The sequence below is a fragment of the Marmota monax genome, unplaced genomic scaffold, assembly GCF_021218885.2.
Source record: "Marmota monax isolate L192 unplaced genomic scaffold, Marmota_monax_Labrador192_F-V1.1 WCK01_AAM20220418_F8-fsc00004, whole genome shotgun sequence".
Taxonomy (NCBI): domain Eukaryota; kingdom Metazoa; phylum Chordata; class Mammalia; order Rodentia; family Sciuridae; genus Marmota; species Marmota monax.
Window position 1 is genome coordinate 6,958,195 of NW_026692881.1, and position 144,179 is coordinate 7,102,373.

Below are 144,179 nucleotides of genomic sequence, written 5' to 3' on the forward strand. Positions count from 1 at the left end.
TAGACCCATTGCTTTTAGGTCTCTGGTAGGATGCTGGATAGCAATGGCAGGGAGCACAGGGCAGAGCAAACTATTCACCTCATGGCCAGGAAGTGAAAGAGAAAGGAAATGGAAGAGCTGGGAGTCTCACAGTCTTCTTCAAGGTCATGTCCTTTAACAACCTAAGAACTTCCCTCAAGGCCCTACCACTTAAAGGTTCTGCTAGTTCACAATTACACCACCCTGGGGACCAAAGCCTTTCCTCATGGACCCTTGGAGGACATTCAAAATCCAAGCATTTGAAAACAGATACTCTGGCATGGAATGGAATGGAATGGTACACTGAGAGAAGGGATCCTCAGTTCATTGTTGCCATCTAAGAATTCAGGACTAGAATTTAAAGACTAGCAAGAAATCTCAATTATTATGTGATTGTGGGGCATGCAGTTCTTTGGTGGAAGGATGACTGTTGCATCTAAAAGCATTGTTTTAATTAATTTTCTAATTTATATATGACAGCAGAATGCATTACAATTCTTTTTACACATATAGAGCACAGTTTTTCATATCTCTGGTTATATACAAAGTATATTCACACCAATTTGTGTCTTTATACATGTACTTTGGATGATGATGTCCATCACATTCCACCATCATTTCTAACTCATACGCTCTCCTTCCCCCTCATCCCTCTGCCCTATCTAGAGTTCATCTATTCCTCCCATGCTTCCCCTTCCTACACATGCTAAACAAGTTTTCTACAACTGAGCTATATATTCAACTTCTAAATACTATTTTTATATTGAATTTATCTCAACTAGTCTCTCTCCTTGTCATCAGGCCTAAAATACTGGACACATTATATTTGTGTATACACACATACACACACACACACACACGTGCATTTTCAATCTGATTTCTTTCCCATTTACCCAGTACAGCAGAAAAATACTGGGTGCTGGGACACATAATTCTAGCTATTCAGGAAGCTGAGGCAGGAGGATTACAAATTTGAGGCCTGCCACAGTCTGGCTGGGCACAAAATCACGAGCCACCACACAGCTTGTAGATTCAAACAGCAACTCTTTATTCCCGAACTCACCAGCCGTCTACAATCACGTTCTGGGGAAATCCACGTTCTCTTCCCAAATCCACCTTCTCTCCCAAATTCACGTTCTCTGCCCAAATCCACCTCCACTGGGCTTCTATCTCCAAAATATACTGTCTGAATCCCGTGAGAACTCAAGGGGAACTCAGGCAGCAGGATACGCCCTATTCCCAGCAGGAATAATCTTAAACCTTAAACCTGGAACCTAAACCGGGAACGCCCTAAACACGATTATCTTAAAACCGGGAACACCCTAATCTGCCTTGGTCCTTGAGCAAGGTTAAGTACATTCAATGTCACTGCAACATGGGGTACGCTGGCAAGGAAATTGTCATACTTACTTGGCTAATGGCTCCCAGCATCTCCCCCCTTCTGATTAATTAAACAACAAGCAATGTGGCTTAAGGACCGTGCCTGGTAGGTTGTCCAATTCAACATATGGTTCTTACCCGTCATCGGAAAACTGACCTTTAGGCGTCAGCCTCCTGTCTTAGGTTGATACCACTGCAATTGAATCATACCCGTCACTGACTACCGGTCCAGCATACAGCCATACTTGTGGATAGGTCTATGCACCAGTGGGGGGGTGAGGTTCTTTGCCTCACCTCTGTTGGCCCCCAAATTTGGCCTTGGTGCCAGTGGGGGAGTGAGGTTAATGTGGCTTATGGACCGTGCCTGGTAGGTTGTCCAATTCAACATATGGTTCTTACCCGTCATCGGAAAACTGACCTTTAGGCGTCAGCCTCCTGTCTTAGGTTGATACCACTGCAATTGGATCATACCCGTCACTGACTACCGGTCCAGCATAAGCCATTGGCCCCCAAATTTTAGACCATCACTAGCAGAAGGGAGGAGGATACAGAAATGCCACGACACCAAGCCAATTGACGGCTCCTTGGGAAAAATTGCATCACTGGTGACACCATCAGCAAAGATATGTCAGCACTACCACAATTAACATGGGGTGCGCTGGCAAGGAAATAAAAATTGCATCACTAGTGACACCATCAAACGATAGTTACATAGTCCAGGCAAGTTCTGCAAGCAGTTCAAAGCGGAGGAATCTATCAATATGTCCACTTCCTCCCAAAATCTGTCTTCTCCCAAAGTAAGTTGACTCTTTGATTGAGCATTACTTGTTGAGTTCTTCACCGGCACTGGGATGGAGATAGGAATTCTGGCAATGATGCTAAAGAGACATTATCCTGAAAAGAATTATTAAATATAATGAAAAGTAAAGGTGAAAGTAAACAAACAGATCTGTTAACCTACTTTAAAAACAATCCTTAACAGCTTTTTACCTAATTTAAATTAGTAAACAAACAGATCTGTTAACCACCTTTAAAAACAATCCTTAACAGCTGTTTACCTAATTTAAATTAAACCATTTAAATCACGTGAATAAAAAAATAATAATAATTCGGATCCATTTTTTCATGAGCGCTCCTCATACAAGAAATATGGACATACGCACATACAGACATACAACACAAAACACAAGAGTGTACACTTGTAGCTTTACCTAGGTGAAATCTCCATTGCAATGTTTAAAAACTCCACAGTCAAAAAATAAAACTGATCAGAAAAACATTAACCTAGGTTTGTATGAGCTCAAAAAATAAAAATAGAACCTTATGATGTGGAAAAATGCAATAATAAAATAGCTATTGAAAAAAGCATCCTGGTTAATCACTGTCGCAGATGTAAGAATGGCCAAGCTGGAGTTCTGGATATCAACTGTTATGGATTTGAGTCAAATCATCTTCTTTTCGATCTGTAGAAACTGTTTTAGTTAATCTCTCTGGAATCCAAATCGGCTGCTGTTCTCCCTGTGGAAAAACACAAACAGACCCCCGACTCCAGACAATCACTGGGTCAGGACCTTTCCATTGTCCTGTTAGAATCTTTCCAAAGTACCTTAGGCTTATGTACATTTTTTGGATACATATGTCTTTCCGCAGCACTAAGTGCTGATGAATCCAAATTTAAAAAGTTTAGAGTAAAAAGCGTTATTTTAAGTTTATCTTTGGGGGATATATACCCCCTTCCAATTCCCTCTTTTTGCTTTAATAAGTATATGTCTGTATCTAATAGTTGTCTTAGCTTTTTGCATTTTCTATCTGTGTAATACCTTACTTGACATTTTCAACCATTTTCTATCTTATTTCTATCTTCTAGTTTTTTTCCCTAAGGTTTGTATTTTTACCCTTAGTTGCTTATTTTCCTCCTAGTTTTTTTTTTCTTCCTATTTTGTGGGTTTAAAATTCTTGTCTTCCTACATTTTTTTTATCTTTCTACATCTTCTTTATCTTTTTTCTTTTTAACTTTCTATACTTCTGTCTTTAAAGTTTTTCACTTTAAATTTTTAATCTTCTTTATCTAAATATCTTTTATCCTATTATCTTCCCATTTTTTTAAAGTAATGCCTTTAAGATTAAGCTTCTTTCCTCCATCATGAAGGCATTTTAACCATCTTCAATTTAACCTTTTAAAGCCTTTTAATTATCATCTATACTGTACTTTTAAATGTACTTTTTCACCACCTACAGCTTCACTCTTTTAAACGAGGCTTAGATTTTGTTTAAATCGCTTTAATGTTAGTTTACATGGCTGCCCTTCAACCAAAGGCTTTTTTTTTTTTAACTCCATTGAGAAGCTTTGTCTCAATCTGCCATGTACAAATACCTTTTTCTTCTTTCTTCCTTTCTCAAGCTTTTAAAGTAAGTCTAGTTTCCTCAAAATCTTTTTAAATGGCATTTTACAACTTTTTACTTTACCACACAGAGATTATCTCATCTAGAAACATTTCTTTTTCCTTTAACCTTTTATATTAAAATATATTTCCACATCTTGAATCTTTTTCTATCTCTTTTTTTCAACTGTTAACCCTTTTTATAAATTCACATTTTGAAACAACTCTTATAAAATTTCTGATTTAGACAAATTACTCCACTTTAATAAGATGAAAGACTTTCATGTTTTTTATGATACTATAATACTATAATTGAAACCCAACTGAAATTTTTTCTACTCTTTGTATATAAATTACACATGATAGAATCTTAACACTTAGTAACCTTGTTTTAGCAAAGACACAGACACAAAGCAATATTAAACATTTTTCCATTTACCAATTTATGAAAACACACATAATGTTTAAATATATTACCTTATGGAACTTAATAAGTAAAGAGTACTTGATTTCATATTTAGTGGTTGATATTTTAACACTTTAGCTTTGTAAATTAATCAGATGTCTGTAAAAACCAAGATCTTAGACAAATGTAGTAAACAGAACTAGCCATCTCTTTCTTGTTGAGGAAAAATTCTTCTACAGGATACCATGATGGTCCCATTGATATACTTAATAACTCATCTTTAAAAAGCCATGGGCTACATTTTTGTATTTTATCAACATATGCCCTAATTATTCTTGGTCTCACTGGGGTGCCTCCTTCCTCTAACAATTTCTCTTGCTCGGAGGCGAATAACTTCAAACCTTGAGTCAACCATTTTCCCCAGTTTGCCTGAGAAAGTTCTAGGAACAGGCAACTTGAAATAAAAACAAAATAAATCAAAACAATAACACATTGTTTTTTGAATTGGTGACCCATTCTTTCTCTCTTCCTCAAGGGTGAGAAATTTCACTTACCTCTAAGCTTCAGAAGTCCCCCGTACGAGCCGCCAAATGCCACAGTCTGGCTGGGCACAAAATCACGAGCCACCACACAGCTTGTAGATTCAAACAGCAACTCTTTATTCCCGAACTCACCAGCCGTCTACAATCACGTTCTGGGGAAATCCACGTTCTCTTCCCAAATCCACCTTCTCTCCCAAATTCACGTTCTCTGCCCAAATCCACCTCCACTGGGCTTCTATCTCCAAAATATACTGTCTGAATCCCGTGAGAACTCAAGGGGAACTCAGGCAGCAGGATACGCCCTATTCCCAGCAGGAATAATCTTAAACCTTAAACCTGGAACCTAAACCGGGAACGCCCTAAACACGATTATCTTAAAACCGGGAACACCCTAATCTGCCTTGGTCCTTGAGCAAGGTTAAGTACATTCAATGTCACTGCAACATGGGGTACGCTGGCAAGGAAATTGTCATACTTACTTGGCTAATGGCTCCCAGCAGAGGCCAGCCTGGGCAACTCAGTAAGACCTTGTCTTAAAAGAAAACAAAACAAAACAAAAGGGCTGGGGATGTTGCTTAGTATGTATGAGACCCTGGGTTCACTCCTCAATACTAAAAAAAAAAAAAAAAAAAAAATCTTCCTAGGGAGATTATATAAAAGGCTAATTAAAAAAAAAAAGAAGAAAAGGATTTTTTTAACATACTTAACTATACAAGTAACTGGGTCTTCTTTCTGCTGAAGACTGAACAATAACAACAATCATTATCATTATAATAATAATGGAAGCTGACACTGAGTATTTACTATATGCCAGATACTGAAAAGTGCTACACATTCACTATAGCCTTCATAAATGCCATAAGGTAGGCTCCATAAAAAGGGAACTGATCCTCGGGGAAGTCAATCTATTTAAGATCACATACCAACATACATGAGAACCAATATATGCATTTGGAGCTGTCTGATTGCAAAACTCCTGCTCTTGGCAACCATACTATATTGTCAAATTGCAAGATGTCTATCACGTACTTTTGGGGATTCTTTCTAGATTTTGTTCTTATCATTTGGCCAATACCATAGTAATACTTGTAGGTAATGGTTGTTAAAATTAGTGGAACAAAATATGAGAAACAGGATATATGCATATTTTCAAGGTTTCTTTACACAAGATACTTATTAATTACAAAGAGTACAAATGTAAACTTTAGGGTGGAAAAATCTAGCATATACCACCATAACCAGTGATATTAACTTTGATTAATATCAAGTAATCAAAGTTAATATCACTGGTTATAAGACATATTAAAGTCATGTGGTTCCTGAAATAATGCACAGCATCATTTCCATGGTATTCTTGTCAAAAATGCAGCGCCTGAATTTAACCATGAGAATAATCAGACACATTGAACTTGAAAGACATTTCACAAAACAATTGGCCAGTACTCTCAAAGTGTCAGTGTTATAAAAGATAAAGAAGGAACTAAGAGACTGTCTTAAATGTAATGTATGATCCTGAATTGGAACCAGGACCATAGAAAGAATATCAGTGTGATAATTAGTGAAGTCTGAGTAAAGTGTGTATATTAGTTAATAGCATGGTAGCAAGGTTAATTTCCTGGGTTCATAATCACTTTTTTTTTAATACCGTGGATTGAACCCAGGGACACTTTACCACTGGATTACATACCAAGCTTTTTATTTTCATTTTGAAACTGGGTCTCACTAACTTGCTTAGGGACTCACCAAGTTGCTGAGGTTGACCTCAAACTTTCGATCTTCCTGCCTCAGCCTCTTGAGTTGCTGGGGTTATATTTGTGTTATCACTATAAGTGGCCATAATTGCATTATTTTTATGTAAGATGTGAATATTTGGGAAGCTGGATGAAGGATATATGAGAACCGTATCTTTTTGGCTCATGATTTTTTTGCATCTTTTTTGTAATTCTGAAATTGTTTCTAATGAAAGTTAGACAAAACTTATTTCCCAGTTTGTTAAAGTTACCTTACAAATTAAAATTATGTCTGAAATTAAAACTAAATGGACTCAAGCAGAGATTCCTCAGAAAACTTGGAATGGAACCACCATTTGACCTAGCTATCCCACTACTCAGTCCATACCCAAAGGACTTAAAATCAGCATACTATAGTGACATAGGATGTTCTTTTGTCCAGATAGTACCAGGTAAGAGGGGGTGGATATATTTGCATATTTATTATAAAAAATTTCAGGCAAATAAAAATGTTTCATGGTAACAAAATCAATGTGTTATGACAGTTTACCATCATGGGGAAGTAAATTGTCTTGGAAGAGGCTTTTAAAAATAATGCACATATCCGGGCACAGTGGTGTATGCCTGTATTCCCAGCAGCTTGGGAAGCTGAGGCAGGAGGATCACAAGTTCAAAGGCAGCCTTAGCAACTTAGTGAGATCCTGTCTCAAAATAAAAAATTAAAAGGGCTGGGGATGTGACTCAGTGGTTAAGCATCCTTGGGTTTTAATCCTTGATATCAAATCAATCCAATCAATCAATCACATAGAAGAACTGTATAGGTTGGCAGTGGTCCTGCATTTCTCTCCATGTCCACCATGAGGTACAATCTATCTTCTTCCATATTAGATCTAGTCAGACTATCTCCTGGTAAGGCTTTCCTCATTCCTCTTTCAGCAACAGAATGGAAATCTTCTCACAGATTTTAAAAGCTCTTCATGGGCTGAGGGTGTAGCTCAGTGGCAGAGTGCTTACCTATCATGCAGGAGGCCCCAGGTTACACCCCAATATAAAAACAAAACAAAACAAGTCCTGAGGAACAACATCCCCAGGTTGGTTTTGAGAAGACCATATTGACCAGCCAATGTATGAAGAGAAAATGTAGCAGAAGCCTGTTGTTAGACCTCAGAGTTGTGAGATAAATGATTCTAAACTTCACCCAAAGTTTCCTGAATAGTAGAGCCTTGTATCAGATGGGATTAAAAGTAACAAAATTCAACTGTAACTATCTTAAACAATAGGTTTATAAACATGCTGTCTGGAGCTCAGAAGGGCTCCAGGGCCAATGCTGTAAGGGCTTCATCCCATTTCTTTGATATTCTCTTGGTGTGGTTATCCTTTGTATAACAGCTTTATCTTTAGATTAAGGCTTTCACTATTAAGAAATGGCTTTCAACAGCAAACAGGGATACATTTATTTGTTCATGTTCTATAGGAAAACTTCTACCCAATCATACCATAGAAACATTTCCCTTCAGTCTGATTGGGTCAACTTAGGTTACATGGCCACTCCTCTACCAATAACACTCCCCAGAGGGAGGTAATGAACTGAATGCCTAAAGTCAGAGTTTCCAAACCATTCATTGGCTAGGATGGTGGGATTACCATGGATGGCTTAAAGTGGGCAAGATATATTCCCAAAGCTGGGTATGAGGTTGAATTCCTTTGAGTCAAGAGCCTTCTGAAGGAAGAGTGGACACCTAAAAAAAATAGGGTGTCTTCAGGGAAAAGAATGGGAACAATGGAAGCTGAGGAAATAAATTCCTGCCTTGAGTATAGAGTGTTAGTCCAACATGATTTCTATAAGAGGCTATTTTTTTGAAATCTTTATCATCTTTCGTTCTCTCTTTAAAATGAGTTCTATGTAGATTCCTTAAAAAGTTAAAAATGGTGGGCTGGGGTTGTAGCTCAGTGGTAGAGCGCTTGCCTTGTATGTGCGAGGTCCTTGGTTCAATCCTTAGCACCACATAAAAATAAATAAACAAAATAAATAAACTGTATTGGAAGAGGCTTTTAAAAATAATGCACATTATCGGGGCACAGTGGCGTATGCCTGTAATCCTAGCAGCTTGGGAGGCTTAGTTGTATTGTGTCCAACTACAACTAAAAAAAAAAAAAAATGAAAAAAAAAGTTAAAAATAGAACCACCATATGATTAAGCAATTCCACTTCTGAGTATATGTCAAAAGAATTAAAACAAGGTTCTTGAAGAGATATTTGCCCATCCATGTTCATCATAGCACTATTCACAAGAGGAAAGATTTAGAAATACAACAAATGTCCCTCAGTAGGTGAATGGATAAAGAAAATGTGAAATACATACACAATGGAATAGAACAAAAAGAAAGTCCATTCACATGCTACAATAAGTCTTGAAGACATTGTGCTAGGTGAAATAAGCCATTTATGAGAAGACAAATACTGCATGGGTGCACTTACATAAGGTACACCAGTCCCTCATTTGTGTGAGGGAAAACTCCCAGTGGATAGGTGAAACGACAGTACTTATTATGTTTGGATCTTAAATGTCTCCCAAAGGCTCATGTGCTAACAGCTTGGGCACCAGTCTGTGGTGCTATTAGGAGGTGGGGTGGAGTCTACTAGAAGAAAATTAGGAGGTAGGGTCTACTAGAAGAAAGTTAGGTCATTACGGGTCTGTCGTGCCCTTGAAGGGAATATTGGGACTGATGATTCTTTCTTCTCTTTCTCTGTTTTCTGGCTGCCATGACACTCCTCGGCCATGTGCTCTTGTCATGATTTACTGTATTGCCACAGGAACAAAGTGACAGGGCCAAGTGGTCATGGACAGAAATTTCTGAAATTGAGTCAAAATAAATCCTTCTTCCTTTTAAGCTGATTTTCTCAGAAATTTGTCACAGCAACTAACACAATACTAAACCCTATACTATATAAACTGTTTATTCTATACATATAAGCACAAATTTAATGCCTTTTCCATTTTAAATAAGCATTTATCAAGTACTGTAGTTGTAACTTTTACAATTTGAGTTGTGACAGCAAAACTAGAATGAATATCCTTTTCCTTCTTTACAATTTCATACACAGACGGTTCATTCTTATCATAGATCTTAACCTCAGCATATGGTATTTTTTCTTTCCTTATTAAATCAAGAAATTTCACCTTTTTATTGAAAGGAAGCACTTTTTGGCTTTTCTTTGGCATGCTGAAATTGCCAACATGCTCAGAAAAGGTATATATTTTTTTCCCAGCCCCTTCCTTGTTCTCTCTCTCTGCCAAGATGTGGTCAGTAGTTTTGCTCCACCATATATTCTATCTCACCACAAACTCACAGCAATGGGGCCAACTGATTATAGGCCAAAATAAATCTTTCCTCCTGTAAAGTTGTTTTTCTCAAGTATTTTGAAATGAAAAGTTGAACCCACCTTAGGAAACTAAACCCTCAGAAAGTGAAACCGTGTATAAGGGTAAACTACAGAATGTAAAACAATTAATTTATAAAAATATAAAGTAGAATGATGATTACTGGGGGAAGCAGAAAAGGAGGGTGGTTTAATGGGTACAGTGTTTCTGATTTGCAAGATAAAAAAGTTCTGTATGTATTGTACAGCAATGTGAATATACTTTAAACATTAAAAAATGTTTTAGAGGGTAAAATTTATATTTAAAATCACAATGGATATTTTTAATTTAGAACAAATGAGTTATACTAGTTCCTTTGTAAATTCATTTTTAAACATAAAATGTTTCCAATAAGAAAGAAAAAAGATACATTAAAGAAATAAAACTCACTTCATATAATGCAAAAAGAAAAATTAGAAAAATAATGCCAAAACACTTAACAAGAAAGGGCTGTTTTTCTTATTTTATTATATAAAATATAGATAAAGGATACACGTACTTAAAACAGAGCATGGAAACATACATTCACTCCTAGATATTCTTCAGTAAAAGTAAGGGAAAGTTTAATTAGTTTGTTTTCTTATGTATTTATACAGACATCGCTTTCTTGTGTATCTGTACAGAAGATGTAAAATTAAGCATCACAAAAGACCATTACATAATTCTACCAATGCAGGTTGCATCTATGGTTCACAAGTATCTGAACAAAATCATTCTCTTTAATCACATTTCATTTAGTTTTAAAACCCACCTTGGGAAACTAAAGAAAAAATCATTTTCCTATTTTATCTTTAAAATTCCTAATATTTCTATAACTTCTTTTTTAAAATTTTTACTTAATCATTTCTAATGCTAGGGATTGAACCCAGGGCCTTGTACATGCTAGGCAAATGTTCTACTACTGGGCTATATCCCCAGCCTTTTAATTACATTTGATAATATGTCTAAGGTAGGTTTACTTTAAAACGAATCTCCTTTTTCAATTTTGTTGAAAATTGATTACTCAAAGATGTTTATCCTGTGGTATTCAGAAACTCTTAGCACCATCATATACTACAATGCCAGATGGAGAGGAAGGTACAGAAATCAGAAAATCCTCTGTTTCTGATAGGGAATTAGTTAAATGAATAATGAAGTTTCACAATAGTGTATTAGATAGTCATTAAAAAGGATTATGAAGAGTCAATTTTTAAAATGGAGGAAATTATTCTACAATTACTAAAAAGAAAGAGAGAATTCAATGAAAATACTGTTGATGGCTATATAAAAGAAATAGCAATAGTAACAATAGTGGGAATACTGGAACATACACATATATAAAATTTGTCTATATTTTATATAATAAAATAAGAATGTTAGTGGAAGTTTTTGGGTGGTAGATCTTCAGAAGAATTTTTCTTTCTATGTTCAATTTTTCTTATTTTTCTCTTCACATTTTATATGATATGTCTAAAGTATTTATTCAGATAAAAATGCACTGGGTAAACAAAATAATGTGGTTCAAAAGCCTGACTTATGAAAACTTGAACTTTTAAATTCATTATTTTGGTTGTTCAGGGCTCATTCTACCTCCCCATTTATTTAAAAAAATTTTAATGTTTTTTACAGTTGAGTTAAATATAAAAATACTTTGGTAAACATAAAGATTTAACCAAAACTAAGTGACTCAGTTTTCTCAGTGGCTAAACTCCTCAGTAACTTAATAACTTAGTTTTCTCAGTGTCTAAACTCCTTAAATTTGAATAATCAAGTACATATTGATATTGCAAGGGATAAATTAATTTGAACAAATTGGAGTTGCTTGAAATAAAACTTAAAGAAAAACCTTCTACCTGGAAATGTGAAATTATTGTTGAAAAGAATATAATTTAAAAATCTTCTGAAAGTATAACCATGTAGAAAAGTCACTTCATTTTACCTCTCCCTTACATACTGGGTTTATTCCATTTTGATGCTCTTTAATAGTACTGTCATTTCATTTCTGGAAAGTACAATTTTACATAAGCATAAATCATGGGAAAGTTGTGAGGCGAAAATAATTTACATTCTGTCCTTGGGAAGTACTTCATTTATCTAGTGTAAGATGATGAAATGTGTTGCTATAGGTGAGTCAGTTGTGGGTTTGGATTGCAAACCCTGATAAGACTCAAATCCTTGGGTCTCACCCATTTGCCATCTCAATGAGTGGTCATTGGGCAGCTCACCTAGAATTTGCAGCTGTTGCTCTCCCTTGCCCAAAAGCATCTGTTCTGCAACAACTGGTGAATATTTCATGAATTTCTATTTTGAATGTGTGCATAGCTAGAAGAATGTTTTTGAATCCTAACTCTTGTTTCTTACTAGTGTTAGGAGGGCTTTGGATCAGTAACTGAAATTTTGTGGCAGGAAAATTTACTGAGATAATTATCCATATTCTGTACTCACCACCTCCTTTCTCAACATTAGATTTGGTATTTTCTTGCTGTAGATTTGTTTTTCTTTTTCTTTTCTTTTTTCTTTCTTTCTCTCTCTCTTTCTTTCGTGGTGCTGGGGATAAAACCTAGAACTTCACACATGCTCAACATGTGCTCTACTAAACTACACCCTCAGTCCCCATGTCTCAGGGTATTTTTGTTTTTAATTTAAAATTTTTTGGGTATCAGGGATTGAACCCAGGGGCACTTAACCATTGAGTGACATCCCCAACTTTTAAATTTTTTTTTTTTTTAAATTTTGAGACTGGGTCTTGTTAAGTTGCTTAGGGTCTTGCTAAATTGCTGAGGCTGGCTGAAGCTGCTGAGATCCTCTTGCTCAGTCCTGAGTTGCTGGGATTATAGGCATGCACCACTGTAACTGGCTGAGTTTTTTTTTCTCCTCAAAACAAAAGAGAAAGTTCCATGAAGCAGTTATTATTATTATTATTAGTAGTAGTAGTAGTAGTAGTACTAGTACTAGTAGCAGTACCAGGGGTACAGGGCACTTGACGACTAAGCCACATCCCCAGCCCTATTTTGTATTTTATTTAGAGACAGGGTCTCGCGGAGTTGCTTAGCATCTCGCCATTGCTGAGGATGGCTTTGAACTCTTGATCCTCCTATCTCAGGCTTCGGAGCTGCTGGGATTACAGGCGTAGGCCACTGTGCCCAGCTATGAAGCAGTAATTATTTTGTAAAAGCTTAAAAACTCTGTTAGATTCCACTAGCTATTCTGAAAAGAGGAGAAAGGGAACACATTGAGGGAAAGAAAGAAGAGACAAAAAAGTCTCTTACACTATAAAGTGAGTGCCAGGGATGAAAGAATTCATGAGGTTTTGGGTATCTTGGTGCAGTGGCTGGAGGAGGAAGCTGGTCCTCACAGAACATGGCTGTATGGTGGAATGTATCTTGAGGTTCTAAATATATTGGGACTCCAACCTCTCAGAAGTTCCTGGCATCACAGGTCACACAGAAGCCACCGAGTGGTGCAATCTAGAGTATACTTTTTTTTTTTTTTTTTTGGCATTTAGCAGAGCTGTGCAGATGCAAGGAAGATGACAGGACAGTCCCCTCCAAGCTTTTCATCCTGGGCAAGACCCTCAAACCCGGAAAGCTCCTGATAGCTGAGACATCATTTCCTCCATTCCAATGGGATCATGCCAGCACTTGGTTTTAATTAAATTTAAGGAAATGGACTATCAGAACATTTCTTACACATTTTAATTTGTGCTCATTCCTGCCTATCTTCTCTGAGCCACTACTTCCTTATTACATCCTGGAGATCAAAACGCTTGTCTCATGGGGTCATTGTGCAGATTAAGCAAGGTGATATTTTAAATGTCTGAGAGAGCATTTAGGTATATTTAGTAGTTACTCAGTTGCCATTTGTTCTTTAAATTTCTTTTTAAAAATTCTCTAATATGGGACCTTAAGAATGTAGCAGAAGTTGGTCTCAGGACTTAGGCAGGTCTAAGGTTGAGGGGCAATGTTTTAATAGTAACAATAATGATTGCTGCAGCCAGGCACATAGGCATGTGCCTATCATGCCAGTTATTCTAGAGGCTAAAACAGAAGGATCACAAGTTTGAGGCTAGCCCAGGCAATCTAGTGAGACCCTGCCGCAGTCTGGCTGGGCACAAAATCACGAGCCACTCAAGCAGGAACAAACTTTATTTCCCAAACTCCCGCAAATCCCACGCATGCAGCCTTCTCCCGGGACACACTACTCCAACAGGAAATCCCTCCTCCAGAATTCCCTCCTAGCGCACTTCCCCAACCAATGGGAACTCTCCGGGAGTCCCTCGAGAGCTCCAAAGTAGCAGAGAGCTCCAAAGTAGCAGAGAGCTCCAAAGTAGCAGAGAGCTCCAAAGTAGCAGGCCCAGGCGGACAGCAGGCGTCTAATCTCCAATTGAATGCACATCTTAACATAATCATTATCATCTCAATGGCTTGCTGGCATCACCTTTCAACCAAAAATGCCATGCGTCATTCCTACTTGGCCATGGCTCTCAGAAAGACCCTATCTTAAATACACACATACATATATGTATAGCTACTATTTATTAAGAACCTATTAGAGGGGCTGGGGATGTGGCTCAAGTGGTAGTGCGCTCGCCTGGCATGCGTGCGGCCCGGGTTTGATCCTCAGCACCGCATACAAACAAAGATGTTGTGTCCGCCAAAAACTAAAAAATATTAAAATTCTCTCTCTCTCTTAAAAAAAAAAAAAAGAACCTATTAGAGATTGGGGGGTATACCTGAGGGATAGAGCACTTGCCTAGCATGTGTGAGGCCCTAGGTTTGATCTACAGCCAGGGAGAGGGGAAGGGCAGGAGATCGAGATCGAGATAGACACAAACAAATACATCCCAGCAATTTGGGAGGCTGAGTCAGGAGGACCGAAGTTCATGGTTAGCTTCAGTAACTTAAGCCAAGCCCTAAGCAACTTAGCAAGACCCTGTCTCAAAATAAAAAAAATAAAAAGGGCTGGGTATGTGGCTTAGTGATTAAGCACCCCTGGGTTCAATCATGGTGCCAATAAATAAAAATATATATATATAATATATATAAATAAAAGAATCTACTAGGGACAGATATTCCTGAGCTCTGAGCTATAAATCCTGCTAGTGATTTTCTAAACTATTCTGCAGAATTCTAGGATCCATGGAAGGTCTCAGGAACTGCAGTGAAGTGCAAAGAAGAGATCAAGCAATTCATGCTCAGGACTGCCTCCTCTGCTTCAGCCAGATTGCTTTGTTATTACCTGTTTACTACAGTAATCCTTTGGATAATATTTTGTCTGAAAAGTAGTGTCTTATTGGATCAAAACAAATTTATCTAGTTGCCATTTTCTCCTGATCCAAACCCTAACCCAAAGGAGATACTTGATAACCATGCTGATTTAACAAATTGAATTGCTTTAAATGGACCAGAAAATTTGGGGGAATTGATGAAAGACAGAATATAGAATTGGGGAAACAATGAAGGAAGGAACCACTACTCAAAACTTGCGAAGAGGGCACCTATAAGTTGTGAGATAGGCTTCAGTATTGCTCTAAGCTTGAAGAAAATGGATATGGGGACCAGAAGGAAATCTCAAATCAACATTCACTGTGATTTTTCTTTTATATTTAGGCACTTCTTTTCTTTGTTCTTCTACTGTGCTATGGAGTAAACTGCAAAAGCAATTTCAGTGAATGGTAACACCTAGTTATTATAAGCAGGGAAATACCCAAGAGATTTGTGTACCTGCAGAGGAAGCAAGAGTTCCCATGTCCAGGTGTACTACTGAGCAACTCTGTCTGTAACCACAGGAAGAAAAACAAAACACATAGAGAAGCATTCACAAACAAATAGGAAGCTGAGCAGGTAAGGGAAATGCAAACATTAAGGACACAACCAAGAACTACCAACTATTAGGAAAATCTAAGAGTTCTAGAAGGAGAGAATGGTGGGAGTAGGCCAGAGGAAATATTCAAATAACAGAATAAAATATCTCTTTGTCAATAAAAAGACTTCCAAAGGGCCTATGAATGCTACCTAGAAAAACAAATTTAAATAGAAATACAAATTCAAAAACCCCAGATCATAACTAGGCACTGGCAGGTAAAATTTTAGAAAACTAAGATGAAGGGTAAAATCCTAGTATTTATAAAACAAAATAAAACAAAAACCAGATTATTAACAAAGGAATGAAGGTTTTAAAAGGCATTCTAACAATATTTTCAAAGAAAAAGAATAAAATGAAGATAATTTTAGACATGTCCAGATTCAGAGTTAATGCCCATAGTCATCATTTAAAGAAAACAAAGAAATAGGATTATAGGAATTTTCACAAACTTGGGAGTGTAAGAGAGAAAACAAATATTATTTAAACCCAAACCATAGTTACATCTGATCTCCAAAGGTGGCAGTTGGAGATAATCTGAGACCATACAAAGTATGTTTCTTCTCAAATTTTCGTTCACTAATTTTTGCATCCATCAATATATCATATCTGGAGCAATTATCACTGTTATTTGCTTAATGATGACTTTCTATTTCTATTAATCTAGCGAAGAATTATAATTCTACTTTAAGGAAGAGAATCCCCTACCCCACTTATTTATTTAGCCAGTTATTTATTTAAACTATATGAGGGATATTAGGGATACGTATTTTGCCATATGTATTATAATTCAATATGATCATTATTTTGTTGCTAAAATTGTTCAGTTTTGGCCATTCAGAGCTTCTTTATGTTGATTCTTGTGTATCTTAGAAAAGATTCACGTTAAGAAAAGTAATTTTTTTCCTTCAGAAGATGTTTCAGACTTTTTTTTTTTTTTCTGGCTCTGTTGGGACCAATCACCCTTCTTTTTTGTGGGGTGGATACTGGGGATTGAACTCTGGGGCACTCGGCCACTGAGCCACATCCAGCCCTATTTTGCATTTTATTTAGAGGCAGGGTCTTACTCAGTTGCTTAGCACCTCGCTTTTGCTGAGGCTGCCTTTGAACTCATGATCTTCCTGTCTCAGCCTCCTGAGCCACTAGGATTATAGGCATGCGCCAAGGCACCCAGACCAATCAACCTTCTAAGAAACCCTGGTTCCTTTTATTGGAGAATGGTATTTAGAAATCAAATTTCGTGCCTGGTGAGCTTTTCAATACTGGTAAATTATTACTTTTTGGCTCTTTTGGTGAAGACAGATGCATGTATACTAACCTATGTGTATGTATACTAACACATCTATATTTCTGCATCTACCGTGTTTACATATTAAAAACGAGTTCATACTAATGCACTGGATTCTGATTCAACATCACAGGGTTCATTTTAGCTGATCTTTTTTAAAAATATATTTTTTTAGTTGTAGATGAACACAATACATTTATTTATTTTTATGTGGTGCTAAGGATCGAACCCAGTGCCTCACATGTGCGAGGCAAGCACTCCATCACTGAGCCACAATCCCAGCCCCTTAGCTGAACTTTTTAAGACTATAATGTCTTAAGTCTTTAAGACATTAAGTCTTAATGTCTCTGGTTTATATCAGAGTAACCTCTCTATGACCAGTCTTTTAATAATGATTGAAATACAAATGGCTGGGGGCCGTGTGTGTGTGTGTGTGTGTGTGTGTGTGTGTGTGTGTGTGTGTAAAGGAAAGGGATCCCGTCTATGTCTGGAACAACATAATGCAGGATAAGGGTTAAGGATACAAGACTGTGAGATCACCTACGAACTAATTCAGCATAAGTAGAAGGTCCTAAATCAAAGGTGAGTGGGAAAAATATAAGATCCTCAGGAGGGGTACCTGGTACATATTTTTCCCTTCAACTTTCTTTACCAATGGCAGACTTCAACAGAGGATCACCACACACTGACCGACGGGAGCCAGGACATGGTTCCGTTCTCAATCTTGTACTTTAGGCAGTCACTATTTATCTATTAGAATTCCCACTGTGGGGGCTGGGTTGTGGCTCAGCGGTAGAGTGCTCGCCTAGCACGGTCGGGACTCGGATTCGATTCTCAGCACCGTATTAAAAAAAAATAAAGGCATTGTGTTGTGTCCATCAACAAAAAAGATTCTCTCTCTCTCTTAAAAAAAAAATAAAATAAATAAGGGCTGGGGATGTGGCTCAGGCGTTAATGCGCTAGCTCGCCTGACATGCGCCGAGCGCCCTCGGTTCCACCCTCATCACCACATAAAAATAAAAAAATAAAGATGTTGTGTCCACCGAAAACTGAAAAATAAATATTAAAAAATTCTCTCTCTCTCTCAAATAATAATAATAATAATAATAATTATTATTCCCATTGTGGATGATACTTATTCCTAGGTAAAGAAACGAACAGCTCAAGTAAAGCACATTATTTGGGAGAGGAATACTATCTATCATTAGAATTTTGTAAAAAGAACAGAAAAAAGCCTGACATAACATAGTAAATGAGGTCCAAAAATTTGATATATAAGACCAATTCCTAGGGTCCAGCTCATGATATGAAATTAAGTATCTCTTGATGGTCATTTGTTTACTTTGGCTAAAATATCAATGGGTCTGTTTTTTAACCATTACCTGAGATGGCCAGAGAAGCACAATAACATTAGGAATTTCCATTAGTTGGGACCCAGTTTGATTACTGATTCTATGAGATTGGAAAGCATACCGAGGACTCAAGGACCAGCTGCCACATCCCTGTTTACCAAGGTGGAGTTGTTGCTATTACCTTTCCTGTTGGGATTCTCTTTCCCTTCCTTCTCCTGCTTCTTTCTGTACAATCTGAGCTCACCCCAACTAAGTGGAGAATGGGAGCCAACTGCCAGTCAGGTTATCTAAAAGTTCTCATGATGGTGAGGGTTTACTATACCTTATGGGAGTAGCTAGTAGAGGGCAGGTACACAAGCTAATAGGAAATAAGAGGGGAAATTATGACTGGGGAATAGTGGGGAAAACAGAGAAGGCAGAGAGGATTCGGAGAAACAAGTCTCAGAAGCAAAAAGGATCGAATGTACAAATCTGTTTTTTGTCAGATCAAATACATTTGATGCTCATGATGTAGTAGTAACAAAAAGTAATCCTGAAAAAATACACACACACACACACAGAGGCAGCAACAACAAAAAATAAAAAATATGTGAATACAGTTTGATTTCTAAGTTTGTAAATGTTTGTATTTTTAAAACATGTTACTATGCCTGCTACTGTGAAGAGGTGATGATAGAGAACAGGAATGAATGGACCTGCTTTCTGCCTAAGGCTTACTGTTTAACACAATAGATAGCTATGAAAGTAAATAAAAACTAAGAATGAATATCAATAGTTATAAGATTGGGGATAATTTTATTTCCTTCTTTAAAAACCACATTTTCCATTTTCTAGAATTCTTATGTATTCTTTTATAATAAAAGAAAAGTAATAAATTTTATATTTTAAATGAACAAATTCTATAAAGACCAGGCTATCTGGAATCAATTCACATTCATCAGGCTAAGAATACCCTTATTTATAGAATACAAATTTTATTTATTCTGTTATGTTCAAATTCTTATGATAGCTGAGGTTACACAAGGAGGGTTAAGAACCCTTGATCACAAGGGAGATTTAGTTCTTACTTATGTGGTGTTTGTGGCAGAGAGAGCTGAGGGAATGTTTAGCAGATAGAAATATTAATATTTCTTTGATGAATAAGAGAATACTAGAAGTGGATATATTTTATTTACATGAAATGTAGTTCAACATGGCATGACATGTTTTATCTTCTGATGTGGGAAACCCTTCCAACTCTGGATAAATATTAGGAGATACTCAAGTACCTATTATCAGCATATTGCCAAAGCTTCTCTTAGGGTGATAAAATTTGAAGAGTGCTTATCATTATTTATATTAGGTTAAATTATTTAACTATTGTCAGAAAGGTCTTTTTTCCCCCACACTTTTAAGGGTAGGATAATAAAATAATAGTAATAGCAACATCATTTAATGAGTATTTATTTTATACTAGGCACTTTACATTGATAATCTCATTGGATCTGCAAAACAAATCTCTTAAGGTTAAGTATTTCAGGCCCACAATCTCTTATCCAAAACTTTGGAGACCACGTGTGTTTTGGAAGTGAGATTTTTTTTTTTTTTTTGCAATTTATAAAAAAATTGGTATTCTTTGGCATATAATATATATACTATATACTTTGTAATATACTAAGTGGGTATGAAATATATTAATATTTCTGTAAAGAAATGTATGAAGGGTTAGGGATACAGCAATGGTGGAGTGCTTGCCTAGTGAGTGTGAGGCCCTGTGTTCAATACCCAGCACCACTCACAGACACACAAAATTATACTAAGTGGAATAAAGACCATAAATAATAATAATATGATTTATTTACATAAATAAATTAGTGAATTTATCAACAAGTGAATACACTTACTGGTAAATGAAATAAGAATAGACTATATACTTTAAGCTTCTTATTTCTTTAGTTCTGGTAAAACTTCTCACTTTAAAGGAAATTTTTTTTTTTTAAAGAGACAGTGAGAGAGAGAGAGAGAGAGAGAGAATTTTAATATTTATTTTTTAGTATTTGGCGGACACAACATCTTTGTTTGAATGTGATGCTGAGGATCAAACCCGGGCCGCACGCATGCCAGGTGAGCGCGCTACCGCTTGAGCCACATCCCCAGCCCAAAGGAAATTTTTAAGTAAAAATTATATTCATACTGATGAAAACTAATGTATAACACATATAAATGCAATAAATGTTCATCACTTCTGGTTCCTAGAGAATCTTGGAGAAAAAGTTACACCAATATTACCATTGTCTATAAAACCAGGAGGCAGCTAGACATAATGAGCCAGAAACAGGATTCTCAAGTGACATAGAAGAGAACTTTTTAAAAGGCCTTTTCCAGTGTCATCTGCCTCCTTAACACAGGTTTTTGTCTAAGCAATTTCTCTTTAATTGAGTAAATCGCCATGGTCTCTTGCTCACTGATGAATGCACATTGTTCAAGACCAGCAATTAACTGGTCACACATTTTCACCAGGTGTTCTATAGAGATTTTTTCACCTGTGTTCATGTCATCATCGTGACTGCTACTATCTTCATACTGATTTGTATTTACACCCATTTCAGCAAAATCCCCCTCGCTCAAAGGATGCACAACGGGTACATCATTATCAATGTTCAGTATTTCTTCAATGTCAGCTTCTTCTAACTTATTTACACTTTCAGCTGATAAACTTTTGGCATAAGTAATAAGTTTTGATATCATGATCTTCTCATTAGAATCTCTAAATCCTTCAAAATCCTCATCAGCAAGGTCATTTTCAAACATCATTGTAGCCCAAAGTCTGTGCCAAGCATTTGTTAATGTTGACTTATCAACATCATTCCATGCATTAGCAATTGCATAGATGGCATCCTTAAGTCTAAATTGTTTAAGGAAGTCCTGGATTTTCAGGCCTCTGTTCACTGAAGCAAGCATGCTGTTTAAGAAAAAGTGTTTATATTTGCTCTTCATGGAGCGTAAAATTCCTTGGTCACAAGGCTGTATTACGGATGTCACATTCAGGGGAAGGAAGATGCTGAAAACATTACTTTTCACAAGAAGTTCTGGAGGGGGATGTGCTGAACAGTTGTCTAGGAACAGTAAAATTTTGCAATTGTCTTCTAGTCCGGCTTGCTTGCAATGAGCTCGTGCTGCTGGCACAAAGTGCTTATTGAACCAATCAGAAAAGATTTCTCTGGTTACTGATGCTTTTTTGTTTGCATAATAATGCACAGGTAAGCTGCCAGTACCTTTTAAACATTTTGGAGGTAGGCTTTTCCCAATCACTGCCAGTTTTATCTTATGTGTACCTGCAGCATTAGCACATCCAAGAACAGTTAACCTTTGCTTGGCATCCTTGAAATCTGTTGGTACCTTTTCATCGGCCATGATTAAGGTTTTTCTAGGAACATAGCACCAAAACAGAGCTGTTTCATCAGCATTGTAAATTTGTTCAGGGCTAAGGTTTCCATCAGATATTATCTTAGCAAATTCATCAATGTAATTTTCAGCTGTTTCATGATCCACAGAAGCTTTTTCACCGCACATTTTAAGATATTTGATTCCATGACGCTTTTTAAATTTTTGCAGCCACCCTTCTGAATATTCACACTCGCTTTCAATGTTCAGTTCTTCATGGTATATTCTAGCTTGTTTCATGACCAATAAACCAGTCAGGGGCATATCTTTGCTTCTTTGTTGTCGAATCCATTCAATTAACACACGGTCAAGATCTTCATTTTTGGCCCTATGTAATGTTTTTCTGTTTTTCATTAGTTCTTGGTTATCACTGTCACTGTAAAATTTCAGCAATTTGTCTTTCTGTTTCTTTAAGTCATATATGGTGGTGGTCCCCACACCATATTCTTCTGTAAGACACCTTACAGACACACCAGCATCAAGCTTCTGTAATAACTCTACTTTCTGAGCTATTGATAAAGACAGATGCTTCCTTTTCTTCTTCTCACCATTATCCGTTGGTATATCTTTAACTCTTTTGGACATTTTCCAATGCTATTAATTCCCAAGTCACAAAACGTCAGCAAATAACAGAGGTATGTGTGTTGAATGGATATGAGTAGTGAGAAAATGGAGGCTTCATGTTTATCCACAGTTTGTTTTGTTGTCAAAGATTCCCAGTGCCAAACTCACAAAACACTTTTGAGTTTCAGCGTGTTTTCTGTTTTTGTCTTATTTTGGGATTGCAGAGTAGAGATTGTGGACCTGTATTAAAAATATCATTTTAATGATGAAAAGACTGAGGCTTAACTAGGACCTTTTCAAGATTATGCAGCTATTCCTTGTCTGTTCTGCTTATATTCAGTCTCCCAAAATTTGACCACTTTACTAGAAAGAAGAATTTTTTTTGGGAGGAGGGAGGATACTGTCTATCAAAAAAATTTGAGTTGGGATATATTTTAGCAATTCTGTGACTGACATAGTTATTAGGTGAGCCCCACGCTGGATAATATGGACATGTCTTGGCAAGAAGAGGTTAGAGATCTTAAATTTAGTCTTTGAATACAGATTTTCGTTTTTGGACCGATTCATGTGGTTGGTACTTATCTGTTTGGTTATTTACTGCTCTACAATGAAGAAAAATGAAAGTAAAGTTCTTTTCAGTTAAATCTCCAGCACTCACATAAATTTGCACTAGTTATCCATTCATTTAAAAAGTTTTTTGTTTACTTGTTTTTAACTGTTCCATAAATTGTACACCCAGAATATGACTCAGAATTAATTTAAAACACATTTCAGACATTTTAATGAGATGTTTCCTTTAACTTAACACTCAGAATGTATTAGATATTTTTAATGACTTAGCTTTTGTGTCTTGGGTTTATTTCATGTACTACTTTAATAGTTCCTATAGGAAGGCCAGTTGCTCTTCCTCATTCTCATTATCCTCATGTAATGCAAAAGCCTGAAGACTATTGATTCAGTCCTAAGTCTCCCTTTTCCCACTAGGTGCAAGAGCAGTCTTTTGGGCTGGGAAGTCCATGTAAGTCAAGCAAAGTTTCCATAAAATCACACAGAGTTTAAAACCCAGTAAACAAATATTAAAAAATGCATAAAATTCATTGAGAGAGGAAGAGATCATATTTCGTGGGGCTAGAACATTCATTTTACTTTTCTACATTGGTCTCTATTAGATTATAATAATAATTACTATTTATTTGGTACCTTCTGTCTGCCAGGTTGGCACTAGGCTAGCATTTAAGAAATATCAGATTCAAAGAGTCAACCTACCCTTGTCTAGCATCACAAACTTCTAAGTGAAAGCCTAGAAGTCACCTGTCTGACCATAACATCTTATTTATTTTTTCGCTTACTTCAACATACTTTAATTTTTCTTGAGAAAATGTTCTGTATTCCTACTTCTCCCTTCATTATAGTCCTTTTCCCCACTTTATTAAAGAAAGGCATATCCTCATTTATTTGAAATCTTCTTAGGTGCACTGTATCAAGGGATAAAAATCTCCTGGTTGCTCATTAAAGGAACAATTTGAATCATTGATTTGGGGGAGCTTCCTTGAATAATTAATAAAAGCACATAAAACCCCTATGCTTATCTTTCTTATATATTTCTGTTGGTAAAGTTTTGCTTTAGAACTAAGGTATTCTGGCTCATGATTGGGTACTCTAAATTAGTCATAGTCTAAAGCAATGACTATGACTCTTGCTTTTTTGAACTAATGTCAAAGAATGCAATCCTTTGGAGAGAGATATTTTGATGTCAACAGCACAAACAGTTAAAAAAAATTAAAACCTTTTGAAAGGAAAGCAATTCTTTCTAGCTATTTTGAAAATACTCATCCTACAGTTTTGCCATTGGTTGCAAAGAAAAGTACTTCAAAATAGCCTAAAAAGTAGTGATAACAATGCTGATTACCTTTTTACTGTACTTTTTAAAGAATACCAAATGGGCCCTGGTGAATATATGTAAAATTTTTATAAGATTTCTCTCATAAGGGATGGAGGTGTATTTCAGTGGTATAGTGCTTTCCTAGCATGTGTGAGGCCCTGAATTTGAACCCCAGGACCATTATACAAAAAAGAAAAAAGGTCATGTTGTATGTTCTGTTACTAGCTAATAATAGGTACTTTGGCATGTCAATTAGTTTTTCATGGTCTTGAGTTCTATTTCCCTATAAAATGAGAAGACTGACCTAGATCATTTGTAGTCTCCGTTATATCCCTAATAGTCTATAACTCTGTAACGTAAGATTGATAAAATAGGGCTGGGGATGTGGCTCAAGCAGTAGCGTGCTCGCCTGGCATGTGTGCGGCCCGGGTTTGATCCTCAGCACCACATACAAACAAAGATATTGTGTCTGCCGAAAACTAAAAAAATAAATATTAAAAAAATTTCTCTCTCTCTCTCTCTTTAAAAAAAAGAAGATTGATAAAATATTTCCATGAATGACTGAAAACAAAAAATATTTAAAAATAACATTTTCCCCTTTTCTTCTCATTTTCCTTCTACCCTTCCTCCTATTCTTCCTTCTTTAATATTATGAAGGCCCTGTTTGCATATAGAAATGACTATATTTTTTGGAGGTATTTACTGAAATTGGTCTCATTATTTTTCAATTACATCAATTCAATGGGTTTCCTTAACCAAAAATAATTAAATTCATGACATCATTATTTTACCTAGTAACTGAAATCTCAAAAGCATATACTAAAGATAATATTATCTAAAATAAAAAGATCATGTTTGCATGATCTTACTTCTTATTTTTAAGAAAACTAGAATCTTGAAATAGCTCATCAGACATAAAACTCTGGAATAAGCAGATTTAACTGGTCTTTGTTGATTGCTAAAGAATATGTATGTGAGGTCCACTAGCACCACCTTGTGTTATTTCCAAACCAATATAACACATGATCTGTAAATAGTGCCATTTTTATTTTAAATAGTTTCATTTTGATAATTCCAAATGTAATATTCCACTGGGTCATATAATTTTTCATATTTGCAAAATTATGGGCAGTGAGGAAAGGTATTAAAATGTTAGCGGTATGCTTTTCTTTCTTGATCCCATCTTTGTCATCAGATGCTTCGGATTACAAAATCAAGATTGTTGTATGAGTGTTAAAATATACAAAAAAGAACAGTTAATATTCAATTGAATGACTTCCTAAAATGGGCAAAGTAGAGCAGAGAACCCTGTGAAGAAATGGTTGCTGGCTAGCAGTATTCCATATGAGTGAATGTGCCATCTTTGGGTTGAGAAGCCACAGGTGCCAACATCATCACTGACAGGCGACTGTAGCCCCCTTTATGTAGCCACTTGGCTAATGCAGTAAATAATGTCTGCCTGTGCCCTAAGACTTTGGTAAGTTCACACCCGAACTGTTCTTTGTACCCTTATTAATACTCACAATTTTCTTCAAAACAATGTAGATTCCTTTACTACCAGAGAATGCCAAAGATTAAATAGAAATGAAAGCATCAGCTATGATAGTTAGAAGGATCTGGATGGTGGAAAACCCATTCTTAGTTACATGAATGTATCATACACATGCACATGTGTGTGTACATACTGGGGAAATACTAAATGAGGTACTGCTGAGGGCCATTGCTAAGTAAGGATGACGCATGGCATGACCCAGGTCATTTGCAGTGTCATTGCATGTAAGGTGACCTTGCTCAAGGACCAGGGCGGATCTGGGTTTAGGGCGGATTGGGGTTTAGGGCGTTCAGGTTTAGGACAATCGGGTTTAGGGGTTCCAGGTTTAAGGTGTACCCTGCTGGGAATAGGGCGTATCCTGCTGCCTCAGGCGCCCCGCTCCTTGAGTTCCCGTTGAGTTCTCCTGGGATTCAGAGAGAGTATTTGGAATTTTGCCCAGAACATGATTTGGGCCCAGAACGTGAATTCCCCCAGAACGTGTGTAGAGTGCCGGTGTGAGTTCGGGAATAAAGAGTTGCTGTTTGAATCTACAAGGTGTGAGTGGCTCGTGATTTTGTGCCCAGCCAGACTGTGGCAAGGTACCATGTACTCAAACAATAAACTTTTATTGAATACCTAATCAAAAAGATAATCATTTTTAGCTCCTATTTTGAAACCAGACCCTGTGTTGTATACTAGGGATATACAGTTAGCTAACTTGTGCAATGCAAAGGAAAAGTTTTTGAAGGAAATTATTAGGGCTACTCTAGTGAACATACAAATGATAAGAGAATGAAACAACCTCATTGCATATATGAAGAAGGGTTTAATGGTATGGATAGAAGATCAACTAACTATAACACTCCCTTAAAATCAAAGCCTAATCCAGAGCAAGGCCCTCTCTCCAATTCCTTGAAGTATTAGGGAGGCAAGGAAGCTGCAGGGGAGTTTAAATCTAGCAGAAGCTGGCTCCTGAGGTTTAAGAAAAGACGCTGTATCCACAAAGTAAAAGTGCAAAGTAAAATAGCAAGTGCTGATGTTAAAGCTGCAGCAAGTAATCCAGAAAATCTAGCTAAGATCATAGCTGAAGGGAATTACATTAAATGATAGATTCTCAATGTAAACAACACAGCCTTTACCTTGGAAGGTGCCATTTAGGACTTTTATAGCTAAAGAGAAGTCAATGCCTTTCTTCAAGGCTTCAAAGCACAAGCTGGCTCACTTGTTAGGGGCTAATGCAGCTGATTAATTTAAGTTGCAGCCAATACTCAACTATCATTCTGAGAATTCTAGTGACCTTAAGAATTAGACTAAGTCTACTCTGCCTGGTTGCTATTAATAGAATGATACAGTCTAGATGATAGCGCATCCATTTACAACCTTGTTTACTGAAAATTTTAAGCCCACTGTTGAGACTTATGGCAAAAACAACAATACCACATACATTTACACACACACCCATCTCCCAATATCAACCAACCAACCAACCAACCAGCCAACAAAACATCTTTCCAGGAAGGAAGGAGGAGATTAAAAAAAAATTTAAAAGTCCCTTTCCAAAGTACCTGATCACCCAAGAGCTCTGTTGGAGATGTACAGAATTATTGTTGTTTTCATGTTCATTCTGCAGGCCATGGATCAAAGAGTATTTCATGTGCTAAGTCTTACTACTTAAGAGATGTATTTTGTAAGACTACGGTTGTCATAGATAGAGATTTCTCTGAAGATCTGGGCAAAATAAATTGAAAACCTTCTAGAAAAGATTAATCATTCTAGTTGCCATTAAGAACATCCACGTTGGGCATGGTGGCACATGCCTAAAATCCCAAGTAGGAGACTGAGGTAAGAGGACTGCAAGTTTGAGACCAGCCTGGGTAACTTAGTAAGACCCTAACTCAAAATAAAATAAAAAGGATTGGGGATGAAGCTCAATAGAAGAGCACTTGGTTAGCACATGCAAAGCCCTGGTCCAAAACTCAGGGCTAGAAAAAGAAAATAAAGGACATTCCTGATTCTTGGGAGGTCCAAATATCAACCTTAACTTGGAAAGAGTAGACTCCAACCTTTATAAATGACTTTGAAGAGTTCAAGACTTCACTGGAAGAAGTGACTTAGAGATGTAGTAGAAATAGCAAAAGAAATAGAATTAGAAGTGGAGCCTGAAAATATGGTTGAACTACTATAATTCTATGATAAAACTTTAATTTTTTCTTTGGTGCTGGGGATTGAATTCAGGGACACTTTACCACTGAGCTACATTCCTAGCACTTTTTTATTTTTTAATTTGAGACAGATACTTGCTACAGTGCTGAGGTGGTCTTATACTTGTGATCCTCCTGCCTCAGCCTCCTGAATTGCTGGGATTACAGGAGTGCACCACTGTGCCTGGCTACAATAAAACTTTAAAAGAGGAGAAATTTTTTCTTATGGATAAGCAAAAAAGTGGTCTCTTGAGATGAAATTTACTCCTGGTACAGAAGATGTGAACATTATTGAAATGACAACTAAGGAATTAGAATATTACATAAATTTAGTTTTTAAAGTAGTGGCAGGGTTTGAGAAACGAAGTTCTATTATGGTGCTATTAAACATTTCATGCTTTAGAGAAATCTTTGGTGAAAGGAAGAGTCAATTGATGTGGCAAAATTCATTGATGTCTTATTTTAAGAAATTGCCACAACCATTCCATTTAGCAACCATCGCCCTGATTAATCAGTGGTCATCAACTCTGAGATGAGATCTTCCACCAGCAAAAAGATTAAATTGGTTGAATGCTCAGATGATTGTTGGTATTTTTTTTTTAGCAATAATGTATTTAAATTAAGGTATGTACATTTTTAAAAAGATAAAATGCTATTGCACACTTACAATATAAACAACTTTTTATTTTCTCTGTACTGAGGATTGAACCCAGGGGTACTTTACCACTGAACTACATCCTCAGTCCTGTTTATTTTTTGAGACAGGGTCTCACTAAATTGCTGAGGGCCTTGCTAATTTGCTGAAACTGGCTTTGCTTTTTTTTTTTTTTTAAAGAGAGAGAGAGAGAGAGAATTTTAATATTTATTTTTTTTTAGTTATCGGCGGACACAACATCTTTGTTTGTATGTGGTGCTGAGGATCGAACCTGCATGCCATGCAAGCGACTACCGCTTGAGCCACATCCCCAGCCCTGAAACTGGCTTTGTACTTACAATCTTCCTGCCTCAGTCTCCCTAATCACTGGAATTATAGGTGTGGACCATGGTGCCTGGCCTAAACATAACTTCTTTTTTTTATATGTTTTTTAGGTAGACACAATACCTTTATTTATTTTTATGTGGTGCTGAGGATCGAATCCAGTGCCTCACATGTGCTAGGTGAGTGCTGTACCACTGAGCCATAACCCCAGCCCCTAAACAACTTTTATATGCATTGGGAAACCAAAAAATCTGTGACTTGGTTTATGGTAAAATTCACTTTATTGTGGTCATCTGGAACTGAACCCACAATATCACCAGGTATGCCTTTATTAACAGTAGAAGCTATGACCAGGCTAGAAAATCAGCTTCATGTAATTTACCAATATTTTCTTTTTATGCTAATGTTTATTTCAAGGCCAAAGAAAGAATTCTCTGCAATAGGAATCTTCTCTTCTTGTTTTAGAAAATATATCAAAGTTATTTTAAAAAGTTGAAAGATTGACATAATTTACACCATTATTCATTTCATTCATTAATCAATTATTAATATTTTGCCACATTTGTTTTACTTTCTCCTTTAAGGCAGTATTGGGGATTGAAACTAGGGGTACTCTACTATTGAGATACATTCCAGTCCTTTTTTAAAAAAAATTTATTTTGAGATAGGGTCTCACCAAGTTGCTGAGGCTGGAGTCAAAACTTGCAATTCTCCTGCCTCAGTCTCCCTAGTCACTGAGATTAAAGGTGTGAGTCAACATTCCTGATTGTTTTTGTGTATTATTTTTGTCAAAAAATAAAACTTTTTCGCCACATGGACTTTGTTTCTCTGGGAAAAACCTAGTGGTTGGTGCTGAAATGGAAAATGCAGCAAAGAATACCTCCGAAATCCGTCCTCTGTTTTGCATCTTCTCTGCCATTTCCCAAGTCCACATTATCATATCTTGCTGGGATGATGATAAAAGCCTTCTAACTGGTTCAACAGCATCCTCCTTGGCTGCTTCTATTCTTGTCTGGGAGAATAACCTTTTCAAAAGAGAGATGCAGACTGGATTGTACTGTGCTCATCATTAAAACAGTTTGGTAGCATTTTATACAATCGAAAAAGTAAGTTGGCTGAGTGGGTCTATTCTTAGCTTATCTCTTCAAATTCACTCCTTATCATTCTTCTCACAGTGTCCACATCAGCCTTCATTCACTGATTAACAAATATTTGCTTGGAATGTATTTATAGAGTCACTAAGGATACACCAGTGGCTGAGAGAAATGCAGTTCTTATATTTCTAGAACTTACACTTTAGGTAAAGGAGATAGAGTAACTGTAACTGTAAACGAAATCAGTAACTGTTAGTTGTAATAAGTAAAAACCTGCAAATAACAAAAAAGGCCCTCTTGAGATAAAGCAGTCAGGAAAGTCTTCTCTTAGAAGGTAGTATTTTACATGCAATCCAAAGGAGAAAGAGAAGTGAGCCATCTAATGAATGGGAGAAGAGAAAATTCAGGTACAGAAAAAAACCCTTGCAAAAGTTCTGCATGCTGGAAAAAAACAGTCTTTGAAGTACACAGAGAAGATCAATTTACTACATAAAGTAAGAAGGAAGTAAAGGTGGTTGGGGCCTGATTGTGCAGGGCTTTGAAGGCCATGGTAAAGGTTAGAATTTTATCATCTTTTCTTATTTAAAAATTTCAAAAGTTATTTTAAAAAGTTGAAAGATTGACACAATCCTTACCATTATACTTTTCACCTAGACTCATCAATTAATATTTTTTATCAATTAATATTTTGCCACATTTACTTTCTATTTTGTTTGTTTGTGTGTGTGTGTGTTCTGTTGTTGTTCAAATATTTTTTCCTTCTTCATTTTTGGTGTTGGGGATTGAACCTAGGGGCACTTTCCAATTAAGCTACATCACCAGCTTTTATTTTTTAATTTTTTAAAAAATTTTTTAATATTTATTTTGTAGTTTTCGGCGGACACAACATCTTTGTTTGTATGTGGTGCTAAGGATTCGAACCTGGGCTGCACGTATGCCAGGCGAGCGCGCTACCGCTTGAGCCACATCCCCAGCCCTATTTTTTAATTTTGAAACAGGGTTTCATCAAGTTGCTAAGGCTGGCCTTGAATTTACAATCTTCCTGCCTCAGCCTCCTGAGTCACTAAAATTACAGATGAGCATCATCCCCCTGGCTTTTGTCAGATCTTTTGAAAGCAAGTTGTAGATACTGTGACACTTTGCTGCTAAATAAATCAACAAAAAAAGATTGTTGTACATTCAAAAAGCAAAGCCATTCTTCCACATAATTCCAAATTCATTGTAATACATGACTTAAAACTGATCCAATATCATGTAATATGTAGTCCATATTTAAATTTTCCCAATTGTCCATGAAATACATTTTGCAATTATTTTTAAAAGATATGTGAACCAATCCAGAGTTAGGTATTTTCTCCTAACTAAAACAATCTTCCACCCTGTTCTTCATGTCATGACATTTTGAAGAGCCTGTAATTGCTGGTGTATGATGTTTTACATTTGTTTGTTTATTATTGCTTCCTTATTAGATTCATGCCAAACATTTCTGGTACAAATATCCTCACTTGGTTAAGTTATGTCTAATAAATCTCTTCATTGCAAAATTGTCTTTCCACTTATAAGTAAGAAATAATCTGGGGTTGGGGTTGTGGCTCAGTGGTAGAGCGCTTGTCTAGCATGTGCAAGGCCCTGGGTTCCATCATCAGCACTACATTAAAAAAAAAAAATATGTATATATATATATATATATATATATATATATATATATATATATTATATATATTATGTAGGGTCATTCTTTGGCAATAATCTTAATGTTTTGTTTCCCAAAAACCTTTCAGCCAATATGTATTATTTGTTGTTGTTTATACCAAGTAGAAAAACCAAACTCAAACTGTTTCTTCTACTTTGTGCTCAAAATATTGAACATTTCTGTGATCCCAAAGTGTGTAGGGATTTCTCATCACCAGTAAGCAAGCAAATAACTCTGCAGTGTACATTAGCTGGACAATCTCTAATTCATTTCTGACATGATCAAACAGGAAGTAGCATCAGATCCCTTAGGCTGAGGGCTCAGTCCCACAAACCTTCCCTTATTTCATTCAGTTATAAGTCTAGGTCTCTGGAACTTCTGACTGACCATTTACAATTGGTGTTTCCACAACTCCCTCGTCAGATTTGATGAATTTTGCTAAAGCAATACACAGAATTTAGGGCAACATTATACTTACATTTGCCAGTTTATCATAAAGGACATTTTCAAATATATGAATAACCAGCCAGATGAAAAGAAACATTGGGTGAGGTCTGGAAGGGTCCCAAGCTCAGGAAATCCTGACCCCATGGAATTGGGGTGTGGCACCCTCCTGGCTGGTGGATGAGATCTCATTCACCTCCTGAAAGCTTCCATTTGTTCAGCAGTCTAGAAGCTCTCTGAATCCTTTCCTTGTAGGTGTTTATGAAGCCTTCATTGCGTAGGCATAAAGCATGGACAACAGTGTAGAAATGTGATTATACAAAAAGGGTATGATCTAATGCTAATAGACAGAGTGGGAGAAATCCAGCAAGGTTTGTCTGTCCTGATTCTTCTTAGCTTCTCTGACCAACATTCCTTCTTTTGGGGCATTCCTCCTTCTGAAATAGAGGTCTTATGACTTATCATCAGACAGGGTAGGTCAGAGAATTTCTTTATGGCTAGCACCAAGACAGAAAGGTGTGGTAAAATTAAGGTTTCTAAGACCCATCTTGGGGAAAAGAAATTCTAGTTTTATGGCTTGCCTTGGGGAGAGAGTTATAAGTCAGGAACCATGGATGAAAACCATAATATACACATTTATACTATAATGCATATATACCAGTAATAAGGTTTAATTTATAAATCAGGTACACTAAGGGCTTAACAGTAACTAATAATAGGACAATTATAAAAATATACTATAATAAAAAAGTTATATGAATGTGGTTTGTTCTCTCAAAATACATTGTATTACATTCACATTTTTTGTAATGATGTGAGATGATATGATGCTTATATGAAGAGATGAAGTAAGGTGAATGACAGGCCTTGTGTTGCATTAGGTTACTACTGACATTCTGATGAGTATCTCTTGATTGAAATTAACCCTGGGTAACTGAAACTTAGAAAGTGAAACTGGAAATGGGGGACTACTGTACTCTTTTGTAACTTTTTTTTTTTGTCACTTATATCAGTATAAGTAATGTTTATTTCTAAAAAGTCATTGAAAGACTTTCAGCAAGGGGATGATAACATCATTTGCATTTTGAGATTAGTTTGGTAGCTCTGTGATAGTGTGGGGAGGTATAGCACCTAAAGTAGGTGATATAGTCCAAGTAGAGTTAGGCACTGGGCATGTGAGGCACTGGGTTCAATCCTCAGCTGAGGTCTTCTGCACAATGGAAAGATAAATGAACATGAGGACTCAAAGGTGATTCTTTTGTTTTTGTGTAACTGGGTAGATACATGGTGCTGTCATTTACTAAGATGGAGATTAGGGAGAAGAGGGTTTGGTAATGAAAAATTGATCTTACATTGAACATGTTAAGTTAGGGATATGTTACACATTCAATTAAAGATGTTAAATAAGTACTAGAATAATTCTTTCTAGTTGGATCTCTGAGGAGAGGCCTAGGGAGTATAAGGAATTCAGGTGTCAGAACTAGAGAGATGCTACTTAAATCCCTGGGTTCACAGGGTTGCAAGAAGAAAACTGTGGAGAAGCAAAAGAGGGCCTCAGGTTCTGAGGATTCGTAATTTAGAGGTTGGGTAGGAGAGATAGAAAAGGAGACTTAGATGGCTAGTGAGGTTAGTAATACAAAAAGAGAGTGGTAACCCAACACCAAATGAAGAGTGTTTTAAGGCTGAAACATTTAATTGTGTAGATGAAACATTCAACTGTGGAACACTGCTAGGAGTTGGAATAAGATGACAGAAAATCCACTTAATTTTCAGTTCCTCCTTTCCCTTGTGCCTGGAATGTTTGTTTCTTTTTCTTACTTAGTTAACTACTAATGTTCCTTGGAGATCCAGATGAAATCTTTGCTCAGGTTTCCCTGTGACAATCATATTGCTGTACGAATATTCCTTCTAATCAATCAAAACAGCTGTAATTTTTCAATTTTTTGTATCCACATTTGATTGTTTCTCCCATTAGAATGTAGGTCCCTTGAGGGTTAGTGTCTGTTTCCCTTCTCCACTGTCTCCACCCTCTACCATAGAGATTTTAAACAAATATTTCCCAAATAATAAATGTAGCAACTGGAGGGTTTAAGAACTGGGAATCAGTGACAACTAGCAAAAAGCATTGTGAGATATAATAGAAAGCTGGGATTTAGGGATAGACTTGCCTGAAAGAGCAATAGAAAATACGACGTAGAACCCATTAGAGACTTAAATTCCAGCCTGGACAAAAAAAAAGTTTCTACTTTATCTCCCCTATTTTCTTCCATTTTACATCTACATTTATTTGTTCTTATTTCATCCTGGTTCTGCATCCTGTTCTCTACTTCAAGCTCAATTGGTTTACCTCAAATTTGACTATTTTGTGGGGAAAGAAGGAAAACTGAATAGAACAATGGTAGGTGATGGGAGACCTATGACAATGGAAGAAAAATGGTAAGCTCATCAAATTATGTGTTTAAAAATGCTTTTAAGCAAGGAAAATAGTTGAAAATAAGACCATATATAAGAGTGTGTTTGTGTCCTGAAATTCTTCAGCTTAATTTAAATCTCCCTCCATCTGTCTTTAAGCCCATTACTTTAACATTGTGAACTTAAGTTTCCTCAGAATTTATAAAATGGGATGATTGATAATAGTACCTACCTCAAAGGGTTCTCAGGATCAGTGAGACAATCCATTTTATAAGTTTAGCACCACGATGGCACAAGTAAGCGCTCAATTTATGTTAGCAGTTATTTTTCTTTAAAATCAAGTAGAGTTAGGAGACAGCCTAAGTAGTAAATAGTTGTCAAATAAATGTAATAGTAGAGCACCGCACTCAAATAAAGAGGACCACTTTAACAGAAGCAGAGAAGGATGCACTGGCACTTACATTTTGGGCAATGCAAAGACCATGCCTATGATAAGACTAACAGCACAAAGCCTTGCAGCGGTAGCTGATTTAAACTCTCAGAAAAGCCAAAAAAATATTGAAAAAATAAAAGAAAGAAAATGCTCATAAAATGTGTTTGGTCCGTCAGGGCCGCTGTCTACAGATAGGCTAGTGCAGCTAGGGAAGTGACCCCTGGTTCCGACAAGAGGAGTCTTTTCCGGCCCCGAGGGGACAGGACCCGGAGGTGACTAGCCCGCCATTCTTCGGCCCGTCCCTGGGGAGCCGCAAGAATAAGTGCGGCGGCAGAGGCCTCACCTCCGGGCCTTCGCCACGTCTTTCTTGTCTCAAGAATGGAATCCAAGACCTGCGTTCCAGCCAACAGATAGTGATACCTATAGCGGCCACGAGGAGCCCCGAGGGAAGTCACATCCTGGGCTCCTGGCCGCCCACCAACCGGTCTCTGCCCATTGGTCGCCTCATGCTCCAAGTCCCGCCCTCAGATTTGAAAGCTTCTTCCGGGAGCCGCTGAATCCACAGCGCTGTCAGCGGCACTCTGGAGTGAGCTGCGGAAGCCCCGCCCACTCCCAGCGTTCAGTGCGGTGCTCTGGCCGCCATTGTTTGAATTTGAAAACCAAAACATCGCATTGCTGCTCGCAGGTCGGGCGTCTGGGCGATATTGTAGGTGAGAAGGTGACCTTGATAGGGGAGCCGAGGAGGAGTCTCCCACTGCTAGTGTAGCTGCGGGGAAACGGCTGTAGTATTGTTAGTATTTTCTGATGGGGCTCGTGACGCCCCTAAGTCAGGAACTGGTTGCAGAGCTTTGGGTCGCGGCGAGGGCTGAGCCATGCTTTGTGGTTTAGGGTTTAAACCTAGTTTCAGCTGAGCGGTGCAAGGCAATTTATTTTTCTCTCTTCCGGCCACTTTCCTCATCTGCTAAGAGGAGGTAATTAAAGTGTCTACTTAGGGCCGTTGTTAAGATTAAATGATAATGTGTAAAGTTGTTAGAAACGTTACTGGCACATAGTAAGTTGATATTACTTCTTTGCAATTAGCATTTTGTTGTTGTTGTCAGTGTAGTTGCTTTTTTGTTGAGGAAAAGGCCTCTTGACAAACCAACTTTCCCGAATCCCTGAAGTGAGCAATTTGTTACGCAGGTGACATGGTCTCTCTGGAGTTAGCTCAGAATGCCATACCAGATGGATTGAACATGGCTAAAAAAATGCTTATTTGGGCTATATTTAAAGTAAATGGATGAGTACAAATTTGAATTGGACTTTAAAGCTAAGCGCCCACGTTCTAAGTAGAAGAAATAAACAGCTGTGGATGCCCATTACTACCCTTTCCGGCCAGGAACCCTAATTCGTGATTCACTGGTGTAGATGTTTTATATTCTTATCACCGAACAGAGGCCTCACTTTCTCCTTGTGCAAGTAGTATATATTAGTAAACTTTTGAATGTTGACATTTTTTGCAGTTAAGGTTGCCCTTATGTTTACCTTTAAGTTTAGTGATCTAACGTTTAATTCGATTTTAATACTTTAAGGATGCATTATTTCATGTTCAGCTTAAGACTTGTGGTATGCCTGATATGTTTGTGTGCATGTATTTATTTATTGGGTCCTGGGGATGGAACCCAGAACAACATGCTGGTCAGGCAAGTACTGTATGATTGAGCCACAACCCCAACCCAGGTACTGTTTTAAATACATTAGCATACATTATTTAACTTTTTGTGCGCACTTTTAAGAATTAGACTGAAAATAAATTTTCCAGCTAATGGAGTTTAGCTCTTAAGTGCTAAAACAAAATATGTAACATTCTACAGAAGACACTAAAAAACTTAAAATAATAAAAGATTATAATTCACTGTATAATCTCTTTGCTATTTGATTTCTGAGAGGATTTTAGGCGGAGAGTTAAACTTTGATTTTCTTTTCTACAGATTATTCAAGAAATCTCTTTGGATGGATCTATCTATAGGCTGGGTGTTTGCTGTGTTCAATATTATTTGATTTAGAATCTGAAAATATAATTTGGTCCTTTGTCTTTTCCCTAGGTTATCTTGTTAGAAATGAAACACTTTAATGTTTTCCCTCTGTAAAATGTAGTTATTTGTGGGGAAGTAAATGGTTGTATTGTACACTTTTTAAATCCTATGTCGCTTGCATGCTGACTTACTAAAGTTATCTAAAGAAGATACTGTTATTCTTGCAGAATGGAATCTAATTCGAATCAAGATGGAGTACCTAGACGGTCTTATGTTTTTAGTGCTGACCCAGTTGCAAGGCCTTCCGTAATAAATTTTGATGGCATTAAGCTTGATCTCTCTCATGAATTTTCCTTAGTTGCTTCAAACACTGAGGTAAGTACAAGTAAATATAAGAAAATATTATGTTGAGTATCATGATTCAGGGGAAATGAGTGCATGTGAGTAGAACAGAAATTGCCAGACTTTCTAGGTTTGAAGCAACCTTGTATTTTAGTAAGTTGTTCATGGAGACCTAAGTCTAAAAGAAATACATAAAAGTTTCTTTTCAAGTTAGGTCTTAACAACCTGATAAGTACCCTTCTTGCCCTAACCTGGTTACCATTTGAAAAAAAAATTGGGAAAAATGTTTTTAAAATTTCATTTTTTGATAATTTCACTTACAAATGGCATATTTGTCTCACTTTATTTTGATATTTGCTTTATTGTGTTGGTCTGCAACTGAATCTGCAATGTCTCTGAGGTATTCCTATATTGCGAGTAATTCTTTCTGTCTGTAAGAAACTGTCCGTATGGTTTTGAAATAAATCTTGAAATCAGGTAGTGTTAGCCCTCCAAATTTTTAATATATCAAGAGTTGTTGGGCTCTCTGTACTTTTCATTTCTATATTTTAGATGAATTTGTCCATTTCTTTAAAAAAGCTTGCTGAACAAAAGAAAACTTGATTGAGATTGCATTGAATCAGTTTTGGAGGAAACTATCTTAACAATATTGACTCAACCAAACAATGAGCGAGGTGTATCTCCATTTAGTTTGGTCTCCTTTAATTTCTCTCATCAGTGTTTTGTAGTTTTTAGTGTATAGGTCTTTCACATTTCTTATTCCAATTTATCCACAAATATTTTGGAATTTTTGATACTATTGTGAATGGTGTTGCTTTCTTAAGATCAATTTGTAACTACCCAGTTTAGATAGAAAAACATTTGATTTTGCATATTGATTTGTGTCTTGCTGCATTGTTAAATTCATTTAATTTTTCTAGTAGCTTTTTTTTTTTTTGAGAGAGAGAGAGAGAGAATCTTTTTTTGTAGGTGGACACAACACAATGCCTTTATTTATTTATTTTTAATATGGTGCTGAGAATCGAACCCGGGTCTCGTGCGCGCTAGGCGAGCTCTCTACCACTGAGTCACAATCCCAGCCCTCTAGTAGCTTTTTATTTGTCAGATTTTGTAGGCCAATGTTCATGTTGTCTATGAGTAAAGAATTTTATTTCTTGTCTCCCAGTTTGGATGTGTTTTCTTTCTTATTTATTTTTACTGATATCACAAGCTAGAACTATTCTAGTACAGTGTGAAGTAGAGTGATGAAGTAGAAATCTTTTGTTTTGTTACTCAGATTTAGTCTTTTACAAGTATGATGTTAGCTGTAGATTTTTTCTAAGTGTCTTTCTATTCTGCTTTGTTGAGACTTACATGCTGTTTGGATGTTGAATTTTTTCAAGTGCTTTTTATATCTTTAAAATTTCTCATTTTCTAACATGGTAATTTGTTCTAATTGATTTTTAAATGCTTAAACTGACATTATATTCCTAAGATAAACTATTCTTGGCTATAAGGTATTATCATGTTTTATGTACTGGGTAACATTTTGTTAGGGAAATTTTGCATCTATCTTTTTTGTTTTGTTTTGTTTTTGGTACCAGAGATTGAACTCAGGTGCACTTGACCCCTGAGCCACATTCCCAGGCCTTTTTGTATTTTATTTAGAGTCAGGGTCTCATTGAGTTGCTTCGCATCTCACATTTGCTGAGGCTGGCTTTGAACTTACGATCCTTTGCCTCAGCCTCCCAAGTCCCTGGGATTATAGGCATGCACCACTGCACTGGGCTGCATCTGTCTTAACATGGTATATTCTGTAATGTTTTCTGAAGATATCCTTATCAGATTTTGGTATCGGGATATGTCAAACTCAGGATTAGTTGAGGTGTTTTCCTGTATTTTCTTAAAAAGTTTATGTATAATTTGTATGATTATTTCCTTAATGTTTTAGATATTTATTAGTGAACTACCAGGATCTAGAGATTTGTGTATGTGTGTGGTGGTGGTAGTGGGGGGTGTGCAATTATTTTGTTTGGTAATGGATGAAATTTCTTCAATAGATTTAGTGTTATTTTGACTTTCTGGTTTTTATATTTGTTTTGGTAATTTTTTTTCAAATGATTGTCTTCTTTTTTAAAAAGGACATTTAAGAATGTCCTTTTAAAGACATTTCTTTTAAATTATTTTTGAAAATGAGGTAAGCTCATTTCTTCCTCAAGGAAAGCGAAGAGAATATTACATAGTAAAACAATTCTGAATGATGGAATCCAACATTTATGTTAATAGAATATTCTGATTACTTGTGATTTATTCTAGGGTTCTATTTTCAATGACTTAGAGTCTTTGTATTAGACATAAAGATTAGGGTTTTATAGAGAAAAGATTTTTTGCTAATTTAACACAAAAATAGAGGAGGTAGAAGAGAGTGAATCTTGTTTTCTTAAAAATAGATTTGTTGAGGGCTGGGAATATAGCTCAGTCGGTTAGAATGCTTGCCTCACATGCACAAGGCCCTGAATTCGATTTCCAGCACCACACACACAAAAAAAGATTTGTTGTGTTTTATAAATAAAATGTAATAAACATTTAATATAGTGACTATTTGCTTGGAAACTATAAGCTCAGATTATTCTTTAACTGTCAATTTGCTAAAAAAAAAAAGATGTTCTCAGAAAAGCTATATTCCCTATGTTTAAAATAATTATTTTGTTTTCCTTTAGGCAAACAGCTTGGAATCTAACGGTAATCTTCAGGTTTGTCTTCGAATAAGACCATTCACACAGTCAGAAAAAGAACATGAGTTTGAGGTTTGTGTTGAATTTAACTGAATTTTACTTTCAGTAAATCGGAAAAATGCCATTGCTCTTATTTCTTGTGGATATGTGTTGTAGGGTTGTGTCCATGTTCTGGATTCACAGACCATCCTACTTAAAGATCCTCAAAGCTTCCTTGGCCGGTTAAGTGAGAAAAGCTCTGGGCAGATGGCACAGAAATTCAGTTTTTCCAAGGTAAATGCCCTGTGAGAATGAAGGTTTTTCTTGGGGGGTGGGACAGAGCATAAAACTCATTAAACCCAGGGCCTTATTGATACAAAGCATACTCTGCACCACTTAGCTAATCCTCAGCTCCCACCCCCTGCTCTTTTTTTCTTAAAGAGAAACTTTAGCTTAGGTTAAGTAGCTATAACATATATGATAAACTATATGTTTTCTGCCTATGAAACTTAGATCTTTGGTACTAGTAATTTTTCTTAAGAGTAGGACTCAAATTTTAGGTCTGTAAATATATAATTGGGAGTGAATAAATAACTAATATTCTCCAATATTCTTAATGAACTACTTTTTTTGCGGGGGATGGGTACTGGAGATTGAACCCAGAGGTAATTTACCACTAGGCTACGTATCCAACCCTTTTTTTTTTTAACACAGGTTCTCACCAAGTTGCTTAGGGCCTTGCTAAGTTGCTGAAGCTGGCCTCAAATTTGTAATCCTCCTGCCTTAGCCTCTCAAGCAGATGGGATTACAGGCAAGCATCAATGTGGCTTAAATTTTTTTTTTTTTTTTTAAGTTGATTTACAGCAGTGTTCTTTATAAAACTAATGTGAAAACATGACTGGCTGAGTGGGTCAGATTTTTATCCCATTTGCTGATAGTAATTAAATGATCTATTTTATTTTGAGAATAAATCTTATAAAACCAATCTTTATAAATTTTAAACATGAGAAATAGGGTGGAACCCATTGCGAATATTAACATGAATTTTCTAAAAGAACTTTCTTAAAAATGCTGTCTTAGGTTTTTGGCCCTGAAACTTCACAGAAAGAATTCTTTCAGGGTTGTATTATGCAGCCAGCAAAAGACCTTTTGAAAGGACAGAGTCGGCTGATTTTTACTTATGGGCTAACCAATTCAGGAAAAACATATACATTTCAAGGTAAGTATTGCTTATTTTGGCTAGAAAGGAGGAAGTAATAACATTCAGTATTTTCATAACTATAGGTAGTTAATGTTTTTAACATCTAATATATGTTTGCTCCGTAATTTAGTATTTGTAGTGCTGGGGATTGAATCCAGGGCCTCTTGTTTGCTAAGCAGGCAATCTACCATTGAGCTATATCCCCAACCCTCCATTTTTAATAGTAATAACATATTGATCATTTATTGCTGATGGCTTTTAATTCAGATTTATTTAATCACTTGTAAAACTGCTTTACTTATATGATAGAGAATAAAGCAATGGTAAAAATTCATAAAAAAGGATTGATATGATTTAGGGGATTAAGCCTGAATTACCAGTGAGACATTTAGCTTAATGTTTCATTTTGCTTTTATGCTTTATGAGTGATGGCAAATCTTAATATTATGGCTTGGTCTGAATGTAAAATTTCAGATTTTGCATTAGAATAGTATTCAATAAAAGGCTGTTAGTACAGTGAAGAACAAAATGATAGAAAACAGATTAGTCTGTCAACTTTTCTCATTTTTGTTTAAATTGCTTATTGGTAGCATAAAGGGAGTTTTAGTAGTCTAGGAAAATTTCTTCTTTCCTACTAGTTTGAGAGAAAATAACACAAACATTCTTTTACAGGCACAGAAGAAAATGTTGGCTTTTTGCCTCGAACTTTGAATATATTATTTGATAGTCTTCAGGAAAGACTATATACCAAGATGAACATTAAACCACATAGATCCAGAGAATACTTGCGGTTGTCACCAGACCAAGAGAAAGAAGAAGCTGCTATCAAAAGTGCATTACTTCGACAAATTAAAGAGGTATGGAATTATTTTAGTAGGCAAAATATGTAAATTATGACATAAAATCTTTCAGCTTTTTTGTGGTCATGGTGGGTTTTTCTTTTTTTGAGGGTGGGTACTGGGAATTGAACTTGGGGACACTCAACCACTGAGCCACATCCTCAGCCCTATTTTGTATTTTATTTAGAGACAGAGTCTCACTGAGTTGCTTAGCACCTTGCTTTTGCTGAGGCTGGCTTTGAACTCATGATCCTCCTGCCTCAGCCTCATGAGCTGCTGGGATTACAGATGTGTGCCACAGCGCCTGGCAGATTTTTCTTTTTTAAGAAAAATATTTAGATATTCCTTGTAGAAATCTCTTCTACTTATTATATGTTGTGGTACTGGGAATTGAACTGAGGAGTACTCCATCCCTAACCCTATTTATTTTTTATTTTGAGATAGAATCTTGCTAAATTGCTGAGCTGGCCCCAAACTTGAGATCCTCCTGCTTTAGCCTCCCGAGTTACTGGGATTATAGGCGTGTGCCATTGTACACAATTCCCACTGTTTTTTTTTTTTTTTTTTTAAATATTCATTTATTTAATAAGTTTTTATTAAGGCACTTACTTGGTCCAGCAGTATTTTAATTTTTTTTTTCTTTTGTACTGGGGATTGAACCCAGGGGTACTTTATCACTGAGCCTCATCTCCAGCCCTTTTTAAATTTATTATTTTGAGACAGGGTCTTGCTAAGTTGTTGAGGCTGGCTTTGAACTTTTGATCTTCCTGCCTCAGCCTCCCAAATTGCTGTGATTACAGGTGTGCACCACTGCACCCATCTCAACTGTTGAGGACAAATAGTACTGCCATCATGGAGGCTATGTTTTTTAGTTGTTATAGTTAAATACCTTATACTGGGTCATTTGTAAAGAATAAAGGGTTAGTGAGTCCACGTTTTGTAGAATGGAAGATTCAAGGTCAAGGGGCTGTATCTGGTGAGAGCCTTCTTGCTGGTGGAGATTTGGTAGAGTCTGGAGGTGATTGAAGACATCACATGGTAAGAGGGGTGTATCTACAGGGCAGAGCTAAACTGGCTTTTATGATAGATCCACTCTTAAGAAGATCTGTTAATCTATTGATCCATGAAAGGATTAATCCATATGAATTGTCATGGCCTAATTACCTGTTAAAGGCCTCACCTCTTAATACCTCAGAATGGGGGTTGAATTTCAACAGAATTTTAGTGGGAACATTTCAGACCATAGCAGAAATTAACAATAAATTAATAGAAAAGTAAAGATAAGATATGCCGCGAGAGGATGTTATTTTATATAAGGAGGTACCATATAAACTTAAAATTTTTTTTATAAAGTTATACTTTGCCGCCCCTGACCAGTGCAGGCAACTGAACTTAAGGTTGCTCATGTGAATTTCCTGGGACATCAAATAAAACATAGACATATACTTTACTTTTAAATCAAGCTTCAAGATGGCTCCTCCACTCTCGGCCTCTAGTTCCCTAAATGGGAGAGTGAGGAAAGTCATGAAGCACATTCAGAAGTGGGATTTTATTGGGAGGACCCTCATTCTTAGAATGTTCCACCCAAAAAAGGTCAGGAGGGGCAGGGTTACAAGGACAGGTGAGTGTAATTCGATTCAAGGGGTTGCAGGAAGGCACACCTATGTCTGAAGACACATTCTGCTACTTTGAGGATGGAGCAATATTAGGTCACTATGAAAGTGACTGTCAGAGCCTCTCCGATCATGGGAAGGAAAATGCCAGTCATTCAGCGAGACAGCCTCCCACAATACTTGTCTATTCTACTTGTACCTTCTGGTTTTTGTGTTATGTTTTCAGACGTCTATCCTGTTCATGGTAAAGAACTATTAGCAGTTTTTATAAAAATATTTTCAAAATATTAATGGAATTTTCTTCTTTGTTTTACTTAACCACTGATTCACATCCCCAGCACCCCCACCCTTCTTTTTTTCTTTTTTTTTTAATTTTTTATTGTTGGCTGTTCAAAACATTACATAGTTCTTGATATATCATATTTCACAATTTGATTCAAGTGGGTTATGAGCTCCCATTTTTACCCCATATACAGATTGCAGAATCACATCATTTACACATCCATTGATTTACATATTGCCATACTAGTGTCTGTTGTATTCTGCTGCCTTTCCTATCCTCTACTATCCCCCCTCCCCTCCCCTCCCCTCCCCTCTTCTCTCTCTGCCCCCTCTACTGACATTCGTTTGTCCCCCTTATATTATTTTTCCCCTTCCCCTCACTTCCTCTTGTATGTACTTTTGTATAACTCTGAGGGTCTCCTTCCATTTTCTTTTTTTCTTAATGTTTTATTTTTGACATTGGGTCTTGCTAAGTTGCTTGGGGCCTCACTAGGTTGCTGAGGCTGGCTTTGAATTTGAGATTCTCTGCCTCAGCCTCTTGAGCTGCTGGGATGTAGGTGTGTGCCACCATGCCCAGCTAAATTTTGTTCTTTAAAACATTAAGAGGAGAGCTAGTGATATAGCTTAGTGGTAAAGCACTTGCCTAGTATGTGCGAAGCCCTGGGTTCAATACTCAGCACTGCAAATACAAACAAACATTGAGAGGAGTCAGACAGTGGCCATGGTACATGCCTGTAGTCCGAGTTACTAGGGAGGCTGAGGCAGAGTCATCACTGGAGCCCAGAAGTTTGAGACCAGCCTGAATCTCTCTTAAATAAAAAAATAAAAAATAAAATTACAAAAAGCTGGTTTGGGGATATAGCTCAGCAGTAGAGTGCTTGCTTAGAGTACCTAAGGCAACATAAGAAAAAAATGACATTTAGAAATCAGATTTATTTTAAGGTAATAAAAAAATGTTTTGCTCAGTGGAATTCAGCGTTCGTTGTCCTTGAGTATGTCTCTGAAAGTAAAATAGTATTTTAATAAATTATGAAGGGTGGTGTATAATGCATGGATAATTTTAAAAAGAAAATTTAAATCAATAATAGTGAAAAATATTTCTCTAAAAAGTTATCCAGTTAAGGCAAATTTTATTTTGTCCATGAAATAATTAAAATGTTGAATGAGATGAATTTTCATACATTAATTGTAAAATGTTCATAAAAAGCAATTTGGAACTGGGTGTATGTGGTGCACATGTGTAATACCAGCAACTCAGGAGGCTTAGACAGGAGGATTGCAAGTTCAAAGCTAGCCTCAGCAATGATGAGGCACTAAGCAATTCAGTGAGACCCTGTGTCTAAATAAAATGCAACATAGGGTTGGGGATGTGGCTCAGTGGTCGAGGACCCCAAGTGTAATCCCTGGTATCGAAAGAAAAAGGAGCAATTTGGATGTACATGATGGGATTCCAGGCTTGTATAATTATATCAAAGTGGATTCTACTGTCATATATAACTAAAAAAACCTGATAATTCAGCACTGCCAAATTGCTTTTTGTTGTTTAAGAGCAGAACTTTATACAATTTCATTTAGCTGTATATTCTAAGAAAATAATTAGAATGTTTATTATAATATAATTAAAAATGTTTATTATAGTATTTTACCTGCAAAATTTTGTAAAACATCCAAATCCAAAATGTTTAATGATAAATAATAATTATTTTATATCTTTAGTTACACAGTTATCAAATGTTTATAAGTAATTTTTAGTTTTAGTGAGAAAAAGTTTACTATATAACTTAAGTATGGGGAAAAAAGTAGAAGAGGGAATACATTTAAATATTAATAGTAGTAATTGTCTCTGGTCTACAGGGATTATACATTATGTTTTTTATTACTTTTATTTAGTTTCTTAAATTTATTGTATGACTGTATTATTTAAACTAGGAAAAAATTAATAAACACGTCACTGAACAAAGTGGATGAAAGGTTGTGGTTTGGTCAGTGACTTTTTGGGTAGGTAATTGATATCTTGGTTATTTAACCTTAACGAAAATTGCTTTTAAATTCTTAAATTTTTCTTTTTTAGGTTGCTATGCATAATGACAGTTATGATACTTCGTATGGTAAGATATTATTTCTAACCTACCTTTTGTTTTTTGATTATATGAAATACTCAAAATTTTAAGTTTTAAATCACTCCCAGTAATTTAATTGTTGACATAGCAATACCTGAAAAATGATAACTGAGTTATCAGGTACTATAAAGTTTGATTTAGATTAATTCTCATAGATATCCCTTTCACTGGCTATAACTTTAATATTGACATCAAGAGATGCTCTGGGTTTTGTTTTTTCATTTAATTTCTCCCTTTTTTGTGGGATAGGGTGTTACTTGGACCTAGGGGTACTTTACCATTGAGTTATTCTCTAGCTCCAGCTTTTTAATTTTGAATTGAGGTCTCTTTGAGTTGCTAAGGGGCTTGCCAAGTTGCTGAGGTGGCTTGAACTTGAGATCCTTCTGTCTCAGCTTCTTGAATCACTCAGATTATAGTTGTGTTTACCATACTGACTGCCTTTAATTTGTATTTGCTTCATTAGTATATTTTCGAAAACAAATGGAAGGATAAGAAACCAAAGTTATTCCAAATATTATTTATTCCTAACTCTGCTCCAAAAAATATTGAAAGTAGATGATCAAAAGATTAAGGATACTTATTTTTTCAAGTCCAGTAGTCATGATATGTTTTTTTTTCCCCTCAGTTTTAGTCAATGATTAATTTTGTGCTTATCTTTTTTTTTTTTCCTCTTTTTTTTCTGTTATTTTGTAGGAAGTTTAACAAACTCTTTGAATGTCCCAGAGTTTGAAGAATCTATGAGAGATTGTGAACAAGCTAGTTTGAATATGGATAATAACACAAAATTTTCTGTGTGGGTTTCCTTTTTTGAAATTTACAACGAATGTATTTATGACTTGTTTGTTCCTGTATCATCAAAGTTCCAAAAGAGAAAGATGTTACGACTTTCCCAAGATGTAAAGGGTTATTCTTTTATAAAAGGTATATTAATGAGTCTTTTTATTTTATTGCTCCATAGTTGTCTCCTAGGCTCTGTGATAACTACAGGAAAGCAAACAAAATTAGGAATTTTTCTTCTCATTATTACCGTTAAGAAAATAAGAGAATTTTGTGTTTTGGAAGTATGTTTTGTTGTGTTTCATACACTTGAATGTAAAAAGGTCTAGATGTGTTTGCTTGAGTATCATTAATTGGGTTCTTAGTGATGGGAAAAGCTGGGTGTGTTTTTATCTTATTCTGTTACTTTGTAACATTGGCCAAATTTTGTAACTAATACCATAGTGACATTTTTCACATCTTTTAAAATCATTACAGTAACAAAGTCATATTAATAATATCATGACCCATGACTTCCATATGTGTATATATGCAGAATTCAGAAGTTTCATTAATTATGCTTAATCTTACTGCAGGTATGCCCTGTGATGTTTTCTGTGTTTTGTTTCATTTTTATAAAGTTCTGGTTATGATAAAAATTTTTTAATAGTTTTTAGTTGTAGTTGCCACAATACCTTTATTTTATTTATTTATTTTTATGTGGTGCTAAGGATCGAACCCAGGGCTTTGCACATGTTAGGCAACTGCTCTACTGCTGAGCCACAACCCCAACCCCAGCCCCAATGACAAAAAATTTTGATTGTATTATTCACTAATGAATTACAGTCTGTAATATTTCATGGCTATATAATTTGTAGGTTTCATCTGTACTGCTTTGTCTTTTTTTTTCCCCCTCTTGAGTGTCAAATTTTAGGAATTTACCTATTTTTAGTTTTTCCTTTGGCAGACTCTATTGAAGATCATTTACTTTGTATGTTTGTATAATTTAAATGATGTAATATTATAATCCTCTCTTCTGAAACATTTATCTTGAGGAATATGGAATAACTGAGTTGACTCAAAGTAGAATATATTGTTAGAAGAAAGATTTCATTATATGTCACTGGAAAAATACCTTCAAAGAGATCATACTATAGGACAGGTCCTGTGTTTTCATAAATTGCTATGTGTCCTCTTTATTTCTTAAAGATCTTCAGTGGATTCAAGTGTCTGATTCCAAAGAAGCATATAGACTTTTAAAACTGGGGATAAAGCAGCAGAGTGTTGCCTTCACAAAACTGAACAATGCTTCCAGTAGAAGGTAAGGAATAAATCCTATGGAGTAATCCTGAGGACTCATAGTATTCTGTGCTAATTTAAATGCAGCTTATTTTAGATTAAATTGGGCATTAAGTTCTCTGATATGTTAAACTAATTCATAGGCATAAAAGACTTCAGTAGAGTGAAGAACACTAAACACAGAATATTATCAGTACTATATATTGTCTTAACATTAGATTCACTAATTTGAAGGAAGTCTAAAACATTTTTACTTCAAACAGGGTTTCTTATTTTTTTAAATATTTTATTAGTTGTTGTTGGCACTTTATTTATTTTTTTTAATGTGGTTCTGAGAATCGAACCCAGTATCTCACACATGCTAGGCAAGCACTCTACCACTGAGCCACAACCCCAGCCCTCTTTCTTTTTTTTAATATTTATTTTTTAGTTATAGTTGGACATAACACATTTATTTTATTATTTTTATGTGGTGCTGAGGATCAAACCCAGGGCCTCACATGTGCTAGGCGAGTGCTGTACCACTGAGCCAAACCCCAGCCTCCCCTCCCCCTTCCCCCCAACACAGGGTTTCTTTATCATTGAAATGACATTCTCAGTTCTCTTTAAATTTTTTTTTTTTTTTTTTAGGATTCTTTTCTTTTCTTTTTTTTTTTTTTTAATTGTTGGCTGTTCAAAACATTACATAGTTCTTGATATATCATATTTCACAATTTGATTCAAGTGGGTTATGAGCTCCCATTTTTACCCCATATACAGATTGCAGAATCACATCATTTACACATCCATTGATTTACATATTGCCATACTAGTGTCTGTTGTGTTCTGCTGCCTTTCCTATCCTCTACTATGCCCCCTCCCCTCCTCTCCCCTCCCCTCTTCTCTCTCTGCCCCCTCTACTGACATTCATTTGTCCCCCTTGTATTATTTTTCCCGAGACAGCGTCTTGCTAAGGGTCTCCCTAATTTATTGAGGCTGTCCTTGACTTGCAGATTTCTTTCCTTAGCCTCCCAAATCTTTTTACTCTTTCTTTATGTCAGTACCCTAGCTCATTTTTGGAGTAGCCTAGAATGGTGATCTTTTCTCTGTTTTTCCCACTTACCCTATGAATACTATATATACACTACATTAGGCTATGTTTCAAGGAGTTAAAGATGTTTTTGATGAAAGTGATAGGGGGTAGGAGACAAAGTAAAGACGTTTCAGAAGTGAGTTATTTAAAACAGATTTTTCTCTTAAGGGTAAAGACTTTGTCTTAAGAGCCATAGTCTCATACTCAGTTCTGGGGGGTTTGATATATGATTCAGATAAATCTGTATAAATTCAAATATGTTTGGCTTTAGCTATGTGTTTGAAGAATATTAGCTGAAAATATGTATAATATTTGAACTAATGTGATCTTTGCACAAGAAAATTGAGTATTATAAATTACTTCCTTAGTGGAAGTTGGAATGTCAAAGGAAGAGATTTGAGGGATTTAAAGCTAGGCAAAAGATAAGATGATTTTAGTGGATATATAAGTATGGAACACTGGGTGGACATAAATGGTAACTATTTGGAAAATGCCTGGTTGGACTATCATTAATACAAGAATATGAATAGAGGTCCATTTGCAATTCTTATCTCTTTTATTTAGACTGCAGAAATGGAAAGGTAATATTGGAAATATATTATTTGATTATTAAAAATGGAAAAATAATATTTGATCTTTGTATATTTCTTTTAGTCACAGCATATTTACTATTAGAATATTACAGATCGAAGACCCTGAAATGTCTCGTGTTATTCGAGTTAGTGAGTAAGTTGACATTCTTTAAATTGTAATTATTTTTAATTGTTTTGAAGAATTTTAAAGTAATCTTTTTTTTTTTTTTTTAAATCCAGATTGTCTTTGTGTGATCTTGCTGGTTCCGAACGAAGCATAAAGACACAGAATGAAGGTGAAAGGTTAAGAGAGACTGGGAACATAAATACTTCTTTATTGACTCTGGGAAAGTGTATTAATGTTTTGAAGAACAGTGAAAAGTCCAAGTAAGTGGTATTGAAATAGTATGTTAGGTATTATATTTAAACTCAACTTTGGTGTTTTAAGAAAGTACTATTTTTAAAATTGCTTCTTATTCATGCTTTATGATTAAAGTACTTAGAGATCTTGGATTTAAAAAATGATAGAAATAAAAAAAATGTTAGTTGATGCCAGGGACTCATCAAGTAAACTCAGTATTTTTGATAGTAAATATTTACTAGCAGATACTTTTTAGATAGTCAGTTTTTCATGATGCTGGCTTGGCATCACTTTGCCACTTTGATCTTACTAATGCATTGTTTGTGTTCTACAAGATATGATAGATTTTTGCTTTAATTAGCATTTTCAGATGAGTCCATGGTAAATGAACCTTCACCATTTCTAGAAAAGAGTTTTATGACATCCATTGCAGGACTATATTGGAGGACATAACTCAGTTAAATGTGATTTTATTTACTTTTGGACTAGTTGATTATTGTTAGTACTCTTATTATTAATAGTGTTTAAAGAAAACACAGAAGAACTATTACAGTATTACTGATGGAACTAATCACTGACCTAAAGTTTATATCCATGGTAGGTAGCTTAGTTATTTCTTTGTAAAATTTATCAGAAACCTGACTTCAAGAGATTTATTTTAATTTATAATTTTTTTGAAAAAATTTCCATAGGTTTCAACAACATGTGCCATTCCGGGAAAGTAAACTGACCCACTATTTTCAAAGTTTTTTTAATGGTAAAGGGAAAATATGTATGATTGTCAATATCAGCCAGTGTTGTTTTGCCTATGATGAAACACTCAATGTATTGAAGTTCTCAGCTCTTGCACAAAAGGTAAATATATTCAGATTTTGCAAAATTTATGAAGCCATCTCTTACTATTGGAATATGAGCAATTTTCTTTGAAATAAATGTTTTGCATTTATTACTCTAAGCCTAGGAAATACTTGAAAGTAAAAATGTAAATATGTGAACCAGTATGAAGACATGAGAAAAGATTTATTAAAGTTGTCCCTATAAGAACTAAAATCACCTTTAGTAATAAGTATTAATTATAAGCATAGGTTAAAATTAATGAGTATTCTTGGAGTTAATTGTCTATTCTGCTATTCATCTGGTTCACTTAGTACTAGATAGTCAGAAAGGCTTTTGCTAGAAATACTGCGCAGATCTTAGAAAGGTAGATTTACCTGTAGTTTTCATGTGTAAGTAGATTTTTCTAAACAGAATCGTCATTTATGGATGCTGATTTCTTTTTATGTTTGCAGAGCTATAACATTTAAGTTGTCATTTGACTTAATTTATAAAATTAATTTTTAGTGGATAGTTCTTGCTTTTTTTCTTTTTAAAAGTCACATTGATATTTTAACAGGTTTGTGTTCCAGATGTTTTGAATTCTTCTCAAGAGAAATCTTTTGGACCCATCAAATCTTCCCAAGATGTATCATTAGATAAAAATTTAGATAATAAAATATCAAATGTAAAAAGAACCACCATTTCCTGGGACAATAGTCTAGGAGATCTGGTTGAAGATGAAGATTTACTTGAGGATCTAGAAAAAACTGAAGAAAAACCAAATGTTGAAACTGAACTTATTGATGAAGATTTAGATAAAACATTAGAGGAAGACAAGGCTCTCATTAGCCATGAGGAAAAAAGAGTATGTATTAAGAACTCATTTCTGTGCTTTGCTTGTTTTTCTGAAGTTAGTATTTAACAATTCTGAAGTCTCTTTTTCCCTTCCCTTTATTTATTTAGGTTCTTTTTTTTTTTTTTTTTTAATTTGGTGCTGGGTATTGAACCCAGGAGTGCTTTACCACTGAGCTGTATCCTCACTCCAGTTTTTAATTTTTAATTTTGAGATGGGCTCAGGGGAGTGTTGGGTGTCTCCCTAAATTGGCTTCATGACCTTGAAATTGTGATGCTCCTTCCTCAGCTTCCTGAGTAGCCGGGATTACAGTAGCTAGGATTACAGGTGTGAGCCACCATGCTGGGCTTTTTTTTTTTTTTTTGAGATGGGGTCTCTCCATGTTGCCCAGGCTGGCTGTGAACTCTTGGATTCAAATGATCCTTCTGCCTCAGCCGTACATGTATTTGGGTTTACAGGTGTGTGCCACTCTTGAATATTTCTCTTTCAGGAATACACTAAAATTTTTGTATCTCAATTTTACTTTTTGAAAAACTTCAAACCCATAGAAACACTGATGTAATAAATACTTATTACCTTTTACCTGGATTTGCCATTTGTTTTTAAGTATATAGATACACATTTTTTGTTTACTTATAGTTTGAAAATAAGATACATCCATAAAGATACCTTACAACTGAGCATTTCATTGTGGATTTCTGGAGAATGTAGACATTTTCCTCATGATGACAAGACCATTTTCATACCCAAGAAATTTAACATTGAGGTGGTAAAATAATCTATCATACCATACATCTTGACATTTTTCCAGTGATATGAATGTGTCCTTTATAGCTACTTTGTTTTTATCTATAACTTAAGTTAGAACATAACTTTTGAGTATTACATTCCTTTAGTCATTTCTAATCTAGCATTGACAATTGTTGGAAATTATTAAAACAATTTCTCTAAGTATATCTATTTGTGTAATTTTCTCTAATTCTTAACATTTTTTTCAGAGATGTTATTTATTGTTTTAAATAGTGAGGCAATGTGTGGTTATTTAAACATTTTAAAGTAGTATTACATTTATGACAGAATGTGATTAAAGAAAATTATGCATAAAGATCTCTAATCTGCTACTCATATGAATAGTGGTATACATTACTGTTTTGTAACCTGACTTTCTTCATTTAAAAATAAGTTGTGGGGAGGCTGGGGATATAGCTCAGTTGGTAGAGTGCTTGCCTTGCATGCATAGGCCCTGGGTTCAATCCCCAACACCACCAAAAAAAAAAAAAAAAGTGGGACTGGGGTTGTAGCTCAGTGGTAGAGCACTTGCCTAGCATGTGTGAGGCACTGGGTTCAATCCTTAACACCACATAAAAATAAATAAAATAAAGATATTGTGTCCATCTGCAAGTAAAAAAACAAAAAAAGTTATGGCTGGGCTGGGGATATATCTCAGTGTTATAGTGTTTATCTAACATGCTTGAGGCTTTGAGTTCAATTCTCAAAAACAAAAGTGGCTAGATGTGGTGGTCATACCTGTAATCCCAGTAACTCGGGAGGTTGAGACAGGAGGATCCCAAGTTTGTGGCCAGCGTGGGCAACTTACCAAGACCCTGTCTCAAAAAAAAAGGTGGGGAGGGAGCTGAGATATCTCTCAGTATTAAAAAAAAAAAAAAGCACCCGTGGGTTCAATCCCCAGTACCAAAAATAAAAATTGGAAAGTATAACCTACTAATATAGGCCATTATTACTACTTATAGTATTTCTGTATGACAGTAGCATAATTGAATTAACCCTTCAAGTTTGGCTCTTGAATTGGGTTCACTTTTTTAAACAAAACTAAATTATTGCAAACACCAACAGTAGGATAAGTGTTGTCATAGCTAAAACACTGGGCTATATCATTATTTGTGATTATTTGTCATTAAAAGTGATTAGGAGTAGAATTTCAAAGTCAGTATGTCTGTAGCTTAAAGAGAATTACTTGATTAATTTGTTACTGAGAAAATTTAATCATAAACCTTAAAAGAGTATCAGGTGTTTTTCTGAATTCTGTAACTTATTTTATTTTTTTAATATTTATTTTTTAGTTTTAGGTGGATAGAAAATTTTATTTTCATATGGTGCTGAGGATTGAACCCTCATGCACGCTAGGCAAGAAGTCTACCACTGAGCCACAACCCTATCCCCTCTAACTTATTTTATTAATCCATACTTACTATGTTAAGTGTTGACTACTTTATTTGTTCACTGTCCATATTACATGATTATATGTATTTTCAAAGGCTACAGAGTTGTTACTTACATCTGGATAGTTTAAAAACCTAGGAAGATAATTATTTGTAACATTTTTTGTGTTTGAAAAGTGAGTATTTTTAGCAATTTCTTTGTTCTGTCTAGCACTTGGGCTTTAGACTTTGACAGAACATTTTTTATTTTTTATTTAAAAACTTTTTCCTTGATTTAAATTTTTAATTGGTGCATTATAAATATATGTAATGGTGCAATTAATTATTACACATTTGTACGTGTACACAATATAACAAACACATTTATTATAGATCTAGTCCTTTCCCTCCTGTGAAATGCTGATGATCTACCAAGCTCACAGAAGGTCATATGGATTAAATGAAATCAAATATGGAACTCTCCAAATTCCTGAAGGATAATAAATATTCAGATTTTATCTTGACTTTTTCTTTTACTGCAGCTACACAGACATTTGAGTTATCATAAGTTTTCTTTTTTTTTTTTCCATATATCTGTTTCTGAAATGCAGAGATGTCCACTTGATTTTTCAGACTAACGAATTCCTGCAAGTGTACAGTTTTCAGTGAGAATATTAGCACTATTAGAAGGATGTATATTTATAATTGACTAAATAAAAATAGTTTTATCTTTGAACATTTTGAAAGTTTTTCTCTTGATATGCTTATTCTTTTCTAAGAATTTTAATATTTAAATGTTTTAGAAACTTTTGGATTTAATAGAAGACTTGAAAAAAAGACTAATAAGTGAAAAAAAAGAAAAGCTAACAATGGAATTTAAAATTCGAGAAGAAGTTACTCAGGAGTTTACTCAATATTGGGCTCAACGGGAAGCTGACTTTAAGTAAGTTATTTTTTTTATGACTTAGCATAAAAGTGAAAATTTTATTTACTTGTTTAGTTTTTTTAAATGTATTTTCTTGTTTTATAATGGGTGTTTTCTGAGTTTTTTTTTTCCCCTGAACACCATGATTAGTAAACTTTATTTATTTTTAAAATTTATTTATTTATTTATTTTTTATTATTGGGGATTGAACCCAATGCCACTGAGCCAGATTTCCTAGCCATTTTTATTTTTTATTTTGAGACAGGTAGGTTCTCACTAAGTTGCTTAGGGCCTCACTAAGTTGCTAAGGCTTGCTTTGCTGCTGGGATTACAGGCATGTGCTATTGCACCTGGCTAGTAAACTTTATTTGACTTATACATAACATAGGACAAATCACTGCAGAATACACACTCTTATCTGCACCTAAGTAAGTATCTAAGTATCAGTGAACTTCAAAGTACAGAGATAATGAAGAAATTTGTTTTGCTTTTAATGTTTAAAGATAGGATTTCATGATGAAAAGATAACTAGATTAGATTTAGATTAGCAGCAAACAGGAACTTTCAGTGGATATTTAAACTCATCTAGCTATGCTGTGAAACTTAAACATATGTATTAAACAATGAAAAGGCCTTAAATCAAGGAACTAATAAATCTCATGGAAGTTAGATTAAAAGATCATGTGAAGCCCAGAATGTGAGGAAGAGTCTGTTACAAAGTTAAAAGTTGGTATTTTAAAAGGCTAATTAAATTGGTAATTCTTGGCAAGATTGATCAAGAGATAAAAAAGGTGTAAAAATGATCAGTGTGAGGAATTTAAAATAAGCATCCTTAGAGATGTTATAGATATTAAGAGAATAAGTACAACTTTGTCAGTTTGAAAATTTAGACAAACTGTATAAATTCCTCAGAAAATATAACCCATTGAAAGATAATAGAGCATCTGAACAGTTCTAGACCTATAAAGAATATAAACCTATAAATTCAAACCTTCTCACAGAGAAATTATTAACCCAGATGGCTTTGCTAGTGAATATACTAATTGTTCCAGGAAGAATGAATACTGATTTTTATGGAAACTTTTCCAGTATATAGAAGATGTATTCATTGTATAAACATAGAATATTGATTTTATTTTATTTTTGTACATGAGATTGAACCAAAGGAGGTGAAGGATGTGTGTGTGGGGTGTTACCACTAAGCTACATCCCCAGCCCTATTTTTCTTTACTTTTTTTTTTTTTTTTTTTTTTAAATTTTGAGATATAGGGTCTTACTAAGTTCCTGAGGGTCTTGCTAAATTGCTGAGGCTGGACTAGAACTTTTGATCCTCCTACATCAGCCTCCCGAGTCACTGGTATTATAGGATTGTGCCACCGTGGCCAGCCACAAAATCTTGCTTTTTAAAAATGGGAAAGCATAAAGTCATAGGCCAGTTTTTCTCATAGGAATAGATGTAAAAATACCTTAGTTTTCTTTACACAAGTTTCAAAACTGGTGTTACTAATTCCCACATGATTATTAAAATTTGCTTTTTAGCGGCTGGGGATGTGGCTCAAGCAGTAGCGCGCTCGTCTGGCATGCGTGCGGCCCGGGTTCGAATCCTCAGCACCACATACAAACAAAGATGTTGTGTCCGCCGAAAAACTAAAAATAAATATTAAAATTCTCTCTCTCTCTCTCTCTCTCTTTCTTTCTCTCTTAAAAAAAAAAATAAATTTGCTTTTAATGTGTAATATACTTGACCTTAGAAATTTAAAGCATACAAAGTATTGCCTTTTTGTTTTTTAATGGGATTAATTTGTGTTATGAAGGGAAACACTCCTTCAAGAAAGAGAGCTATTAGAAGAAAATGCTGAATGTCGTTTGGCTATCTTCAAGGATTTGATTGGTAAATGTGATACCCAGGATGAACCAACGAATGGAGTTTGTGTTATGGAAGTTGAAACTAAAGTATGTTACTTGAAGTTTTTAAAAAATCTGTTGAGGTTTTAGTGCCAAGATTTAGCAAACCACATCAGTGATGAGAACTGTTAATATAGTTTAGAATTAAAACAGTATTTGCTGTAATATAGCTTTATTATAGTTAGGCATGTTTTATTAGGAATGTAAGTACAGTACTTTATATTAGGTTTTGGACTAGGAAGAATCTATGTTCCATTTTATTACTTGAGTCATTGTATTGATTATCAGCAGATAAGAATGTTTTTTGTTTGATTTTGGAATACTCCTCAGGAAGGTGTAAGAGAAGCAACTAGGGATCATTGCTCTGATTAAAAAATATATATGTAAAAAAAAAAAATATATATATATATATGTATATATATATGTAAAAAGGTTGACTTTCTTAGGTAACCACCATTCTCTACTTTTAAGGAAAATTTATCCTTTTCTTCTGCTTCCTCTGAAGCTGAAATTGATCAAACATTTCCCTACTAACCTCCACTTAATTCAAGGGCCTGGAACAATGATGTCTATAGACTCTTATTTTCAAACACTATATTATCAAACCACTATGTTAGACATGGTGGAATGGGGGTGGGTTGTGAGTTGTGAAAAATGAGGATTTGTTTCCTGGGTTATTCTAAAACAACATTTTGTGGGCTGGGGATGTGGCTCAATCGGTAGCGCGCTTGCCTGGCATGTGTGCGGCCCGGGTTCGATTCTCAGCACCACATACAAACAAAGATGTTGTGTTCGCCGAAAACTAAAATAAATAAATAAATATTAAAAAATTCAAAAATATATTTAAAACAACATTTTGAAAAAGACTGATTTTGTAATTGAAATTACCTGAGTTAGGTAATCATAAGTGTTTTATGTGTTAATGCAGTTAATGACATTTTTATGAGGAAATATGTGTCATAAAAATGAATTATGGAACTCAAAGTTTTCATAATTGGTTGCTGTTTTTAAAACTAAGTCAACAACCAGAGATATGAAAAATTGTACGCTATATGTGTAAACAGAATTGTAATGCTTTCTGCTGTCATATAAATAAAAAAATAATTAAGAAAAAAAGACTAAGTCAAATAGTGCCACATGTAAAGGTGAAATCCAGTGTTAATGTTAGACATGTGGTTTTTGCTGTTTTTAGGAAGCACATAATTATGTAGGACTTGAAGATATTATTGATTCTCTTCGAGATGATGTCTCTGATATTAAGAAACAGGCTGAAATCGCTCACTTATACATTGCATCTCTTGCTGATCCCCAGGAAGCTATTGCTTGTTTGCAGCTAAAGTTTAATCAAGTTAACGCTGAATTAGCTGAAACCAAGGAAGAATTAATCAAAACCAAAGAAGAGCTAATAAAAAGAGAAAATGGTAAGTGGATGTATTTTACCCCTATTTAGACATTATAAATAAGTAAGTTAGTTAATATGCTATTTCTGCAGCTTATTTACCATAATAACCAAAAAAATTATTTGATGAAGGTAGCATATTTTAATATTTTTATCATTTGTATTGCCATGGTTCTAAAGTGTGTTTTGCCTTCATTTATTTTTAGACTGATATTATTAGAAAAGACTTCTCGAAATAAATAAAAAAAATAACAACCTAAAACAAACAAAAATCCTGCCAAACAAAACCAAGTACTAGCTTATAAATGCATTAAGAAATCCCTTAGGAAATTGTAAATGTGTAGTGTAGAAGATTCTAGTATGGGCTTGCCACTTTGGAAAGAGTAACTGCTGTGGAGAAGTTTAAAAATAGTCTGTTAGATTGATGCTTTATTTCATCTTTGAAGGATTATATGTATTTACTATATATGTATGATGCTGCCATCTGAATTTTACTGGAGATCAAATACTCCACCTTTTTCTGTGTGAAACAAGATGGATAGGAGATTGCAGATCAGTGGTACATCTGCATTTTGACATGGACCAGAAAGAAACTTGCTCCTTTTCTCTTATGTTTTGCTATTTCTTTACTCTTCAGCATATGTTACTCAATTTTGCACTCAGGTTTGTGTGTGTGGTTTTTTTTTTTTTTTTTTTTTGGAGTTGTAGATGGACAGAATGCCTTTATTTATTTTTATGTGGTGCTGAGGATGGAACCCAGTGCCTCACACATGCTAGCCAAGTGCTTTGCTGCTGAGCTACAGCCCCAGGTTTTTTGTTTTTTCTTTTTGTTTTACTGGAAATTGAACTCAGGGTTTTCTACCACTGAGCTACATCCTCAGTTCTTTTTTTATTTTGACACAGTTCTTGCTAAGTTGCAGAGGCTAGCCTTGAATTTTCAGTCCTCTTGTCTCAGTGTCCCAAGTTGCTGGGATTACTGGTGTGCACCACTGCACCTGGCTACACAAAGTTTTGAAAGTTGCTTTTTTGTTATATTATCCCCTTGTGGTTGAATTAGTAGATGAATATTGTTCCCTTTTAATGCTCTCAAAAATCTTTTCCTGAATATAGTACACTACCAACAGCTCATGTTTCACAGTTGTTTTTATTAATCTAGATTTTTTTAATGCTTAGATGTTTCAATATTCTTTATATTTTTCAGAATTGGTTCAAGAACTTGAGACGTCTAATAAGGTAATATTTTAATCTTTGTCCTGATAAGAAGTTAATAAAGTAAATTAAAGACCATGAATTAGAACACCGTATGATTATTTTAAAAATAATTTTTAAAAACTAGTATATGTAGGTGACAAAAAAATGAAAAGTAGGTGCCTTCACCTTTCTGCTTCTCTTTAGTGTTGGTCAGTACAAAGTTATTTCAAATGTTCTAGAAGATTTATACACATGTAGAATTCACACAAATTTGTTCCTTTTAAAAAATTTACACAAATAGGATTATAGTTCTGTGTCTTTATTTCTTCCCTTAAAAGATAATCTTCAAATAATTCTATATTGCACAGATATCATTCTTTCATTATGCATATGGTATTGATTAGATATATTTAAATTGTGTTTATTTTCTCTAAAATTACTAAACAAAATATAGGATAAAGCCTGACCAGTATACAGAATATGAATGAGGGTTACTCCTAGAGGGTCCTCTGCACCTTAGTGATTACAGATCACATATTCACGCTAGGTGGTTTAGGGTGGATTTGACTTTTATAGATACTCTTCCTTTTTCTGGATGAGTTGATATTGTACCCTTTTTCTGTCAGCCGTTTTAGGGAAGTATATTCTTTGCATAAAATACATAAAAACATAAGTGATCTAGAAGTGCAGTTTTAAAACTGTGTAGACTGTATCTTATCAGTATATACGGGCTAAAAGCTTAAGTTAAAATTATTTTTTCTGTGAGTTCTTCAAGTTAGGATAATAATACTTAGGAGGCTTTGGTTATAAAATAAAATAATTGTTGAGTTTCTAGAGTGAAAGTACAAGAAACAAACTTTTTCGGTGCTTTCATATTTTTCTTTTTACAGTACATTTTGAATGTGACTTTAGGGATGAGTGTTCTTAGCGTTCTCCAGTTTTCCCCAAATGTTACTCAATTGCCAGAGCCATTAGTTATTTTAGGATGAAACAAGAAATAATTTAAAAAGTGTTTCAATAAAATTGAAAATAAAATTTTTATGGTACACTCTTGACAGGTAAATTATGTAGTTTTAATATTATAGCTTTCTATGTGTGAAATAATTTTAATTAATTTTGCTTTAGGATGAGGCTGGTACATCTTTTTTAGTAAACAGTAAATCGACTTGTAATGAAGCAGTTGAAATGCCTAAGGACAGCATGGATAAAACCTATGTACAAAGAAAAAGATTAAATGAAAATCAGCTTCAACAAGATGAACCACCAGCAAAGAAAGGTATTGCTACTTTAAATGTCAGCAGGAGGCTTTTATGAAAGCTAATTCGTAAATCAGTAAATACAAAAGGAGCAAATAGGAAATTTACTTGTCTAAAGAAAAACTTCAAGAAAATCTAAATATTGTGAATTCTTACATTAACATGTTCTAAACTGTCTGGAGGATAGGTGTATATGTAAAGCTAAGTAAATGTTTTTTGATACTGTGCTTTTATCACTGTGTTTTGCATACCTGTAATTGCTTTTTCTACTCTTTTTATAATATTAAAAATTACTTTCATAAGGATAGTACCTATTTCTCCACAAATCTCTTCATGTTGTTTTTTTTTTCCTTTGCATTCTTTATTCATTTGGAGAAAATGATACTTGACAGTAAAACTTTGAGCTAAACATTGCCAAACAAATGTACTTTACTAATGTGCTAGGAGACAGTTTGATGAAAAATAGTGAACAGTTGTTTTTAACAAAGTGAGGCTATACTGCATAATTGTTATTGAGTTTTGGAAGATAATTCTCAGTTGTTTTATGGGTAAGTATGAAGTGCTTATTCATAAGGACAAAAGACAGTATAAGGGAGGTTTGACTTGAAATCATCCTCTTTAAGAAAGCTTTGATTTGCAGTTGGTAGTTAAAACTAAATAGTGTATTTTTCATTTCTTTTCTTTCTTTTTTTTTTAGTTGTCAATGGACCTTTATTTTTTTACTTATTTATATGTGGTGCTGAGGATCAAACCCAGTCCCTCTCTGCCACGGAACTACAGCCCTAGCCCCTCATTTGTTTTCTTTATAATGAGCCCCCTTCTATTATCCTGTGTTATCTCAGCTGAGGCTAATGCAAATATTTTTCCCCTTCCTCTTTGAGGCTATAGAGGCAATGTAAATTATAATAAAACTTTGTCCAATGAACTTTTAAAATTAGTCTATATTAAAGAAAAGGAATTTTGGAATCCCATAATGGAATTATATGATTATAGCTGCCAAAGAACATCTAGACAATTGGGTGAACAAAAAAACATGAATTATATTTGAAAAATGAAAAATTAAAGTTATTTTTGGTGGATACATTGCTGAAAGTGAAACTGGGTAAATTCTTGGGTGTGACAGGGAGGTGAAATTTCTACATTATGCAGTGATTCTTAGCTGAGGGCATATTCTCACTGGGGCCAAAATAGTATCCTTTTCTTTTTGGTACTGGGAATTGAACCCAGAGGTGCTTAACCAGTGAGTCACATCATCAGCCCTTTTTATTTTTTGAGACTGGGTCTTGCTAAGTTGCTTAGGGCCACGCTAAGTTGCTGAAGCTGGCTTTCAACTTTCCACCCTCTTTCCTCAGCCTCCCATGTTGCTGGGATTGCAAGTGTGTGCCACTGGGCCCAGTTACAAATCAGTATATTTAGAGGGTTAGGGAATTTTAATTTATCAAAAAGAGTTATAGGATTAAAAAAATCTTAAGAATAATTACATAAGATGCTTTCTTCCACTTTATATATATTATTTGAAAGTCCTCAGAAATGGTTATATGTTTTCTTTATTTTACTAACAGCTTCAACTGTGGTTAGTGAATAGGAATATAGAACCTTATTTGCAGGTAGGATGGCAGATTTCAATTTACAAAGCATTTTATGATCTCAAAAGTGCTGCTGCCTCTATTGAACAGATTTTACATCCATGGGATGATGTCATCTATCAAATAGGGTGCACAAGACATAACTACCTGACATTTTGTATTTGACTCTTAAGGGACAATGACATGTAGTAGGGCTGCCAGATAGGTGCTTTGTAATGAAGCAACTGATGTTTAGATCTCAGATGTATTGGTGATTATCAGCTTCAAGAAATTTCCAGAAATAATGCCTAGAGTATTGATTTTCATAGTATTGCATATAAAAGATACCCCAGACTTATCAAATTATTATCTTTGGGATGTGGTCCCAGGAATCTGCATTTAATAAAGCACCCTGTGTAATTCTTCTCAAACTAAAAATCACTATTATATATAAATGTTTAAAGAGAGGACCCTAATTTTTTTATTAATTTTTAAAATTTGTATATGACAGTGGAGTGCATTACAATTCATATTACACATATAGAGCACAATTTTCTTATCTCTGGTTGTTTACAAAGTATATTTTCACCAATTCATGTCTTCTTACATGTACTTTAAATAATGATGCCCATCACATTCCACCATCATTTCTAACCCCATGCCCTCTCACTTCCCCTCCCACCCCTCTGCCCTGTCTAGAGTTCATCTATTTCTCCTATGCTCCTCATCCCTACCCCACAATGAATCAGCCTCCTTATATCAGAAAAAACATTTAGCATTTGAGGACCCTAAATTTGAAAACAAGAATGTAAATTAATATAACTGGGGGTATGTCAGATTTATGAATTTTTGTGTATATCTAGAACCAGAATAGGTTACTTGTTGTGAACATGTATTATAAAGATATATATTTGTAAACATATTTATAAACATGTTTGTAAAGATATGTACATATTTATAAGGATATACCCAAACATTTATAAAGATTATTTTGGCAGAATGATGTGTCTTAGAGATAGAAAAGAATATACATGTTGTAGTTAAAGTTCAAAAATATTTAGATTTATTATTTAGGATAAATCAGACACAGATCGTGTGCCATCAGGGAATTTTGGAGTCTAGTAGCTAAGAGAGACAAACATGTTTCAATAAAGTCTAAGGAGCTGAGATGCGTCGAATAATGGGTATATTTTCAGTATAATGAAAATACCCTCTTTCAATTCAATGGGCAGCTACCAAGTGAAAGTAAAAAGTTTGTTAACAAGGAGAATTTCAAGCCCTGTCTCCTTTATAAACTTTCATATTCGAATATTGGCTTATATAGTAATATTTTAGTTTTATTAAAGTTTTCAAGATTAATAATAATATTCTTATTTTTAAAGGACCTATGCTTATTGCTTCAATTATCACTGAAGACCAAAAGAAAAGTGAAAAAATGCAACAGACCATTTCAGAAGATGGAAAAGGTATTAGAGTGTTACAAGAAAATAATGAAGAGCTGAAAACGCTTTTATTTACTATTCAGAATGAACTTAAAAATGAAAAGGAGGAAAAAGCAGAATTAAATAAACAGATTGTTAGTTTGCAGCAAGAACTTTCTTTTTCTGAAAAAAAGAGTTTAACTTTAAGTGTAGAAGTTCAACAAATTCAGTCAAATTATGAAAAAGCAATTGCTGAATTACAAATGCAGAAAGATATAAATCAAGAATTGGAGGAAAAGATCATGAAATTATCAAAGGAGATAGAAACTGCAACGAGGAACATCACAAACAATGTTTCACAAATAAAATTAATGCAAACAAAAATAGATAAACTACGTTCGCTTGATTCCATTTCCCAGATCTCAAACATAGATTTACTCAATCTCAGGGATCTTTCAAATGGTTCTCAAGAACATAATTTACCAAACACAGAGTTACACCTTTTAGATAATGAGTTTTGTGTAGATAAACAGGTTAAAGAATGTCCTATTCAGGAACTCAATAGGGAAAGCTCATTCCATTCCAGTATTGAAGCTATTTGGGAAGAATGTAAGGAGATAGTGAAGGCTTCATCCAAAAAAAGCCACCAGATTCAGGAATTGGAACAACAAATTAAAGAATTACAGGCAGAAATAAAAGGCTATAAGGATGAAAACAATGAACTGAAAATGAAAGAGAGGAAGGAGAAGAATCAAGGTGATCTACTAAAAGAAAGAGAAAATCTTATAAAGCAGCTGGAAGAAGAACTGCAAGAAAAAAGTGTTAGTCTTGATGTTCAGGTACAGCTTGTAGTTGAAGGAAAGAGAGCACTTTCAGAACTTACACAAGATGTTGCTTGTTATGAAGCCAAAATAAAAGAACTTGAAACAATTGTAGAGACTCAGAAAGATGATTGTAGGCATTCAGCCAAGTTACAGCAAGACATTTTAGAAAAAGAATCTATCATCTCAAAGCTAGAAAGAAATCTAAAGGAATTTCAAGCAAATCTTCAAGATTCTATGAAAAACACCCAAGATTTAAGTGCAAAGGAAGTCAAGTTGAAAGAAGAAATTACCCAATTAACAAGTAATTTGCAAGATATGAAGCATTCACTTCAATTAAAGGAAGAAGAAAAAGAAACCATCAGTCAAGAAGCAGAAAAGTAAGTAAATCTTATTTAAACTGTTGAAAATTTTGCAAAGCATTTATTTTTCTATTAAACGGGCATAATTTCATCTAGTCAAATATGGTGTGTATGATGAATGAAGGACTCGAACTCTGTTCCTATAAACCTTTAGAAGCAAAAGTTATCTGTAAACATTGGCCTACTTAAAAAAATACTAATGAAATCCTCTGATTCATAATTTGTATATTCCAAATTTGTGAAGATAAGTAATTTTGTAAATATTATTACCAGTTCACATGATGATCCTAGGTGGTTAATGGTGTGTAACTATAGAAAAGTGATTGTGTTTTTTAGATTGAAAGAGGAGCTCTGTGCAAGCTCTGCTCTTACCCAGAATCTCAAAGCAGATCTTCAGAGGAAGGAAGAAGATCATGCTGAGCTGAAAGAGAAACTTACTGATGCCAAAAAGCAGATTGAGCAAGTACAGAAAGAGGTAGGTTATTTGAAAAGTTGTGTGGCTAATGATAAAGATCATTTCCCTTACCTAGAAAGTGTAGACACTAATTTTAGGATTTAACAGAACACTTTTTAACTTTAATTTTTCTTTAAATGATAACAGTTATTTCACAAAAGAAAATTTAACCAATTTAAACAAACTAGAAAAGGCCAAAATTAAGAAAACTATGTGCCTTATGTAGGATTAGAGTATTTTTTTCCTTTTAAGGACTGTTAAAATTGAATTCCTCCAAAAATTAAGAAGTAGCTTTTCTTTGCAGATGATATTATTTAGCAAAGTATGTAGTGCAGCTTTTATAATAACAAGTTTTTTATTAAAATTTTATTATTCTAAATTAAAAATGTACAAAAATATATTTAGTGAGAAGAAAATCTTTCCCACTTCTCCCAGCACTTGTTTCCCTGCAAGTGTTGCTAATTACCTCTTTATCTATGCTTCTCCCTTCCTCCCTCTGTCATTTTTACCTTCTCCTTAAAAAATGGAAACATACTGATGCTTTTTCCACCTATTATACTATGTATAATAGTATACATTATTTTGCTGGGTGTGGTGGTACATGCCAGTAATCCCAGTGGCTCAAGAGGCTGAGGCAGGAGGATCATGATTTCTAAGCCAGCTTCAATAACTTGGTGAGGCCCTTACTCAGTGAGACCCTGCCTTTAAAAAAAATACTAAAAGGGCTGAGGATGTGACTTGGTGGTTAAGTGCCCATGAGTTCAATCCTTGGTACTTTAAAAAAAAATAATAGTATACATTATTTTATTATTATCTATATACTTTTCTAATGCATTTTTAGAGGACATGAATTTTGAACCAGTGGCTGTGAATTTAACAAAAAGCAACAGTTGAAAAAGTATTAAGTATGTTTTATAAACATTACTTTGTAGGTGTCTATAATGCGTAATGAGGAAAAATTACTGAGGAGTAAAATTAATGAACTGGAGAAAAAGAAAAACCAGTGTTCTCAGCAAATAGATCTGAAACAGCGAACCATTCAGCAACTTCAGGTAACATTTTTATTTTTAATGATGAATTAAATACTTTCTGTTGGTATATTTTATTGTCTAATTAACTATGTAAGTTCATTTTTAATAATAAATTCTGTCTTGAGTTTTTTTTTTTTTTATTCTGATGATTAGACTCAGTTCTTTGCACATGCTAGGCAAGTGTTCTTTTCTAAAATTAAAAAATAATTTTTTGTTTTACTTAAATAAGTCAATAGTGACTTGCTTCTTACAAATATGATATGGAAAAGAAAAAGTAGCAACTTTATAGTGGAGAAACCTAGCAAGATACCACCTTAAACCAAGTGTTCAAGTGTAACAACCATTAGTATTAAGTCATATTGATGCATGTACTTCCTGATATCGCTGTGATGAGAGTGCACATCCCTTCCGTGGCAATCTTCCCCCAAAATGATAACCTCTGTCTATTTATTCAAGAGAAAACATCTTATATACCCAAGTCAAGGATGTCGTACATAATACTTACGTATTATAAAGTATCAAGGTCATTAAAAAAAAAGGAAAGACTGAGGAACTATCATAGATTGAAGGAGATCAAGGAGATATGATGACTGAATGCAGTATTATATCTTGAGGGGATCCTAGAATAGAAAAAAGATACCAGTGAAAAATTGGTGAATTGTGGTGAAGGTTGTAGTATAATTAATAATATTATACCAATGTTAATTTCTTGATTTTTGATAAATGTATCAGGTGTTGTAACATTGGGAGAAGCTGAGTTAAGGTCATACAACACATTTCCCTGCTACCTGAAAATTTTTTGTAAATCTAAAAATAATTAAAAATAAAACAGAAGTATTATAACAAATTTTTTCAAAAAGACACTTGAAAAGCAAAATTCCTTTATTGTAAATGGTTGTATTTTGCTTGGTATCAATTACGATAGGCAATAATTAAAAAAACAAAGATTTGCTGATTCCTTTCATTTTTGCTTTTAAATGAAGCATGCTAATGAATAGTCAGGTATAAACATGTTTTTAATTCTTAGTATAATCTTAATATAGCTGTTTATTCTTTTATAATAGGGCTAAGATGTGCAGATTTTATGATTCTGCCCAAGACTTTATAAAGTTAGGAGATAATGATAAAATTAGATGAGACTGGAATGAAGTTTGGATTACCTGACAGATTAGAATTATAGGATTCCAGTTTTTATAATTTAATCTTGCTTCCTAAGACTCCTATTACTTTTTCCAAATCTTGCACCTAGATATTGCACCTAGGCTCTTTCCTTCATTTTGAGTTTACTGCTGGTGAACTTTATTTATAATGGTTTTCTTGCTTCTTTTATTAAGTACATAGTGGCTTTCTATTTGTTCATTTCTGCATTTTGTAATATGTGAGAAAACATTTACCTAGAATATTGAACAAGTTGACTGGGTCATAAATTAAAAGTATATAGTGTTTTTGTGTGTTTTCCAATTATCCTTTTCACTCTACTTTTTTTTTTTTTTTTTTTTTTTTGAGATTGGCATTCGACTGTACAGGAGACTGATTTTAGACTTAATTTTGATCCCTGTTTTTAAGATCCACTATTAAATATTGTTAAGGATTGAAGTTATGTTTATTTTATATTCTTTCATTTTGTAGGAGCAGTTAAATAATCAAAAGGTGGAAGAAGCTCTACAACAATATGAGAGAATGTGCAAAGGTCAGGAATAAATTTCTATTTCCAATACTAAAATAACTGCAAAATAGATAGTTACAATAGCAATGACTAAGATTTTCCTTTGAAGTTTATTCTTTTAGTGGACTGAGGATGTAGCTCAATGGGTAGAGCCCAGGCTTAGCATATGTGAGGCCCTGGTTTCGATTGCCAGAAAAAAAAAAAAAAATTAAGTTTATTCTCAGAAGAATTGAAGACTAAAACAATAAGCAATATTCAGTCAATGCAACATTAGTTTCTTGGTAATGACTAGTGTTTTGTGAAAAATAAAGTCAGTTAAAGTTACATAGTTTACAATGATTATAATAGTCTATACACAAAATTGTGAGAATATATATCAGATAAAATAACCTTTAAAATTAAAATTTATAATTTTAAAGAGTTTTTAAAAATGATACCATTTTAGATTCAAATCATAGTTGCTGAATTATACTTTTTTTCTTCAATTGTATTGCTTTGTTTTGAAATAAAAAATTTATAAATTTTATAAACATTTCTGATATTAAAATTACACAGATTTCTTCTTTGCTACATCATTCATTCCTTAACTTTTTAGTTGTATGAGTGATAGAACTGAAATTTAAAGGTAGATTGGCTTCACTCGCCTCAAGACACTTATCATTAATCCATGCTGTTTATACTTGGTCAACAAAATAGAAGGAGTACAACCAGATTATTATTTATTTAGATGAGATATCCATTGATGTGGTAAATATGGCTGTGAAAATATGTCTCTGCACACAGTCTGTTTTTATCTTTCCTGTATCTTTGTCCCTAAATATACCCTATTTCTGTAAAATTGTCTTTTTCGCGGTGAGGGGGGGGTAGGGAATACTGTGGATTGAATCTAGGGGTACTCACTATACCACTGAACTACATCACCATTCCTTTTAATTTTTATTTTAACACAGGGTTTCCTGAAGTTGCTGAGAGTCATGCTAAGTTGCCAAGGCTGGCCTGTGTTAGCCTCCCAAGTTGCTCAGATTGTAGGCATGTGCCACCACATGCAATATATTTCCATATTTTAGGATTCCCCTTTATTTTAGCTCCTTGTCATTGTTAGCAATTGTGGATAGATTTTAGCTATTCTGAAAATGTTCCTTGGACCAGGGTGCCTATAATTTTTATTGTATTTATATTTTTCGTTTCTGCCAAATACTGAGAAATGTTTCATAAGCCCACTGTGACTACTATATGACTGCTCATCTTTTCCAAGTTCTTGTAGCTTGCTCCCAAGTCACTTATAACCTTCATACTTTCAAATCTGTTAGCTTTTTTCAATCCCTACTTGGCTTCTTATGTTATTTTGATGTTATTTTTCCACCTTCCATTTCCTCATTTTCACTTTTAATAAGCATTTATGGTATGTGAGTATAATATAAAGGTACTATGTAATTCCCCCTCTTTTGGAAGTCTCTAGCTTTACCTTTTGTGATCTATTCTTTGCTAGATACCTACCTCTCTTTCAGAATGAGTCATACTACTCTGGCAACTTTCCTGATAAATGCATTATCTTTTTTTAAATTTATTTATTTATTTTTTTTGTGGTGCTGTGCATCTAGCCAGGTCATCACATATGCTAGGCTAATGCCCTAAAACTGAGCTGCATCCCGAGCCCATATCATCTTCTTTCTTCCCTTTATTTTCTCGCTTGATTTACTCCTAGGACTTTGGTTATATAGGAGACATTATCCTACAAAGAATGAAACAAAAATGGCATCTTTAGATCATAAGGCTTTCCCTAACTTCTAAATTTCTATTTAAATACTGAATGCCTTTCATTTTGCTATCTTCTTAAATTATTTTTTTTAAGTTAAGATATAGTACATATGTCATAAATTTACTCTTTAAAATTATATACCCTTTAAAAAGTTTAATGGACCATAGTGTATTCACAAGGTTGTTCAGCTAGTACCACTAATTCCAGAACATTTTGTTATTCCAAACACAAACTCTATATCACTAATCATTCTTCCTTGATACCTTCCCTCCAACCCCTGTCAGTTACAAATCTACTTTTCATTTTTTTTGGATTTGCCTATTGTAGAGATTGTATGTTAAGGGGATTCATATAATATATATCTTTTTGTGTTTGACTTCTTTAATTTAGCATAATGTTTTTAATTTTCATCCATGTCGTGTGTCATCCCTTTTTATGGATGAATAAATATTTCATTTTATGGATAAGCCACATTTTATTTATGCATCAGTTCATGGACATTTAGATTGTTTCTACGTACAAGTTTTAGAGTAAAACTATGTGCAAGTTTATGTGCATGTTTTCAGTTCTCTTTGGGATGTTGTATGCCTACTGAGGGTAACTGCTGGGTCACGTGATAACTTTGAGGAATTGCCAAACTGCTTTTTTTTTTCCCCCTAGTTGTAGATAGACACATTACCTTTACTTTATTTATTTTTATTGTGGTGCTGAGGATCAAACCCAGTACCTGACATGTGCTAGATAAGTTCTCTACCACTGAGCTACAACCCCAGCCCACCAAATTGCTTTTTTTCAACAAGCTGCATCATTTTACATTTCTACCAGCAAAAGGTGAGGGTTCCAGTTATTATCGCTAGTACTTTTTTATTTTAGAAATATTATTGCCAATTATATTAGTTTCATAAGCTTCTCTAACAAAGTACCACAAACTGGATGGCTTAAAACAGAAATTTGTTTTTTCTCAGTAACAGCCAGAAGTACATGTATTAATAGGACTATGTTCTGTCTGAAGAGTCTAGGAAGGGCTCCTTTCTTGTCCTTTCTAGCTTTTGATAGATGGTGGCAATTCTGGGTATTCTTTGACTTGTAGCAGCATGATTCCAATCTCTGCCTCTTGTCTTCGCATGGTATCTTCCCTCTGTGTATATCTGTGTCTTCTCTCCATTGGTTCTACCAAATTTTCATCTTATAAGCACACCATTTGTGTTGGATTTAGGGCCCATCCAAATCTACTGTGCGCTCATTCTTTATTTGATTGTATCTGCAAAACTCCTATTTCCAAATAAAATCATATTCATCTATTCATAATTGTGGACATGAATTTTGGGGATGCTTTTTAGTCTGATGTTCTAGTAGGTATAAAGTGGTATATCATGGTTTTAATTTGCATTTCACTATGATATTGACTATTTTTTTATTTTTAGAGTAATTCACATTTTTAAATTGGGTTTTTTGGCTGGGCATGGTGGTGCATACCCGTAATCTCATCAGCTCGGGAGGCTGAGGCAGAAGGATAGCCAGTTCAAAGCCAGCCTCAACAAAAGCAAGGCTCTAAGCAACTCAGTGAAACCCTGTCTCTAAATAAAATACAAAATAGGTGTGGGGGGTGTGGCTCAGAGGTTAAGAGCCTGAGTTCTATCTCTGGTAACAACAACAAAAAAATTGATTATTTGTGCATTTGTTATGGAGTTGTAAGAATGCTTTGTGTATTTTGAATACTAGACCTTTATCAGATAAATGATATGCTAATGTTTCTCCTGTTCTGGAGTGACTCTTTTGGGGTTGGAAAGGGTTCTTATAAATGCTAAGCAAATGCTTTATCATTGAGTTCCACCTGCTCCCCTTTTTTGATAGTGTTCTTCAGTGCACAAACATTTTCCAAAATTTTGATGAAGTCCAATTTATCTACATTCTTTTAGTTACTTGTGCAGTCAAAATGGTGTCATGTCTAAGAAACCAGTCTTCTGTGTACTCTTTTATAGAAAGAGTACTTTTATAGAAAAATATTCTTTTAACTGTTATATTTAAGTCTTTGGCCCATTTAGAGTTAATGTATTTGAGTATAATGTTGTATATTATGTGAGGTAGGTTTCCAACCTCATTATTTTGTATATGGATAGTCAGTTGTTCCAGCCTTATTTATTGAAAAAACTGTAATTTCCCTGGTTACATTATCTCTACTGCTTTGTGGAAAATAAGTGGTTTATAAATGTTTATTTCCAGGCCTTCTGAGCCACATCCCCAGCCCTACTTTGTATTTTATTTAGAGACTGGGTCTCACTGTTGCCTTGCTTTTGCTGAGGCTGGCTTTGAACTTGCGATCCTCCTGCCTCAGCTTCCCGAGCTGCAGGGATTATAGGCGTGCGCCACTGTGCCTGGCACTTTCCAGGCTTTCATTACTATTCCATTGATCTATATGTCTGTCCTTATGCTTGTGTTTTATCTTATCGTTACAGTGGTTTTGTAGTAAATTTTGAAATTGGGAAGTCTGAATTCTCCCACCTTTTAAAGATGTCTTTGTTGATTTGGGGTGTATTGCATTTCCACATGAATTGTAGGTCTGCCTGTAAATTTACCAAAAAAAGCCATTTAGAATTTTAGAGGGGATTATGCTGTCTGTAGATCTAATTGGTGAGATTAGTATTTAACCATATTAATCATGCATAAGGGATGTCTTTTCATTTAAGTTATAATTTCTTTTGATGATGGTCTTTAGTTTTCAGTATATAAATTTTGAACATCTGTCTGTTGAGAATGGGTTTTTAAAAAAACTTTACCTACATTCTCATTTTTAAAAAAAAAAAATGGAATTGTTAATACCAGTTTTGGATTATTCACTGCTAGTGCATAAATTGTATTTAATTATATCAGTCTTATATTATGTGACTGCTGACCTGGTTTGTGGATGCTAACAAAATGTATGTATATTCGGGTTATTTGTATGTGTGTGTTTCTTTGGGTTTTCTATCTGTAGGTCATGTCTTCTACAAATAGAAATAGTTTTATTTCTTAATTTCTAATCTATTTGCCTTATGTCTTTTTCTTGCATGCTTTCTCTGGCTAAACTCTGTAGAACACTGTTGACAAGAGGTGGTAAGAACAGACATGCTTGTCCTCTTCCTGATATTCGGGGAGAGTTTACATTCTTATTTTTATAATGTTAGGTATGAGTTTTTACAGATTTCTTTTATCAGGTTGAGAGAATTCCCTTCTATTCTTACTTTGTTGAATGTTTTTATCATGAAAGATTGTTGGATTTTGTCAGATTTTTTTATGTTTGTTTAGATGATTGCTGTAGTTTTGTTCTGTACCAATACATTGCATTTTGTTGATTAGTTTTATATATTGAGCTAAACTTAAATCCTGGGATAAATCCTATGAGATTATGGTATAGAATGGTTTTATATCTTGCTAGATTCAGTTTGCTATTATTCTGTTGAAAAATTTTTCATCAGTATTCATAAGGGATTTTGGCTGATAGCTTTCTTTTCTTGTGCTGAGTCTGGTTTTAGGATCCAAAAGTTGAATTCTGCTTGTTGTATCTTAACCTTCTGAATATCAGTTGCCACTACTGATCTCTTCTGTTTCTGTTGCTTGGACCAGGGAATTAGTATATGGTAGTTCTCTAATCAAATCTTTTCTACCTAATTTTGAACATAAAGTTTTATTGGAACATAGGAACACACATTTTTCTTTATATTAGCTATGACTATATTCATGCTATATGGTAGAGGTAAATAGTTGGGACAGACTTTAAAATGGTTATTCTTTGAATTTTCACAGAAAATTGTTTTGCCCACTCATTTAAATAATCTTATTGTTTACCCTTACACTCAGATAACAGTATCTAAATTCTGTTACTTTCTCCCAGTGGCTTCTCAGTTTTGTCCTATCCCATTGCAGGTCTTATATCAAATATAGTTTCTCATATAACCATACAGCTAGGTTAAATTTTTCTAAAATTCTTCTTTCATGTGTCATGTTTCTATTAAATGCTTTCATTCAGTTTATATTGCCCACACAATAAACTTTCACCCTCTAGCCTGACATTCCATCATACCTTTTTCTAGCCTAATACTGTATAATCTTTCTATTCTATCCAGACTAATTTGTTTTGTTCTCCAACTTGCCCTGTTTTGTTTTCCAACTTGCCTTTATTCCTGTGAGAAAGAAAGGAAATGAAAGATCATATTTCCTTTGGAAATTTTTTATCTCAAGCAAAAGACACCAAGAATGCAGGGTTTTTTTTCGGGGGGGGGGGGACCTTTATTCATATAATCACACACAGATCTATTTTATTCTTTTTTTTTATCACCTCTTTAAACCACATTCCTTTTTTTTTTTTTTTTTAAGACACAGTACCTTTATTTTATTTATTTATTTATTTTTATGTGGTGCTGAAGATCGAACCCAGTGCCTCTCAACGTGTGCTAGGCGAGCACTCTACTAATGAGCCCCAGCTCCAACTTCATATACTTCATATTGTTTTAAGTTTGCTTTATGTACACTTTGAGGGAGGTGTTCCTTGGGTTTATCTAATTTAAAGCAGCCTCAAGTTGAATTGTACATTTCTAGCTTATCACCTCTGACATCAGCACTAGTTCTTTGAAATGAGTCCTGTGCTGTGCCATCATCAGAGGCAACAAACTGATCTTTCCTCTTTTTCTGTTTCTTGCAGACAGTGTTAACATAGAAATTCCCCCCCCCCCCCCCCCCCCCAGTACCAGGGATTGAACCCAGGGCACTTAACCACTAAGCCATATCCCCCGCCCTTTTTATTTTCATGTGGGGCCTTGCTAAGTTGCTGAGACTGGCTCTAAATTTGCAATCCTCTTGCCTCAGCCTCACAAGATGCTGGGATTACAGGCATGCACCACTTCGAGCCAGTGACTTAAAATAGAATTCTTTATAAGTCATTACTGTAATAGTTTTTCAAGGACCAGAAACAATTTTGGCAAGGCTAGTAGCACTTTCATTCCTGAGAAATTGGTTTTAAAAATACTAGACATAAATATTTGATTTTGAATAGTTTTCTAGAAAAAGTAACTACTTGAGATAAGATTTTTTTTTAAAAAAGGTCAAATTGGGATTGAGTCTTTTTTAATTTTAGAAGGTAAAGATTTTAGTTTTGGCTTGAGAATATTAATGCTAAAAATAAGTGTCTTGCCAAATAAATTTTCTTCTAGATTCTTATGATTCGTGTTTATTAATAGTAACCTTTTTTTATTGGCAATTGCTAATTTTATCTGAAAAGATTTCTTTTCCATTCATCTATTTTGCAGTCATTTTGGTCTGTAAATCAGTTGTATTACCTCTAGTATTCTAGGCAGAGGATATTGCTGTGAACAAGATAAAGCTTCTGAGTATATGGAACTTTTATTTATTATAGTTGATAAAAGTATTTTAATTTTAGAAAATGTTAATTTGTAAAATATTTTTCTTAAATATGTAGATTTAAATGTTAAAGAGAAAATGATTAAAGACATGAGAATGACACTAGAAGAACAAGAACAGACTCAAGTAGAACAAGATCAAGTGCTCGAAGCTAAATTAAAGGAAGTTGAATGGCTGGCCACAGGTAAATCAAAACAGTCTTTGAGTTTCTTAATTTTTTTAGATTTCTTCCCATTTTAAAGTAATATGGAATTTATAATAATTTATAGTGGGAAATGGTGTGTTCTTTGAATGCCCTACTGCTTGTCATTTCTACTGTGATGAAAATCACTTTAAGTAAAATTGTATATAGTAAAGAAGGAATAATGACACTCTGTAATAACTTAGGAGTTTTAAGTTGCAAGTAACTTGCATTGTCCCTATGTGTTAAAAATAAGACTAGGCTTTCAACTGAATTTCACATTTATCAAGCTTTTAGCATTATCTTATACATCTCATAAATACTCAAGAGTATTATTGCTTTCAACATAAGATAAGTATGTACAAAAATATAACACTTATTAATAATTAAACGGTGTATGATTCTTGCAGAAAAGGCAAGAAATTTATTTATTTTGTTTTTATGTATTTTGTGGTGCTAGAGATCAAATCCAGGCCTTTGGGCATGCTGAACATATGTTCTTCCACTTAGTCTTCAAGAAATTTAGAATGAGGAAATAACCTATGCCATTTTATGTATGACCTTGGCAAGATACTTATCCTGTTTTAATTGTCATCCTCTGTAAAATGCTGCTGCTGATCATATATACCATATATATACTTATTATGATTAAAGGAGATGATCAATGTAAGAGCACTTTGTAAACCCTAAAACAATATATTTGTGGATGAAGTGATGATGATGATGATTACGATGATTACATTCCACTTCATAGTTTCTTAGCCACTTTCAGAGTCCTGGCTTTCTTTTCTTTCTTTCTTTCTTTCTTTTTTTTTTTTTTTGAGAACTACTTAAAACATAATTAATAGTAAAGTGAATTTATACTGTATACATTGAACATCAGTCATTTAATTTCTGAGAAGTCCCTGTAGTTTCTTTTCACTAAGAAGTCAGAAAGAACTCTTAAAAGTTCAACTGTTAGAGAGGGTGAGGTTGTTGGCTCAGTGGTAGAGCGCTTGCCTACCATGTGTGAGGCACTCGGTTTGATACTCAACACCACATATAAATAAATAAAATAAAGATCCATTGAAAATTTTAAAAATACTTAAAAAAAATATTAAAAACAAGTTCAACTGTTAGAAATAGTCTCAGTTTTACTGGCAAATGAGATTGATCAAATTATATTATGTCCATGTTTGAATGTCACAATGAAGCCAACTGTTATGTATAATATAATGTACTAGTAAAACCATTAAAAATAGTCTCAGTTTCATCTTGGTGTATATTTTTGGACTCTGCTGTTTTTTATCTATATCCCATGCCACATATTATCTCTACATGGTATATCTTTTTTATGTTTTTAAAATAATTTTGTGCCTTCAAATCAGAATTGGAAAAATGGAAGGAAAAGTGCAAAGACCTGGAAACCAAAAGTAATAAAAAGTCAAATAAAGAATTTGAGAATGATCCAGATATACTTAATAAAAAGCTCAGTAATCTTCAAGATGAATTACAGGTATGATTTCTATCTGTCTCTTCATTAATATTTCCAATAAGAAGTATTCAGTGTTTTATATTTTATAATTAATCCTGATATGTGTGAAATAATATTGGGGAAATATTAATATGTGTGTGTGTGTAAATAAAATTTTCAGTGCATGTTAAAATAACATGGGGGAAAACATTTTAAGATAGAAGTGCATTAATTAAAATGCAGTTATTAGATCCTCAATTTTGTATTTTATGCATTTAATTTTTAAGTCATCATTTCTAATATTTTTGTTTCTATTTTTCTACTTCTTAAGTTTCTTACGCAGAAAATACTGCTATGGAGAAGAATCAGCAGAATTATTTTGATTACGACTAATCTTTTCAAAGTGTAATTATTAAACCAGAATAGAGTTGTGTATCTGAACACTGGCATACATATGAAACCATACTAAATAGTGGATATACTAAATAGTATTTATGTATGTTTTTCTTTTTTAGCTTTAACATGCTGTATGTAGAAAACAACATGAGGGAACATTTTTTCCCCATGGGAGTTAATGAATTGTATATGCTATTATGAAAAATACTACATCTACCATATTAAGATATTTATAGTGAAAAGTATTGGTGTATTTTGCATAATTCTGAGATGTAAGCCCATGTCTTAGTTTATAAACTTTCTAATCTTGGAATGGACTGTCATAGTTTGTCTACTACTATGGTTTTAGGTACTTTTAAAGTGATGATTTTTTGTTTTTTTGTTTCAAATGGAGTTTACTTAGAGTTTGAATGTAAAATATTAGATGCCTGAGAACCTAGATGATCTGTTGAAACCAATTTGAGAATTACTGATCTGTAATCTCTGTCCAGCTATTCTGCATGTTCCTTTAATGAAAGTCCTATTATACAAGATATTCTTTATTTGGCTCCTATACCAATAATATTTTATATTCAGAACTGTACAATTAGAGGTGACCACTACAAAATGCCCCCCTTGAATTTAGGATGACTTGAGTAATTGTAACTCTTTCAGAAATTTAAATGATTTCTTATTAAGCTCACTGATAAAATCTGTAAGTGCAGTTTATAGCAAAATAAATTTTATAAAGGAAAATACATCATCTAATATTTCTTTTTATAATCTACAATAATTCCGATCTTGTCATTAAATAAAAATAATTGTTTTATAATTTTTAAAAAGGTTACAAAGTGATGGGTTGCATGAAAATGTTATAAAACCAGATAGTATTACTGACAACTCAAGCATGTGATAATAACTTGTACTATATATATTTACAGGAATCTGAGCAGAAATATAAAGATGATAGAAAGAAATGGTTAGAAGAAAAAATGATGCTTATCACTCAAGTCAAAGAAGCTGAGAGTCTACGAAACAAAGACATGAAAAAATATGCTGAAGATAGGGAGCGTTATTTAAAGCAACAAAAGGAAGTGGTTGGTAACAATTATGTTTTTGATGCATCTCGTCAGCTTTCTTTTATATGGTTTGTTATATTTATTCCTGGGATTTTTTGCTAGAATCTCTGTGGTTGACTTATTTTTTATTTTTTATTTTTTCTTAAGGAAAATTTTGATTTTATTAGATAACTTTTCTGTTTATCTTGACATTAACTTATGTTCCTCTCCCAAACCTTCTTTGGTACTAATTGTTGAACCCAGAGGTGCTCTACCACTGAGATACATCCCCAGCCCATTTTATTTTTTATTCTGATAGTGTCTCACTAAGTTTCCCAAGCTGGTCTCAAACTAAGGATTCTCCTGCCTCATCCTCCTGAGTTGTTGGGATCAAAGGCCTGTACCACCATGACTGGCTTCACTTACGTTCTTGTTCTAACTGTCCTCAGTTCATTTAGCAAATTGGGAAATTGTCTCTCAATATGTAGATACTGAATTTAAAAATCTCTTCCTTTTGGACTGCTGCAGTTTTCCCTACAGTATTTTAAACTTTGAGCATTTTGAACTGCAGATTCTAATGTGAGTGTATTTTACTTCAAAAGTCAATTTTAGCAAGGCTTTGTAAAAAGTTAATAGTTTCTAGAATATAGGTAGAAAGGATGTTTAGTTTTTCATTGGCTATTTGTAGCTCTGTGATTCCATCTTAGCCTTGGCAGTGTCATATTGTTATCTGTTGGTCTTTTCTCTGCTTATGATAAAACTTGACTGAAGCTAAACTTTTCTATGAAAAGAAGACTTCGTTTGACCCAGGGCTGAAGTGGAAAGGGAACACAAAGCAGTGCACTGACTGCACTGACTCAGTCCCTGGGCCCAAGAGCATAGGTAGAAAAGCAAAGCAAAAGTGCAGCAGCATCCCTCAAGCCCTCAATGGTAGATTTGTAGACAGATTACATTTAATTGTGTGTCATATATAGTCTCCAAAAAACAGAAGCCATTTTTCAGAAAGGACTTGTTTGAAGTATCTGTCTTTCTGAAGTCATGGGGCCTCTTCTTGAGTTTTTCTCTTTTGTGTTTTTTGGTGAAAATAAACTTCATTTGGTCCTATTAACATTAAATTTTTATTTTGAAATCCATATTTGCAGAAAAGTTAAAAAGAATTTCTGATATCTTACATAATAATACAATCATCAGAACCAACAAATTAATCTTTATAATTCTGTTAACTAAATTATATTCCATATTTGAAATTTACTGGTTTCTAATTACTATCTTTTTGGGTTCAGGATCTAATCCAGACTACTACATTATATTTAATTGTCATATTTCTGTAGAATATCAGCATTTTTATTTTTGTCATGAGAAATCTGAGACTAATGCTTGCCATTACTGTATCTCTGAGATGGTCATATGTTTCATTTCATGTACTAAATCCATGTGATTGGAAGTATTTCTAGGAATCTGTTGGGCAGCTTCCTGTACTGTAACAAATATTGAGATAATCAGCTTATAAAGATAGCAGGTCTATTTTCTGCTCTTAGTTGAGAGCTTTCAGTCCAAGATCTGTTGGCTTGTTGCTTTGGGTCTGTGGTGTAACATCATGATGGGAGGGAACATGTGACTGGAAAACCTTTCACCCTAATGGTGGGGAAGTGAAAAAAGGAGGAAGAGACTATGGTCCCACAATCCTCTTCAAGAGTTTATCCTAATGACCTATAATCTCCTAGTAGGCTCCACCTCTTGAAGATTCCACCACTTTCTAACAGCGTGAATCTGGAGACCAAGTTTTCAACACATGGGCCTTTAGTTTTAGATCCAAACTATTAGCAAAGAAATATTGGGTTGAACAGAATTCTGCTGCTACAGAGGTTGCTTCTGATTCTTTGTTGCTGTCCTACAGCTCAGTCAAACTTACCATTAATAAGTGACAAGAAGTAAAATCAAAACTATAAGTTGTCAAAGGCTATTTTTCCTAGCAAATGGTACCTTGGGCAATAATGTACATAGAAAAACCCATTTGGAGTTTTCTTTTTCTTTTTTGTTTTTTTGAGACAGGGTCTCATTATGTTGCCTGGGCTGGCCTCAGTCTTTTGAGTTCAAGCAGTTCTGCTTCAGTCTCCTAAAGCTGGAAACTGTAGGTCTTCCACTGTGCCTAGCTCTTTGGATTTTTGGTCTTAGGGAAAGTTGTTTGCTTCTTTCTCCCATTTTCTTTATAACCATATTTAGGTTGTGTATGTGCCATTTAAGGATTACATTTTTGATTTTTAAAATTGATTGTAACATATAAGACAGAAAGTAAACAAAACATACATATAATTCAGTGAATTATTATAAAGCCAGCACCCATTTAATACCATTTCAAGAAATAGAATATTTCCAGCATCTCAGAGGCTGTCTCTTCTGCCTCTTTGTCAGTGAGAATAATCATTCTGTCTTTTAATGCTATATTTCAGTTCTGTTCATTTTGAATTTTGTATAAATGGTCAGATATGAATACATTGTGTCTTGTTTTTTTTTCATTTGGAATGACATTTGAGTGAATCATTCATGTTGCATTTTTACTGCTGATTGTTTCAGTATATGAATATACCACCATTTATTTGTTTTAATGTTGAAGATATTTGTATTGTTTTCTGATTTTGGCATTAAGAGTATCTTGGTGCACATGTGCATATTCTTCTGTTGCATATGTATATAAAATAGAATTGCTGAATGAGAGAGTATGTATATATGTGAAACTAGTGGATTTCTGGCCTGATTTTCAATATAATTGTATCCATTGTACTCCAAACTAGTATTGCAGTTCTGTATGTTCCCACCAACACAAAATACTGTCAATCTTTTTTTAATGGTTTTAATATGCTTTTTTCCTGATTAGTAGTAAGATTTAAATTATTTCATTTGTTTATTGACTTTGCTTTTACAAGTCCCCTTGCCTGGTTTTCTGTTGGATTGCCTAATTTTTTCTTGTTGATTTGTAGGAGTTCTTTATATTTTTCTGGATAGACATCTAGGTAATGTGTTGTAAGGGCCTTCTTTTAGTGCTTTTTCATGCTCTTACTCTATGTTTTTTATCAGTAGAAGTTCTAGAATTCATTGTAGTTAATTTTCCCAATTTTTTCCTTTATGAATCTCAAGGACATGAAGATGTTCACTTTTATCATTTCTTGAAAGCTTTGTGTGAGATAGGAGTCATTACCAATTGACCTGGTAGTACTAAACAACTGTTTCCCACTGCTCTTCTATTTTTGCCATAAATCTTATGTCCAAGGATTGATTTTTATATATAGTATATAACATTAGAGTTGGTTATATTTTATTTGATTATGCAGGTCTTCCTGTATCCTTTGTTAAAAGACCATTGTTTCAGTGTTGCTTTCTTTGACACTTAAGTAGAATGTCAGTTGACCTTATGTTTGTGGACCCTCTTTTCTCTTTTATTGATTTTTCTGTCCATCCTTATGGCATTATCAGACTGTCTTTATTACAGTAGGCTTGAAATGACAGTTGATTGCTTCCTCTTTGTTTTTCCTTTTCGAAGTAATTTTGACTGTTCTATATCAGTATTGTCATTTAACTTAGAATCAGCTCTTTTATTTCTGCACACATGTGCATCCAGCTTGTTTTGATTGAAACTACCTTGACTCTTTGGACTTATTTGGGGAGAGAAATGACATCTTAACAACATTGAGTGTTTTTATCCTTAAACATAGATTTACTCTCCATTTATTTAGATGTTCTTTGATCTGTTTTAGCAGTGCTTTATAGTTTTTCATGTTGAGGTTTTGTACATATTTTCTCAATTTATTAGTATTTCATGATTTTTTGAACCCATTGTAAATGAAGCATTTTTTATTGTTTGTTGCTATTGGATTTGTCATTTGTTTCACTGTAATTTTGTCCTCTCTTTCCTAAATATTGGTAGAAATACTGGTATCAGATTATAGGCTATATCTACAATTGTTTATTGAAAGAAATGTCCAATAAACAAATTTCTTTGAGGATGGAATAGGGATAATTATAATGTGGACATTAAATGTATTTTGTTTTCTAGGTAAATATTTTATCTACACTTCACTACAAATTTTGTTATCTATTTTGTTGCTTTCAGAGTGTCATTTTAGATTCATTATGTAGTTTAGTTCAATATTTTCTCTATTTATTGTTTAGGAAATACTGACAGCACAGCTGGCTGAGAAAAATAGTGACCTTCAAAAGTGGAGAGAAGAACGGGATCAACTGGTTGCAGCTTTAGAAATACAGCTGAAAGCACTGATCTCCAGTAACATACAGAAGGATAATGAAATTGAACAGTTAAAAAAGATCACACCAGTAGTTTCTGAAATAGTCAGTAGATTATTGTTCTTTCTTCTTTTTTTTCCTCTACATGTTTCATTGATGTACTATAGTTGTACATGTTGATGGGATTTAGAATCTTGTTCTTTCCATGCCTTTTTTGAACATAGAAAAAAATTTTAAATAATTGATTATCCTCAATTAATTAATACAGTAGACCAGAGAAAAATCAGAGTTTGAAAAAATCTGGATATTTCTTATGAATTTTTAGTTTTCAGAGTTTATCAGTATGATTGATTTGTCCAGGCTTGAGGTGTGGCACTTTCTCTAAAGTTTTGTTTATATTTCCCATGTAGAATAATTAGAAAATCAACAATTTGTGATTTTGTCACTAATTTATCTTTAAAATATGGAAATATGATTTACCATGAATATTTGGGCCTATCCATGATACAAATTATTTTGAAAGTAAGCACAATAATGGTAGCACATTATGAGTTTTTCAAGCAGTTACTTGTAATAATATGTTGGGGGTAGGAATCCTGAAATGAAGAGGATTGCCTTTCATAATGGGGAAAGCAACTAGCATGCACTGGCTTCCACTGTAGTAAGAACTCTGATAATTGTTTTGCAGTGCTACATCCCAGTAAATGGAATCAGGGTTCATCTGAAGTTAGTCTTTCTGCACTTAAATATCTTCTGCTCAAAATCCTTAAGCAATAAGGGAAAAATGTGAGAGCGAGAAGAGAGAGACATCAAAAGTCTTAATAATTCTGAGAGAAATACTGTCCCTTTAAAAAGTAGTAGTATCACATTATATAAATAACACAGACTTGAAAGTCAAAAACTACTGGGTATCATTACTGTTATTATTGTTTTGGAACCTTTGGGGAAAACTATTTAACAGTCTAAATCTTATCTAAAACAGTTTATAACAATATCTCCCTAATAGAGTTATTAAATTAATTGAGAGCATTATAAAATTTTATCACAGTTCTTGCTACAGTGGAAGTCAATACATGCTGGTTGCTTTCCCCAATTATGAATTAAAGAGAATCTTTATTATTTGGTAGTAATGGATAAATGACATAAAAGATGTGTTTGATTTTTTTTTTTTTTTAAGCTTTGATGGATGTGATGATAACATATACATTGGAACTTACCAAGTTTAAAAATCTGATATTTTTTTATAGATCACTTAAACAGGGTTTAGGAATTGAACCTCCTTTGTGGGAAAATGGGATGAGAAGTGTCCTCCAAGAAAAGATTTAGGTATTGTTATGGCCTGAAAACCTTAATTATCATGGTGTTAGGTTATCACTATGGCCTTAAAGCCTGAAAGCCATAATAAGTAAATCTTTTCTTGTTGAACACTCTCTATCTAATTTTCCCATAAGATGGGTTCTATTCCTAAAGTCTACTGAAGTGATCACATTCCCAAAGAGACTCTATTTTTCAAAATTGTGTTATCAAAAATAATTAAGATGTTTAAATTACAATTCAGTACAGATCATGGTTATGTCATTTAATATGTCTAGATCTTTGTTTCTTCACATGGAAAGTATGAATAATGATTCTTACCATACCTAACTAGAAAGGTGCCATGAAAGTAAAATGAGAGAGTGCACATGAAACATTTTGGAAGATGAAAGTAATCTTACAAATTTGTCCTTAGACTAGACTCAGAAATGACTAGAGAGTTGCTGAGCCTTTTCTGAATCTCTGAGGGTGACAGAGGTAGAAGGAAGGTTAGGTAGTCATTGAAATCTTTACTTTTTTTCACTGTTTGGTCCATGCAAATCTTAATTTTATATATATTCTTATTTCTTGGGGGAGATTATTATTTTTTGGCTGGGAATTGAATCCAGGGTCTCATACATACTAGATGAATGCTCTACCACTGAACTACATCCCCAGCCTTTTTTTCTTTTTGTATTTGAAATAGGGTTTCATTAAGTTGCCCAGGCTGGCCTAGAACTTGGGATCCTTCAGCCTCGGTCTCTGAGAAGCTGGGATTAAAGGCTTGTGCCACCATGTCCATCAGTTTTTATATTCTTTATGTGAGCTGTTTTATGTATTTTCAGGTTAAAATGACATTTTAAAAAACTTTTTATTCTCGTTAGTTATGCATGAAGTAGAAGGTATTTTGACATATTATACGTACATAGAGTATAATGACTTCTTTAATATTTCCTTATTTTAGAAAAAACAAAGCATAGATATCAAACCCAGACATATTACTTCAGTGGATACCGACGGAGTTGAAAATGAACCTCAGTCAACAAGTTTTGAAATTTCCAGGAATGCAGTAGAGGTGAGTATTCAGTAACAAGGTTTTCTTTTTGTTCTCTTTATCTACCATTAGTCACTTTATAACACTTCCAAGTAAATGTAATCAATACTTGCAGATACCTTGCTTCATAATTACCTGTATGTGTATGGGTCTGTGTGAAGGAAAACTAGAGGTTTATCTTTTGGTAGATTAGATCCCCAGATGATGCTAATCTCCTTAAAAATAGTAGATCTGTTAATACACACAAACTTAATGATCAGAAATAGAAAATCCTACAACTGATAAAGTAGGGGTGATTATTTGTTCTCATTAGAAGTTCCTTTAGTAAGCATTGTATTAAATAGTATGTTTTTGGGGAATTGTGTCCACATAATAACTTTGTTACCAGCCTTTAATACTCACATTAATTTTCCTTAATGTGTATTGGGTTGAGACTTCTAGAAGCGAGTTACTGAATAACATAGAGATTCTCAGATTGGATATGAAATAGATAAAAATTCTTTGTCATTTCATTTTTGATGATAAAACTACTTTTTAAGTTTATTTTTAAACTAATTTATTCAGAGCGTTCAGTGTTTGGAAGTTTGCTAAGCACTGAGGCTATATACACAATGGGCTAAGTGTTGTAATAGAAAGTGAACTCTGCAAGTAACTTTGCAGAAGATGCAGTGTATTAGCCTGGTGGATTGTGGAAGTGGGCTAGAGACCTTAATGGTGAGTAGAGGCTTACTAAGCAAATGAGAAGAGAAAGGCATTTTATTTTAATCTAGGAAAACAGCATGAATCATTCTTTCCTTGACAGTTCTTGATAGAGTTTCAAATAATTTGTATTGCTCTTAGGGATTAATACAAATCAAAAAGTTTGTGCAAATGATCCAGAAATCTTGATTACATGGGCAATCATATATAATAGAACATTTTTTTGTCCATAAATTTATATGTGTTATCTAAACCTCCTGGTTCCAATTTCCTATTAATGATTCCAGAAGTTATTGTATATTTCATAATTTTGGGGGAACCCTATTGTCATGTTCTTTTGTGTACTTTTTTTGCCTTCATGAAATCAACATGCTCACTTAGGCTGAGAGCCCAAACATGCATAGCTGGCAGTTGATTTTGGGAGTTCTGCTGAACTTATATGAGACCTCTGCCTATATATAGCCTGAGCTTTTCACAACACAGTGGCTATATTCTAGTTTGGATTTTGAGGAGGGAAAATGTCCTGGAAGTTAGTGATCCAAGAGGACGGGATGGAGGTTAGAATTCTTGTTATCATTGACCGTAGACAACTGTATATTATTTCTACCCTATTTTATTTGCCACAGAGAGCATTAACGACAGCACCGATTCAAGAGGAGAATGAGAGCTTTCCTTTTTCAATGAGAAGAGTAGCAAAGAATTTGTAGCCAGCTTTAAGTCTTCCATTATTAGGGTGCTTGTTAAAAATTCTGGACTTTCCTCAGAGATTTTTGACTAAGTAGGTTTGTGGTAAGGGCCTATACTCTTTAAAATGAAGTCTCCAGGTAATTCTTATAATCATGCAAGTTTGGAGAATGCTGATTTCTAAGTTTCCCTCAATTTTTTATTGATTCTAGGAATTGAACCCAGAGCCTCATGCATGCTAAGCATTCACTCTACTACCGAGCTAGACCCCCAGCTCCACTTTCTTCCAATTTTACCATTCCATGTGTAAATCTAGTAGTGTTGATGATAACTCAGTCTTATCCTCTCTGTGACCCAGCATACTTTTTATTTTCTTTATTAGGCATTTAAGAGAATTTTGTGGCTTGTAAATTCATATTCTGAAATAAATTATTTTTTCCTTTTTAATTTTATTGTAGGATGGATCTGTAGTTCTTGACTCTTGTGAAGTGTCAACAGAAAACGAACAGAGTACTCGATTTCCAAAACCTGAGCTAGAGATTCAATTTACACCTTTACAGCCAAACAAAATGGCAGTAAAACACCCTGGTTGTACTACACCAGTGACAGTTAAGATTTCTAAGGCCCGGAAAAGGAAGAGTAATGAAATGGAGGAGGTAAGTATTTAATTGATGAGTAAATTTAATAGCAAATCTTATTATTATTGTTTGTATAGTTAAGCTCTGCTATACTGCCTTTCTGTTTGTAAGGAGATCAAATCATAATTTTAAGGCATATTTTCGACCCTTTAAGAGTAAAAATACAAACTTCCTCCTTGTTTTCATTTAAACTGTAATAGGTCACAAGATGGTGGATTTTATTGGAGACTGGTTTCCATATACTTGTCTCTTTGAAACTAATCACTTTCCTTCCAGAGAAAGAGGAAAGGAATGATAATGAAATTAGAGAAGCAACTTGTCTTTGTCATTTAACTAAAATGTTAGGTCTCCATGGTCTTAGCAAGTTTTGAAGGAGAAAATTTTTTCCCATCAACTAGTATTAAAATTTGGATGTCAATAAAGTAATAGGCTAAAACTATTTACTTTTTCTTACTACAGCTTCTGAATGGTAGGGCTGTCAAACTTTTTTTTTTTTTTTTTTACCTCTTAATTCATGTAGATCTGGTGAGTCACATAAACTTTCTCATCCTCAATTTCCTCCTTTTTGAAATAATATATTAATGAATTTAGAATGCTTAGCTTTTGCTCAGCATTTGGTAGATATAAATAAAGGGTAAACATTTTCTTTTAAAGTAATTTGTTTTACATTTAAACTAATTATAAAACTTTAGCAACATTACTTTTCGCTGATTTTGTTTAACTCCATTAAAGAATAGTATATTTTCAAGCTGATGAAAGAGCAGATAGTATTAACCATATTATTGAGGCCCTCTATTAGGTAATAAATTTGCCAAGTTTATATTATTCGGTGTACTTTTGCTGCTACACATATAATACCTTTAGTGTTTGTGTAGCATCATTATGTTAAATTGATTTTTCTTGGGTCCATTTCCCGTCCCCACCAAGGGAAAAAAAAAATTGAGTGTAGTATTTGAAGGATAAAATATATAAGTCTGTTCACTTTATTGTTGGTATATATCCTTTGCACGTGTTTCAGAAAAGATTTTCAGATAGTTTTAGATACATCATGTAGAAACTTTAATTTTTTTAACTGATGATGCTGTATCTTCACTGCTGTAATAAATTGACTGTATGGATTCTTGTGAAAAATCATTTGTACACAGCAGTATTCTAATCCAGTAAAGACTGCAAAGCTCTTTATTGAATACTCTGGATGTAGTGTCCTACCCTTTTAGTCTTTGTTTATTTGCTTCTTGTGGTTACTTTTTGTCTGTCTACTTTCATGAAGACAGCTTCTTATGACTCTTATGCCTCCTACTTTGTAACTTGGATTTTTATGCTTAATCATGATTTTTCCTCTGCTTCTCTCTACCCTCCACCCTCCTGCTTATTTTCTTTGGTATTACTAGGATGTAAAACAGTTAAATTCAGTGAATATACCTATAAAAGGATTTCGTCCTTTGTGAAGTAGTGTAGGGGAAACAAAGGGTAACATTCCATGCCTATTTAGTAAGAAAGAAAAATTTTAATAATTCTCAATTTCCATATTTTACCTGTGTGAAGTTTGTTTTGCTTTTGATGTTGACAGATTTCAGTGAAAGGTCTTAAACATAGATGCTTGTATGATTTGGGAATGGGGAAAAGCTAGATATAACTTGACTATACTTTATTTTAAAAATGAGATTCAAATGAAACTTGTTAACTCTTCTAGGTATATCATTTAGCTTGGGTAACTTCATTATTTATGATGTATATGAAAAATTCATATCTGCAGTCAGAGTTTGTCAACCTTAGCACAGTTGACATTTTGGGCTAGACACATATTTGTTGTGGGGATAGCCTTCAAATTGCAGGGGTGTTTAGCAGTGTCCTTGGCTTCTGCCCACTAGTTGTCATTATCATTATCTTCCTCCCTTGCAAAGACAACCCAAACTATCTTCATATTTAGCTAGTGTCCCCTGAGGTCAAAACTGACCCCAGATAAGAACCACAGTTTTAAGTGATAAAATGGCATTTTATAGATTTTCTCTTTTGAGCTAGACAAAGAATATACTGTCAAGAAATTAACTAATGCTAAAATGTATTATTTGTAGGACTTGGTGAAATCTGAGAATAAGAAGAATTCTACACCCAGAACTAATTCTAATAAGTTCCCTATTTCAGAGCATAGAAATTCTTCTGTCAAAAAGGATCAAGAGGTTTGTCTTTTAATTTGTATAAAATTGGCCATTTCTGTCATTTGCATTTAGAAAATAGAAGCTGGAAATTAAGAAGTCAAGTTCTGATTAGTAATTATCCAGAGATTCTGTGTGTCCAATTGTAACTCATTTATCTTCAGCTTGGAATGTGACCTTTAGCATTTGGCCATCAGCAGGTAGCCCTGCAGTGCCTCACTTCTGACTCAACTCTCTAGCTAGCAAATTCATTTTTCTGTTCTTTGGCCCTTTCACCCTTCTCCTGTGCACTTAATCCCAAGTTCCTTATCCAAGAATTCATAACTTCTCTAATTTAACTGTGGCTATAACTGTTTCCTTATAACATTTTTTATCTACAATAAGAAAAAATGTCTGTTTATTAGGTTTTAACTCTTTCCTTATAACATTTTTTATCTACAATAAGAAAAAATGTCTGTTTATTAGGTTTCCACACGTCCATCATCTAAAAAGACATATTCTTTACGGAGTCATGCATTAAACTTGGCCACTAAGAAAAAAGAAAGTACACTACAGAAATTTGGAGACTTTTTACAACATTCTCCAACAATTCTTCAATCAAAAGGTTTGTAGAAAATTAAATGACCCTTCCTGTTAGATTCAGCGCTGTCTGATATCTTATTGGTATACTGACTCAAAACCTGTTTTATTCAGTGAATATTATGCTTTAAACAGATAGACACTGTAGGAAGAAACATAAAAGGATGATGTACCTAGATATTCACTATGTATTGGAAGAGAAAGGGTTATATCTAACTAGTTGTTCTAGATAGAGCAGGCTGCTTAATATAATAGTGGTCCAAGCAAAGTGGCATGATGGTATCGGAGGGGAGAAAACTATTCTGATAAGGCGGTTTGGGAAGATTTTTTTTTTTTTGGAGGAAATGGGTATTGACATGTTAGCAGGATAACACCCTTTAGAGATAATTACTATTAGTATTATTGTGTATATCCTTTGTGTGTGTTTGTGTGGCCTATACCTGTGTAAGCATTTGCTGTCCAAATGTAATATGCCAGGAATATTTCTTTTAGTATCTGTTGAATTCACAAAAATCACACACATAATGCTTTTTTCCTTTATAGTGTAATGCGGACATGTTAATACCTATGTATATATTAAGATCATATGCTGCGCACACATACACGGACACATATACATATGCACATCAACTACAGAGAACCGTTTTTACACAGGTAGAGGACTAGAAATGTATAGAGAATGTTCTTGCAGTTTCAGAAAGCAATCTGTATCTGGCATGTAGAATGCGGAGGAACCATTGGTGGTGGGTAGGGGTGTGGGTTTTTGTGTGATCACTTGGATGAATTAGAGATCAGAAATGAAGAATAGGGGAGAAAAATGAGCCAGAGGCAGGGGGACAATTGAGTTGAGTCTAATAGGTTGTGTGAAAATACTTTCTGTGAAAATTTTATTCTAGAGTTTTCTAAAATTTCTTGGTTCAGTGCCCTTAGTCTCAATAAGTATTTTTGTTTTGCTCCTACACCCAATAACTTAATAGCCTCATCCAGTAGATTTAAGGCCAAAAAAAACAGTAAAAATTCAGCTTCTGAAAATCTAGTTTGTACAAATATGTCATTATCAAAATAAATGTAATGTGATACCATTTTGAAACCTTAAATCACCTTAAACTATTGAAGATCACTGCTTTTCTTAAAGATTGAAAATATTCTAAGGTGCTTTTTAAATTTACTATAGCTTTAGTGCATAGTTTAGAGTTTTGGACCTTTCAAACTCTTAAGAAATACTTTTTTTTTTTTTTTTCAAAATGTATAATTTGAGCATAGGAAATATCTGGAAGGATAAATAGCAAACTGTTAAACATTTAAATTTGGAGAGGAGGGACTTCTTATTAGAAGATTGTGTTTTATTTAAGTTATATTGACTATCATATGTTAAAAAGGAATATGTTTTCAAGAGAGTACTTGATTGACTTGATTCTTCCACAGTTTTCTTATTAATATAGCTGGCATGAATTTTTTTAAGTTATTTCTAAGAATATAAGATATTTCTATTTTGGATTGTAACTACAATACATACCTGTGGTGGTGGGTCACTTGGAAATATAGAAAAAAAAGGAAAAAAAAATCCTGCTTCTCTGATAACCTCTACTAACCCATTAGTCAGAATCTCTGGTCTTCTAGCTTTTATGACTAGCTCATCTTCTATCCATTCAGTACATGATAGCCAGAGTGATCTTTTCATTGCTCTGTTTTATGTTACTCCTTTGATTTCCCAATTCTTCTGCATGACCTGATTTATGACCCTCTCTCCATCTTATCTCCTGTTATTCTATGGTTGATGATTAGCCAGCTTCAATCATATCAACTTCTGACTTCCTAGAATATGCCAGCCACTTCTCTTACCTTGTGATCATTGCATTCTTTTGCATCTTCTTTTGTTTGCTTTTATCCGGCACACACCATAACTGCTCTCACCATAACTGCTTCCTCATCCTTTAACTCAGAGCTGATGCTGTGAGAAGGAAGGAAGATCCCTTTCACTAAACCTCCTCATCCCTGGCTTCACTCAGTCTTCATTACTCAATCCTATTTTTTTCTGTCTTAGCACTTATTTCCTTATTATCTTATTTTCTTATGACAAAATGTTTAATTCATAATGTCAGCACTTGGTATAGTGGCTTGCACACAATAGGAGTTTGGCTCCAGGCCAAAATCATATGTGTGATTTTGTTTTCATGCCCAGTCAGGTGCAATCACAAAGACCTGGTAGATCTCCTGAGAGAAAACTTCCTTTCCTGTTCAAGAACTGGTGTACATTCAGTGCTTTATAGTCTCAAAAGGGAGTGACTGTCAAGGATTCAGGACCTGGCTAGCCATGCTATTATATACACCTGCATTCCTAGCCTCAGTGCCTCCTTAGAGAGCCTTTTCCCTGGGGCTTCTTAAGGTGCCTCTGCCAAACAACTTCTTATGGAGGGAGAAGGGATGCCAACTTGAAGAACTTTTCTGCATTGTGACTCAGTACTTCTTCACTTATATCTCCCTACCCTAAGCTTCTAGCCCTAAGGTACATTAAACTGCAAGCGCCTTTTGTTTGGGACTCTCTGCACAGTCCAGTGACCCTGGCTTCTGTGCTGATCCACCTGACCTGACCGGTGGATGGTAGGAGATGGTGTTTTCTGAGATCTAACCTCTTGCTTATATTATTGTGACAACTGGTTAAAGGCTCGGATCATTTTAGCTTCTTAATGGCTACTCTGATACCTGAAACTCATTTCTTTCAGGCTTGGCCCCTGATAAATAGACTCTTCATTAAGTGTATTTTCTTAAACATTTTATTTATATATGGATATACATACATATATATGTAAACATATATCTGATATATGTATAAGGATTTTATTTTTGGGAATTCTCCCACATGGAAATATGTTTTCTAATGAAATCAGTATATTTGTCTATTAACAACACAGCCAATGTACAAAGTGGGAAATTAAAAAAATCCCTCTTTTACTTCCTAGAAGAAATCAGCTATTAACAGTTTTGTTTCTATCTGTGTGTGTGTGTGTGTGTGGTGTGTGTGTGTGTGTATTTAAGTTAAGGTTTTACAGTTGTACATTATTTGTACTGAGTGTTCATTGTGTACATCTTTATGCATTATCTATTGAACTAAATCCACCACTTTATTTATTTATTTATTTATTTTTTAGTTAAAAATGAGAGTAGAATGTATTTTGACATACATACATGTAGTATAACTTTCCATTCTTGTGGTTGTACATGATGTTACACTAGTCTTGTATTCATATATGAACATAGGAAAGTTATATCTGATTTATTCTATTCTCTTTCCCATTCCATTTCCCCTTTCTTCTCCCCTTTCTCCCCTGTCCAATCTAGTGAACCTCTATCCTCCCTCCTATCTTGCCTATCTTGAGTCAGCATCCACATATCAGAGAGAACATTGGCTTTTGGTTTTTTGGGAGTGGCTTAGTCCACTTAGCATGATAGTCTCCATTTCCATTCATTTACTGATAAATGCCTTAATTTTATTCTTCTTTATGGCTGAATAATATTCCACTGTATATATGTACCACATTTTCTTTACCCATTCATTTATCGAAGGGTACCTAGGGTTGGTTCCACAGCCTAGCTATTGTGAATTAAGCTCCTATAAACACTGATGTGGCTGCATCACTATCATATACTGATTTTTAAATGGTTTGGGTATATACCAAGGAGTGGGGTGGGTCAAATGGTGGTTTCATTCCAGGTTTTCTGAGGAATCTCCATATGCTTTCCAGGGTGGTTGCACCAATTTGCAGTCCCACCAACAATGTATAAGTATACCTTTTCTCCCACATTCTTGCCAACATTTATTGTTACTTGAATTCTTGATAATTGCCATTATGACTAAAGTGAGATGAAATCTCTGTATAGTTTTAATTTGCATTTCTGTAATTGCTTGAGATGTTAAACATTTTTTCATATATTTGTTAACCATTTGTATTTCTTCTTTGAAGTGCCTGTTCGGTTTCTTTGCCCATTTATTTAATGGGTTATTTGTTTAATTAGTGTTAAGTTTTTTGAGTTCTTTGTATATCCTGGAGATTAATGCTATATCTGAAGTGCAAGTGGCAAAGATTTTTTCCCATTCTGTAGGGTCTTTCTTTAGGTTCTTGGTTATTTCCTTTGCTGTGGAGAAGCTTTTTAGTTTGATACCATCCCATTTGTTGATTCTTGGTTTTACTGCTTGTGCTTTAGGAATTTGGTTCGTAAGCCAACATATTAGAGATTTGGGCCTACATTTTCTTCTAGTAGGCACAGGGTCTGTATTCTAATGCCTAGGTTCTTGATCAACTTAGAGTTGAGTTTTGTGCAGAAATAGGGGTTTAATTTCATTACTGCATACTTATTTCCAGTTTTCCTAGGACCATTTGTTGAAGAGGCTATCTTTTTTCCAATGTATGTTTATGTCACCTTTGTCTAGTATGAGATAACTGTATTTGTGTGGGTTTGTCTCTGTGTCTTTTCTTCTGTTCCATTGGTCTTCATTGTCTGTTTTGGTGCCAATATCATACTGTTTTTATTCCTATAGTTTTGTTGTTAAATTTGAGGTCTTGTATTGTGATGCTTCCTGCTTCACTTTTCTTGCTGTTGATTGCTTTGACTATTCTGGGCCTCTGATTTTTCCAAACGAATTTCATGACTACTTTTCATATTTCTATGAAGTATGTCATTGGAAACTTAGTAAGAATTGCATTAAATCTGCATAGCACTTTTGATAGTATGGCCATTTTGATAATGTTAATTCTGCCTATCCAAGAACATGGGAGATCTTTCCATCTTCTAAGGTCTTCAATTTCTTTCTTTAATGTTCTGCAGTTTTCATTGTAGAGACCTTTCATCTCTTTTGTTAGATTGACTCTCAAATATTTTATTTTCTTTGAGGTTATTGTGAATGGGATACTTTGCCTAATTTCTCTTTTGGTTGATTCATCACTGGCGTAGAGGAACGCAATTGATTTATGGGTGTTAATTTTATATCTGGCTACTTTGCCAAATTAATGAATTCTAGAAGTTTTCTGGCCTTAATGCTACATACGATTCTGCTTTCTAGTTTAACATGGCATAAATCTTTTCCAAATCATTGATGGAAAAAATGAGTTTTATTGATACATTATAATTTACAGAGCTTTCCACCTGAACATTATTCATATTTTATTTATTTATTTGCACTCCCCCATTACTGATGATCATTATTTGTTTCTGAAGCATTTAACTTTTTTCTTAATCAGTTATCTCTTCATGTCCTTTCATCATTCATATTTTGCATTGTTTTCATTTTAATTTGTATAGCAAAGAAGATAATTGAAACAATGAGCTCTTCAAAGGTCTCAAATGTAGAAGCAATTAAAGAAAATGTGTCTCAACCAAAAAAAGCCAAACGGAAATTGTACACAAATGAAATTTCATCTCCTATTGATATATCTGGCCAAGTGGTAAGCTAGTATTTCAATTTTCATCAATGTAAAACTAAAACTGTTCATGGTCATTTTAATTTTGAAGTATTCATTACAATTCAAATTTTTGATTGATTTGAATTTCTATCCTTTAGATCCCAGATCATTTAAAACATTTTACTTTTGATCAGATTATATACTTTTGATCAGATATTCCTATTATAACCTTATAGGAATTAAATATAAATGCTGTATTACTGTATGTAAGTGCCATTCATTTGCATTTGAAACCTCATGCAAGGAATATATTTTCATCAATAGAATTATCACTATTTAGTAATTTATTGGCCTTTAACATCTGTTTTTCTTTGTTATGTTTATCATCAGAATTGCACACATCTGGGTCCAAGTATGCTTGGTAAAAATATAGAATTGACATTTAGCCATTTCCTTCCACCTTCTTTTTTAAGCCTTCTAGACTTTATTAAGAAGAGATGGGAGTTGTCACCCTGACTCTGTGACTCATTCTCCTCATTCAGAACAGTCTGTGCTCTACATGGAAGGTTCTAATTTTCTGTCATGCTTACATTTGCTTAGTGGATGAAAGTGAAGGTTGAAAAATAATTAAAGGAAAAAACTTCAACAGGAAATGGCCAAGAAAAATTAGGAGAGTTGTTTTTTTTTTTTTTTTTTTTTTTTTGCAATAGTAGCTATCAGATATGAGATTGACACTCAAAAGCAAGTGGTAAAGAATTAGGGTTAATTAGGACATGCTGTTCAAAGCACTATTCTCTTAGTCACTTTTTCCCATCTGTCTTATTAGTACATAATTTCCTTCCTTGGCTGAATATTATTTGTTTCCTTAGTTGCAGTATTATGTGCTTTCTACTTTTTAAGTTATATGTTGCTGTGAAAGGTCATTTTATAAAATTGATTTGAGGCTTTTATCTCTAAATATGATAATTATTTCCAGAGACACAAAACAAAGTAGAAAAAAATTTTTTTCCAACTAGAGTTTTTAATCTAAAAACACACTTATTTATCTAAAATTCTAAAGGTTCAATTAGATTCTATCATTTGTTTACATGATTATAGTACTGATAAAACTGAGATAGTAAGACGTTATCTTTGAATTCAATAGGATTGTAGGTTATTTTAATCCTGGAATTAGCTAGCATTGAATGAATCTTTTACAAAATATTCTGCATGTGTTTTTATAGAAGATGGAATACCTATAGTCTAAGAGGACAAAAAGACTCATGTTGTTATTATGTCAATAATTAAGCACATAAGCACATATATTCTTATTTTTGCCTATAAGTTTTGAAAAGCTCAAATTGTTAATTTCAGATTTTGATGGACCAGAAAGTGAAGGAAAGTGATCACCAGATTCTCAAACGACGACTTCGAACAAGAACAGCCAAATAAATCACTTTTGGAGAGTGTTTTAATTTTATATTCATAATCATTGTAATTTGCATCTTGGCTTTCTAAAAATATTTTATATATTATGATGCATTAAATCTCTGTATAGAGATTTGTTTTATATATAGTGTGATTTTTAATTCAATAAATAATCAGTTTACCTGTGTACTTTTTAAATCTTCTTTTTAATCTATATATTCCCTGTTATCTCAGGCATTAGATACTAGGAAAGCAGCTATTATTCATGTTTTTCTTATTTTATTTTTATTATTTATTTGTTTTAATTAATTACACATGATGGTACAATGATCTTGACATATCATACATTTGAATCAGATGGGATATAATTTCTCATTTTTCTGAATGTACAGGTTGCAGAATTACATTGGTCATGCAGTCACGTATATACCTGCAGCAATAATAATGTTTTGTTGTTTTTTTTTTTCTTTTTTGGTGGGGAATACTGGGGATTGAACTCAGGGGTGCTTAACTACTGAGCCACATCCCAGCCCTATTTTGTATTTTATTTAGAGATGGGTCTCACTGAGTTGTTTAGTGCCTCACTGTTGCTGAGACTGGCTTTGAATTCATGATCCTCCTGTCTCAGCCTTCTGGGCCTTTGGGATTATAGGCGTGTGCCACTGCGCCCAGCTCATGTTTATTTTTCTGCATGTGATGATATAAGTCAGGTTTGGGGCTTACTTGTGTTTTTAGTGTTTTGTGAGTTTGTTTTTACTTTGTTGGCATGTACAGGTGATTTTATATATCTGTTTGGATTATAATTAGGAGTTAGGGAAAAGCATATATGGGTTTTTTCTTTGCCAAAAGAAAAGATCTAAAGTCTTTAATTAGAAAAAAATATTTTTAATTAAAAAAAATCTAATAATGTTTGCTTCCTGATTTTTTCCAGGACACAGAAAATTGTAAGTAAAAATTAGAAAGGAAGAAAAGATAGCATCTAGGAGCCAAAATAGTGATGGTTGGGGGACAATAAAAAGAATTTTAGACCTGGACCTTAGAAATAGTCTTCGTTTAAGAGATGAGAAAACTAAGGCACATGAAGTTTACTCATGCTAATTAGATCATATAACTAAGGTTTAGTAAACTAATAATTAAAAATACCAAAAAAAAAAAAAAAGGACACAAAAACAGTAGCTAGAACTAAGCTCAAGATATTTTGCCACCTGGGGCTTTTAATCAGAAAGCATACATTCATCTAAATTCTTAAAGGTTTCATTACATTTTAGCATTGCTTACCAGATGACACTGAATAAGAAAAGTTATATGGTGTTTTGTTTATATGGCATGTTATTTTTCCATCAAAATAGTTATATTAAAACTTAAACTCTTGGGGCTGGGATTGTGGCTAGGTAGTAGAGCGCTTGCCTGGCATGTGCAAGGCCCTCGGTTCGATCCTCAGCACCATGTATAAATAAAGAAATGTGTGCAACTAAAACTAAAAAATAAATAAATATTAAAAAAAATACTTCTAGGCATCAAAATGTTTTCATTGTGTATTATGGAAAAAATAGTTAATATTCATTATTCATTTCATATTTGTGTGTTTTCTTACTAAAATTATAACCTCAAAATCAGTACTCATAGCACACGTGTGGTCATTTGTGGAAATCTTCAGAGTGGCAAAAATTTTGAGTTAACCAACATGCACATTTGCAACTAAAATTGAACAAAGCAGCACTCTGCCTTCTTGTCTCAGCCCTCACACTGTAAATGAATTTCCATTCTATATCCAGAATACAGATTAAAATCTAGCCTCAACAATCATCTAGGGAGTTAAGAGTTTGGAGGGTGAGTCCTGGCAAAAGGGCTCAGGATACACCCTGGGCTTTCTATAGATGCACACTAACAACATAAAACCAAGCCTGCATAAATTGAATGTAACCAGCCAGTAATCAAAATGCTTGTTGGGAACAAAACTAAACAAAACAACAACTGTTAAATATAGTGTAGATCTCTGCAACATATCTTTTATGCATGTTATGTGGTAAAAAATTACTAAATATGGAAAGAAACAGGAAAATGTGTCCCATGGAAACAATACATGACTTAAATACTGAATTTTGCAAAAATGTTAAAGCAGATATTATGCATATGTTGGAGGATTTAAAGGACGTGTCACCTTAATAAAGAATCCCAGCAGCAAAGGGAAAATATGAAGAAAAAAACAAATGGAATTGTTCCTACAGAAGGGTCAAATAGCTGAAATGAAAATCCACTGGATACATTTATAACAGATTAGAGATGTCAGAAGAAAGTGTAGTAAACTTGAAGACAGATCAGTTTAAATTACAAAATCTGAAGGGCGGAAGGACCCAATAACCAGAGCCTCAGTGTCCTGTGGAACAGTGCCCAAAGGATTAATAACAGAGGTAGTTTGAGATCCAGAAGGATGAACGCATGAAAATAGAGCAGTGGGGAAAAAAAAGACATTTGAAGAAAAAAATGGCCCCAAAGTTTTCAACTCTTATGTAGAAATAATGACTTAGAAGCTCTGCAGATTACAACTGGGGTAAATCCAAATAAAGTTACGCATAGAAAGATTGTTACACTGCTGAAAATCAACCATAAAGAGAAAATCTTGAAAGCAACATGAAAAATATCAACACATTGCATATAAACAAAAGATAACATAGCTTAACTGTGGATCCATTCAGAGAAATGCTTCATTAGGCCATTTTGTTATTGTATGAACATCAAATTACTGATATAAACCTAGATGGCATAGGTCAGTCATTTAACATGGCCTCAGTATAGTCAAGAAATGTATGAGGCTGCTGTTGGCATAACACACTGTCTTAAACTTTTTTTTTAACTTTTTATAAAAGTATAATCATAAAAAGTATAGTACATAAATTAGTAATATAGTTGTTTATCATCACTATCAAGAACTAAGTACTATGTATAATTTTATGTGCTATACTTTTATATGACTGGCAGCAGTGCCGCAGTCTGTCTGGCTGCAGCAAAATAACCGGGGGGTGACGAATAACTTGTGAATGTTGATACAGCAGGAGTAGGAGCCGTTTATTGCAGGACAGGAGCAGTATTTATACATTCCACAGAGCTTATCTAATTAGCATAAACTAGATACATCAGTCAACCAATAAGGAATCTCCACACTTAATGGCTTGTTTTTGTTACTTCTCAAACCACTCCCTCAGGCATTTTGCCAGGCACCATCCAGACTTGTTTACGAACTCTAACATTCCCCTGGCAAAATGCCAGGTGTTATTTTTGACTTGTTTACAGACTCTAACACAGCAGCATAATAGGTTTGTTCACTTTAGCCTTATTATCACAAACCTTACGAGTAATGAATTGTGTTATGACATTAACAGCTAAGATCTTACAAGGCAATAGGCATTTTTCAGCTTTCTTATATTCTTTTAGGGCCACCATCATATATGTGGCCTGTCACTGAAACATTATGTGATTCATGACTATATAAAAATATGTAAGACACTGTTAGAATTGTAATGCAATAACCACACAACCCAATAAAATTCTGATAAAAGACTTATATTCAAGTATGAAAAGATAAATTCATTGGTTATCAGAGAAAAGCAAAACTACAGTAGAACAAGGAAGATCAGGTTTGGCTAGAGGCTGGGGCTCAGAGATGAGATCAAAAGATGAAGAAATTAGAGAAATTGATATATTTTATGTCTTGATTGTTGTATATTCTGTATACAATTATTAGAAGTCAAATTGTCTATTTGAAATAGTTTTACTGCATGAAATTTAAATAGCAAGATCAGCATGATATTTTCCAACTACATCTATTTACTTGCAAATGCCATAATTTTATTCTCTTTTAATGCTAAATAATATTCCATTGTGTATATATACCACAGTTTCTTTATCCATTCATCTCTTGAAGGGCACCTAGGTTGGTTTCATAGTTTAGCTATTGTGAATTGTGCTGCTATAAACATTGATGTGGCTGCATCACTATAGTATGCTCATTTAAGTCTTTTGATATAGACCAAGGAGTGGGATAGCTGAGTCAAATGGTGGTTCCATTCTAAGTTTTCCAAGGAATCTCCATACAGCTTTCCATATTGGTTCCACCAATTTGCAGTGCCACCAGCAATGTATGAGTGTACCTTTTCCTCCACATCCTCGCCAACACTTATTATTGCTTGTATTCATGATAATTGCCATTCTGACTGGAGTGAGATGAAATCTTAGATTAGTTTTGATTTGCCTTTCTCTAATTACTAAAGACGGTGAACATATTTTCACATGTTTGTTGATTGATTGTATATCTTTTGAGAAGTGTCTGTTCAGTTCCTTAGCCCATTTATTGATTGGGTTATTTATTTTGTTGGTGTTAAGTCTTTTGAGTTCTTTATTAAATTGGTCTACAAGTCTGTTTTGGTGCCAATACTGGGCCGTTTTTGTTACTATTGCTCTGTAGTATAGTTTAAGGTCTGGTATTGTGATGCCTCCTGCTTTACTCTTCTTACTAAGCATTACTTTGACTATTCTTGGTCTCTTAATTTTCCAAATGAATTTTATGATTGCTTTTTCTATTTTTATGAGGAATGTTTTTGGTGTTTTAATTGGAATTGCATTAAACCTGTATAAAGCTTTTGGTAGTATGGCCATTTGACAATATTAATTCTTCCTATCCAAGAACATGGGAGATCGTTCCATCTTCTAAGGTCTTCTTCAATGTCTTTCTTTAGTGTTCTGTACTTTTTATTGTAGAGGTCTTTCACCTCTTTTGTTAGATTGATTCCCAAGTATTTTATTTTAATTTTTTTTTGAGGCTATTGTGAATGGGGTAGTTTTTTTGAGACAGAGTCTCACTAAGTTGCAAGTCTGGACTTAAACTTGCAATCCTCCGCTTCAGCCTCTTTGAGTCTGGCATTATAGGCATGAGCTACAGGAAAGAAATGTCAAGAACTCATACACAGGCCGGGCATGGTGGTGCACGCCTGTAATCCCAGCAACTTGGGAGGCTGAGACAGGAGGATCATGAGTTCAAAGCCAGCCTCAGCAACAGTGAGGCACTAAGCAACTCAATGAGACCCTGTCTCTAAATAAAATACAAAATAATAATAATAATAATAATAGAACTGGGGGTGTGGCTCAGTAGTTGAGTGCCCCTGAGTTCAATACCCGCAACCCCCCCAAAAAACAATAACAACAACAACAACAAAACTCACATTCATATATCATGGATTATAATGACTAAAATTACAAAATCTGACAATACCAAATGAAAACTGCTTCTAGTGCATACTTTTTAAAAAAAAGTTCATTTTCTTTGCTATAGAGCCAAGTTGCATTTTTTCTTTATTGTAACAAGATTGTATTTTAGAAAAAAATTTTAGGCATTTATTTTTGGTTGGAACTTTTTAAAAAACTTTAAAAATTTTTTTTTAGGTTTAGATTTTCAGAAGAGTTGGAAAAATAGTTCCCCTCTACCTCTTACCAGTTTCCTTTTTTGTAAACATTTCACATTATCAAAATATATTTGAAATATTTAAAAAACAAACATTGACCTATCACTATTAACTTATATTTTATTAGTTTTCCCACTGATGATCTTTTTTGTTCTAGGATCCCATCTGGGATAACCCACTATATAACTGGTCATCCTGTCTCTTTCATTTTCTCTATTTGTGATAATTTCTCAGATTTCTTTGCATTTCATGTCCTGGACAGTTTGGGGGGTACCAGCACGGTATTTTGTGCAAAGTCTCTTCAGTTTGAGTTTGTTGAATGGTTTTCTCATGGTTTGGCCAGAGATTCAGGTTTTTAGGAAGAATGACGAATGAAGAGGTGTGAAGTGCCCTTCCATAGCACTACAAGAGTACATGTTATCAATTTGTCACTGCTAACATTAACCATTATCACTTAGCTAAGGTTGTGTGTGCAGAATTTCTCCATTTTAAATTAATTTTTCTTTATGTACTTTTGTCATTGGAAGCAAGTCATCTATGTGTGGCCTCTGAGGAGTAGGGAGGTGAACAAAACACATTGTAAAATGTAAAATTGTCTTAATTTAACCAGGATTGAACCCAGGGATGCTCAACCACTAAGCCACATGATCAGCCCTTTTGGATATTTTATTTAGAGACAGGGTCTCAATTAAGTTGCCGATGCTAGCTTTGAACTTGCAATTCTCCTGCCTCAGCCTCCTGAACTGCTGGGATTACAGGTATGCACCACTGCACCCAGCTTTAATAATAATCTTGAGTCTGATTCACTGGAAAGAATCCATATTTAACTACATCATATTTCTGAAGGAGATCAATTCCATGTAGCTTTTCTCTATTTCAATTGAGGTATTTACCTTCTCACTGGTTGATCCTGCATGTATACGGCATAACATTAAGGTAAATAAGTCAAATAATATATATTTTTGAAGCACCTTTTGATCTAATTTGAAGGCATATGGTAAGTAAAGGAATATAGAGTTAATAATTGAGGCATTTGGTTAAAACTAATTTTTAAATGATGAACATGGGTTACTTTGTGATTTTTTTTTTTTTTTTTTTTTGAGATAAATTCTTGCTATGTTGTCCAGACTGGTCTCAAACTCCTGACCTCATGTGAATCCTCCAAAGTGGCTGGGACTACATGTGTGTGCCATCACACTTTGTTAAAACTCAATTTATTTTTATTTTTTGGTGCTAGGAATTGAACCCAGGGGTACTGAGCTACATCCCCAGCTCTTTTTAATTTTTTGAGACAGGATCTTACAAAGTTGTTTAGGGTCTTGATGAGTTGCTGAGGCTGACCTCTAACTTTTGATCCTCTTGCCTCAGCCTCCTTAGTTGCTGGGATTACAGTTGTATGCTGTCATGCTGGGCAAAGTCACTTTATGATACAAGTGCCAATTGTCTTGCGGAAATGGTCGATAGGAGCAGATTATGGAGACAGTATGAAATTTTATGGATGGTATTCAAGATGGTCTATAAGATGAGGGAGAGTATTACTCATAGGAACTCTCCTAAGGGAGAGTATTACTCATAGGAACATTGTGATGCTTTTTGTTAAGGAAATATTTTTTCTATATTTTTAAAAATTTATTTATTCTAACTTGTTATACATGACAGCAGAGCATTTCAATTCAGAGCACACACATAGAGCACAATTTTTCATATCTCTGGTTGTACACAAAGTAGAGTCACACCATTCCTGTTTTCATACATGTACTTAGGGTCATGATGTCCATCTCATTCTACCATCTTTCCTACTCCCATGCCCCCTACCTTCCCCTCCCTCCCCTTTGCCCTATCCAAAATTCCTCCATTCCTCCCCTGGAAATAAGTTTTAATATTTAGAATAATCACTTTGTTTTATGAGTTTAAAATGTTTTTTTTTTCTTACAGAAAGTTACACCTGAATAGGATTACAAGGCATTTAGCAAATGCTTATCAAAAACTATAGTGGTGATAAGTACTTAAAAGCACAAGAGAAGAAAACTAAGAGTTGACTACCTAAAAATGGAAAGAAGATATACTTTATGATTTGTTTTTAGTTCTCAGTATTTTGTCTTTAGCTTTCAAGAGAGGTTAAGAATATTAAACTCAAGGGAATAACTCCAAAGAAATTCAGGAAAAAACATTAATTGGTGAGAGTGTTAAATAAGTTCAGTATGTTTATCACTTGGTCCATTTGGTTGTTATAAAGTCCCATTCCAGTATAAATATTCTTGCTTACTTGAGTCTCCTTTAATCCCAGCCAGGAGGAAGCAGTGAATGGTTACCCTTATCTACCATGTGAAAGTTCACTTCACCTCTCCAGTGCCTGCCTCCCTAATTTTGATCTTCCTTCTATCACTACTTTGGAGCAAGTTGGAAAGAAACTATTTAGCTATTCCAACAATAGCCGTAACTGTAATTGCAGTGGCTGTAGTTAAATCAGGATGGGCACTTTCCTACTTCTCCACATATTTTGTCAAGTATAGAGACTGCCATACATCTGCTTTGATCAAATCTCAAAGAGAAATCAGACTGGGCTCTAGACTGGGATTTTTCTTACTTGCTAATTTAGATTCTTCGAAGCCCTTGGTGACTAGCAGCTTTGAACCAATACCTGAACTCTGTTTCAGAGTTTCACACTCAGTGAAGTCCCTAGTTTCCCAAAACATGGAACACATCCAGGAAATTAAGATGGCCAGGTAAGCTAAGCTTTCATAAATAGGAACTTTTATTTTGACTTTCTGAACTTAAGACTTGGGCTAGCATATCTTATTTTAGTATACATAATACATTTGTATTCATAATAAAAATTACTGTGTTTTGACAGTAGTCAGCCAAAAGTTTAATCAGTGTGTCTTGTTTTTTAAATACATCTTAAATTTTCTTTGGTCATACCTTCCACGTGTATTAAGAATTTAAATCCATGTAAAATAACCCCTGGGTCTTATGCTATGAACTCAGCATGACTCAGTTCTGTGTGGAATCTACATTCAGATACATAACTTCTGTGCAGTTTTCATACTAACTTAGCAATATGGGGAGGTTGATAATTGCTACTTCTGTGAAACTATAAACTATACCACAGTTAATCTGGGGTCCTAGCAGTGTGGTTCAAAAAATGAAAATTATATGTTAAAAAAGCTCCCTGGGGGCTGGGACTGGGCTCAGTGGTAGAGAACTTGCCTGATATGTGTGAGGCACTGGGTTCGATTCTCAGCACCACGTATAAATAAATGAATAAAATAAAGGTCTATCAACAACTAAAAAAATACTAAACAAAAGCTCCTTGTGTTATCACATATGTTGTTTATTTTGGAATACTTGTCCTTAGATGACCATTTAAAACAATTATTTGACAATGAATAACCATGAGCGATCATTTAAAACACCAAAAAGTCATTTTTGAGGTATAATATATACATGGATTATTGGTCAAAGTTAAAACTCATTTTTGAAATTTTAATAAAAAGACGAGAGATTTGGAATGTTTTCTTAAGTCAAATGTGAAAATTTTACAGCAAACTACATATTGTTGACTAATGATCCAATGGACTGGGGCTGTATTAGGCCAGAGTCATGCCCATTCATTTACATGTTATCTCTATTATACTGGCAGCATTGAGCAGTTGTGATAGAAACCCGATGGTCTGCAAGACCTAAAGTATTTACCATCTGGCCCTACACAGAAAATTTGCCAGCCTCTGCAATAAACAATCCAGTAGAGATACCAGCTGCTGAGGACAGTGCCAAACATGTTGTGTTCATCATCATGCAGTCCTTCCTGCCACTTCCTGGCTCCCTATTCTAAATTAAAATAACAGTGCTTGGGATATAGCTATGTTTATTGAGCATTTACTATTATTTGCTTTTTTTTTTTTTTAAATAAGTATCATAGACTTACTTATAAAAACAAATTTCACAAAATGAGGAAGGGTCTAACAGTATTATTTTTAAAAGTAACAAATTCTCACAAAATGAGGAAAGTTCTAATAGTATTATTTTTTGTTTGTTTTTTAATAGTATTATTTTTAAAAGTAAATTTTGATTAAAATTTTAATAGCTGTATTCTGTGGTGCATGCCTATAATCCCAGCGACTTAGGAAGCCGAGGCAGGAGGATTGCAAGTTCAAGGCCAGCCTCAGCAAAAAAGATTTGGGGTTGTAATGGTGGAGTACCTCTTTCTTAAATCCCAGTAAAACACCACACACACACACACACACACACACACACACACACATTATGAAGAATTTGTAAAATCTCATTGTTTAGGAAACAGAGGTTGGAAAACTCTTACTTAGGATCTTGCCACTCAAAGTCTGGTCAGTGTCAGCATTGGTATCAACTGGGATCTTTCAAGAAATGTGGAGTCAGACTATTGAATAAAATGTGATTTAACACAAGATCCTCTGGTGATAATTTGTACAGTAAAGTTTGAGGTACACTGCTAGTGCTCATCAATTAAACTTCCCTGTATAAGGTGAAAAAAACAAAGACAATTTCAATTTTACTATCTCTGAATATACTGTGTTTTTTTAACTTTTTAAGAACTGAAAAATTAATATAGCTCAATGAATTATCACAAGTGAATACATCTAATGTTAACTCAATGCAAAAATTATGTCATTATTCATCCCTTTGTGGCTACTTCTCCCTAATTCCTGAAGGTAATAATTATCTTGATTTCTAACAACATGGATACAAAAACTGTGCATTCATTGTCTGGCTTCATTTGTGTAAAAGTATACTTAAGAGATTTATCTGTGTTGTGTGTGTAGCTATGATTTTTAAATGTTACTATTATATAGTGTTCTATTGTATATCACATTATCCATTCTACTATTAATGGAGATTTAGGTTTCTAGCTTTTGACTGTCTACAAATAATGCTGCCACATAAACATTCTAAGCATATTTATGGGTGTACCTAGGAGTTGAAATTGCTAAGTTATAGCATATGTATGATGCTGAACTTTAGAAAATACCACCAATTTTCCAAACGGATTGTACCAAATTACCCTGTCACCAGCAGGATATGAGAGTTGCAGTTGCTCACCCTAATTTGGCTTTGTTAGTTTTTCTTTTTCTTTTTTTTAATGTTAGCTATTCTGAAAGGAATTCTAGGTGGATGATTTATGGTATTAATGTGCATTTCTATGATTATTAGTGAAAGAACCTTTTCTTATGTTTACTGGTTATTTGAACATCTATAAAAGGACATCCTTTGCCAGTCTTTGTCTTATGGATTAGTAGGAACTTCATATTTTCTGCGTAAGGGATCTTTTTCATTTTTGTGTTGCAAATATTTACCGCTGATTTGTCTTTCACTGTTTTATGATATATAGTTTATATAACATTTCAGGTTGTTTTCAGTGACAGGGTTCAGAACCATCTCGTCTAATAATGCCACAAGTATAACTTGGTCTCCTTTTTAAAACACATACACACACACACACACACACACAATTTTGTACTAGTTAATGCAGGTACCATGATGAAGAATGAGCCATTATCAATGAAAATTGGTTTGAGAAACTTAAGACAATAGCAACTAGTTCGAATCTTCATTTGAGTGTCTTTCAGAATATATAAAAAGAAAACGAATCTTTCATGCTACATGTAAAAGAACTTTCATAATTATTTATATGCCTTGGATGCATTTCCCCTTCAAGATTATCAACTGTGTTTGATAAATGAATATTAAGTTGAAATTTGGTTGAAATCAAAAACCGAGAAAGAAACAGATCCCAGAAAGTAAGCTTTCATTACTGCAAAATAGAGGAGAAAGCAGGATCTGAGTGGGCACATGGGGCTCTCCAGGGCCCTGTGCCTTCATGGTAGGTAGGGGAGGAAGGAATTTCACCCTAATGGGTTCTTGAGAGAATTAGATCTGAAAATATGCAACAAAGTTGTGTGCAAACACATAAGGTATCAAAGTCATACTGAAACTACTTGACTGCTTGACAGTTTTGCCTAGGGACAAGTCTGATTGTGTGTGTGTATGTGTGTGTGTTTGCATCTCTTTGTTCATGTAGAGAGAGTCACACATGATTTAGATTTAGATTTGGTTTTCTGATTTTGCCAGCAATTCCTTGATGATTTCCACTTTGGAAGGGGTAAAAGGGCATTTGGGAGATAATATAATTTGCCTACGTGGATCCTGTTTTCACTTTATAGCAGTCTTATAGGAGGAATGATTTCGTTTAGTTTTCTTTTTCTTTCTTTCTTTTTTTTTTTAATAGTACCGGGGATGGACAACAGACCTACTCGGCTAGCCCTTTTTTATTTCGAGATAAAGTCTTCCTGGTCTCAAACTTACTGTCCTCCTGACTCAGCCTCCTGAGCAGCTGGTATTCTAGGCATACACTACCCTGCTGGGTTTAGAGTTTCTTCTAATTTACTGGTTTATAGGAGTGAGTAATTTCACAATAAAATTGCCTATGAATCTTTAAAAATGCTATTCCTGGGTTCTATCCCAGCCCTTCCATTTGCATTGGGTTGGGGAGAGGCCTGGCTGTTAGATTGTTTACAAGCACTGCAGTGATCTTAATGTACAGCCAGGTTTCAGTACAGCTGTCATTGCAGAGATCGCCCACCAGATGGAGACAAAGCATTTCTTAGCAGAAGGGCTCCACAAAATCAACCTCATTCTCTGACTTTACATCTGCACCAACTCCAATTTATGTAATATACCAAGCAGGGCAAAAAGTTGGTTAGGTAGGTAAAATTATCTTTGGTATTGTTGCTTGCCAACTAAAGGAATTTCTATCACCTCTGGAGAAAATTCCAGGAACTAATTTAAAGAACAATATGTGGCTAAAATGTTTTATTCACTCGATTACCTGAATTGGTATATAGAAATATTTTCAGTGTTTTTCCTAGCTGATTTTGATAAAATAGATAATATAAAAGTGAAGGATAACATTGTTCATATTCAGTGGACAATTTTGAAATCCAAAAATTATGCAAATGGAAATCAACATCAGCAAAAATAAATTACCTTAGGATAGTGCTGCTTTCAGGATTATAGGAAATATGCAGAGGTAATAATGTAGCTTAGATGTATTATTAAGTCTGAAGTACTTGGTTGGCAGTTTCACTTTAATTTATTCCATCTCTTTCCCAACTCTATCATAGAAGCTGTGAAAGCTGCAGACTCCATCTCTGCCCCCTTGTATGTGGAGATGGCCAATGAAATGCAGATGGAAATCACTGGGGATGTTTGTCTTCTTGGATAAAGTGGCAAAGGCTTACTGCAGGGACTTTCTTATCTCCCTTGTCCCCTGTTCCTCTTGCCTTCCTCCTCTATCTTTCTATGGACCCCAAACTTGAAAGTGGAGCAGCTTTCACCATGATGGTAAGCGTGAGGACAAAAGCCAGTGTAACTAAGGATGGCAGAGAGGACAGGCAGGACTCTCCCTGGTCCTCCATTGATGTCCACCCTGAACAGCTACTATGAGAGTCAGGAACTGTCTCTAAACATGTTATGAGGCAAGAAAGCCATGGTTGATCAGTCTTCCTGTTGTTGGCATACAAATTTACTCCTAACTGATCTATCACTGAAAAGTTACTATATTGGCATATAGACTATGTTATGGTTTAGATGTTGTTTCCCCAGAAGCTCATGTGTGAAACAATGCAAGAGGTTTTGGAGGAGAAATGATCGGGTTATAGCCTTACTCTAATCAGTGAATTGATCCCTGATGGGATTAACTGACTGGTAACTGGAGGCACGTGAGGTGTGGCTGGAGGAAGTGGTTCACTGGAGGTGTAGCCATGGGGTATATATTTTGTATCTAGAGAGTGAGTTCTCTCTTTCTGCCTTCTGATGATCATGTGAGCTGTTCCTCTCTGCTGCACACTCCACCATGATGTTCACCCTTGAACTCCTGGGAATGGAGCTTACTGTCCATGGACTGAGACCTCTAAAACTGTGAGCCTCCAAATAAACTTTTCCCCTCCTATAATTGTACTGGTCAGATCTTTTAGTCACAGCAGCAAAAAAAGCTGTTTGTGACTAAAACAAACTATAAATATGTTTATAATATCATCCTTAGATGTTCTACTTTTCCCTCAAGTTCCTTTGATTTTGGTGGTGGTTATTCCTTAAAAGCATGTTTATTAGTGATTAATTATAAATGCCAGGCAATTTGCCAAGAGTTCCTGCCCTAATGGTATTTTCTGAGCCAAAATGCATAGTTTGACATATCACCTGATTATAGAGTGAATATTTTTGACAGAATTATGCTAGAAAACCCAGGATGGGGCTGGGGATGTGGCTCAAGTGGTAGTGTGCTCGCCTGGCATGCGATCCTCAGCACCACATACAAACAAAGATGTTGTGTCCGCCAAAAACTGAAAAATAAATATTGAAATTCTCATTCTCTCTCTCTCTCTCTTTAAAAAAAAAAAAAAAACCCAGGATGTCCCATTGTCTTTCCTGTCACAGCCTGTGATTTTTTTCAGAGTAGACACAAAGTCAAGGTACACAGAATTACTGCTGTGGTCAAATCAGACAATGGGATAGAAACGATAAGCCAGACAGCAACAGGTAATGAGGCATTTATGTTAAAACAAGCCCAGTTATTCATTCATTTTGCAGTGCTAGGGATCAAACCCAGGGTTTCACAAACATTAGGCAAATGTGCACCATTGAACTATATCCTCAACCCCAAGACAGTCCTGATTTATTTTAAGGACAGATGACAAAGACCAAAGACATCTAATTAGACAAAGAACTGGGAAAGAGTAAGATGTCCTCGTTTTGATTAAGCAGAATGGTATTTTCTATTTAGTGTTCAGGATATTGAGGGTAATTACTATTCTCTGGTCCATCTCAGAAGGATTTCATTGAAGAGGGCTTCACTGAACTTGCGAGCTATTTTAAGAACTGGAAAGAATTAGTTGGCAAATGGGAAAAAATATGATAGGCACATGATGTTACCTTGGAAGGATCATAAAGGCAAAAGTGGGCCCTCCCTGGGACACAACATGGAAATGTTTGTTTCTGGGGTTGCGCCGTGCCAACCTTTTGAGCAGCCTGTGGGACAGTGATGCTATACTTGGAGAGGGCAAAAGCAATTGACTAAGAGGTGGGAGGAATAAAATCCCATTAAATGTTGAACTTCATTAGATTCTACTCCTGACTCTTATTTTCATGCTTTTATTTCACGATGCCTAGCTTTCAGATATTTATACCTAAAACTAATCTCTCCCCTGAGTTCAGTCTCATTGTCAGCTGCCTTGTTATCTCCACCTAGATTTTGCCATCATTTCCATCTCACAATGTCCCCAAAGGAGCTCACTAAAGTGTCTTTTCCTCCTGTATATTCCTTTCTCATTCTGTAATTTTTTTGGACCTTTCTTTATTGCATGCCTCCTCTGTGCCACTCTCTGTACTAGGGCTGGAAATAGGAGAATGAGCAAAACCAGACTGGGTTCTACCCCTGTTTTCTGTTTGGAGTAGAATGCTACAGGGTCTTCGTATGCAAATATTCAGGTATTTAAATTTGTGATGTTAAAAAAATGGGCATGAGGTGTTACCTGAGTGCTGACAGGAGAACTTCCTGTCTCATTTGGCAGTATTTTTACCCACCTAATCATCCACATTAGACACTGGGCATTGTTCTTTCCTTTCTCTCTTTCTTGTCATTCATACAGAACTGACCATCTTGACTTGTCTATTTGACCTAAATCTTTCCCATCTCTTCTTTCTCTTCCTTAGTTGAGGCTACCATCATCTTCTATGTTGATCAGGCATGACTCTTTCATGCTAGGCTCTTTTTTTTTGGGGGGGGGGGCAGGGGATTGAACTCAAGGGCACTCAACCACTGAGCTACATCCCTAGCCCTATTTTGTATTTTATTTAGAGACAGGGTCTCACTGAGTTGCTTAGCACCTCACTTTTGCTGAGGCTGGTTTTGAACTTGTGATCCTCCTGCCTCAGCCTCTTGAGTGGCTGGGATTACAGGTATATGCCACTATGCCCAGCTTCACGCTAGGCTTTTTACATTTTCTCCTTTCATAAATTCCACTCCATGCCATCCTTTTCCATGCTGCCTCCAGACAGTTTTATCCCAAGCCTGGAACTGATCATTTTACTTTCCTACCTAATGCTTTTCTGAGGTGTTTCCTATTTTGTGTTACAAAGTCAACCAGGGTTTGAACTTAATGGTTATTTTCTTCTTCCTCTTGAACTTTAAACCAGAATGGTACCAAACTGTTCACAGATCTATGATGGCTTATGACTCTGAGTACTTTAGTCATGCTGTCTTGTTTCTGTAGACCTACTTGGCTTTCTCTTTGTCTAACTCCCATGTTACTTCTGCCTCACATGCCCCTCCTAAGTTCACAGTGGCTCTTATGTACTCCAGGACTGCAATTCAGCATACTGCATTACATTTTTTTTTTTTTTTTTGCATTTACCCCTTTTTTCTGAATGTGGGCACTTTGAGAAGAGGACCTTAATTTATGCATCTCTATTCTTGATGTTATGGTTTGGATGGGCGATGTCCTCTAAAAGCTCACATGTTAGACAATGGAAGAAGGTTCAGAGGAGAAGTGATTGGGTTATGAAAGCGTTAACCCAATCAGTGAGTTCAGTCCCCTGATGGGATTAACTGAATGGTAACTGAAAGCAGGTAGGGTGTGGCTTTGGGGTATATATTTGTATCTGGAGAGTGGAGTCTCTTTCTGATCATCATGTGAACTGCTTCCCTCTGCCATACACTTCTGCCATGATGTTCAGCCTCACCTTGAGCCCTGAGGAATGAAGCCAGCTGTCTATGGATTGAGACCTCTGAAACTGTGAGCCCCCAAATAAACTTTTCCTCCTCTGCAGTTGTTCTGGTCAGGTCTTTAAGTCACAGCAGCAAAAAAGCTGACTAAAACACTTGGCAAATAAAATTTGCAATGGATCTCATCACTGAATGGAAATAGAAGTGAGGAGATACTAGAGTACCTGGAAAGAAGAGTAGTTTGACACCTAAGACAAGGAAACAATTGATGAGTTATGCTTTGAGTGTCCAATTGGCCCCATAGGTCAGTAGCGCAGATATTACTACTGAAAGAGGCACATATTCTCATCAGTTCCAAATGGGCACATCCACTTGAATCACTAAATTGTAAACATGTGTAGGGAATTATATTTAAGGAAACACTGGCCATATTCAAAAGGAAATCCCTCATTTTACTCTAATGGGTGGTCAGGATAGCTGTGGTATCGTCCATGATAGCACACTTGGGAGTATATTTACAGGCTGAGTTTTTACAGTTGAAACTGAGTGCTGAGGAGTGATATCTTGATAGCAACATAGTGAAAACATAGTTGCTGCAGCAGATTCTAAGAGAGAGTGTGTATGGACCAACGTGTTTGGACAGTGTGACTGGTGCAGCTGTATTTGAGACATTACCCATATTAAATATTTATCATTATTTATATAAAATTAAAATTAAATTGGACATCCAGTACTTTATCTTGCAAATCTATTTGGAAATGATTAAAAAAAATAGCCTGAATTAGAGGCTGACTGATGTGGCAGAAAGATCTTTGGGAAAAGTATCAGAGAAACTGTGTTCTATCCACAGCTCTGCCTCTCTTAGCTGCTGTCTCCTCATCTGTGAAATGAAAGAGCTTTAGATTCAATGGTTTTCAGATTTTGCTTAGCTTCAAAAGCTTTGGGCAAATAACATTTTACTGGAACACCCAATATGCAAAACAGATAAGAGCCGAATTACTCTGATTGAGACTGAGTATGGGTCACTTCCTATTCCAAGGTGGAAGAATGAAGCACAATTTGAAAACCCCTAGTCTTGATGTTTTCTAAATTTTTTTCTGCCTGCAACAGTCTGTGAGTTCAAGTGAATTCCCTTTACAGGGAGTAATCATCAAGTCTGTGATTAATCATCACCTGTCCTTTTCTTTTTATAGTTGAAAAAGCTGAAAGGTAAGGGAAGAAAAGTATTATTATCAATAAAGGTGGTACTTAGGAAGGATAAAATGGAATTATTAACTACTTTCACTTATTTCTTTAACACATATTTGTTGAGCACTTATTAAGGACAGGACAGTATACTATGTACTTTGGAGGGGGAATACTAAGGGAAATAGCACTAGGACCTCTAAATTTAGTTGGTGAGCTCAATTTTGTGTATATGTAATGATGTCTGCTCTTTACTTAGATTTACTATGCATTAGGCATTTTGTTGCTTAGAACTTTAAAAAAAAGTGTGAACATTGGTCTAACTCACAATTCTTGTTCCTTTCTTTTTTTTTTTTTTAGTAAATTAACTCGATTTCAGGGAAGTTATGTTTTATTAGAGATATATATGCATAGAACTATTGTTCCTTTCTATCTTTTCTCATTGCAGCCTTATTTTATTTCAAAGTTTCTTCTAAAACTTACAAGCATATCATTCTTCTACCTCTTGTTTTTTGTTTTAATCTCTGGATCTGCCTAGCTGATTTAAGATATTTTTCTTTAATATAAGCCCTGGATTTGCCCAATTTTAGCATGGGTAACTCATAAAATATTTTTTTTTCAAAAAATAAAAAAAGCATTCTTAAGAGCAAACCTCCAACAGTATGATGTATTTGTAGGTCTGAAGTCAAACAGGAAGTCATTCTCATTTTCACTTATTCATATGCTGAAGCTGTCACGAAATCTTCCTTTTTCTTGCTTTGCAGAATCTCTCCACCTTTTCCTTTCTTCTTTTTCTGCCATGCCTAACTTTTCACTGAAGATCTGGTTATTTTACAACTACATCATTGTACAAATACATCATTGATGTATTTTTTTTTATCAAGTCTCTTTCTCCCTTTTCTTACTATTTTATAAGGCTTAGTAAAAGTTCTTTTTAGACAATCCTAGACTTATGTAAAACTATCTGAACCTGGTGTTTTGTCCTTGTGTTTCTGCTACTGACAATTCTTAGATACACATTTGAACAAATGTCAACATTTTGACATCCTTCAAAAGCCAGTTAGTTTCATTCTTTTGGTTTAAAAAGTTTTTATTTTTGTGAAGATGTCAACAAGGAGGTGGAGTAGGAAGCTTAGCCTCTCATTTCTCCACAGAGGCACCAATCGAATGATGATATTGGTACAAAAATGCATCAAAGAGAAATTCAGAATCCAGTTAACAAGTAGAAAGAAGCATGCTAGAGGACATAAACTGAGAGGAGTTGCACTTATATGAATAAGAAGAGCAATTTCACCTTATCAATCTCATTTATGGCTTAGTCCAATACTGAGAAGATTGCCTCAGCCTATGGTTTCTCCTATGTAGTTGTGGGTCAGTGTGGGAGGGTGGTCAGTGAGAGTAGAGGGCACATCTGGCTGACTGCCATCTTGGATTTACAGGGCATGCTCTGGGGCATGTTTCTATCTTGTTTGGATGACCTGCATAGCTGGTTCCCTGGTATAGTTAGCAATGAAGGAAAGGGGACAGTAAGCCCTTTACAGCAGGTACTACTCTTGTTAGATCAAGAATAGCCATAGAACCAACATTTTTCTTATGCAAAAGGGGAAAGAAGGGGTAAGGGGTCTTATCCTCAGCTTCTCAGGGTATGCTCTATGGAGCTGGTTTCTATCTCATCTCATACTAAGCCCTGAATAACTAACAGAATTCAATCCCTAGGACAGCAAAAAAGAAAAAGGGCCATCATGTACTTATAGCTAGCAAAACTCTGCATGGTTGGGGAAAAGCACAGATTGAGGACTTCTCTCCAGAAGTGAGGGAGGAAAGCAAAGGGAGGCCTTGCTCCAGTCTTTACAGTACACTCCTTGAGGGGTTGGTCTCTAGCTAGACTCACTGTTGACTGGTGATGCCCTCTTCCAGTCAAAACTAGTGTATAAAGACTGGGAGCAATAATTGTTTCTTTAAGTGTAAGGACAAGAATGTTAACCTACAAGGAACATGAAGAATACCAAGAAAACAATAATTAAAGGAAGAAAATCTATTTGCAACCCAAAGAAATGGAGATCTATGAATTACCTGATGAAGAATTTGAAATACTAATTCTAGGTAAGCAAGGTGAGTTACAAGAGAACTTAGATGGCTAAATGAAATCAGGAATATAATACATGAACAAAACAAGAAGCTGAACAAAGAAAAATGGTTAAAATAAGAACCAAATGAAAATTCTTGAGCTGAAAAATACAATTACCGAGCTGAAACATCTACTAGAGAGGTTCACAAGTAGAATTGATCAAGCAGAAGAAAGAATCATTGAATCAAAGATAGGTCATCTGAAATAATCATCCAGTCAGAGGAGCGCACGTGCACACACACACACACACAGACACACAGTGAAAGCCTAAGGGAGTTTATAGATGTCCATAGGCAAACCAATATGGATATCATGGGAGTCCTAGAAGGAGAAGAGAGAAAGGGTAGAAATTGTACTCTAAGAAATGACTAAAAACTGGGGAGGGAAATCAACACCTAATTTTTGAAGTCCAAAGGATCCCAATAGATTGAATGTAAACAGATGTACACCAAGACACAGTTTATCCAGTGTGAAAAGTCAAAGAGAAATTTTGAAAGCAAGGGACTTTAATACCCCCATTTAAAAAAGTGGACACATTATCCGGACAGAAAATCAATAAGGAGCCATTGGATTTGAACTACTCATTAGACTAAATAGACTTAATAGACATACACAAAATGTTCCACCTAACGGCAACAAAATACATGTTCTTTTCAAGTACACAGGAAACATTTTCTAGAATCGTGTATTAATTTACAAAACAATCAACAAATTTAAGAAGACTGAAATCATAACAAGTCTTTTTTTTCCAACCACAAAGGTAGAAAACAAGAACTCAATAATAGAAGAAAAGGGAAGAATTTACAAATATATGGAAATTAACTAGCACTCTCCTGAGCAATCCATGTATCAAAGAAGACATCATAAGGGAGAAATTCTGAGGGGGGAAAAAAAGAATATGTAACATGCCAAAACTCATATGATGCAGCCAAAGTAGTTCTAAGAGGGAAGTTTATAGCAATATTTTTTTTTTTTAAAAAAAACCCTCAAATAAATTAACTTTACAAATTAAGGAAGTAGGAAAAGAAGAACAAAGGAAGCCCAACATTAGCAGAAAAAGGAGATTAATAAAGATTAGAGACAAAATAAATGAAATGGGATTAGAAAGACAATGGAAAAGAAAAATTGCAGGCCAATTTGCTTGATCAATGTAGATATAAAAACGCATCAATGAAATACTAGCAACCATTTTTTTTTTTTACTTCTGCCTCTTTCTCTCCAAAGGCAGGCCATAGAAACTAGAACTCCTCTCCTCCAAAGCCAGCCATAAAAACTAGAAATATTACTTTAGCCTTTCTTTGCCTTCCTGTGCTAGAACTAGCTATAAAGAAATTCTCTGACCTATCTTGTTGGAGAGCAGGTAAAAGACACACATTCCAAAAGGGATCTTGTCCACAACTGGGGGGAAGGAAGGCTACACTGAGAGGCCCCAGAGAATCTGGACAGGCGTCACTGGGTTTCCCCACCTTTTAATCTGTTACATTAGATTCTATCTTTTTGTCCAATCACATGTCTACATGATTGTCTATTCTTCAAATCTAAGCATAAAAATAGTTTTCCCTGAATCATGGGGTTTTTATTTCAAAAGTTTCCTGTGTCACGTGAAACTGATTAAATAAATTTCTTGTGCTTTTCTCTTGTTAACCTCTCTGTTGTTATAAAATATTGGCTCTGATGCTTGTAATGGATAAGGACAAGTATCAACCTTTGTGTCCCCACAGAGATATGAGCTGACTCTTGTTTCTTGTCTGGAATCCCTTGAGTGCTGAGTATGGAGGGCTATGGAAGGGGGCAGCTGGGAGACCAAGGAAGACAGGGAAGGGGATAACTGCCTCCCATGGTGGGAACACTTGGGCTTTCCTGTGGTCTCTGAATGAACTGGAAAGTGAGTAGGAAACAGGGGCTGCCGTGTCATCCTACCACTGCTATCTATGCAGTGGAACAAGCTGGGACCACTCCCAGGCATGAATCGGGGAGGAAACAGGGCCATCACCTGAGGACCTTCCATATACCTAGCTGAGTGAGAGATAATTAGCAGAGGAATGATTAAAAAAAGTCAGATGAATACCATATGTATTATTTCTGCACCTCCAGATGTTTGGATTTTCCTCCACAAGAATTGTGGGGCTGGAGTAAAGTATAAACATGGGGGCTGTGGCGATAGCTCAGTGGTAGCATACTTTCCTGGCATGTGTGAGGCACTAGGTTTGATTCTCAGCACCACATATAAGTAAATAAAATAAAGGTCTATCAACAACTAAAAAAAAGATTGCTGAAAGTTTATAGACAGATTGTTAGCGGTCAGTGGAGTGGGTAGAAAATTTAGGACTGCATGCTGACTGATAATAATGGTGATGCTACATATGAAAATGGCATTTTAAACTGGAAATGATGAAAGGAAAATTATTAGATTGGGACAAGTTTTCCAGATTGACATATTTAGTTTTGTCATTGCTGAGAACAAATGAGTACTTATAAAAGAAAAATGGAAATATTCATAAAATAAAGTGAATGCTATGCTTGCATACAGATTTACTTATGGCCATTTAAATCACATCTGCAATTCTGTTTTTCATGTGAGAAATGAGGTCCATAGAAGGAGAATGGTTTATTCAAAGATATGGTGTTATTGAACAGTAGAGTTGGTTCTGGAATCCATCAACTCATTCACTCTGTCAATGCCATCAGTGGATAGGCACAAGGAATACACCTGTTTCCAAACAGAATTGGGTTTATAGACTTGCAATGAGGGAGAGTGAACACCATGGAGAAGTGTGGAGTAAGAGAGGAGGGATAATAGCATGGACCTAAAGGATAAAGGCTTGTAGTAGTGATTTGGCAACATGCTCAGGAAGGTAGGGATACAGATGGCCTGCAATGTAACTCAGGAAATAATCTGTGGGGCAAAAAAAGCTTTAGGACATCTTCTGCTAACACAATCAGCTTAAATAAAAATACACTCAGCATAAAAAACAAAAACAAAAAACCCAGCCAGTAATTTATAGGCAAAAGATAATTTGATACCATTGTTTTCTTTCATTTTGAGAGGAGGGGAGGCTGGGTTGCTTTTTGGAACTTTGAACAGTGAGGGTTAAGAATTGGAGTAGATTTGACTTCCAGACTCCAACTTTACAATGTCATCCCAGAGAATAAGTTGTCCACAAATGGGGAGATTTAAAATATTCCTTTCTCTTTTATCTTGTCCATAGGGATTTTTCTGCCTTTCTTCTCTACAAATATGAGAATCTGAACATCTCTGCTACCTATGTAATTATAAAGTCCAAGATGTAACCTGGACAGAATAGAGACTGTTATAATGAAGGGCTTATTCATTTAATTTTATTATGATTCTGGATATAATCCACATTTAATTTTCCTACCTCCAAGGTGCCCTCAGAGGAAGTAAGAGGTCCTGGGAGTTCCCATTGCTGAGATCAGGATTTTAAAAAGCCTCCCCTTTGCCTGTTCCATGTTAATTCAAAGGAACCCAGGAAAGGAGCAGGGATCCTGTGGGGGTACTAGAGTGCTCCCAGTGATTGCAGTCCATGCCTGCTAGCTTGACTTCATACCTTTCAGCTGTGAAGCCTTGACTAAGTCCAGTACCTAATTCTCGTGTGCACCTGCAGGAAAGTGTCAATTTCTCTTTTTCCTCTGAAGTTTAAACAACTGACAATACACATATCAGCAGGGGGGAAACTATAACAAATTGTATTACATATCAAAATATGGGAGCCACACACACACAGAGTATGAGAAGGGCTATATAGTTGAGGCTAAAGTAGTATTTTGAGCTCTACAAAGAAATAGGGATTTGAGGCTGCTGAGGGATGGGTGGCAGCAAGCCAAGGTTGAGGAGAGGAAAGCAATGTGAACAAATTTGTTCTATTATTGCAGATAAAGTCTCCCAGGTAACAGTCATCAGAAGGCCGGCTGCAGTAATCTCTGTCTGGACCTGGTGTCAGGCTTCAGACTCCAAATCTCTTCCTGTGAAAAGATATTTCCTAGGCAGATAGGGACAGATCAGATAGAAAAGCCTCTGTCTGCATCTACTTTATGATTTACTAACAGAGATACATGAAAATTTCTTTTTATAAAAAGGACAGTATTTAGAGCTGTTCCTGCGTTAGCAGCGGTCTGCACTTCCTCTGAATAATCAAACTGGAATATGCCAAAGAAGTATAGTTGAGGTGGCATATTTTGATCTCCCTCATATCAAATCCTTCTCTCTTTTTTTTTTTTGAAGAGACACACAAGTTTATTATGTGCATGAAGGCAATCACAAAGTCTAATTAGCCATGTGTGATTTAGAATCTTGTATACCTCTTTCCTTTGGGGAGAAGAAGAATACAGAATGTAGATAATTTTTAGGGAAATAGTAAATAATTTTAGGGGACTTCAATGAGTGTGGAGGGGCATACAATGACCTGAGATAAAGCCATAAGCCTGCAGAAGAGACAACAGATTGTCACAATTTGCTTTCAAATACCTCACATTTAAAAGAGACATGAATATCTTCTTTTGAGGGTTAGTTTGAGGATGAAGGGTATTATGGTTTGTATATGGAGTGTCCCCTGAAAGCTCATGTATGAGACAATGTAGGAACATTCAGAAGTTACACGAGCTATAACCTAATCAGTGGATTAATCCGTTTGATGGATTACTAATTTGAATGGATAAATGAGTAGTAACTCTTGGCTGGAGGAAGTAGGTCACTGGGGGCTTGCTCTTGGGACTTACATTATCCTTGCACTCAGTCTTTCTGCTTCCTGGCTGTCACGAATGGAGTAGCTTTCTTCCACCACACCCTTCTGCCATAATGTTCGGCCTCTCCTTAGGTTCAGAGCAATGGGGTCTGCAGACCATGGACGGAGCCTCTGAAACCATGGGACAAAATAAACGTTTCCTCCTCTAAGTTGCTCTTACCAGGCACATTGGGCACAGCAACCCAGAGTTGACTAACACAAAGGGAGATTGGACTTAAAAAATAGATATGATGGGTCCTAAAAGTAGATGATTCTCAATGAATATTGGCTCATTTCTTTTCCCCTAAGAAAGTGACACTTTCCTAAGCAAGTATGGGGTTGTCGGAACTGGACTCCACTTGGAGAGAAAGAGATTTCACAAAAGAAGCTCTTCCTAATTCTTGCTGTCACAAAGAACAGAGCAGATCTCTGCAGGAGAGTAATGTGCCTATAGTCCTATGGCTTGCAGGGTTGTTTGGATCAGTCACAACCCTGCAAGTCATAGGACTAAAGGCACATTACTCCTGAACATTGGGAGCTAGTGAGAGACAGATCTAATTGGCTTGACTGACAGCACTCATGAACATGGACACTTCTATTAAATATTCTCCCCTCTAGTCAGCATGTGTAGCTTGGCTTTTCCACATCTCTGCAGGTAGCCAACAGTGAGAATTGACAAGAGTTTAAATTCTAGTTAATAGCCTTGTTCTTGTTCCTGTTTCCATGGATCTGGGTGGAAACTAGATTGAAAACAAAGAAAGCTTAGAAATGGTAGCAGAAACTAGCCCTGCTATGGAAGCATTCACTATACATATTTTTTTTTGGGGGGGGGGGCTCCTATTCTGCCACTCAAGCACTTCAAATGTGCAATTGCTTGTTGAAAGCTAAGCTTTTTGCTAGGATGAAAATCTCAGCCTGGCCTACCTGGGCTTTTCCTGGATTTAGCACTAAAAAGCCTGTATTGTGGTAAATCTCTCTGTCCCAGACCAATTGGGACAGTTGGCTGCCCTACTAGAAAGGGACAAGACAAATTGTTGAGGAAGAGACAGCTTCAATGAACACCGAAATTAACACAATACAGGTGGAGCCATAGAGTCACAAAGTAGAATTCTTCGATTATTGGAAAGCCCAGAAGGTGGAGGGGCCACTTAGGCTATTTTGGATAACCAATAAACAAAATATTCAAATACCACAAAATCACAGAAACAATCAAACAAAATTCACTCCCCACCCTAAATTCAAATGAGGACTGGCCTCAGATAAAGACCTCCTTTGAGACTTGTGGCAGAGTCAATGATTTAGCCTACTAAGTAGCTGGGCTACAGAGCAGAACTCATCAGAATCACCTGCAGTGCTTATTAAACAGTTTCCTGGAACACACTGCAATCTCCCAAACATGACTGCTAGCGTAGGGACAAGGAATCTGCCCTTTTAATAAGCACCTTGGGCTATTCCATTGTGAAATGAGGTTTGGGAATCATTTACTCCCAGGGTGGTGATCTTCAAACATTTTTCATGGTTCACTCCTAGCAATCTTTTTAGCTTGCTCCTACTTTTTTTTTTAAATTTTAAAAATATGTATCTTTAACATATGTTTATGAATTTACTTAAAATTTATCTGTGTGCATATAAATACATTATTCCAACTCAACTTTTAAGTTTCCCACTTAACACCTCTGAGGCATAGTTGAATCTGTTTGTTTTATGTTCTGGTTGTGCTTTGTATCTTTCTTTCCAGAACACACTGTCTTTTACTAGTCTGAAGTTTCATGAAGGCAAGGACTGTATCTATTTTTTTTCACCCTTTTACTCACAGCAACACAATATTGGTCCATAGTAAGTACTCAATAAAATGCTAGATGAATTGAATTGAGAGTCCTCCTTAAAAGGGAGAGTTAGCCTGCTTCTCCTGTGGAACAACGCTGGTTAACGCTAGAATTGCTTGTCCAAACAGCTTCGTGTTTCCATAGAAACATAACCAGCAGTTCATATAGGCACCTCTACCTGTCAGTGCCAGGTACCCAAAGAGTTTAAAATCCCATTTCCTGGTCTCCAGCTGGCCTTCTCCCACAGCTGCAAAACTCCTGCTGCAAGAAAAAGAAACTTCCGTGGAAAGAGCCGCAGGAGCCACCTCTCAGAGGCTTTTACTCTGGACAAGTAAGGAGGAAGGGAGTGGAACGGCTTCATTCATCAAATAATACTGCTCCTCAGGAGGCATGATTCAGGGGGAAGCCTCTTTGGATGGGGAGGCAAGAGAACAAATTCACTTCACTTCTCCCAGGGGTCTTTTTGTTGGATTCCAGTGATTGCTGACATCAATTATGCCATCACTACTTAATAGCACCTTTGAAAATAGGGAATGCTGGTTTTGGAAAAACCTAGTCAGTTTCTTTATCTACTGTTGATGGAAAAGACCAACATCAAAATGAAGATTGAAAGATATAAAATTTTTCATGGTTATAGAACTGCTTCCAGGCTTGGGAGGTAGATGATGGGCAATGTTTTAGCTAAATTGTAAAATTGTGGCATGTTGTAGCCTGAGAGGTCTTTGAGATGGTGACACTCAATCTGCTTCACTGGATGGGTGTTGTACAAGGACCCAAACTAATTTGCTCTTATATAGCATTAGGTTCTTTGGGTAAATGTTAATAGTCCCCTAGGATTAAAAGCTGATAAGGTATATAGGTTTCCTGCTCCCAAATTCCTACTAGATTATGATGGAAGCAAGGTTTTACCGAATCCTGACATACAGACTGATATCAACTCTGCTGTTTGAGGTCCTCTGATCAAATTTGGTATAAAAGTTTCATGAGAGGAAAATGTGGCAATATCCTGAAAGCTGAATTCAGCTAGCATTATTTTAAAATATTTATTTTATTTTATATTTATTTGTGGTTCTCATAGTTTTTGTTATCCTTATTGACAAATAAAATCATATATATTTATAGTTTACAACGTGATGCTTTGAAATATGTATACATTATAAAATGGCTAAATTAAGCTAATAAACACGTGCATGGCCTCACACACTTTACATATTTATAGTGAGAACACTTAAATATACTCTCAGCAATTTTCAGAAATACAATCCATGTTGTCCAATCTATCTCTTGGAACTTATTCTTCCTATCTAATTGAAACTCTGTATCCTTTGACCAATATCTCCCTAGTCAACCCCTTCCTTTATGGCTCTTGGTATCTACCATTCTACTCTCTGTTTCTGTAAAGTTCTCTTTTTTAAGATTTCACATATAAGTGAGATTATACAGTATTTATCGTTTTGAGCCTGCTTTATTTCATTTAGCATATGGTCCTCCAGGCTCATCCATGTTGTCACAAATGACAGTATTTTCTTCTTTTTTAAAGACTGAATAGTACTCTGTATATGCATACCACTTTTTCTTTGTGGATTTATCTGTTGATGGACACTTTAGTTTGTACAATATTTGGACTATTGTGAATAATACTGCAATAAACATTAGGGGCAGATATCTCTTCAACATACGGATTTTATTTCCTTAAGACATATGTACTCAGTGGTGGGATTGTAGGATCATATGATAGTTTCATTCTTAATTCTATAAGGAACCTCCATACTGTTTTCCACAGTGGCTCTACTAATTTACATTCCTACCAACAGTGTGCAAAGTTCCCCTTCTCTACATCTTAGCCAGCACTTGTCTTTGATCTTTTTGGTAATAGCCATTCTGACAGTTTTGAGGTGATATCACATTGTGGTTTTAATTTGGATTTCTCTGGTAGGCTGGTGATGTGAAGTATCTTTTTATAAACCTGTTTGGCCATTTGTGTATTTTCTTTTGAGAAAAGTCTTCAGGTCCTTTGCCATTTTAAAAAATTGAATTATTTATTTTCTTTCTGTTGAGTTGTTTGACTTCCTTATATATTTTCAGTATTGACTCTCTCAGATCCATGATTTAGAAATATTTTCTCCCATTCTTGAGTTGTCTCTTCATGCTGTTGTTTCCTTGTTTGTGCAGAATCATTTTAGTTAGACATAAGCCCATTGGTCTATTTTTGTTCGTGTGTGCTCTTTGAGTTATATCTCCCAAATCATTGCTCAGACCAGTCTATGGAGGTTTTCCTCCATCAGTTTTACTATTTCAGATCCTGGGTTTAAGGTCTTAATCCATTTTGAGCTGTTTTTAGTATATGGTGTGAAATAAGAGTCTAATTTCATTCTGTAGCATGTGGATATTTAGTTAGGCCAACATCATGTTTTGAAAAGACTGTCTTTCTTTATTGTATGTTCTTGGAACTTTTATCAAAGATCAATTGATTGAGCCAGGTACATCCCAGTGATTCCAGAGGCTGAGGCAGGAGGATTGCAAGTTTAGGCCATCCTCAGCAACGTGGCGAGACCTAGTCCAAAAAAAAAAAAAAAAAAAAAAAAAAAAAAAGAAAAGAAAAGAAAAAAAGAAAAGAAAGGAAAGACAGGGGATATAGCTCAGTGCTAAAGCACTCTGGTGGATCTAATCCCTGTAATGTTACAGTTTGATGTAAACGGCAAGAATGTCCCCAAATCAGTAGCTGTTCTGTCTGAAACAAAGCCTGGAGTACATTCCAAAGGATACAAACCACTGCTCTTGCTAGGTTTTTTTTTTTTTTTTTTTTTTAATTTTTTATTGTGGGTTGTTCAAAACATTACAAATTTCTTGACATATCATATTCCACACTTTGATTCTAGTGGGTTATGAACTCCCACCTTCACCCCATACACAGATTGCAGATTCACATCAGTTACACATCCATTGATTTACAAATTGCCATACTAGTGTCTGTTGTGCTCCGCTGCCTTTCCCATCATCCACCCTCCCCCCTCCCCACCTCTCCCCTCCCCTCCCCTCCTCTCTCTCTACCCCCTCCACTGTATAACCCTGAGGGTCTCCTTCCATTACCGTGCAATTTACCTTCTCTCTCCCTTTCCCTCCCACCTCTCATCCCTGTTAAATGTTAATCTTCTTCTCCTGTTCTTCGTCCCTACTCTGTTCTTAGTTACTTTCCTTATATCAAAGAAGACATTTGGCATTTGTTTTTTAGGGATTGGCTAGCTTCACTTAGCATAATCTGCTCTAATGCCATCCATTTCCCTGTAAATTCTATGATTTTGTCATTTTTTAATGCAGAGTAATACTCCATTGTGTATAAATGCCACATTTTTTTTATCCATTCGTCTATTGAAGGGCATCTAGGTTGGTTCCACAGTCTTGCTATTGTGAACTGTGCTGCTATGAACATCGATGTAGCAGTGTCCCTGTAGCATGCTCTTTTTAGGTCTTTAGGGAATAGACCAAGAAGGGGAATAGCTGGGTCAAATGGTGGCTCCATTCCCAGCTTTCCAAGAACTCTCCATACTGCTTTCCAAATTGGCTGCACCAATCTGCAGTCCCACCAGCAATGTACAAGTGTACCCTTTTCCCCACATCCTCGCCAGCACTTGTTGTTGTTTGACTTCCTAATGGCTGCCAATCTTACTGGAGTGAGATGGTATCTTAGGGTGGTTTTGATTTGCATTTCTCTGACAGCTAGAGATGTTGAGCATTTTTTCATGTACTTGTTGATTGACTGTATGTCCTCCTCTGTGAAGTGTCTGTTCAGGTCCTTGGCCCATTTGTTGATTGGGTTGTTTGTTCTCTTATTGTCTAAAGCAGGAGGAGATTTTACAATACTTTAATTCAAGGCATGTATCCTTTTTTTAAAAAAAAATTGAACATACATTTATTATTTTGAAGTTCTTGATATCAGAAATCCAAGAGGATCTTATTGGGCTCAAATCAATGTGTCTGGTATCTCTAGGAAAGAATCTGTCTTCTTGCTCATTTTAGCTTCTAGAGGCCACCTGCATTCCTTGACTTGTGGCTCCTTTCATCCATTTTCAAAGTTAGCGATGAGGATTGAGTTCTTTTCTCATTGACTCTGATCTCCTATTTTAACACCTCTCCCATAGTTAAGGAGCCTAGTTATTACACTGGACCTACTCGAGAATCCAAAATAATTTATTTTAAAGTCATCTGGCTGGAGAGCTTAATTCCATCTGCAGTGCCAATTCCCCCTTTGCTATAAAAGGTAACATAATACCAGTTTCAGGTGGTTAGGGCATCTTTGGCACCGTGGGTAGAGGAGGGCACATATCTTGAAGAACATTCTCAAATGTGAAAAACCATTGCTGATGTTCATTAGGCTTGGTGTCATTTTCTGGGGTTGATAGAGATAGTAAGGCATTGTAGGAGCCACCTCCAGAGCACTGTGGCTTTCTGTTGCAATCTTGCAAGCATGAGGAGTGCAGTGGTGTTCTTAAGCTGATGGACCCCTCCAGGAGTGGAGATTAGAACTAGATGGTAGTCAGTGCTGAAGTACTTAGGGTGCATACAGGCCACAGAATGGTGAAAGTTAGAATTTTTTAAAGAATAAATTTATAACTATATATAAAAAAGCTTTGAGGTACTTCTTTCTTGCACAGCGCACAGACCCATAACCAACAAAATAGGAGTAAGTAAAAAAAGAAAATAGACTAATGAGAAAATGTCAAAGGCAGCAAGAATATCCCTAATGTATAGCAGAACTTGAATATTTGTCCCAATCTTTGTCCTTTCAACATAGTACTCATGGATAGAAGCTGCTTCCCAAAGCTTTCAGCTCCTCTCAACTCCCAGCTCCAAATATTCTTCCAAACCCAAACTACTTTCTTGGTCTGCTTGTCTGTCTCTCTCACCCATACTCACTATTTTCTTTTCTCTCCCAATTACTCTTCACTTGGGAAACCCAGGCTTTCCTGCTGGCTTCTCATCATTTTCATCATCTGCATGTTAGAGCACAGAAGTGAAGGGGGGTGGGGCGTTAGGGAAGAATGCAGAGCCTATGCCACAATTACGGGAGCAGGGGAAGAGAGAATGAATATTCACTAATTTTCTTTTCTTGGTAGAACTCCAGATTTCTGATCTCTGGCTATGGATTATTCATTTCCGATTTCTTATTTATCTTAATCAGGCTTCTCATTAATGCACAATTATCCCTCTACAATTAAAAATATTTTTATTTTAGAGTTACTATAGCAATAAAATACATGCTAGTGGAATTATTACAGATTTCAACCAGTAATGCAATTACTATTTTTTTTCCTTGTGCTTGGAAATGATTGCAATAAAATATAATCTCAATTATACCCCTTCAGTGTTTAAATACATAGAGAATGATCAATAGAGCCACAGGGGACCTGTGACGATGTAAATACCCTCCTCAGAGAAAGTTGGCTTTGGTCCATCTCACGGTGGCAGTCAGGTTATTTGACCTAGTAATTACTGAAATATAAGAATAAAAGATGCAGGGTCTCTGCTTTTTTATTACTCTGTTAAAGAATAGAATGTCCAGAGAATTGTGATGGTTTCCTAAGATTTAACTAGCTGCTTTGTGGCAGAATCAGAGGAGAACCTCTCTTTCATTCCTTCTCTTTGCCAGATTTTGGCTAGCTAAAATGATTTTTTTTTTCCTGATTAGGTATAAGAACCCAGGAATGGAATGACAGCTCTACACATATACAGAATTGAGTTCTGAGTAACTGGCTAATTTTGGATGGAAAGAAATAAAGGAAGAGCATAATGTAGCATAATGCAACGTAGCATCTGTTTTCCAGCTTTTCTGCTCATGAAGAGGGAACTCTGGTTCATCTCCTAGCCTGTTGCTGTTAGTCAAGCTGCACAGTAGCAGCTGGGAAATGCTGTCATGACAGGGACGGCCCTGGGCCTGCTGAGAGCAGGCTGGGCATTGCTTGGAGCCTCAAGAAGAGGAGAACCACTCTAAAGGGAAGAGAAGGGAGTGGCGAGGAAAAACTACCCTGAACAGAGCTAAACGGAACAAACCCAAGCTCTGGAGACTGAGAATTCTCTGACATAAAAGGATTTATTGAGCCACTGCAGATGCTAACCAGAAAAAGGATCATATCCTGGGACAAGGGACCTGCAGCTTCCAGGAGCAAGGTTAAGCAGCAGTTGAAAAATATCTGGGACCTAGGGCTAAAAATATTTTTCTTTTCTTTGGTACTGGGGATTGAACCCAGGGGCACTTTACCATTGAGCTACATCCCCACACCTTTTTATTTTTATTTCATTTTATTTCTTTAAATTTTGAGACATGGTCTCACTAAGTTGCTTAGGGCTCTGCTAAGTTGCTGAGGCTGACCTCAAACTTTTCATCCTCCTGCCTCAGCCTCCTGAGTGGCTAGGATTGCAGGTGTGCACTACTATTCCTGGTTAAGAACATTTTCATTAAAAAAATGAAGAAAGTGAAAATAATCATTTACATTGAACCTACATTGGCTTTAGATAAGTCAGGCAGGATAACATAAGTGGGGGGAGCTTCGGAATAAGATAGTTCATAAGGGAAAGTAATTGTTGCTTCTGGATTGGTTGGGAGAATTCAGTGGCCCCTAAGGGATCATGGTGGGATTTGAGTTAAGGTTTTAACATGTATTCAGAAGTGTGAAATTGTTGTTGACTGCTTAACCTCCCCCACTTCTTTTTGGATAAAGAAGACTCCTATTGCAGTAGGAGTCCACATACTTCAATAGGAGGGAGACTGGACTCAAGTCCCTTAAAACAAAAGGCAAGAGGGTTTTCAGCTCTGGAATAAGCTAGGGGAAAACTCTTGGAGGACTTTAGAGGGGAGATCAATGTGGACCTTCTGTGTTTGTTAATCTATGTTGGGCTCTACTTTTCCACAGAGTCTGGGAGATATTTCTTGATGATTACAGTCCAAAGAGCTGGCTCCCCGGTCCTTGAGAAATGTCCCTGAATTGTAAGGGCTTTATATCTCAAAGGGGTAGTGAAAGAATGTACAGCAAATTTTCTAAAGTAAATGCTCTACAAAAAGGTAGACTGGGGGCCATAGTCAGGAAGTGATTTCTCTAAAATTTCACCAAGCTGAGGGGAAACTTAAGGCTATCTTGGTCAGGAATTTGAGACCTGGAAGCACATAGGTGAAGGTGTGTCAACCAAGATAAAGTAGATCATAATGGGACAAGTCCCTGTTTAAGAATTTTCTACTGCAGAAAGCCACCAACACCTGAAGTCCCACTGAAGGTGATTAATTCTTCTGGTATAGCTGTATCATCTTGGCACAGTGCATCTTTAAAATGACGACATGAATGTGCTAAAGGCAAGGTGGAAAAAGAGTCCCATAAAACTGGTTATCTCAGGGCAGTTGGAAGGAGAAATATTGGAAGAGGGTAAGGGAAGAGAGTTTTCAAACACTTTTGGAGTATTATCTTACTGAAAATTTACCTTTGACATAGAGAATCTAGAACATTCCATGTTTGCACACCTCTGTGCCTATCTAGTATATGCCTTCCCTCTCCCAGATGCAACTCCCTTATATTTACCTTTGTACCCTCAGGCTGCCACACCATGCTCAGCAAACAGCAGTGGAATCAATGGCTATCCCAAAGTTGTTCAAGTTCCCTGGGTCTATTGTTCAGCAAATTCAAGAGTTGGGATCTTACCGCTTCTTGGGTAGAAGGAACCCATGAGTTGGCTTTTCTGGGAGTTGGTGGCTTCTTCATCCTTCGGCAGGGCAGCTGAACTGCTCATACCCAGGGGCCATTCCCACTATTGTTCTCAAGGAGGTCAGAGGGAACAGTGACCACTTGAGTTGTTTAGGGTCAAGTGTGCAGCCTTTCTTTCCCTTTTCAAAAGTTGTTTCCTCCTCTCCCTCCTCTTTGGCTACTGAGTATGTTTCCTGCAAGTTATGTGGAGAGGGGAGGCTTGTGCTGTCTAGCCCTCTGATCCCTGAGGTAGGAATGGATGTTCTTGCTGCACACCAGGGGGACTGTCAAAAACTTCCAGAGGCTAGACTGGGCAAGATTAGAAGAAAAGAAATCTATTGCTCAAGAAATCTATCTTAGAGCATCCTGTTTTTCTCCACCGAGAAACTCTTACTTAATCCTTCATACCCAATTCAGATGTTACCTCCTCTGACATTTCCTCATCATTCCTGCAGGCAGGGTTAGAAGGTTAGCAAAGTTGGTTTTCCTCCTCTGGGCCTTTCTTAGTGCATTGCTCATTCTCAATGATAGAACTGATCATTGTTTTGGAGCATATCTATGTCTGTCACTTCCTGGGTGCTTTAAATGCATGATCTTTTTTTAATCGTCTCCACAATGTAATTTTTTCTGGTGAGAAGACAGCCTCAGGAAGGCCAGTTCATCTGAGGTCAGCCACCTTAGTAAGCAATGGAACTAGAATTCAAATCCAGGCTAATCTGATTCCAGATAACACAAATGTGTTTTTTTCTGCTATTTCAAATGGATCAGCAGAGACTTCTATATCACTGCGCACCGTAATCAAATATTTATAGTCAACACTAGGATAAATACCTGTAGTCAGAGACCATGTCCATCATCTTTCCCAAGAATTAGCATGCTACCTGGCCCACATAGGAGGCATTCAGCAAATACCCAAATTGTTGCTAATTAGTAATTCAGCCACATTGATGTGCAAATACCCAGAGGAAGAAGGGAGCCTCAGAAGGTCTGTTAGTTTCCATTCAGTATGGAATTACTTCTCTGTTGCTAAATCCAATTGCCAAAGATCTTATTTGGCTCATTTGCATATTAAACAATGGATGGCTTCCTCTTCTTAATATTTCCTTTATCATACCCTGTGCTCTCCTGGTTTTTACTTCCTTCACTGTCACTTCTTGGTTGGCTTGTTCTTTCCTCCTCTTCTCTTCATACTCTTGCTGGAGTGCCCTGGGCTCCATCCTTGGTCCTTGGTCCTTTTTCTCACTTGTTCACTCATTTGGGGAATCTCAGTTTGTCCACCTCATCCCTTTAAATGCCATCTTTGTATGAAAAAAATCGTGCCAATTTGCATTTCCAGTCCTAAACTCCTTCCTGAATCCTGACCCAAATGTACAATTGCCTTGTGTACATCTCCTCTCAGATACCTAGAGTGACATCTCAGATATGCTGTGTCCAAAGCTGAATTTCTTATCCCTCCTCCTCCTTATCCTTCAGAAAAAGGAAAACTGCTTCCATGTCTAGTGGGGTGATGATTCTGGGGAAGGGGGAGAATGTCCTGTGGTTTGTTTGCTCATTCATTCATTCATTCATCAAATAGGTACTAAGTATCAGCTATGTCTCCAGCCCTAATGATATAGAGATGGATATAATGTATTCTGTACGATAAATAAACTTATATTCTGGTAGTGGAGAAATTCATTAGCATATAATTGCATTATAATGAAGGAATGATAGGTGCTTCACTTGCAGTGAGGGGGATAACAGAGAAGGCCTTCTACCAGGGGAGCTCTTGAATATGCCTGGTGCATAGTGAAGAATTAACAAATGCTAAATTTAGCTCAGGTGCAAATTGAGTCAAAGAGTATTATTTTGGTTCATATATATGTGGAGTTTCAAGTTCACCTAAAATCCTCTAGGTTTCTATAGAATAGTGCACAAGCCTTGCTGCACAATAAGTAACACTCCTAAGTGGATACATCTTCATGCTGAAGTCCTGATAGTTCTAAAACTGCTTCTATTAAAGGGTGGCATCATTGACAATAAATGTTCTTGATAAAATTTGGGTTTTGAATATTACCCTGCACCTCATATCTGCTGGCCAACTATTGTGCCTGAAATTCTCTGAGTGCAGTATTTAAACTTTGGGTTAAGTAGGTTTTTTTTTTTCTTGGTACTGGGAGTTGAACCCAGGGGTCCTTTACCACTGGGCTACATCACCAGTTCATTTTACTTTTATGTTGAGACAGGATCTCACTAAGTTTTGTAGGGACTTGTTAAGTTTCTGAGGCTGGCTTTGAACTTGTAATCCTTCTGCCTCAACCTCCTGAGTTGCTGGGATTACAGGTGTGCCCTACCATACCAGGCTAGGATTAAATAATTCTTAAACAGTACAGGGAGGGTAGTGTCATATCAGCATACTATGAATTGCCTCTGTCCCTCCAGTGGGATTTTTGTGCATTGTAAAACCTCCAAAGCACAGCTTAATTGGAGCTATTGTCACCATAGGATGGGTAACAGTATTTTCTCACAGATTTATAGCTGGTTTAGACACAGGAAACAGAGTAGAAATGCACATTTGTTTGGAAGGAAAAGGTTAAACACAGTTGGGTTCCTCAGGGATTGGTTTGGGTCAATCTTATTTAAAATGGTATAAATGATCCAGGGAAGGGCTTGAGCAGTGAAATCTCCCACATCTGTAGCTACAGCTAAAGTACTATGGACTGGGGAAAGCTAAACTGATGAGTATCAACTGCAGAGAAAATTCAGGAGCTGTGCCCATGGGTAGGAAGTTGGTACAGGAATCTCAGTATGGATGCATACATGTATTGCATGTAGTGCAGAAAAATTAGAAATATTTTAAAAAGGTGATTCTAAAATACGGGCCAGGAAAAAGAACCTGGAGTAATAACAAACGGCAGCCATGGAGATCTACAGTATGTTCATTATCAAGAGGGAAAACAATGACAGTGTTACCATGAGTCTGACTTTAGGATTTTTTTAAGGACAGGCTTTTGGCCACGCATTCATTTAATTTATATGTCTATGGAACACCTATTATGTGGGATGTGTTGTGCACCAAATAAACATTCCAGTGTGGCATGTGCTAGATACTGGATAAGACTCTGAGGGGCATGACATGTTAAATAGGCAGTGAGAGTGACAGGAAGGATAGTAATTGTCCTTGAATTTATTAGAAGCCTGGTAGCCACCTTGGAATGAGAAGCAGCCAAGAACCAGAGGCACTGGTGGGAATAGCTATTCCCAATAGGAAGGTCCTAGTGATGAGGCCCCATGACCAGTTCTTTTTTCTCTCCTCCTTATCCTAAACAATTGTTGCCCCTTAACAGGAGCCTACCATCTTTTATTCTCTGTGTTAATTGCTTTATACACTTTATTTTGAGAATATTGAACTCTTACTGCAACAACCTAAATAAAAACAACTCCTTAATTATCTGGTACATTTTGTCCTTCACAATTTCAAATAATCAATTATAGTTAAATATTCATGTGGTCACCTCTGTACTCTCCTTTTGCTCATCAGGTGCTATGCTGGGCCCCCAATGTACAGCATGCAGCAAGGTAGACATAGTCTTTTCCAGAAACCCCAGCTCAAATCTAGTAGGAACATGAGGTGATGAAAATAAAGGAATTACAATAAAGTAGATCAAGTGTTGAGATAGGTGAGGTGTATCATTGATGATGAAACAAATTTAACCCAGTATAGAAAAAATGCAATGTTTACATTTTCATTCAACATTTCTTTAACTTACATTTTAAAATATGGATTTTGCTTTTTGTTGAGAAGCCATAGGGTTAATCATACTGAGGCCTGATACAGTGTGGAGGTCTGGCAATGCTTCTGTCCTGTGTGCTCAGAGCACTCCCAGAATGGGTGGACAATGGCCATGTGGAGTCCCTTTGTGCCTTCATGCTAAAGAGGACTCCACTGTTGAACAAGCAGGCCACCAGGCCTCAGTTTGCTCTGGTCTTCAGACACAAATTTGTAGGTGGAAAAGAGGAAGAAGATATATTTTCTTTTGAGACATTTAAACCTGAGTTGATCTGGATTTTCGATAGTTAGCATAAGGCACTAGGAACTTGCTCACAATCTATTCAGAAGACAAGTAGGGGAGTGAAGGGCTCTGAATAACAGAGCGTTAGAAACGTTTTCTTTGGTCTAATTTTGTTTAGTGGATTGACAGAACAATGGGGTATTGGGAAGTCCTTCCACATTTTTGTGTAATAACACATATTATCTTTTATGAAAATAAAAGTGGTCAACATAAAAATGATCAATTGTAATTCAGAGAAAATAGCAAGAATGAAGTAGTATTTATTAATATCCTCTCCTTATTTCACACAAGAATAAACCAAGGCTACAGTTGACCACCCAGATCTCCTTGGCTGCAAAACCCTTGCTCAGAACCACTCCGCTGTGCCTTTTCCAGTTCTTAACATTGCCATCTAAATTCCATGCCATTACCTTTCAATTGATGACTATAAAAAGGAAGACACCCCACACCTATTGTGAGAGGGATTTTTTTTTTACATGTTATCACATAAGACCTCCTTCTGTGAAGAAATAATATTCCTCATAAAATGCTTGAGTCATTTCTGGTAAACATTAATGGAACAAAGCCTTATTCTGGGAAACCAATCACCTATCCACCCTGCTGACTGACACTCAGCAATCTAGTGACTTTTAACAATTGTTCTTTCTTGTTTTGTATTTTCCCATGAAATCTTCCTACAAAGAATGCCTTTTTGATTGTCTGGCTAGGGGTTTATGCCCTTGCAGCAAGATTGCAATGATCCTTGACTGTACTCATAACTAAATTGTCTGACATATTTTCCTGAGCACTCTAACTGCCATCTCTGCTGCGGAATTTAGCTTTATTATAAATCTAGTAGATTGGATCCTTTTACCTGCCTTCTGCTTCCCAAAGTCCTCTCTGCTTCTCCATTATTTCTTCCAACTCTTGGTGAATTGTGTCCCTGACTGATCTGGACTGGAGTTTCTGAGATAACCCAGTGCCACACTACTTGAACCTTGTTTTGGAGCATTTCCCTTAAATGTTTGTAAAAACTAAATTTTTCAGGAAAGGTGCCATGGGAGGGATGCTTGAATGTCCAACAATTACCCTGGAAAGAAGGGAAATAGGTAGGGAGATAAACGCCTCGATAATCTAAAAGGTCATCATTAGTCTCATCTGGATATCAGTTGAGAATGTTTTACTAAATCCTGGAACATAAGAGAGAGAGCTGTCTCCCTGGCAGCTTAATGATGCTTAGGACAGAAAAGAAGAAACACTACTTCCTGTGGTGGATAGTAAGCCAAGAAAAATAGAACGAGTTTAAAAATGTTTTGCTATATTCATGGATAAAAGAATCATGATTAAGGGATCCTGACACGCATGGGGAAATGTTTATTAAGACTGTAATGAGGGGCAAATCATATCCCAAATGAATTGATGAAGATGCTCTAGGGCTGAATGAACCATTGATTCAATCTAGAAAAGTTAATATTTCTTTTTGTTTTGGCTGGAGGGTTTTGTTTTAAATATTTTTGATAACAATTACAGAGAAATAAGCATATTACTTATTTATCATTTTGCTGAATTTATTATGATGAAGGGGATGGGGGGCAGGGTGACTATGAAGAGGCCTACACTCCACACCGAAGGTCTTCCTCATCCACAAAGTTGAATCGTGCAGCAGCTGAATTCAGACCTGAAAGCCTGAATCCCACTGAGGTATTCCATGAGCTTTTCAGCAGGTTAATTAACATCCCTCAGCCTCAGTTTCTTCTTACATCAGTGGGAGAAATAACAGTTACCTTGTCTGCAGGGTTCCAAGGTTATCCAACTCTATTTTGTTTTCCTTTGCATCACTTCCTCCTTCTTTTGGAAATAATTTTCTTTTGAGGAATCATCTCTTTTTAACTTTGGTCCAAATAGATGAAATAAGGCTGCATTCTGGCTCTAGCTCAATGCGTCAACAGGTGACCCAGGCCTGTTAATCTTTGTTAAAGACACTGGTTCGATGGTGGGCATGTGACTTGAACAAGGCCAACTGGAATCAGTGCCTGGATTTTTGCTGAGGTCATTGGGGAAAATCCCTCTAGGGTTGTGTATTAGTCACCTCAGGCTATGTATTTTATATAACTGAATACTGTAGGCTGGGTGGTTTAAACAAAAGAAATTTATTTCTCATAGTCTTGGAGGTTGAGAAGTCCAAGATCAAGATGCCAGTATGGTTGGTTTCTGGTGAGGACTCTCTGGATTGTAGATAGCTGGTGGAGGGCTCTCTGGTGTCTCTTTCTCTTCCTATAAGGATGTGCATCTCATGACTTTATTTTACCTTAACCATATTTCCAAATTGAGTCACATTGTGGGGTTAGGACTTAACATATGAATTTCGGGGGAACACAATTCAGTACATAAGATTGTTATGTTGATAGGATATAAGCAGGGAGCTAGTACCATTCATCTCCTAATAACATAGGGATAGCCCTAGAACTGAGGCATTTAGGGGAAACAGAGATGAGAGAGAAAAACAGAATCCTGATGATATTATTAAGGCTATAGGTCCAGCCATGTCTTCAACCAACTATACATCAAGACTTCAAAGTACTTGAGGCTATTTTCTTTTGCTGAAAAAATTTGAGCTGAATTTTTACCGATTGCAACCAAAAAATTCTTGAGTAATGGTGGGTTATTAGGAAGATAAAATGAGACTACACATACAAAATGCTCAACACAGCACCTGGAGGAGAGCAACTGCTCAATAAATAATAGCTACTACTATTATTATTATTATTATCAGTAGCTGCATCAATGACAGAGTCAAATGGTTTTGGATTTTCTGAGATACCTAATGGAAACACCAAACAACTTATCATTGAAAATCATTGGGAGGATAATTTAGAAAATTTTGAGTTTGTGAAAATTCAATTTTGAAGGGCACAGGGCTGTTGGACAGATTGCTCCCAGAAAAAAGTAACAAACATAGAAGGACATAATTCATAACTTTTAGACTATGTGATTTGTCTTTCCAATGAGTTGAAGGAAAGGCCAGCAGAGATATTTTAAAAAGGAGAGCTGAATTTGCAGGAGGTTATTGCTTTTGGTCTTCAAATCAGTTTAACAAAGTGTGATAAGTAGAAGGGAGAGGGAAAAACCAGGAAAATATATAATGTTGCATGAAGCCACTTAGCTATTTGAACAAACAGAAAAAAAATAACAGTCTGATGATGCTTGGTTTTTCAGACTTGTTGCGATATTATCTACTGATGAAAATACATAGCACAATCAATGACATCATTTCTGTTAAATTTATGATCAATTTTCATTATCATAGTGGATTTGCTGTTTAATGGCAGCAAACAAAAAAAAATCTTACTGTTTGGCTTAAGGATACATTTTCCATCTAGATCTTCTTTTAAGAAATTATTTGTAGTCCATTTCAAATTTTAATTTTTAACATTATATTTTAAATTTAAACTGATCTCTCCTTCCCTTATGAATCTCCAGGTAAAAAATTTAAAAGGATTATAGTATTTTTATCCAGAGTTTAGGTAACTCTGAAATGTGAAATGCTTAGAGGGATTAGCAAGATTGCAGTCTTCACCAAGTGAGGAAAAGCTAACAAATATATATGTATTTGAAGGTGTGATAAGAAATTTTCACATCAATCTAAATGCGCTGTGCTGTGTAGGGGTGGATAAACCTGGAATTTAATTTTTAGAAATAAATTGCCCTCAACAAGTCTGAAAAGCCAAGTATCATCAGACTGCTATTTTTTTTTCTGTTTGTTCAAATAGCTAAATGGCTTGATGCAACCTTATATATTTTCCTGATTTTTTCCTCTCCCTTCTACTTATCACACTTTTTAAAATTGATTTGAAGACCAATTTCAACATGTGAAGTCATGGGGGACCAAGGACTTCAGAAGATTTCTGATTTTCATGACCTCAAGAGTAAGAAAATAAACACAGAGTCTCAAACATCTGCCATTTTAAGTGATAAAGGAATATGAAACATAAAAATATCTGGAAGGTACAATAATATGTTGCTTTGTATCTTCATTTTAAATTATTGATACAAATTAAAATTTCCTGTTTTTTTTCATGATAGTATGCTCTTGTTTTGGGGGGTTTTCATCAGTGAGGACAGACTATTTTTTTTGAAAGATACATTTTGGAGCACTTTAAGTTAATCTTTGGGGAACTGGGGACATGTCAGCAAGGTGTCTAACTCCTGCAGATTAGAATGTCCCAGATGATATATTTGTGCAAACTTCTTAAAACTTTCAAAAGCATAAATATGATTTTATCTTCTATTCACTCCAGTGGTAAAAAAAGGTGAAAGTTCAGAATCATGTTTGATCACTATTTGATATGAAATATCTACCAAAGGGATACTTCACCACATGTACCTACCTCTATCTGAATTGCAAGGGCAGTCAATTCACTGAATTCATTTGGTAGACAGAGATTTCCATTGCACTCACCTTGATATATCTCAAATACATTAAGATAGAGGTCAGGGATGTACAACACAGACACTGTATTTTTATGTTAGTTTGGGGGGGGGGGTGGACAGGCTAGAGATGCAAAGACTGGCAGAAGACAGGTAGCAGGTCTCCAATGTGAAATGGCATAAGTAGGTGGATCCTCTGACAAACCAAAATGAGATATGCCAACTAAAGTTCTTCAAGTTTAATTAAAAAGAAAAATACTGTTGCAGGCCATGGCATATACCGTAGGCACAATAATCCTATACATTACTTGAAACTTCTACATTAAAGGAGCAACTGCACAAATAATTATGTTGGTAGAAACAAGATAAGGATTCTAAAGAATAGTCCAAGATGTTATGAGGATGTATATTAATGGCCTCTTACTAGAATTCCTCTTAATAGAATTCCTGTGGAAGCTATTTTGTCAGAGATCTGAAAGATTAGTAGAGTTAGGCAGTAGAGAGGGGAGGGAAATTTAAGATGAATCCAATGGTAGAGGGTAGGATATTTAAACCTTCAATGTAATTGGAACCCAGGGAAGGAGGTGGGGAATAGCAAGGGATGAGCTGAACTTATGGAAGCCAATTTAAGATTGGATAGGTCATCTTCATAATTTTGAACTTATTCTAAAACTAATGGGAATTCAATAGAGTATTATAAACAAAGGAGTGATTTGATCATGTTTCTACATTTATGAGAATGCTCTGGTTGGAGTCTGGAGAATTGAATAAAAAGAAAGCTCAAGATTGGATGTGGTGGGGCTGGAGTTGTGGCTCAGTGGTAGAGTGCTTGCCTGGCATGTGTGAGGCCCTGGGTTCAATCCTCAGCATCACATATGAATAAATAAAATAAAAAGATCCATTGACAACTAAAAAGTATTTTAAAAAATTAGATGTGGCAAAAACAGTGAGTGAGAAGCCTGCTGCAGTGGTTCAGGTGAGATTGGTTGGGCTTGGATTCAGTGGTCTATGGCTGCAATGGAGATACATGTTTTCATTTGGAATTAGGAGTAGCTGCTTAGAGAACTCTGCATTGCAGGGACTTTGGGTGGACAGATGTTTATTCCTCTTTCATATAATGGAAGTTTGCACAAAGCCAGTCTAGAACTAGATTGGTGGCTTCCTGATCATCAGGGACCACACTTCTCCATCTTGTTTCTCAACATGTGATTCACCTCCTGTATTGACCTCCATGTATTCACCTCTTGGTTCAATACGACTGCTTTAATTCCAGCCATGTTGTTTTAGTTCTACCGAAGTGAGTGGGGAAGGGAGAAAAAGGGTATGCCCCCACCCTTTAAGGGTATTTCTAGAAATAACATGCTATGCTTTTACTTAAGCTCATTGGAGAGATGTTAGCCATGTGGCTGCATCTGATTACAATGAGTATTGGGAAATAAAATAGTTATTCTAGGGACTGTAGATCTAGCTGAAAAATAGGAGTTTCATGGCTAAAAACCAGCATCTTTTACTGCAGAAGTAGACAAAGTTAAGATGTTTTGGTGGTAAAATTAGCAGGATTTGATGATTGAATTTAATGGGAGTGGGAGAGGACAAGAGAAGGAATGAATTCTATTCTCATTTTTCTGACATAATCAGTAGGCTGAGACAATGTGTCTGTTTGGAAAAGGAAAAATAAAAAAGAAAAGTAGGTTTGAGATGAAGAATAAGAATTAATTAGTTGTTCCAAGCCTTCAAAATTATAGGGGAAGCAATTTCAGTTTTTGCATTGTACCCTTCCAGAGATGTTCAATGCCAATGTGGGCACGTACACACAAATGTACATAGATTCTTTGGGTATACACACATATATATTTTGTTTTATTTTTACACACATGGAAGTATTAAATCACACCTTTACATATCGAATAGTTCACTTAACATAGCTTCACGCACATATAAGTGCATGAAGAGGTGCCTTACTATTCTTAGCCATCAGAGATTATCCATCATATAGCTTTGCCAAACTGTATTTAATTGTCTCCTGTGTGGGTAGATTTATGCTGTTTCTGGTCCTTTCTGGTTATGAAAAATTCTGCATGAAATGTCTTATACATATGTCATTACACATGTGATTTAATACAATGGTGGGATAAATTCTTTTAAGTAAAATTATTGGGTTCAAAGGCCCCGATTTAAAATGTTGATTTTTCTATTTTCCTTTACAGAAATTTCAGCAGTTTTACTCAGGCGACATATCAGAGTACCTACTTTTCCTATACTTTTGCCAAATCAGTGAATCAAACTATCTGATTCTGCCACACCTGTTTTGTTAAAAAACAAAAGGCAATTGATTTTGGTTTTGATTTGCTTTTTTCTTGCTATGAATGAGATTGAACACTTTCCGTGCTTAAAACTTACTTTCACCTTCTTTTCTAAAACGTCTTCATTTTTTAAAAAAATATTTATTTTTTAGTTGGACACAATATCTTTATTTATTTATTTTTATGTGGTGCTGAGGATCGAACCCAGGGCCTTGCATGTGCCAGGCGAGCACTCCACCACTGAGCCACAACCCTAGCCTCAAATGTCTTCATTTTTGTTATTGGACTGTCAATCCATTTCTTCTTGATTTGAAGGAACTGGTTATGTATTAAAGAGATTATCTTTCTTTTATGTTTGCATATATTTCCTTTGTTTATTCTTTTTATTGTTTCCTTAAAATTTTTTTTCTGTAAATTCAGTTTATTTGATTATTATTCATGACTTCTTGTTATGTAAGTTCAATATAGTTACCATGATGATATACATATATATTTCCAAATTTATTTTCTTCTAAAATTTTACAGAAATGATTTCCTGCTGTACATATTATTTAGGTATATACTTTTAGTCCCATTAAATAATGGAAATCTTCCTACACCATTCAATATTTCTTTAAAATCATTCTTAATGGTTGCATATATTATTTGTACAACAAATAATTTACTTATCTCCCTTATTATTGTTTAGGTTATTTCCATTTTTTAAAACGAATATAAGCTATATATATCCACAGTAATTTAAACAGGATTAAGTCCTCCAAATAACACTCGTAGGTTGTTGCACAAATCTCTTCTGGCATTTTAACACCAACTCTGCCAAACTTTCCTGCCCAGAGTCCCCAGCTGAGACTGAAACTTTGGAATGGTGTGAGGACCTTCTGGTGCTGGAGCTCCAAGCCCCCGCTGCCGCCCTTAAGGATATTTATTCTTCACCAAATTGCCACCTAGAAAGTTAACAATTCGAACTATCCGTGTGTGTGTGTGTGTGTGTGTGTGTAGGGGAAGAAGATTAGGGTGTTATTGGAAGTTAAATATGGCTAAAAGAGGTGAGGACGATGTGAATTTGACAAGGAGGTAGACAGTGCTGGTTTTCTACTGTGCCAACTGGCCTCTGTCTTAGAGTTGGCCAAAAGAGAAATCTGTGCAAGATTTGGGAGGTGGAAGTGGAAGGTGCAGTTCATGTTAGTGGCAATGAGAGAGAGACAGAGGCAGATGTGCTGATGGGTCACAGCTGGTCTTTGATTGCCTCTGGACTCCCTCTAGCTCTTTTCCATCTCTGTGCCCTGCTGACAGTAGCAACCCCATGTCCTCTTTCCATGCCGAGGCAACAGCTTTCCTTGCACTTCTTCACCAGCTCCTGACTGTGGTCCCGTTCTTGCAGATGAATGTGCCCATTTCCCCAGATTTCCCTGCAACCTCTGACTTTCCCCTCACATCACTTAGGGCTTTCCTTGATTCTGTATCTCCTCAGCCTGGACCTTATCATTTCCTCATATTTTATAAGGTCTCCTTCTTAAATTACTAGACTATAAACTCTCTGAAGGTAGGCATCATGGTATTGTTTTCTTCACAGCTATTGCTCCAGTGCCTGGCACCTAGAAAACATTAAGTATTTGATGGCTTAAGTATTAAAGGGCCTAATACATGAACTTATAATAATCACACAATAATTTATGGCTCTTATTTTAGATTTCCAAACATGAAGTTATAGTTGAAGTAAGAGGATACATGTGAAACTTGTTTTTAACCATCTGGCTTTTTGGTTTATCAGGGATAATTCTTTTTATATATTTTAGGAAGCATAGGAGTGGTTTCCTGGACCCCCAAACCTATGCTAGTCCCTGGAAGTCTCATATTGCTCTGAATTCTGTAGATGGGGCACTTCAGTGGTCTGAAAAATGTGACTTGTACTTCCTGCTTCACGAACTGATGCCTTCATCATAATTCTTCTCTGCCTTGCTTGAATTTTTATTTTTTTTCATTATGCTTTGATTAGGAAGATTTTCTTTTCTTATTTCTGTAAAGTTACATGAACTTTTAAAACATGGCTAATTATTTTGCATATAACTTTTTGATGAATGTCTGAGAAAATGATTTTTTTTTTATCTAACAGCATCATTTCTGGTTTTTTTTCCCTTTTCAAAATCAACCATACATGGATTAATGTGAAGCACTGTGGGGTGGACATACTATTGTTGGACAGCTGTTAAGGAATTGAAAGAGTTATGAAAGATATATTCTGATTTTTTCTGGGGATAGATTTTTAAATGTAATATATGCTATTTTATGGCACATATACCTTATTTAATATATCCCATTTTAGCAAGTAAAAATAATGATTAATACAATATTATATTTTATTGTATTGTTTAACCCTTTCCTCATTGTCTTGATGCTGTTATTTGTAACTCTTTTAGCCAGATTTTTCATCGCTGTGACAAAAAGACCTGACAAGATCAATTTTAGAGGAGGAAAAGTTTGTTTGGGGATTTTGGTCTCAGAGATCTCAGCCCATAGATGATCATCTCCATTGCTGTGCCTGAGGAGTGGCAGAACATCATGGTAGAAGAGTGTGGTAGAAGACATGGGCCCAGAAAGGGGAAAGGGAAAGAGACGGAGGGAGGGAGAGAGGGAAGGAGGAGAGGGGGAGAGAGAGAGAGAAACTCAAGCACTCTGCTCAACAAGAACAAAATGTATACCTCATGGCACACCCTCAGGGACCCACCTCCTCCAGCCATACCTTACTTGTTTGTAGTTACTGCTCAGTTAATCCCTGTCAGGGGATTAATGAATTGATTAGGTTAAGGCTCTTATAACCCAATAATTTTACCTCTAAACCTTCTTGCATTGTCTCACACATGATCTTTTGGGTGACACCTCATGTCTATACCATACCAATAACCTATGTTATATCCTGTTATTTCATACTGACTGTACCATAGTAACTATTACAGACACTTGTGCTCAATCAGGTTTTGCCATTTTTTACTTTCCTAATTTTTAGTCATTTTTTTTTCTTTTTTTAAGTATTTCCCACTTCATCTTGGTCAGATTTTTCACTCTGAACTCACAGACTACTCAATATCTTTAATGTCTCTTGAGTACATCTTTCATGGGTTGTTTTCCAACAGGAAATTCAGTCTTTTCCACACTTTAAAAATTTAACACATAAACCTTTAGAAAAACAGAAAATTCTTTCAAGAAAGTACATTAACGCTCACC

At 35.4% G+C, this 144,179-nt stretch overlaps 2 protein-coding genes across 6 annotated transcripts; one reads left to right on the top strand and one right to left on the bottom strand.

Annotated features, from left to right (window-relative positions):
- Positions 1-10,326: 10,326 nt before the first annotated feature.
- LOC124096187 (jerky protein-like) lies at positions 10,327-35,503 on the bottom strand. Of its 4 annotated transcripts, none has more exons than XR_009227285.1 (3): positions 34,815-35,503; positions 29,820-29,964; positions 10,327-12,731 (listed from the first exon to the last, which is right to left on the bottom strand). XR_009227285.1 is itself a non-coding variant. In XM_046449742.2 (3 exons), the coding sequence occupies exon 3, from the start codon at positions 22,365-22,367 to the stop codon at positions 20,706-20,708; it is 1,662 nt and encodes a 553-aa protein (XP_046305698.1). In that variant the 5' UTR covers positions 22,368-22,586; positions 29,820-29,964; positions 35,359-35,503; the 3' UTR covers positions 19,135-20,705. The 4 variants fall into 4 exon arrangements, 3 of the variants coding, with proteins under 3 accessions (XP_046305698.1, XP_046305697.1, XP_046305696.1); XM_046449742.2 differs by lacking the exon at positions 10,327-12,731 and adding an exon at positions 19,135-22,586 and having other exon boundaries at positions 35,359-35,503; XM_046449741.2 differs by lacking the exon at positions 10,327-12,731 and adding an exon at positions 19,135-22,586 and having other exon boundaries at positions 35,044-35,503.
- A 67-nt stretch (positions 35,504-35,570) lies between these two features.
- Positions 35,571-96,559, top strand: Kif20b (kinesin family member 20B). Of its 2 annotated transcripts, none has more exons than XM_046450473.2 (32): positions 35,571-35,725; positions 37,258-37,405; positions 40,072-40,158; positions 40,243-40,359; positions 41,146-41,284; positions 41,939-42,123; positions 46,072-46,108; positions 46,814-47,041; positions 48,086-48,197; positions 49,902-49,973; positions 50,060-50,206; positions 50,873-51,035; positions 51,574-51,861; positions 54,812-54,951; positions 56,748-56,886; positions 58,031-58,259; positions 59,439-59,470; positions 60,554-60,704; positions 63,632-64,871; positions 65,190-65,328; positions 66,240-66,359; positions 67,968-68,028; positions 75,216-75,341; positions 76,706-76,833; positions 78,108-78,263; positions 82,392-82,568; positions 84,721-84,831; positions 86,652-86,849; positions 88,907-89,011; positions 89,453-89,591; positions 94,865-95,007; positions 96,319-96,559. In XM_046450473.2, the coding sequence occupies exons 2-32, from the start codon at positions 37,259-37,261 to the stop codon at positions 96,394-96,396; spliced, it is 5,334 nt and encodes a 1,777-aa protein (XP_046306429.1). In that variant the 5' UTR covers positions 35,571-35,725; position 37,258; the 3' UTR covers positions 96,397-96,559. The 2 variants fall into 2 exon arrangements, with proteins under 2 accessions (XP_046306429.1, XP_046306430.1); XM_046450474.2 differs by having other exon boundaries at positions 58,151-58,259.
- Positions 96,560-144,179: the final 47,620 nt, after the last annotated feature.

Coding starts and splice junctions, on each gene's coding strand:
- LOC124096187 (XM_046449742.2), bottom strand. CDS start 22,367: ATGTCCAAAAGAGTTAAAGATATACCAACGGATAATGGTGAGAAGAAG.
- Kif20b (XM_046450473.2), top strand. CDS start 37,259: ATGGAATCTAATTCGAATCAAGATGGAGTACCTAGACGGTCTTATGTT. Junction 56,887..58,030: donor TTATGGAAGTTGAAACTAAA/GTATGTTACTTG, acceptor TGCTGTTTTTAG/GAAGCACATAATTATGTAGG. Junction 86,850..88,906: donor AGAGTAATGAAATGGAGGAG/GTAAGTATTTAA, acceptor TATTATTTGTAG/GACTTGGTGAAATCTGAGAA.